Source organism: Pristiophorus japonicus, chromosome 4, assembly GCF_044704955.1.
Source record: "Pristiophorus japonicus isolate sPriJap1 chromosome 4, sPriJap1.hap1, whole genome shotgun sequence".
Lineage (NCBI taxonomy): Eukaryota > Metazoa > Chordata > Chondrichthyes > Pristiophoridae > Pristiophorus > Pristiophorus japonicus.
In genome coordinates, this window is record NC_091980.1 from 82,673,495 (window position 1) to 82,805,694 (window position 132,200).

The 132,200-nt window shown below is 46.1% G+C and overlaps 1 long non-coding RNA gene across 2 annotated transcripts; it reads left to right on the forward strand.

Annotated features, from left to right (window-relative positions):
• Positions 1–40,219: 40,219 nt before the first annotated feature.
• LOC139262099 (uncharacterized) lies at positions 40,220–120,914 on the forward strand. 2 transcript variants are annotated; one of them, XR_011592891.1, is made up of 5 exons: positions 40,220–40,451; positions 89,635–89,879; positions 90,483–90,705; positions 119,760–119,915; positions 120,230–120,914. It is a non-coding gene; the product is annotated as an uncharacterized lncRNA (long non-coding RNA). The 2 variants fall into 2 exon arrangements; XR_011592892.1 differs by lacking the exon at positions 90,483–90,705.
• Positions 120,915–132,200: the final 11,286 nt, after the last annotated feature.

Here is a 132,200-nt window from a genome sequence, read left to right on the forward strand (position 1 = left end):
TACGGCAGGCAGAACCTACCGAATGCAGCGAACCCTGAAATCGCGAACCACAATCAACTGTCTAAAGGAAAGATTGGTGAGCATTATCCCTGGTACCCTAGAGTTTAACTTAGCTAGAGAGAGGAATTGGGAAGTGGGAGGTAGTTTCTGCTCTATTTTCCTTGTGTATCTTAAAGCGTTCCCCATTTTAGAGAGTATACGATTTCGACAGTGCATCATAATATTGTATTTTATTTCATGAATAAAACCAAAAGTTTCTTGCACCAAAACCAGTTGTCTGCTGCACTTTTGTCACATCCCCAAATAAATCCAAGGTCTAGAATCGAGGGAGTGGGAGTGATTTGAACCGCTCAGAGGTGAAGCTGACCCACACACCACCCTCTACATAATGGCGACCACAGCAGGACACTGGTACAAAGGATGTGATGCAGTGGGCACTGTTTTTGAAGAGAAAACTAAAATGGAAGAGAGGATTTCCTCTTACGTATTCAAGAGAGTAAATATTACCAAGAAATGGGTGCTCAGTCTGTTGCGTGCTGAGCATCCGGGAGACGCTGCAGCCCAATGGACTGAGAGCAAAGACCATAAGAAGTCTGTGGAGAAAGCAATCTGGTTGGTCTGTCTGCAGCGACAGGTCCAGCTTTTAGTTAAAAGTGTTGAGGCACTGAAAGCAGAGCTACAGGAATCTGAGGAACAGTCTCGCACAAGGGCTATGGTAGGGGAAAGGTTGTTGGCAGAACTAAATCAACATAAACAAGGAAAACTGCAGCTAGTGGAAACATACAGGAACAGACAGGATTACTTTCAGTGCCAGGTCACTGAAGCTAAGAATAATGAACTGGTGTTGCGGGAAGAGAACGCCCGCCTCACCAAGCAAGTAAAAGAGCAGGAAAGGTTGAGAGACGTCCAGGCAGCTTACAAAGTAGCAAGCACTAGGGGGTTTGAGTCGGGAGACCACGGCCCCTGCCAGCAACAAATAAATAGTCTGAACCTTGCTCTGTCCAAGGCTAAAGGCATGGTATGCCTAATAAGCCCGGATGCGGCCCGGGTGGACCTGGAAGAGCAGGGGGAAACTGCTCGGTTGCCAACTGTGGCGCCGGGGAACGACCCGGTTGGACAGCAGGCGGGGCGAGACTTTCAACCACTATCTGTGGAGCTGGGGTTGGACCCGGTTCGGCAGCAGGAGGGGCGAATGATTTGTGAGGCGGGCAGGGATTGCAGACCACCACCACCTGTGGTGCTGGGTTTTAGCTCGGTTTGGCAGCAGGGAGAGGTGGGCGAGCCATTGCAAGAAGGGCCGGGACCGGGGCCGATGTGCCCGATCCGGCAGCAAACGTTTGGCCCGCCCAACGGTGGTGGGGGCCATGGGCCCCTTGAAAGTCACTTCGTGGATCCCCACGGCACCCAACAGCTTAGGGCTATGGTAAGCCACCTGGATAAGCTCACTCACAAAGGGGACCCCTCGGTCCACTTCATGGAAGTGGAACAGGCGGGGGACATTAACGGGTGAGATGATTCTGAAATGGCAAAAATGCTCCTTTTCTCACTGGATAGCAGACTGTACTAGTCCCTCTCTGTGGAGAGCAAGAAGGGACAGAGCACGTACGATGCTATCCGGGAGGAAATTCTGGAGGCCATGGGCTTGAATGATGGAAGTCCCTTCTCCCGGGTGGAGAAGACAGTGCAGCTCACAGGTGAGACCCCACAGGCTTTCGCAGATAGACTGTGGCCTGTGTACCAGAGTGCCTGGAGTGGGGTTCTCGACCGGGTTAACCTGACCCGGGACGCGATGGCCCATTGGCTCCGAAGCCTGGTGGCGAATAGCTTGCCACAGGTCAAAGCCAAGGCTGAGGTTTGGTTTGACCCGAAGGATCCCCATGCCACCAAGGAGACAGTGGTCAGACAGCTGACCCTGGCTTATCGGAACGGCAGAGGGACGGAAGAGCACCCACCTAAAGGAAAGGTCCAAGAAATAATAACAAGTCAGAATAAGAAAAAGTGGCACCAGGTAACCCTTCCGATACGAAGCGTAACTGCTTCGGATGCGGGAAGAGTGGACATTGGAGAAAGGACTGCAGGAATCCGTAGAAGGATAGCATAGGAAAGAATTCTCCAGCTCCTGCCCAAAAGGCCGGGACCGAGACACCAACCTCTCCCCATACGTTCGACGCATTCGTGGCTGCGCTCCAAACTGTATTAGATGGCCCAGGGAAGGTAGCCACTGCCACCGGTACTGTAACCCCATCTGCCCCATGCAACCCAGAACAGTGACTAGAACCCGCACAGCCTGTCTACCTGTGTCCTCTTGAGTATGATACATGGAAGAGACCGTGTGTTCAGATGGAGGTGGAGAAGGTGAAGGGGACTTATCTGCTGGATACCGGAGCGTCAAGCACCCTCGTCTATGCAGATAACTCCGCCACCTCACCTCTGTCTAACTGGGTCCCATACAGCTTAGTGGGGTTTACAGGTAACAAGCAGGCTGGCTCGTTCTCCATCCCGCTTTCCATTCATTTGGGAGCACTCCACACCAAGTGGACTTGTGTCTTAATGAAGTGGGAGCAGGAAGGAAAGGGGATCTTGGGGCCGACTTCATCATAGGCCACAGGACTCTAGTGGATCTTAGGAACCACTGTCTTTGGGGGGCAGTATGTACTGGCAAGGAAAGTGAAGTGGCAGTTATCCCAGAAAAACAGGGTAAGGGGACTTTGTGCACCGTGAAGCCAAAGGAAGGTTACGACCTCGAACTGCTGGTCAGTAACACTCCGATGGAATACCAGACTTATGTGCAAGCACACCTTGCAGCTTTCGCCACCCACAGACATGATTGTGGGAGTGTAAACTGGGTCAAGGTTAGTGTGGATGGGGATCCCATGACCCGACCGCAAAAGCAGGGCAATTTCCCTTGGGCGGCAGAGGCAGATATGGATGCGGCCCTGGATTCTTTAGTTAAACAGAGGGTAGTGAGACCGATAGCCACCCACGTAAACTCTCCGTTATGGCCGGTTAAGAAACCGGACAACTCCTGGAGGGCCACGGTGGACTACCGGGTGCTCAACCGCAACATCCCAGCCTGTGCACCCACGGTCGCAGCCACCATGACCTCATTGAAGTATCCCAGCATCCGCAACCACCTTCACGGTGCTGGATATTTCCAACGGATTTTGGTCCATCCCTTTACGGAGGGAGGACCAGTACAAGTTTGCCTTCACATTCAAAGGCCAGCAATACACCTGGAACTGTCTCCCTCAGGGCTTCCACAACAGCTCTAGCATTTTCCACCAATGCATGGCTGATTGTTTGAAGGGCTTCAGCAGGCCCCAGCAGTTAGTACAGTATTTGGATGACCTACTCCTATTCACCGATGAGGGGGAGGAGCATGGCCCACTGCTGGCTGAACTGCTGGAGCTATTCAGGGAGGAAGGTTTCAAAGTCAACCCTAAGAAGGCGCAGATCGGCCAGCAGGAAGTAAAATTCCTGGGGCTGACTGTGCGCACTGGGGAGAGAGCCATTGACAAAGCTAGAAGGGAGGCAGTACAAGAGTTACCAGCCCCCAACACAGTGACAGGAGTGAGATCTTTTCTAGGGCTAACCGGGTACTGCAGAGATTTCATTGAGGATTATGCAGCCACAGCAGCTCTTCTGCTCCGACTCCTACACAAGGGGGTGGAGTAGGATTGGGATGATGGTTGAGAGGCAGCATTTATCAAACTTAAGAAAGATCTGCAGACCGCGCCGGCCCTAGGGGCTACTGATGGGGGGAAGGAGTTTTTCTTGGAGGTGGCAGCCAGCGGGGACAGTCTGAGCGCAGTACTACTCCAGGAGCAGCACGGCCGGCTGAGACCAGTGGTTTACTCCTCCAGGATACTCACGGATGTGGAGAAGGGGTACTCCAACTGTGAGAGGCACCTCCTAGCCGCTCACTGGGCTGTGAAGAGATCATTGATCTCCACAGGGGGATCCCCTATCACACTTCTCACACATCACACGCCCACCCAGATGCTCCTGGATGGGAGAATCAAAGACGGGACAGTGAGCAGTGCCTGCATTGCTCGCTGGACCCTACTTCTCTCCCAGATGGACCTCAAGGTAAAAGGTCTCTGCGAGCCAAGGCTCGCGGCCAATATGATTTATCCAGGGACAGCCCACCGGTGTTCTGTTGAAGGGGTATGGGAAGTTAACATAGGCTTTTGGGCCAGGATACACCCCACAGGCAGCGAAATCTATGTAGATGGTTCAAGCACAGTATCTGCTGGCGAGCGACTTACTGGATGCGGAGTTTATGACCCAGAGGCAGGCATTGCCCTGGCGATTAAACTCCCCAGCACCATGAGCACCCAGCATGCTGAACTGTCAGCAGTGGTGTACGTGGTCACACACCCAGAGGAATTCCCTACCCCGAACATGATTTGCTCGGATAGCATGTTCACGTGCAATTCGTGTATGGAATACCTGGCTATCTGGTCCCGTCGCGGGTACACTTCTGCTGACGGGAGACCCCTGGCAATTAAGACTTTGCTGGAGAAAATCATGGTGGCCGTAGGGGAGGAAGGAAAGGTCTACATCCACAAAGTAAAGGCCCATTCAACCACTGAACCCCGTGGCGAGGGAAACCAGCAGGCAGACATGTTGGCCAAGGAGGGTGCTCGCATGGGCAAGTTCTGGGATCCGTACGACCCAGGCCCAATTAGGGGCAGGATTGGGACAACAAGGGGGGTAGGGGTAGCATTGGCCCCGGACCTGAAAACAGTTCAGACCCAGGATCCCGTCCTGAACGTGCTGACAAAAGGGGAAATGGTAGAGAGCCTGTACGGCACAGCAGCTATTGCCGTTAAGGAAGGTATGCTGTTCGGGGGAGAGCAGTGGGTAGTGTCGCAGCAGCACCGGAGGTAATTCCTCCAACTGGCCCATGAGGGTCCAGGAGCACGACATCCCGGACCTGAAACCACCTGGCAATGGGTGGAACAGGCAGGGTGGTGGCCGGGACTCAGGGAGGATGTCCACAAGTTTTGCGCTGGCTGTCTGGTGTGTGCTGCCAACAACCCTGAACCCTGAAAGGAAGGTGTCTATGGGACACATCAGAAAGGTGGCGGGACCATGGCAGTTGATGCAGGTCGATTACATCGGGCCCCTACCCACCACCAAAGGAGGCTACAAGTACTGCCTAGTGTTGGTGGATGTGTTCACCAAGTGAGTGGAAGCCTTCCCATGCCGTACTGCTACCGCATTGGGAACGGCTACAATCCTGGTCAGGGAAGTGTTCTCATGGTATGGACTACCACGTTACGTGGAGTTCGACCAAGGGAGTCACTTTACCGGACATCAAAGGGAAATAGCATGCCGCCCACAACCCGCAGTCAGCCTGGCCTGTGGAGCATTTGAACCGCACAATCAAAGAAAGACTACGAAAGGAGATGGGAGACTCACCCAAGAAATGGGAGGAGGTCTTGCCGTTGGTCCTCATGAGGATCCGGGCCAGCTAGTCAAAGAGCACGGGGTACTCCCCGTACGAGCTCATGACCGGCAGAGCCATGTGAACCCCCACCTATGTGCTAGCCCCGGTGCTTACGGAGGGTCAGGTCAGGGAGGCGAGCCAGGACAGTTTTGTCAGGAATCTGTATGACCACCTCCAACAGATTCACTGGCAGGCTGCCAGCAACATGGGGAAGCGGCACCGAAGCAACCGGTTGCTGCTGGAGCCCCGCAAATACCACGAGTGGGAAATAGGGGACCAGGTTATGGTAAGGAACTTTGCGCGGCTAGGGACTTTTGAAGCACTGTATATGGGACCATACCATATTGTTGACAAGGCAAGCCCCATGGTCTATGCCATAAAGATGCCCCGCCGCACAAAGTGGTTCTACATAAATCAATGCAAACTGTTTAACCCCGGGAAAGCCGCAAAGCGTAAGGAACAGCCAGGACGGTTGAACCGTCCTCACAACAAGGATCCTCAGCCAGCAATCTCTGACTGTGGAAGGCCCACAGGAGATGTTGCACACTCACAGACCATACAGATGGGGGCGGTGAATTGTATTACTGGAGGGGCTATCCCACCAATAGTTTGGGACTCGGACGCAGTAGCCGGAGTGTCATGTATCTTACATTATTATATATAACTGTATCCTAACATGCTATACATGACTGTAATAAGATATGACCTGTAACCACCAGCATACCTTACCACCAGGGGTGCACTTGCAAGAGTCAGGTATATAAGGACAGGTCTCAGGCACGTGCAGCATTCCAGAGCTGTGAAATAAAGGTACAGGTCCAGAGTGACCTTGACTTCACTACATGCCTCGTGTGAATCTGTACTGAGGGGACAGGACTTTACAGTGGCGACGAGTTACGGGATTACAGAATCCACAGAATGGTGAACAATGGATCAGATGAAAAGTACAATGCTGGAGACAATTGGGAGAGCTTTATAGAAAGGCTACAGCAAAGCTTTGTAACCAAAGACTGGTTAGGAGACGACAAAGCAGACAAGAGAAGAGCCCATCTCTTGATCAGCTGTGGCTCGAAAACATACGCTTTAATGAAGGATCTGCTGGCACCCGAGAAACCAGCAAGCAAGTCGTTTGAAGAATTGAGCACACTGGTAAGAGACCACCTGAAGCCAGCAAGCAGCCTACACATGGCCAGACACAGGTTCTACAACTACAGACGCTGTGTGGGCCAGAGCATACCCGACTTCGTGGCGAAACTTCAGAGGTTGGCTAGTTTATGTGAGTTCTCCGATGAACTGAGGAGAAAAATGCTGAGAGACTTTTTCATTGAAGGAATAGGCCACGCAGGCATATTCCGAAAGCTCATAGAGACCAAGAACCTGACCTTAGAGGCAACAGCACTGGTTGCACAGATATTCTTGTCAGGAGAAGAAGAAACGAGGTTGATTTACAATGCAGGTACGACAACTAACGAAATATCGGAACAAGGAGTTCACAGCATGAAACAAGCTGCTACCCCCACATACAGACAAAAGCGGGAAAGCAGGCCCTCGACAGCAGGCAGTGGCGCCAGAAGCCATCAAGGGCCACAGGAACGGCCGTTCACACCTCATCAACCCACAATGCGAGCAATCAACTACAAACTGAGAGAAGCTCAAGAGAGATCAGCCAGACGCAGCTCATTCTTTGGAAACAATAGAATCGGCCTGTGCTGGAGGTGTGGTGGTGGGCACTCGTCAAGGGGATGTCGATTTCAGCAGGCTGTTTGTAGGAACTGTGAATATACAGGGCATTTGGCCCGCATGTGCAAAAAAGCGACAGCTCGGTTGGTATACGAATCGGATGGGTCGGAAAGCGGACCAGAAGACGGTGGGGACAGTACCCGGGACACTGACGTACAGCGGGTCAACACGATCAATGGCTGCTGCTCCTACAACATGACGCCTCCTATAATGATGAGGGTCCTACTCAACGGGATACCTGTCAACATGGAGTTGGATACGGGAGCGAGTCAATCTCTCATGGGCGCTCAACAATTTGAACAACTGTGGCCGCATAAAAGAGACAGACCAAAACTCACAAGGATTCACACCAAACTAAGGACCGATACCAAAGAAATCATACCAGTCCTCGGCAGTGCCATGCTCTCCGTCACACACAAAGGGACAGTGAACCGACTTCGCCTGTGGATTGTCCCCAGAGACTCCGCAGCACTGCTGGGGAGAAGCTGGCTGGCAAAACTAAACTGGAAATGGGATGATGTCCATGCCATGTCATTAGAGGAACGGACCTCCTGCTCAACAGTTATAAAGTGATTTGAACATCCCTTTCAGCCAAGTGTGGGCACTTTCAAAGGGGCCAAAGTCAAAATCTACATCACACAGGATGCTAGACCGGTCCATCACAAGGCCAGAGCTGTACCCTATGTGATGAGGGAAAAGATTGAACATGAACTAGACAGGCTTCTGCGGGAAGGCATTATATCACCTGTGGAATTTAGCGACTGGGCAAGTCCCATCGTCCCAGTCATGAAGCCTGATGGATCCGTACGAATCTGTGGGGACTACAAATCTACCATAAACAGAGTCTCCCTACAGGACCAGTACCCGCTGCCCAGAGCGGAGGACTTATTTGCCACATTGGCTGGAGGTAAACTTTTCTCAAAACTAGACCTCACATCTGCATATATGACGCATGAATTGACCGAGGAATCCAAGCTACTCACCACCATCAACATACATCGAGGCCTTTTCATGTACAATTGATGCCCATTCGGCATCAGGTCGGCAGCTGCCATATTCCAGCACAACATGGAGAGTCTGCTCAAGTCCATCCCGGGGACGATTGTATTTCCAGACGACATACTTATCACGGGCAGGGACACCGACTCCCATCTCCGTAATTTGGAGGAAGTACTAAAGCGGTTGGATCGTGTAGGCCTACGAGTTAAGAAATCCAAGTGCCTGTTTCTCGCACCCGAGGTTGAATTTTTGGTCAGAAGGATTGCCACTGATGGAATCCGCCCAACAGAGTCCAAAACAGAAGCAATTCGCCTGGCACCCAGGCCCCGGAATGTCTCAGAACTGCGCGCTTTTCTCGGGCTATTCAATTACTTTGGGAACTTTATGCAGAACTTAAGCACGCTGCTGGAGCCTCTCCATGTGCTACTCAGGAAGGGGCGTGATTGGTTTTGGGGGGACGCCCAGGAACGCGCCTTCAATAAGGCATGCAACCTTCTGTATTCCAAAAGTGTTTTGACTTTCTTTGACCCAGGTAAAAAGCTAGTTCTCACATGCGATGCGTCAGCGTATGTGGTTGGGTGCGTTTTACAACATGTCAATAGTGCGGGCAAATTACAACCCATAGCTTATGCCTCCAGGTCATTTTCGCGGGCGGAGCGCGGGTACAGAATGGTAGAGAAGGAGGCGCTCGCGTGCGTGTACTGTGTCAAAAAGATGCACCAATATCTTTTCGGGGCCAAGTTCACATTAGAAACCAACCACAAGCCCCTCACGTCCCTACTATCTGAAAGCAAGGCAATAAACGGCAACGCCTTGGCTCGCATTCAACGGTGGGCACTCATGCTGGCGTCTTACGATTACACCATAAGGCACAGACCAGGCACAGACAACTGTACCGACGCGCTCAGCAGGCTACCCCTGGCGACCACGGAAGGGTCTGATGAACAGGACTGTGAGATAGTCATGGCAATCAATGCCTTTGAGTCCACAGGTTCGCCCATGACGGCTCGCCAAATCAGAGCCTGGATGGCCAGCGACCCCGCGTTATCCTTTGTAAAAAGATATGTCCTAACCAGTGACTGGGCAGAGGCTCGCGATGCCTGCCCCGAGGAATTCAAACCTTTTCACAGGCACATGCATGAGCTATCACTACAAGCCGACTGCCTGATGTGGGGCAGCCAAGTAGTCATGCCTCTGCGAGGCAGAGAGGCATTTGTCTGGGAGCTCCACCGCGAGCACCCGGGGATCGTTCTCATGAAGGCCATAGCCAGATCCCACGTCTGGTGGCCTGGTATTGACGCAGACTTGGAGCTCTGCGTCCGAAGGTGCACCATTTGTGCCCAACTCAGCTATGCCCCCAGGGAGGCTCCCCTGAGCCCCTGTCTCTGGCCTACCAAACCGTGGTCGCAGGTGCACGTAGACTATGCGGGCCCATTCATGGGCAAAATGTTCCTCGTATTGTAGATGCATTTTCAAAGTGGATCGAATGCACCATTTTAAACTCAAGCATAACCTCCACCACTGTGGAGAGCCTCGCAACCATGTTTGCAATGCACGATATCCCTCACATATTGGTCAGTGACAATGGTCCGTGCTTCACCAGCGCAGAATTCCAAGAATTTATAATTGATCACAGCATAAATCACATCAAGACGGCACCATTCAAGCCGGCCTCCAACGGCCAGGCGGAGAGAGCAGTGCAAATCATTAAACAAGGCATGCTTAAAATCCAAGGTCCCACGCTGCAGGGTTGCCTGTCGCAACTGCTGCTGGCATACAGATCTCGTCCGCACTCATTGGCTGGGATCCCCCCCCGTGCAACTGTTGATGAAAAGGACTTTAAAAACAAGGCTCTCATTAATCCTCCCAAACATGCACAAAATCGTTGAGGCAAAGCGCCGTAAGCTGACTGAGTACCATGACAGAAATTCGAGCGGGAGGTGGAATGAGATAGGGGACAAAGTGTTTGTACTAAACAATGGCAGGGGTCCCAAATGGCTTGCAGGGACAGTAATGGGCAAGGAAGGAAACAGGCTACTGGTAGTACAAATGGACAATGGCCAAACCTGCCGGAGGCATGTAGACCAAGTCAAAAGCAGATTTACCAACAATACTGCGGAACCAGAGGCAGACTACAATGTGGAACTCGCACCACACCTGGTGGACAGACAGAGGGAACAACCTGAGGAAAGGGCAATCCCAACAGACAGCCCAAGCGAGTCAACAACAATCACACCAATCGAAACAGACAGCCCAGGTGAGATACCAGCAACCACACCCAAAGAAAAACAGACACCAAAGCAAACAACTGAACCACAACTCAGACACTCCATGCGAGAACTTAGACCACCTGAGAGATTGAACCTATAAAGACAATGAGACCTTGGGGGAGGGTGATGTCATGTATCTTACATTATTATATGTAACTGTATCCTAACATGCTATATATGACTGTAATAAGATATGACCTGTAACCACCAGCATACCTTACCACCAGGGGTGCACTTGCAAGAGACAGGTATATAAAGACAGGTCTCAGGCAAGTGCAGCATTCCAGAGCTGTGAAATAAAGGTGCAGGTCCAGAGTGACCTTGACTTCACTACATGCTTCATGTGAATCTGTACTGAGGGGACAGGACTTTACACGGAGCCCTAAGAAGGACTCCCCATACACCACGGCCAAAGACCCCATGGTCACCAGCACCCCAGTTTCAGTGGTTCAGCCCCGGGAGGGCTGCAGCCTATAAAAGAATGCCCAAGGTCAAGGATCATTCTTGGGATCGGGATCCCCAGCCTGCAGCTTTCAACGGTGAGGGACTCACAGGAAAGGTAGCGGCGGGCCAAGAGAACAACAAGGATCCCCAGCCTGCGGCCTCATGCTGCGCGAACATACAGGGCAGGACATAGACTCAGAAGCTACACAGAAGTGGGTAGTGTGCTGTAGTACCGGAGGGGCCATTCCCCTGATCATCTGGGATTCAGGGAAACCCTCAGTTACATTAAGAAGAACTCTCCAGGTCCTGCGATACAGGCCACCTTACACCCAGGCATACAAGCTGCCCAGAGGCCGTACAAGACAGAGACCGAACAGGAATTAGCCTGGCCATCCGGAGACGGGCAGCGGATGTACATAGCGTTTCTGATGATTTAAGTGTGTTTTAAGATTTTTGGTCGTTTAAGTTTTAGAATTTAATTATTTTAGAAGTAAGTTTAAGTTTGGAACTCGATCACTCTTTGTCAAGCCAGAGAACCTTCTCAGGGCATGGCTGTCTGTTTCGTGTGTCCATACTGTGGTGTCCCTGTACCGTACTGCAAACTCACACGAGGCATGTACTGTAGACACATTCACTACGTGACCTTAACCTTTATTCCCAGGACCAAGGAGTGCTGACCCTGGGTGGGACGTCCCCTTTTATACCTGGAAACCCAGGTGAGGAGTGTCTCCCACAAATTCACCTCCTGTGGTCAGGGTGTGCATTTCTAGGGTATAAGTACAGTGTACAGGAGTTTCATGAAGGTTACAGTTACATGAAGATTACCGTTGCATGATGGTTACATACATGACATCACCTCCCCCCTTTCGTCTTTTTGTGTCAAAGGTTAAATCTGTCGGGTGGTCAGCGCTCTCTTGTGGAGCGCCGCAGTTGCGGCTCTGGTGGCTGAGCCTTGGCATGCGTCTCTGTCACCTGAGGTGATTCTGGCCTGTCCGGGCTGGCCGCAGGGACTGTGCATGCTGTGGATTGTCCTCATTGCTCATCCACTGGCAGTGGTGTGGGGGACATCTCATGCTCTTCTTCAGGTTCCTCCGTGTCTATGCTGAACCTTTTCTTTACTTTGTCCAAGTGTTTGCGGCATATCTGCCCATTGTTTAGTCTGACCACTATGACCTTATTCCCTTCTTTGCCAATTACTGTGCCCTCAAGCCACTTGGGTCCCAAAGCATGGTTAAGAACAAATACTGGGTCATCCATTTCTATACACCTCCCCCTTGAGTTTCGATCATGGAACTCGGTTTGGGACTGGCGCTTGTCCTCGACAATGTCTGCCAGGGCTGGGTGAATGAGGGACAGCCGCGTTTTAAGCGTGCATTTCATGACGAGTTCTGCTGGCGGGACTCCAGTGAGCGAGTGCGGGCGGGACGTGTAGGCCAGCAGGAGGCGCGATAGGCGGTACTGAAGGGAGGGTCCTTGGATGCGTAGCATGCCCTGTTTTATGACTCGGAACGCACGTTCCACCTGGCCGTTGGAAGCCAGCTTGAACGGTGCTGTCCGGATGTGTTTGATACCATTGCCCGACATAAACTCCTGGAATTCATGGCTGGTGAAACACGGGCCATTGTCGCTGACCAGGATGTCCGGCAAGCCGTGGGTCGCGAAAACCGTACACAGACTCTCCACGGTGATGGATGTCGTGCACGAGTTTAATTTGATGCACTCGAGTATGCATCGACAACGATCAGGAACATTTTCCCCATGAACGGCCCTGCATAGTCTACGTGAATATGTGACCATGGCCTGGTGGGCCAGGGCCACTGGCTGAGTGGGGCCTGCCAGGGGGCATTGCCCAGCTGGGCACACATCGTGCACCTGCGAACCCAGTGTTCCAGGTCTGAGTCAATCCCCGGCCACCATACATGTGACTGGGCAATGGCCTTCATTAACACAATGCCTGGGTGCTCGCTGTGAGTTCCCTGATGAACGCTTCCCTGCCTTTCTGGGGCATGACTAACTGGCTCCCCATAGCAGACAGTCGGCTTGGATGGAGAGCTCATCCATCCGTCTCTGAAACGGTCTGACCTCCTCGGGGCACGCCCTGTGTGCGGGCGCTCAATCCCCAGTCAGGACATATTTCTTTATCATGGATAGGAGGGGGCCTCTGTTGGTCCAGAGTTTGATCTAGCGGGCTGTGATGGGGGAGCCTGCAGTATCTAAAGCCTCAACAGCCATGACCATCTCAGCGCTTTGCTCCACTGCCCCCTAGGTGGTGGCCAGTGGGAGCCTGCTGAGCGCATTAGCACAATTTTCGGTGCCTGGCCGGTGCCGTATGGAGTAGTCATACACAGCAAGCATGAGAGCCCATCGCTGTATGCAAGTTGACGCATTGGCATTGACAGCCTTGCTGTCAGACAACAGGGATGTTAACGGCTTATGGTCCGTCTCTAGCTTGAACCGTCTACTGAAAAGGTACTGGTGCATCTTTTTCACACCGTAAATACAAGTGAGTGCTTCCTTTTCGACCATGCCCTATCCACGCTCTGCCTGGGAGGGTGACCTGGAGGCATAAGCCACCGGTTGGAGTCGGCCATCGTCATTACCCTGCTGCAACACCCACCCAACCCCGCAGGACAATGCATTGCACGTTAAAACCAGTTTTTTACAGGGGTCATACAAAGTCAACAGTTTGTTAGAACACAGCAGGTTCCTCCTCTTATTGAAAGGCCGTTCTTGACAGTCCCCCCAAAACCATTCACAACCTTTACGCAGAAGCATGTGTAACGGCTCCAACAATGTGCTTAAGTTCGGCAGAAAGTTCCCAAAATAGATTAGAAGACCCAGGAATGATCGCAACTCTGACGTGTTGCTGGGCCTGGGCGCCTGGCGGATCGCCTCAGTTTTTGATTCAGTGGGCCGGATCCCGTCTGCGGCAACCCTCCTGCCCAAAAGCTTGACCTCTGGGACCAAAAACACACACTTGGCCTTTTTCAGCCGCAAGCCTACCCGGTCCAGTCGGCGTAGCACCTCCTCCAGGTTGTGGAGGTGTTCCTCGGTGTCTCGACCCGTTATAAGGATATCGCCTTGGAATACGATTGTTCCAGGAATGGATTTGAGCAAGCTTTCCATTTTCCGCTGAAAGATAGCTGCTGCCAAACGAATGCCAAACGGACATCTGTTGTAGATAAATAATCCCTTGTGCGTCGTGATGGTGGTCAGAAGCTTGGATTCTTCAGCCAGTTCCTGAGTCATGTAGGCTGAAGTGAGTTCCAGCTTTGTGAACAGCTTGCCACCTGCCAGCATGGCAAAAAGGTCCTCCGCTCTTGGGAGCAGGTTTTGGTCTTGCAACGACACTCGGTTGATGGTGGCTTTGTAGTCGCCACAAATCCTGACCGAGCCATCTGCTTTAAGGACAGGAACGATGGGACTTGCCCAGTCACTGAATTCAACGGCTGAAATTATGCCCTCTCCGAGCAGCCTGTCCAATTCACTTTCAATTTTCTTACGCATCACATACGGCACCGCTCTGGCTTTGTGGTGCATTGGTCTAGCGTCCGGAGTGATGCGTATCACTACTTTAGTGTCCTTGAACGTTCTGACACCGGGTTGAAACAGTGACCCAAATTTTTGTAGGACCTGTGAGCATGAACTTTGCTCCACAGATGAAATGGCGTGCACAGCCCCCCATTTCCAATTCATCTCGGCTAGCCAACTCCTCCCCAAGAGCGAGGGGCCATTCCCCGGGACGATCCAGAGTGGCAGCCGGTTCTGTGATCCATTATGTGTTACCACCAAGTTTGCACTGCCTAGCACTGAGATGATCTCTTTGGTGTACGTCCATAGCTGCCTGTCAATGCGTTCCAGTTTGGGCCTGCGAGCTCTGTGTGGCCATAGTCTCTCAAATTGTTGGGCACTCATAAGTGACTAGCTAGCTCCTGTATCCAGCTCCATGCCATTCAATAAAACTTTCATCATCATGGGTGGCGTTTTAGTGTATGAGCTGTGGACGTCAGCCACGTGAACCCGCTGAACTTCAGCATTCATGGCTTTTCCCCAGGCATTATCCTGCATTGTGGACCCCTCGTCTGGTTCCTCTGTCTCGCAGATTAGCCTTGCCACAGCCTTTTTGCACATCCTGGCCAAGTGTCCACTGACGTTACAAATCCTACAGGTATATTGCTGGAACCTGCAGCTTTTCGCAGTATGTCTACCCCCGCACCTCCAGCATGAGCTGAGATTGTTGTTAATAAAGGGACTGTTACGAGGCATTCCTCTCTGAATGCCCATTTGGTTGTTTCTAAGCACTCTGATGGTGAGTGTTAATGGTCCCATTGCGGGACGCATTGTCCCTCGTGATGGCGTGAATTGCCGATCCCCTTTCCGTTGTCCCTGTTGCGGGTCCGCCCTAGAGCCTGTTGCTGCCTGGGCGATTTCGAAATGCCCTTGCCTGCCTGCGGGGTCCCGAGCCCCGTTCACCATGTTAACTCCCTGGTCCATCGCCACGTTGGGACCAGGGCAGCACGCGTAAATTAGCTTGGTCTCCTCTTCCCCTGGCATGAAGGTCTGAGCTATCAACGCCGCCCCTTCCAAAGTCAAGTCCTTGGCCTCTATGAGCTTCCTGAAAATCCCGGCATGGTTAATGCTCTCAATGAAGAAATCCCTTAACATCTCCCCCCTGCAGGCGTCTGTGAACTTACAGAGACTGGCCAAGCGCCGCAGGTCCGCAACGAAGTCCGAGATGTTTTGTCCCTCCCGACGCCGGTGTGTGTAGAACCAGTGCCGGGCCATGTGTACGCTACTCGCCGGCTTGAGATGCTCACTGATCAGCTGGCTGAGTTCTTCAAAGGACTTGTCCGCTGGCTTTTGGGGTGCGAGCAGATCTTTCATCAGCGCATAAGTCTGTGGTCCGCAGCTGGTCAGTAGATGCGCCCCCCACTTGTCAGCCGCTGTCGTTCCCAGCCAATCCTTCATAATAAAGCTCTGCTGGAGTCTTTCCACGAAGTCGTCCCAGTCCTCACCCTCACTGTGCTACTGGTGGCCATCCTCGTGGTTCGGTGATTCCTGTTTTTCGTCGCCAAATGTGGTGTCCCTGCACCGTACTACAAATTCACACGAGGCATGAACTGCAGACACAGTCACTATGTGATCTTAACCTTTATTCCCAGGGCCAAGGAGTGCTGACCCTGAGCGGGACCTCCCCTTTATACCTGGAAACCCTGGTGAGGTGTGTCTCCCACAAGTTCACCCCCTGTGGTCAGGGTGTGCATTTCTAGGGTATAAGTACAGTGTACAGGAGTTGCATGAAGGTTACAGTTACATGAAGATTACCGTTGCATGATGGTTACATACATGACACCTACATAAAAGAAATCGACAAGAGAAGGGTTCTGCTCTGGCTCGCCCTGGTGGGGGTGAGCATCGGTGACTGAGGTGATGTGGAGGAATCCCGCATTTATGGGTGCTTGGGAGAGAGAGCACCGATCATTACTGCTGGGGGTGGCACGCCGGGTGTGGAGGAGGTCGCTATTTCTTTCCATGAGGGAAGGTGGCCAGGGTGTCTGGGGTCTAACTCCACTCGATACGCCAGCCAGGCCGGGTTCACCTATGGGGAGGCCTCCATCCCATGCCCCAGGATACAGGTCGTTGCAGCACGGGTCAGTGTCACTGAGGGGAAACGTGTGTGTCTTGCATGTAAAGGACAGATTCCCCTGGAAAGGTGGTGGTGGCTCAGGAAGCTGAGCAAGGACACAGAGGACCATAGAGCTGACTGGGAACGACTGGGGAACGACACCTACCGGACGATCACGGGGACCCAGTGGGGAGTGAGTGTGTGTTGGAATAAGTGGTGGGAGTCTGAACAGGGGATTTACATATGCATGTGGGGATCAGAGAGGGTCTGTCCCGCAGGCATATCAATCGCCTTCTCCAGACAATGGCAAGATACCGGGAAGGGGATGGGATGGGATTCTAGCCTGCATGAGTGTACGGTCCCACATTCCTCGATCCCAGTCAACGCCATTGAACTCGTAGCATGCACCAGAAAGCCCCTGCCCATGACCCCGACAGTGCGGACAGTGATAGGGAGATGCCCTACCACCACCAAGGGATCAGGGAATGGGTTAGTGTTAGTACCGACAGAAAAGGTATTATACCAGGGGGTACACTATGCAGTAGCTTCAGTCATCTTAAACCTTACAGAAGTACACTTATCTGCATGGTGCCTGAAGGAGACAGAGCAGCTATACCAGGCTCTACTCAGAGAATTGTTCAGGAAATGTTATGAATTAGATTTTGGCAACGTAGGCAAAGCAGATTTATACACACTATACGCTGGGAACACTATGGGCACGGGGAGACAAAGGAGGGGAACCTGGAACGATATTTTCACAGCATATAATACAGGATCCTCTGTGATAAATAGCATGGACGATATGGAACTGCAAATGCAAATAAATGGTCTAAAAAACCAACGACAGAAGATCCTAAGGGAAGAGAACACAATGGTAAGCTCAGAGCTACACAAGGACCAGGCTATGACGGTCCATTTAAAAGAGATTATTGCTGAGCTGGAAAGACATGCAAAAACAGTAAATGCACTTATACGGATAGGATAGGAATGCCTCGGATCAGGCTGCAAGGAATGAGGTGTGTGTGCTGTATGGGGCATGGTTGTTGGGCGAGGGCCGTACTAACCTGGAGGATTTAAAGCAAGGTTTAGTCCCCTCCTGGATCAGCAACAAGCAACTCGCAGCCCTCCACCCGTTTAGTAATTCCCTAAGCCCGTGTCAGCTCCATCTAGCTTCTGAAGCCTACCCTGTCCCTGTGGACTGCGGGCGTTCCAATCACACTATCATGGGGATAGTAGTAAGGATGCTGGTCATGGGTGGGACAGCCCGACCCGCACTGGTATACAGGGCAGAGAATATTGGGGTCATTTAAGGGGGTGCACATGTTCGTTTCACAGCGGTCCCACCTTATGTCCTAAAGTGGGAGCACAGTATGACAGGTATTGACCTCTCCGGGTGCCGGAGCCGGGGTGCACACATAATACTGTGCCCCCAGCACTTGAACACCTATTCCAGACCACAGTGTGGGTTTAAAGCTGCGGGTGCACAACCTATCAACTGTACCATGGAGGTAATGGCACAGGACCATGTTCCTCCACAGGTAACATACATAGGGGGTGGGACATACTGTGTCACCACAAGTGCACCCCACTACCAGCATGGACAGCACATCTGGTGTCCGGTAAGTGACAGCAGTTTCTGTTTTAAACCCGAGGCAGTAGTTCAAGTGGCTCAGGAACAGATTGTCCTCATTCCTGAACCCTCCACTGTTCACCTCACTGTAGGTGACAACATAACAAACCTGCAAGATTATGTCACACATTTTGGTTATGAAATCCTCCCTCTACCCGAACATCATACCACCCTACTGAAAGCTGTAGAAGTATCACAGAAACATTTCTATACTCTAGAACAAAAAACAGTTGAGATAGGAGGCGAAATTTCGGATATCACCATTCCATCCTGGTTGGAGATTGTCAGAAATATAGAGGTCCCTCCCTGGATTAGAATAGCTTCCCATGCTTTAGTGATCTGCCAGCTTGTTATAATTTTGTATTTACTGTGCACTAGTTGCAGGGTGAGGGACAGAAGGCACCGATCCCGACATGAGAGGGTATTGGATGAGATTTAATTGTCATTATAATATAAGGTTTGTGATCATGTATTTTTACTATGTATTTACTGTATTTTTCGAGTGGTGCAGGGGTGTTGGACCCCCTCCGTGCTTGGATGTGAATGTGCAACTGAATTTGCCTGTATAATTTATCTGAACACTACATTTAAAGGGGAATGTATGTTTTGGGTTTTAGATAGGTAAATTGCAGGGGAAGGTTGGCTCTTGGGGATCAGGAATTTTGCTCAGTCAGTATGACACTCTAGCAAGTAGAGTGTCACAGGGGGGACTGTAAGATTTCTCAAAATTCACAGATGCCCCCAATGCTTGAAAAACCCTGAGGAGAATAACTTTGGACTCTTTTAAACAAGCTTTGGGACGGTAAAATAGATATTGGGCCTAAGAGAGAGAGATTGAAGGTCGAAAACCAAGGTTTGGAACTTTAAAGGTGCATGTTGGGTCTGTAAAGGGACAAAGGCTGTAAACCAGGGGATGGGATCGACCTCTGTAAAGCCACTTTGGATAGTGGAGTTAATCAAATTGTCTGGGGGAACTGTTTAACCTCAGTCAGCCCCCTAGAAAATATTAACATTTCCAACAATCGACCCACGGAAGAGCAGTCCCCACCCTAATCACAGGACCCATTCAACACTTGCATAATTCTAATCACCTTTCCAACCTGCATAGAAATCTCGGACCCAGACAGGCAACTCGAAACCAGTGTATAACTTTAACAATAGCTGGGAGCTCATCAGCTCATGAATAGTGAGTACAGCAGCCCCGAAACCATTTTTCGCAACATTGATACATTTTAATCAGGTTACCGTTGACGAGCCCGCCAAAAATTCAACAAAGAACAGGGATCGATTTGGCGCGCAGATTAGAAGCCCTCTCAAGGTATAATTGAGGGCCTGTCTCACAGTCAAGTCAGTCAAGTCAAGTCAAGTCAAGTCGAGACGGGGCAGTTAAGAGTCGAGATGGTGCAGTCAAGACCAAAACCAGTGCAACCAAGGTCAGTGACATCTTCAAACAGCTTCAGTGGCCCAGAACATCATCAGACACATCGCGGCAACAAGAGCCTTACGAAACTACCAACAAAGCATTACCATCAACCAACTTGGTAATACTGAGCCACCGCGACCGACAAATTTCAACAAAACCCAACACGGGAGAAACCTGGAGATTCAAAGGTTTTCCACTCTACAATCTGTTCCTGACCTGCAATGAGTAAAACCTTTCCTAAAGTAACTCAAAACCCTATCTCTGCAAGAAAAAAAGTGGGTACTTACCCCATACATCTAACATGCACCCAACCGCATTAGCGGACACACCCCAACTGAAGGAGAACACAGTAAGAGGTCTTCTACCATGTTCAGGGTACGGCAGGCAGAACCTACGGAATCCAGCAAATGTCGAAATCGTGAACCACCATCAACTGTCCAAAGGAAGGATTGGTGAGCATTACCCTCGAGTTTAACTTAGCTAGAGAGAGGAATTGGGAAGTGGGAGGTATTTTCTGCTGTATTTTCCTTGTGTATATTAAAGTGTTCCCCATTTTAGAGAGTGTACGATTTCAACAGTACATCATAATATTGTATTTTATTTCTTGAATAAAACCAAAAGTTTCTTGCACCAAAACCAGTTGTCTGCTGCACTTTTGTCACATCCCCAAATAAATCCAAGGTCTAGAATCGAGGGAGTGGGAACAATTCGAACCGCTCAGAAAGGCAGGGGTGAAGCTGACCCACACACCAACCTCTACAATGCCAAAACAGCATTGGGGAAAATTAAGCCCATTAACCCTACCTTACACTCTCCACAAATGCTATTAGAAAATAATGGGAGAGAAATTGGGTACATTTGCACTTCCTGTTAGCCCTACTAGGGGGGGGGGCGTCATCGGCATGCACATCGCCCCGTTAGTGCCCCAGACCCAAACTTCACTTCCACCTCCTGCAATAGCACTGGGCGAAAACACCAGCAGCTGCAGGAGGCGTGGATTGGTTGGGGGGCCGCTACCGGAGCAATGATTAAAGGCGAGGTGGCCGAGGTAAGTAAAAAAAAAAGATTACCTTTGTTGTTGCTGTTTTCTTTGCGGGTTCCCGCCTGCAATCATTCAGCCCGGCGGTCTGCTTGAATGCCGGACCGATCGCTCAGCCTTGGTGGTCCAGGTAGGTGACTTTTAAATTACAGAGCCTGCAGCAACGGCCCTTCCTTTTAAGGGAGGGAGGGACCCTTTGAACGCGGCAGCGCTGCACGGTCCAGTGAGCAGCGCTGCTGAGGTCTCTGCCCCACCTGCTTCCTTTAGCGCACCAAGAAGGAAGTGGAGTGCTTTATTTAGCGCTCCACTTCCTTCCTGGAGCGCTAAAGCCAATTCTTTGAAAACTGGGAAGCATTAACGCCTGGCACTAAGTTTCAAAGCTTTCAAAAGTTACTGCCCCCAAATGGGGAGAAAATGAATTTCATCCCCAAAGTATTCCATCTCTCCAATCAGATTATTAAATGTCAAAAATAAAAAAATAAATTTATTTAAAATTAAACAACAAAAGCCAAATTATTACTGTGGGTCTTGAGCAGATTATAGGCTATATATGTACATAAAAACACTGCTGTCCAATCTGCATGACATTTCTTTTTAAAAAGAAAGGTGTATTTAAACCTGTAGTGAACTAAATGAGTCCAATTTTGGGCATTGTCAAATTAAATTAAAATGGGCTAAATCAGGCACTTTGCTTTCATAGAATCAATGGGCTCAAGTTTCAGACCCCTGCTGGAAAGGCGCACATTGAAGAAGCCCACCTAATTTGTGGAACAGAAAGTGCGCCGAATACTTACCTCGCGATTCTTGGATATATGTCGGGCCGCTTTCAGGTCATAAATCTCCTCTGTACCCTCTCTAGTGCAATCACATCTTTCCTGTAATGTGGTGACCACAATTGTATGCAGTAGCCTAGCTGTGGCCTAACTAGTGTTTTATACTGTTCAAGCATAACCTTCCTGCTCTTATATTCTATGCCTTGGCTAATGAAGGAAAGTATCCCGTTTGCCTTTTTAACCACGTTATTTACTTTTCCTGTTACCTTTAGAGAACTGTGGACATGCACTTCAAGGTCCTTCTGTTCCTCTACACTTCTTAGTATTCTACCATTTATTGTGTATTCCCTTGTCTTGTTAGCCCTCTCCAAATGCATTACCTCACATTTCTCCGTATTGAATTCCATTTGCCACTTTTCTGCCCACCTGACCAATCCATTGATATCACAAAAACACCCTTCGACCATTACCCTTTGCTTCCGACAGTTTGGTATCATAATCATTTTTGGTACGTAGTATAACCTCATTCAAGGATCTGAATGCTCAACTCCTGTTCCTATGTAATTACTGTCAACCCAATTATAACCTATCATCAACCTGATTAAAATTTACTCCCAACCCGATTACAACTACTATAAACCCAATTACAACTTCCCATTAATTCAATTACAATCTGCCATCAACCTGCTGTCAACCTGATTACAACTACTGTAAGCCCGATTACAACTTACCATCAACCCGATTACAATGACTGTCAACCCAATAACAACTGACCATCAACTCAATCACAACCTGCCATCAACCTAATTAAAACTTACCATCAATTCAATTGTAACCTACCATCAAGCCAAATATTTGTACTCAATCAAAAATTCCATGTGAAAAGTTGCCAAACAGTACTTTAAAATGTAAATATCAAATATGAAATAGGAAGGGTTGAATTGTGTACAATTTAAATTACATGCATTCTGATTCCTAAGCTAAAAGTTTTTCTCTCCAGAAATGTGAACAGATTTAAGGTACACACTTGGATTGAAATAATGGCAAAATATGAGTGACATGATAATCCTGGAAAAGATTTGGGGAAGAAGTGGGCTTAAAAGGAAAATATATATATATATTCAAATGGAGTTAATGCCGAGATCTAATCCAACATTTTTGTGTTAGTGTAATTCAGTTTGCACCATGTGTCTTCTGTATTATTACAAATGCTTCCAGTGAAACTTTCAATAATCAGCGGTCAGCGGTGTGCCCTGTTATACAGCTAACCAGTAATGACTCTCCTCTCGCTGCCATATTCAATACATCTGTACAAGGCATATAATCAACTAGAGAATAGGCTACAACAAATCATATTTTTTTTTTAAATAGGGGCTAAAAATTCGATAGCCCCAAAAACAGATGCAGGATCGCGATATGCAATTGGCCCATACCCTTGAAAGTAATGCAGGCAGCACACGAACTTCGTGCTGCCTGCTATTCACAATAATTGTAGTATTCAGCCCAGCGTAGAACATGCTGCTGAGTGGCTGAATGCTCGGCAGAGGGCAAAAGTTTGTCAAAGCCACTTCTTAAAGGTAGTCTGCATCTCTTAAAGGGATTTTACTTGCTGCAGCTCATGCACCTAATTGTGGGGGCAAGGCTCAGAAAGAAGAGTGAATAATGGCTAAGCAGGCCAGAGAAAGGGTTCCAAGATTCCCAGTGCAAAACTAGAGGTCTTAATGCTGGAGTTGGAAAGAAGGAGGCAGGTTCTCTATCTAAATGGGTACTTTTCAGAATGGCAGGCAATGACTAAGTCGGATACCGCAAAGTTCTGTGCTGGGGCCCCAGCTGTTTACATTGTATATTAATGATTTAGATGAGGGGATTAAAGGTAGTATCTCCAAATTTGCGGATGACACTAAGTTGGGTGGCAGTGTGAGCTGCGAGGAGGATGCTATGAGGCTGCAGAGTGACTTGGATAGGTTAGGTGAGTGGGCAAATGCATGGCAGATGAAGTATAATGTGGATAAATGTGAGGTTATCCACTTTGATGGTAAAAACAGAGAGACAGACTATTATCTGAATGGTGACAGATTAGGAAAAGGGGAGGTGCAACGAGACCTGGGTGTCATGGTACATCAGTCATTGAAGGTTGGCATGCAGGTACAGCAGGCGGTTAAGAAAGCAAATGGCGTGTTGGCCTTCATAGCGAGGGGATTTGAGTACAGGGGCAGGGAGGTGTTACTACAGTTGTACAGGGCCTTGGTGAAGCCACACCTGGAGTATTGTGTCCAGTTTTGGTCTCCTAACTTGAGGAAGGACATTCTTGCTATTGAGGGAGTGCAGCGAAGGTTCACCAGACTGATTCCGGGATGGCGGGACTGACATATCAAGAAAGACTGGATCAACTGGGCTTGTACTCACTGGAGTTCAAAATAATGAGAGGGGATCTCATAGAAACGTTTAAAATTCTGACGGGTTTAGACAGGTTAGATGCAGGAAGAATGTTCCCAATGTTGGGGAAGTCCAGAACCAGGGTCTAAGGATAAGGGGTAAGCCATTTAGGACCGAGATGAGGAGAAACTTCTTCACCCAGAGACTGGTGAACCTGTGGAATTCTCTACCACAGAAAGTTGTTGAGGCCAATTCACTAAATATATTCAAAAAGGAGTTAGATGTAGTCCTTACTACTAGGGGGATCAAGGGGTATGGCGAGAAAACAGGAATGGGGTACTGAAGTTGCATGTTCAGCTATGAACGCTTTGAATGGTGGTGCAGGCTCAAAGGGCCGGATGGCCTACTTCTGCACCTATTTTTTATGTTTCTATGTTTTTACAGAGGCCCGGAGGCCAACCAGACACATACTGCAAAGGCAGTGGGAGGAGATAGCCAATGAGGTCAATGCCAGTAGTCTTGCCCCAAGGACACGGATGCAGTGCCGAAAGAAGTGGTCAATGCCAGTGAATGCTTCTTCCAATGCTGTATCCTGACAACTGTACCATTAGCCTCACACGCTGCTCAATGCACCATAACCTCATCGCTCATTTATCAATGATCTCTATCAATCATGACTCAAACCTCACATTCATAGGCTTCATCTCACACTCACACATTTACCACTGCTGCACACCTCACACCTACATATCACACCTTGCACCCATGCCAGCTATTCAACCATGACAGGAACATCATCCAAACACATTGAACTACACTCACTGACACACGTCCCTCTCTCTTGCCAGACAAAATTACTCATAACCACAGGCCGCAGCAGTTAACTGGAAGAGGACAGGCAAGCCTGCATATCTTTACCCAGCTGGAGGGGCCGTCACTGAGGCTGTGGCGAGTGGCGAGGCTGAAAACATTGAAGATGATGGTATGCTCATATCTAATCTTCCTTCTCACATCCCACTTCCCCCTCATCCCAAAATCTTTTCTCACTTACAAGCTGGTGATGGTGTAAGCATGCATATCTTGCTTCCCCCTGCTTCCCAAAATGCAACCCTATCCTTGTGCCTTTCTCCTTTCAGATACTCAAGAACTCCAACCTAACCAGCCAGTTCAGGAAGAGCAAGAGGAGAGTGATGGAACAAAGAGACAGTCTCACTCAATCTCACACTCGCAGGCAGCAACTCAGATATTGGCACTGAGTGTATTTTAGAGGGTAGTATAGAGGAGGAATCTGTATGTGGTGAGTCACTGAGTATGAGTGGCCTGCAGCTAGGACAGGGGGAAAAGGTAGAGCAGGTGCCAGTTCCATGGAGGGCGAGGTTGCACACGTATTCTGCTGCAGAGGACCCAGATGAGGATTTCAATGTGGCGTCCGACAGAACAATGGTGATGGGCATGCATCGAAATGCATGGTGCATGGGCAGAGCTGCCAGAGAGCATGTTGCCATTGTCAAGGTGCGTGAACTATTCACAGGGCTTTGCGCAGAGCTTCGAGCCCATGATTTCCAGAATGGAAGTGATGGGCAACTTGATTAATGCACTTGCGGACCCAACCATGATGCTGGGTGTGATGGCAAATGTCTTAACTTCCATTGCAGCACAAACGGAAGTGGCCCAACGTCTGAGTGCTGCAGTGGAAGTTCAGACTTCTGTCATGCAAGCTCAGACTGCTCTCATGCAGACCCCGCTTGCTGCCATGCCATAGTGGCTGCATTTACCAGTGTTCAGAGGGACTTGCAGGGTATCACAGCAGTCCAGCAATCTGTCCTCCATCAGATTACTAGAATTGCTGTGGCGCTGCCCCGGTAAAGTGGCAGTGGCTCCGTGGAGTACGAACACGCTGTCCTCTCTCAGGATGACAGCATTCCTACTCCCACCACTACCACTCCGCCAGTGCCCTTGCTGTTGCCTGTTAGTCAGTCAGCCCAGACTGCTGCCAAGGTGGTGTAGTCTGCTGTCGGGCCTTCTAGGCCCAGAGCTGCTCAAGGTCATCCTGCAAGCCCATTGACAGTCTCGCCCACTGATAGACAGCAGCCTTCCAACAGCACTGCTGCAGCCACTGGGGTAGCACTGCATAGGGGTACTAGGACAGGCAAAGGCACAAGGAAGACCGGTACTATGGGAATGCACAAGGTGGAATTTGTTATGTAATATTGGGTTGATTGGTGTATAAATTTGAATGGAATGTTTGTTTTGTCGTAGAATTTCAGAATTATGTTCAAGTGGACGCTGTGATGTTCCGTGACAGAGGGATGGTAAGATGGGGAGGTTTTAAACAATGAATATCTGGGGTTTCATTCTGGAGTCTGATGATATTTTCATGGACAGCTTGCCGGGACGTGGATGTGCATGTTGTCTTCCTCCTCCTCCTCCTCCTCCTCCTCCTCCTCCTGAGGTGGTCACGGAACCTATGGTGGCAAGGGCTGTGCCCTCAAGATGGCCAAGTTGTGGGGGATGCTGCAGACCACCATGAATTGGGAACCCACGTGTACTAGAGGGCTCCTCCAGAATGGTCAAGGCAGCAGAACTATTGCTTCAGCATCCTGTTGGTCTTCTCGATAATGTTCCTGATGGCAGCATGGATCTCATTATATGAATGCTGGACATGTGTGGTGGGGTTTGTAATGTCTGTAGCTCTACACTGTGGATGCCTGTGTTACTGCAGCTAGTGCTGTTTAATAAAGAGCAGGTCACCTGACCAGCAGGTCAGAAGTTTCCAGAACCTGCAGCCTGTTCTGGAAACAGCTACAAATCCAAGGTAAATTACGAGCACACTTGGTTAAACTGCCAGAGTCAAAATGGCTGCCCCTATGGGAGTTATAGGGCATTTGGGGGCATTTCAACATGATCATGAAAGTTTCAGAGCGTATGTGGATTGTCTAGAAATGTTTTTCACTGCAAATAATACCATCGAAATCCCCGGTAATGGAGACAATAACCAGGCGGTTTTGGAACGAAAAGGAGCTACATTCTTAACTGAGGCCAGGCCCGAGTTGTATGAAATGCTGAGAAATTTGTTTGTGCTTGACAAGCCAAAGGATCAATACTGAAACAGATTCTAACTAAGTTAGAACAACATTACAGCCCCGTTCCGTTAGAAATTGCTGAAAGTTATCGTTTCGGAATACGAAATCAGAAGGCGAAGAAAATATCAGTGAGTGCATTGTAGCATTAACAAAGCTATCTATTCATTGTAATTTCGGAGACTTTCAGAACCGAGCATTGCAAGACCGCTTTGTTTGTGGGATGAAAAATGATGCAACCAAAAGAAAGTTATTGACGATACCGAACTTGACTTTTGATTTAGCTTGTCAGATAACTAGGTCGATGATCATGGCCGACCAATATTCCCAAGAATTTCATTCCAATTTCAGTCATCCGACAACTGAGGTGAATCACCTGCAGGTTTAAAGTAAAAGACAGTTGGGCCCCAAAGTCTCAGAAACTGGAAATGGGAACAGAGCATTGACGTCCTGCTTTCAGTGCTTGGGACAACACATTGCTCAAAGTTATCCATATGTGAAGGCAGAGTGTTTCTTCTGCAGGAAAACTGGGCATCTTGCAAAGACATGCCAACTGAAGAGTAAACCAGCTTTCAAAGCTATGAGTGGAAATCCCCAGAGACTACATAGCATGAAAGAACAACAACAGGACGAGGAGATGTTAGAGTTAAATGTCATCAGGAGCACAAGGTTAACGGATGGCAATTCAAAAAGTATCATAATCCACATAGCTGTTGCAAGATTCAAGATACCCATGGAAATCGACACCGGAGTTGCTATACCTCGACAAATTGTGGGATTTTCCATTGGAGAAAGCCAAGATAGAGCTGCGAGGCTACTTGGGAGAGAACATTCCAGTGGTAGGTCGTATCACCCTACCAGTGAAATACAAGGATCAAGTTCAAAGCTTGCCTCTAATAGTAGTGGCAGGAGACAAGCCTGCCTTACGAGGAAGAAATTGGTTGGGATCACTGAAGCTGGATTGGAGTTAGATTTTTCGTGTTGAAATGAGATTTGGGTTAAAGGATGATGTCATCAAGAATTATCCGAAGTTGTTCTGTGAAACGGGCAGTCCGATCCAAGGCTTCAAGGTAAGTGTCAAGGTACAGAAGGATGCTAGATCGGTTTACTGCAAGCCACGTCCCGTACCATATGCACTCAAGGAGAAAGTTAAGCAAGAACTCAAAAGACTAGAGACTGAGAATATTATTTCTAAGTTAGATCTATGTAATTGGACTACACCCATTGTTGTTGTACCTAAGTACGATAGTAAGGTAAGATAGTGTGGTGATTATAAAGTCACCGTAAATCAGGTTCTAGAAGGTAATCTCCCCAATACATTGCCAAATATAGAAGAAGATTTATTCACAACATTGACAGGGGGTTAGATTTTCTCAAAGTTGGATCTTACGAATGCCTACTTACAGCTTGAACTAGATGAGGAGTCCAAGTCATGCTTGACTATAAATACCCATCTAGGCCTATATCAATTTAATAGGCTACTATGTGGAGTGTCTTCCGCCCCTGCCATATTCCAAGGGGTAATGAACCAGATTTTGCAAGGTATTGAAGGGGTAGTATATTATTTAGATGATATACTAATATCAGCACCAAATAGGCAAATTCATAATAACACATTGAATGAAGTTCTCAAACGGCTAGAGAAGCATAGAGTACGAGTGTCTGCTCGCAAGTGTGAGTTATTTCAAAACTCAGTGGAGTACTTAGGATTCAGAGTAGACAAAGATGGTTTGTATCCAACCAAGGAAAAACTGGATACAATCAGAAATGCACCCACTCCCAAGAATGTCACTGAACTTCGATCATTTTGCGGTTTTTTGAACTTTTATGGGAAGTTCCTGTCAAATTTGGCTACAATGTTACATCCACTGAATGACCTATTGAAAAAACAGGTCCATTGGAAGTGGTTAAAAGAATGCGATACAACATGCAAGGAGTGTAAAAGCAACTTGGTAGAGAGCACCATCTTAGTTCACTATGACGTATCTAAGAAGATCAAGCTAGCATGTGATGCCTCTCTGTATGGAGTTGGGGCAGTAATCTCTCATGTATTACGTAGTGGGGAGGAAAGACCAATTACTTTTACTTCACGCACTCTCAATACCGTTGAGCGTAATTATGCGCAAATCGAAAGGGAAGCATTGCCATTAATTTTTGAGATCAAGAAGTTCCACAAATACTTGTATGGTCGTAAGTTTACTCTCATTACAGACCATATGCCCCTGACAGCAATCCTCCACCCAAAGTCCCCAGTTCCAACATTAGCTGCAGCCCGAGATGGGCTTTGATTTTGTCAGCATATACATATGATATTGAATACAGACGATCAGCTGATCACATTAATGCTGATGCTATGTCTAGATTGCCTTCCCCATTACAAGTTACACCCGGTAGGGAAGAGGTGTTCTATTTTTCATACATTGATGAACTGCCAGCCACAGCTAAATGAGATTGGTAGAGCAACCAAACGTGACCCAGTTATGTCAAAGGTGTATGATTATATTGCAAACGGATGGCCAAACCAGGTCACAGACAAAGATATTCATCCATTCTTCATTCATAGGAATGAATTATCAGTCAATAAAGATTGTATTATGTGAGGTACAAGAGTGGTTATACCAAATAAATTCAGGTCCAAATTATTAGGAGAACTCCATGACCAGCACCTGGGAATGTGCTTGACCAAGAGTTTTGCATGCAGTTACATATGGTGGCCAAGTCTTGATAAAGATATAGAGTACATCGTAAGTCAGTGTACGACATGTCAATCGGTAACCAAGCAACCACCATCCATATCATTACAGCCATGGAAATGGCCTCCCAGGGTGAGGCAGAGGTTACACATTGATTTTTCTGAGCTAGAAGGACAACAATTGTTCATTGTGATTGATAGCCATTCGAAGTGGGTCGAGATGTTTCCAATGTGGAAAATAACAACAAGTAAAACATTTTGAGAAGACTATTTTCTTCATTTGGCCTCCCAGAAGAAATTGTTTCAGATAATGGACCACAATTTAATTCAGAAGAATTTGCACAGTTCACGAGCAAAAATGGTGTGAAACATACCACGGTTCCATTGTACCACCCTGCTTTGAATGGTGCAGCAGAATGCACTGTACAAATTGTAAAACATGCCCTCATCAAACAAATGTTGGATCCAAATCCAAAGAAACAACAGTTGTCATTGGACCACAAATTTGCTAATTTTCTAATAACGTTCCGTAATACTCCTCACACAACTACTGGTAGAACACCAGTAGAGTTGTTTCTCAAATGACAGCCACGAACCAGATTCTCGTTGTTAAAACCAAACTTGGCACAGTCCGTAGAAGAGACACAATTAAGACAGAAAGAGAATCATGATAGAGGTAGAGTAAAAGAGAGACATTAAATCAGAAGGTGAGAGTGAAGCACCAACACCATAAATGAGTAAAGTGGTTATCAGGAAGAGTAATGAAGATATGTGGTCCTCGCACATATTTGGTCAAGATGTTTGATAATAAACAGGCTAGGTTTGTTCACATTGATCATATTTTGCCCACAGACATGGAAGTAGTTGAGAGTGGGAGTGATTCAATTATTTCTGACTCATCAGATAGTTTTGATACACCAGTAGCATATCCTACATCCAATGTACTGGAAACAAATCCAAGAGAAAGTCAGAATTTAAGTCTGAGTCCGAGTCAGGAAAACAAACAGTCTGAAGTTAGAGAGAGTTCACATGGAAATCAAGGGCATCCCTTGGAGGAAAACTTACTTCAGGATCAAAATTCGACACCATGTTTGGAAGGTTCTGTTCGAAAGCGAAAGTAACCTCTTCGAAACAGAAAACAAGTGGTTAAGCTTGATTTGTAAATATGGCAAAATAAGTCCATATCCTTTGTTATGTATAACCATGCAAGTGATGTATGATGATTGTTTGTTATAATAACTTCTTAATTAAGGAGGGAGAAGTGTAATGTCTGTAGCTCCACACTGTGGATGCCTGTGTTACTGGGGCTAGTGCTATTTAATAAAGAGCAGGTCACCTGACCAGCAGGTCAGAAGTTTCCGGTACCTGCAGCCACCTTACAGGTTGTGTGTTGTGTGCTCTCTGAAGATATCACAAGGTTGTGGAAGGGAGTCACCAGCCAGGTGTAGAGTGGATAGTCCTTGTCACCGAGCAGCCACCGTCGGGTTAGACTTGGTGGCTGGAAGCTTGCTGGCATAGTGGACTGGTGCAGTAGTCACCACCATGATGTGCTGGGTGTGGTTGCATTGCACATCAACTGCATAATAATGAGCGGTATCCTTTGTGATTATGGTACATCTCACCATTGAGATGCAGTGTCCGCAAAGCCACGAGTGTGCAGTAGATCGCACTCTGCAGCCTAAGCCTGATATCGTGGCCATTTAGAGAGAGGACAATGCAGTCCCTTCTCCTGGAGTATAGGGCCTCTGTGAACTCCTGGATGTAATGATAGACAGTGAACTGCGGGATGTTTTCTATGTCGCCTGTTCCAGCTGGAAGGATATGCTGCTGATAAATTCAGAGCCATGGTCGTCTTGAGGGCCACTGGCAGCATCGTCATCACCCTGCTCTGAGGCTGGAAGTCTGTTTCCAAGAGGTGGCAGAGTTCTGTAACCACCTCCTTGGTGAAGTGGAGCCACAAAATACACTGTTCCTGGCTTAGGTGCAGGTCTGAGGACCCTAGGTGGGTAAGGCCTCCTGCTGGAAATCCTCCTCCTCCCTCTGTCTCTTTGCCGTCTCTGCTCCATCTCCCTATCATGCTGCAACGCAAGTACAACTGCAAATAGAGTCCCCATGACTGGGAGCCTTCCAGTAGCAGCCAACGCCTTCCCAACATTCAGCAGTATTTCCTACACACTTTACAAATTTCCAAATCTCTTCCAACAACCCAGTACTCTTACAAACTCTACAAGAGCCAGTATATAGCTTTAAGCAACTAACCTGCAGGTTGGATATATCCCTTTAAGCAGCACTGGTAGGGGGATCCACGTGATGTATGCGTTCAGGAGAAGGCATTGAATGGAGCAGCGAGGTTGAAAATGGCAGATTATGATTCAAATCAGCGTTACATGCTGACTGATGTCACGATCGGCCTAGTCTGCATGCTGCCAATGCACACATGTACTACTATTGTCCTTACCAAGATGGCATTCAGTGCAGGCCATGGAAGTGAGGAGGATGTCATTTTTCGTTCAAAACCGGTCTAAACTATCAGCGCTGGAGCAACAAATTTCATAGTATAGATATTTCAACTTTAGTCATGAAACTATTAAAGTATATCTATCACAAATAATTAAAAATAATTTGTATCTTCACTTCCTGCCATGTAACTTTCAGAAAGTGCAGTCACTTATCTGTTCAGGAGTTGAATCAATCATAAATGTTGCATATTAATACACATTGCACCATTGTAATGGCTCCCATTATAAGGCAACAAAATCACGAATAATATTAAACCAGGCAGCATAAAAAAACATGTCAAAGACAACTGTAAAATGTGATTTATATTCCACTTGTGAAGATGGATAGAACTAATTTGTGACTTTGACATACATGAGTTATCCAGTCAGACTCATTTGAGAAATATAAATCATATTTCACATCTGCCCTTTCTTCTGTAAATACCAAGACCTCCAATATAGCAAACGTCAGTTACGGATCGCTTATTAATTAAGAAATGAAATAAAACACTAGTATAAAAAACTGCAAATGCTAAAAGTCTAAAATAGAAACAGAAAATGCTGGAATTACACAGTGAGTTCAGCAGCATCTGGTGACAGACATTTCAGGTGGCGAAGCTTTACTGGATTATCGAGAGTACTGACTGAGGGGCTTCAACTTGAAAGCCAAACAACAAACTTTATAACCACATTTATTCTTTGCGACAAATAAATCAGATTTTTTAACCTCTTAGATGTTGTTGGAATTGCATGCACACATACACACACTCATGCATTCCTGCTCCTCCTGGGTCTATTTAAATTCCCCCCCAAAAAAAATTGTTGTTGGAGTGGTCTCCTTTAAGGACCGCTGGTCAGGCCACTCACCGGGGTCAAGTTTCGGCCTGAGTTGCTCCTATTTTTTTGGAGCAACTAGTTTAGAATCTTAGAAATTGCAATTCTCGGCATTTAGTTTGCTCCAGTTCTAGTGAGTTAGAACAGTTTTATTTTGGAACAGATTTTTTTTTTCAAAAGGGGGCGTGTCCGGCCACTTACGCTTGTTTTGCAAGTTTAGACAGTAAAAACTTACTCCAAACTAACTTAGAATGGAATAAGTGTAGATTTTTGTACGCTCAGAAAAACCTTGCCTACACTTAGAAATCAAGCATAAGGAACGAGAGATGGGAGGGGAGAAGGGAAGTTTACAAACATGAAACACATCACTTTTACAAATAAAGAGCCATCATCAATAATAAATGCTAAATAAATCAATAAATCAACCAATAAATCAATCAAAAAAATGTTTAACATTTTTAAAATTTAAAAATCAATAAATAAAAAATTACATTTCTACTCACCGACTGCAGCACCGGGAGCCCTCCAACCGCGTGCTGGGATGCCTCCCCCCTCCCCCGCCAGTGTCTCCCTCGCTCTGTCTCTGTCAGTGACTCTCTCTCTGTCAGTGTCTCTCTCTGTCTGTCTGTCTCTGTCTGAGTGTCTCTCTGTGTTTCTGACAGCGAGGGGTGGGGAGGAAGGGGGGAAGGGGGAGGGGGGAGAGGAGAGGAGGGAGGGGAGGGAGGGAGGAGGCGGGGAAGAGAAGACAGAGGAGAGGGAAGGAGGGGGGAGAGGAGAGGGAGGGAGGTGGGGTGGGGGGGAGGGAGCAGACCGGTCCCTGAAGGTGGGGGTGGGGGGGAAGAGCCAGAGCGGGAGCTAAACGGGGCGGGGGGCGGGGGTGGCGGGAGAAAGCCGGAGCGAGAGTGGAACGGCGGGGGTGGGGGGGGGAACCGGAGCGGGAGCTGAACGGGGGGGAATGGCGGGGGGAGGGGGTGAACAGCAGGCAGCGAGCCTGAACGGGGTGGGGGGGGGGAAGCCGGAGCAGGAGCTGAAGATGAAGAGGAGGGAGGCCCGAGTCCGATCTTCGCCGCCCCAGTGAGCCCATTCGGCCAGGGCTCGGGGCGGCGTGCTTCAGGCCCCTCCCACACAGCCTCAGCGGCCTGGAGCTACTGCACATGCGCGCATGCGCAGAGGTCCCGACACTGTTTTCAGCGCCGGGACCTGGCTCCGCCCCCCACAGCTTGTGCTGCGCTGCGCCAAGGGCCTGGAACATTCCAGCAGCACGGAGAATACCGAGGTAAGTTTTAGGTGTCGGTTTGAGCACGGAAATCAAGCGTGGTTCGCGGGGCTGCGCCGTTCTAGGCACAGCCCGAAACTTGACCCCACCCTCTTGGCCCCAGCCTCCTGCCCTGTTTCTGGCTGCCCATTTACAAGCCTGCCTGAAAATGACAACAGCTCATTGGGTATCCAAGGGGAGGGCTGTTGTTGCCCTGCCATCTTCCACTGTAAATGGGACAGGCCACAATTGAAAAATAGCACCAATTTATTATGTGTAGTTGTCTGTTCCTTTAACACTACAAAATGTAATCAATGTCAAGTTAACATCATGTAAATTGGTGCACAGGTCAATTAAGAGGCTGGAGACATTGTGACTCTGGTGTGTTGTCTGGAGAGCTTGTCTGTGCATTTCAAATGATGGCCTTTGCTTCTTTATACTTCTCTCAAATTTTATTTTATAACATGTGACAGACAGTAAGGCATAGAAATTGGCAGGCTCTGGCTTCATTTCAATCAGACTCGCAAGTTGCAGGTGCCTGCTGGGTGTCCCCAGGAAACTCAACAGCGAAGACCATGTGAACTTCGGCCGCTGCATTGCAGGCAATGAGTCTCAAATAGATTTTGCTAGAAGGGGAAAAGATTGACCAGTGGCCGACAGTGATCTGTCGTTTAAATGTGGAGCCGGGAGGATTTTTTTTTTAAAGTACCTTTTGGGTTGATGTCTGCAGCAGTTCCTTTAAACCAGGTGTAGACTTGAACACAGCTGGCCTGGGGCTGGCTACATTGAGGGCAAACCAATTTGCTAAATGAGGCACCAAATCAGGTGCTAGTCCCCTTATTTGCATATGCAAAAGAGCCTAACTCCCATATAAGGCATATCTTGACATCTTTTTTGATGCTCATACCAATATGGCGAGGGTGCCATATTGGTCGGTTTGGCACCAGTTTTATAGAAACATAGAAAATAAATGCAGCAGTAGGCAATTCGGCCCTTCGAGCCTGCATCACCATTCAATAAGATCATGGCTGATCATTCACCTCAGTATGCCTGTAAAATGGGAGCAGCATGATCAAAATTCTAGGCCAAAGTGTTTTTATAATATGAGCCAGATACCATTATAGAACAGGTCTTCTGTAATATTTCTACCACGTTATATTAATCCTTGGAAAAGATTAATGTAAGTATATGACACATGGATCGCAACTTTAATCCTTCATTCACCCCACAATAATATCTTCAAACAAAGAGATTATCCAGTAAGTTAAAATAAAAGTTTATCATGGATGCCAATGATCTCAATGTCATATTATCTGAATACAGTACAGAGAAACTACAGGGTTAAATTACATAGGAGTGATCAAAACTAAGATCATGTGTGCAAAGTAGTAATTTAATACAAAAAAATGAAAAGTCATCAGTAAGATTGATGACATCAATTTATTATTAATGACACGTGGCAATGAGCCCCAGAAGGCAATCTGAAGCATTTTCAATCAGAAGTGCACAATACAATCTTAGCTAATACACCACTAAACCTTTAGGGTCTTCTCCATACAAACTGTTAAAACAGCTGACAATAAGTGAGAATAAAATTTGAGAGTTTTATCATTGCTTTCCCTTCCTATATTGTTGGTAATATGTCAAATGTCCACGTCCGACTTGTACACTATAACTTAAAGCAACAATGAACAAGTTGTGAATGAATTACTGATGAATTTTTACAATGAATGACTGCACCAGACACAGACAAAATTCTTACCCGTAAGCTGTGACAAATAATTATTTGCACTAGTGATTATTAAACAAAGTAGAAAGCAAAATTTTCATTAAAATATTTGACATTGGGAAGAGTAATCACTAATAATACCTTAATCATTTCATCTCGTATTCTTTCTGAGAACTTACTTATTTCACAGCCTTACTTGATAAGAGAATCTCTTACTAATGGCCTTTTAGAATCTACCTGAAATTGCCTTTGTATTTTCTTGGTCTTTAATCCAAACATTGTTGAGAGAATCACAGAAAGATCGCAAAAACTCAAAAATCCAGCCCAATGTGCCTTGTTTATATATCTCTCATGAGTAGAAAAACATTTACAACACCAGTCTTTTAAATTTCCCATGGTACTATATAATATAACATGCCTTTATTTTTGCATGGCTTCTCAAAAACAGTTACAATTTTCGTGTTCTAAATTCTGAATTGCATATCACCCACATTACTTTACACAGGCATCATGTATTTAGCAGTAGCAACAATAATTATGACAATCCCTCAGCCTTTCCGTCTTTCTACAATCCACAGGCTTTCAAATCCTAGGCTTGGCACCAGCCCACTATTACTTTACTTGTCTAGTCTTTCCGATTTTGCCAGTGCAATACCAGCTTCAACTCTTCACCTGAGTTTCACAACAACAACAAGTCTATATATGTTTGTAATATAATAAAAATGAGGCTTTTCTAATAACATCCCGAAGCAGCAAAGATGGGGAGGATACCGAGAGGTGGTGGGCCGCTGAAAATTTCTGACTGACTCAAAGCAATAATTTTTTTAAAGTAAGAACGCAAATTCCAGTACTGTGGAAACTGCTAAATACATATGCCTGTGTAAAGTAATGTGGATGATATGCAATTCAGAATTCAGAACACGAAAATTGTAACTGTCTTTAAGAGTCCATGCAAAAAGAAAGGCATGTTATGTTATACCATGGGAAATTTAAAAGACTGGTGTTTTATATGTTTTTCTACTGATGACAGTTATATAAACAAGGCACATTGGGCTGGATTTTCAGGTTTTTGCGATTTTTCCACTAGTTAGCGTTAGCGCCAGAGCACGCAACTTTCGCCAAATGAAAGTTGCCGCCGAGCGTTAGCGCTAACTATGGTGTTGCTCAACACTCCAATTATCTGTTCAGTGATGTTGCGTGGCTCTCATTATAGCAATGCTCAGCTTCTGTCTGAGGGTTCCAGAGGGCGTCATGAGCCAGGTGGTGAGGCCGTAACCTTTGTCCCCCAGCACCCAGCTCTGGTCTTGTGGTTGATGCTAGAACAGGCCTGAGACAGTCCTCTCACGCAAGATGAAAGCATCATGGATGCTCCCTGGATATTGGGCATTGACTGCCATGATGCGCTGAGTATGGTCGCAGATGATCTGTATGTTCATGAAGTGGAATCCCTTTCAGTTTCGGTAAATCTCTGGATTGTGTAAAGGTGCTCGCAGGGCGATGTGCGTACAGTCAATGGCATCCTGAACTTTGGGGAAGCCAGCAAATCATCCAAAACCTACAGCCCTCTCATTTGCATCTCCTTGGTCATTGGGAAGTTTATGAAGTCCAACCTGTGTGCATACAGTGCAGTAGTCACCTGGCAAATGCTGCAATGTGTAGCGCGCTACAAGATGGAGCATATGTTCCCTGCTGATGCCTAAAAGGAACAGGCGGCATAGAAGGCAAGTGCCGCAGTCACCTTCACTTCGATGGGCAGTGCAGTCCTGCTGCCACTGGTAGGCTGTAGGTCTTCCTTTATGAGCTGGAGTATCTCTGTCAGCACTTCTTTTCGGAAGCGCAATATTTTAACGCACTGTGCCTCAGAGAGCTGCAGGCATGAGCGCTGCTCTCTGTAAACTTGTGGGGTGGGGGGTAAGGCCTCCTCGTCATATGTCTGCAACCTCTTCGATTACGTTCAAAATGATCATCAATAACCCTTCTTGCAGCTCGACGCCATATAAATATAACAGCCAGGAATAATGGCTGACTTTTTATAGCCCCTATCTTATAAAATGTCCTTTAAATGTCCTTTAAAATGAACTATAAACTCACATAAAACTTCACTATGAAAAACACAGCCTTCTTCTCCCAATCCTTTAATGCACTCAACTTCTACTCCGTTTTAAAGATGGCGACATTAGCGGCGGGTGTGCCCTGGGTTCGACTGCTTTTTGGTGGCGGATTCCCGGGCGGACGCTAAGTCGGGCGATATGCTCGAAAGTTCCACCCGAAGCACTAGCGCAGCGTTGCGTGCCAATTGACATATCCAAATGGTGGAAACATCAGGCGGGCGCTAATTTTTAACGCCGTCGCAAAATCACTGCCAAAAGTTCTGCCCGGGCGCAAAATGTTGTGCGCCCCACCCAGGCGCTAAACGGGGCGCAAATGAGCCGAAAATCCAGCCCAATAGTTATATCACAAGTTGTGGAACAGCAGACAGCACTACAGGGACTACTGTGTATCTCAGTATTTGGTAGACAGATTTGCATCTATTAAAAGCATGTTACAGCAGAAAGCTGTTAATGGAAATGGCTATTTAAAGAGAACATTTGTTTGGTGCCAATCCCTTCAACAGTGCTTTCTTAAATCTATAATGTCCCTGAGTTGTTCCAAAATGCTTTCCAATCTCGATGAGAACTAAAGGAACCTGGGCAAAAAGAGGGCAATAGATCTTTCTAACATCAACCTTCAAAGACATTAAGATCTTAGAGAAATATATCAATTTCAAGGATTCACAGTTTGTGTGCTCATACAACTGAACTATTCTTTATGTCCTAAGGAATCTTTCAGTTTGGAAGGCACCAGGAGGCTTGTGGGATAGAGAACGGGCAATAAGCAATAACAATCTTTAAGAGATGGGAAGAGGAGTGAAGACAGAGACATTTGAATGTGATACAAGAAAATGGGGATTATGAGACCTAGATATAAGTACCAAACTGCCTCCAAGGTGATTCAAGCAAGATTTGTTGCAGTACAGGGTTACCTTACTGAGAGGGAAGGAGTCACCACAACAAGCCAGGTTTCAGTCAGGATGAAGCTTTGGAAATGGAAGGCCTTCAGCTACTGTATGAAGCGGCAAAATTTTCCATCGAGAGGATATTTTGCAGCTTCATATAGTAGGGTGTGTATCTGATTACATAGAAAGATTTGAAAGGCGTGCAGGAGACTCATTGTGAGGTTTAGGAAGGAATTCAGAGTGGAGATGGGGTTGGAGAAATTGACTGACAGAAAATGTACAGAGAAGATAAATGCCCAGACAGCATTTCGCAGGGCTTGAAATAATGGAGGATGTCCAGGTTACAGTTGAGGTGGTCATGGGTCCATCCAAGAGAGTCAAGAGCTCAGGACAGTGTCACAATAGGATTCCAGCAGGGCACTAATGGCAGATGGGGTAGAAGATCAGTGAGAGCATAATGCAAAGGGATGAGGCGGGGAGTACGAGAGCCAGTGACTGGGATGGAGGAGGTAAAGTAAGGGCAGGAAGAGAGGAAAGGGGAAAAAATGTGATGGAGAAGGGACAGAGGGCAATACAGCTTTAATATGAAATATTGGAGAATAATTTACTGCTGTGGGAGTTAATACTGTGTCGATTTAATGTGAATTTTGTGTATGTTTAATTATTTTCACTTTAATATCATATCTGAAGCACACGGAGCCCTTCCTGCAGGGAGGTGATGGTGCAGGTAAATAAAGTGAAGAATTGTTCTCGTTGAAAACCTCGCTTCAGCAATAATTAGGAATTCCCATCATAAGATGCTCGTGAAATGTTTTCTCTTTCAGTGGAAAGTCTTCTATCTGTGAAAAGGACACCAGTTGAAAACCTGCAGGCTTTGCCTAACTGCAAACACCTGTCCAACTGCAAACTCCTATTGGTGCCTTAGCTTCATTAGGCAACATCTGTCCCTGCCTGCAAATCCCCTGCAAGGCTTTGATTGTATATTTTACAACTCGGAAACAAGTTTTCATCAGTCTTTCTCCATTAGAGCAACTATTTTGGCTGGATAAACACATTTAATAAAAGAAGAAAGAAAAAGCAATTTACAGCTTGCAAGATAATTACAGAGGTCAATGTACAAGAACAGTGTGTGCAGCAGAGAATAATTTGTAGGCCATAACCTAATTGAGAAATTCAGTTGTCATCGTAAACTGTGTCAAGCCTTTATGAAGGTCACTTGAACGGAAAAGTTAGATTACAGACTTAAAATGATTGCCTTCTCTTTGTTATCGTGTATACAGCACTTAAACCTAATTGTTATGCTTACTGTTTTCAGGAATGGTCAGACCTCTGAAAGCCATGTGAGGCAAGAATTGTGTCGATCATCTTCGAAAATCATAGAAAATTATGACACAGAAGGAGACCATTCGGCCCATCGTATCCGTGTTGGTCGATAAGAGCTACCCAGCCTAATCCCACCTTCCAGCACTAGGTCCATGGCCTTGTAGGTCATGGCTCTTTAAGTGCACATCCAAGTACTTTTTAAATATAATGAGGGTTTCTGCCTCTCCAACCCTTTCAGGCAGTGTGTTCTAGACCACCACCACCTTCTGGGTGAATTGTTTTTCCTCATCTTCCCTCTAATTCTTCTACCAACTACTTTAAATCTATGCCCCCTGGTTATTGATCCCTCTGCTAAGAAGAAAGAAAGACTTATATAGCGCCTTTCATGATCACCGGATATCGCAAAGCGCTTTAAAGAAAGAAAGACTTAGATTTATATAGCGCCTTTCATGACCACCGGACGTCTCAATGTGCTTTACAGCCAATGAAGTACTTTTGGAGTGTAGTCACTGTTGGAATGTAGGAAACATGGCAGCCAATTTGCACACAGCATGCTCCCACAAACAGCAATGTAATAATGACCAGATAATCTGTTTTTGTGATGTTGATTGAGAGATAAATATTGGCCAGGACATTGGGGATAACTGCCCTGCTCTTCTTCGAAATAATGCCATGGGATCTTTTATGTCCACTTGAGAAAGCAGACGGGGCCTCAGTTCAACGTCTCATCTGAAAGACAGCACCTCCAACAGTGCAGCACTCCCTCAGCACTGCACTGGGGTGTCAGCCTCAATTTTATGTGCTCAAGCCCTGCAGTGGGACTTGAACCCACAACCTTTTGACTCAGAAGCAAGAGTGCTATCCACTGAGCTACAGCTGACACTAAGGGAAATAAGTCCATCCTATCCACTCTATCTCGGCCCCGCATAATTTTATACACCTCAATTAAATCTCCCCACAGCCTCCTCTATTCCAAAAAAACAACCCCAACCAATCTTTTCAAACTTTCTTTACAGCTAAAATTTTCTAGTCCTAGCAACATCCTCATAAATCTTCTTTGCATCCTCTCTATTGCAGTCACGTCTTTCCTGTAATGTGGTGACCAGAACTATACGCAGTACTCAAGCTGTGGCCTAATTAGTGTTGTATGCCTCGGCTAGTAAAGGAAAGCATTCCGTATGTCTTTTTACCTACCTTATCGACCTATCCTGCTACTTTTAAGGAATTGTGGACATACACTCCAAGGTTCTCTGTTCCTCCACACCTCTCAGTATCCTCCCATTTATTGTGTATTCCCTTGCCTTGTTGCCCCTCCCCAAATGCATTACCTCACACTTTTCCAGATTGAATTCAATTTTCCACTTTTCTGCCCAACTGATCAGTTCATCGATATCTTCCTGCAGTTTAAAGCTTTCCGACTCACTGTCAATCACATAGAAATATAGAAACATAGAAACATAGAAATTTGCAGGACAGAAGGAGGCCATTTCGGCCCATCGTGCCCACGCCGGCCAACAAAGAGCCACACAGCCCTTGGTCAGCAGCCCTAAAGGTTACATATAAACCTATGAACAATGACGGAAAGGCAAAGAGCACCCAGCCCAACCAGTCCGCCTCACGCAACTGCAACACCCCTTATATTGAAACATTCTACCTCCACCCCAACTGGAACTATGTGATCTCCTGGGAGAGGCAAAAACCAGATAAAAACTCAGGCCAATTTTGGGAGAAAAAAATCTAAGAAAATTCCTCTCCAACCCATCCAGGCGATCAAAACTAGTCCAGGAGATCACCCTGGCCGTATTCGATTCCCTGCAGTACTTACCATTATATCTGCGCCATCCAACAAAAGGTCATCCAGTCTAATCCCAGTTATCAGCTCTGGGTCCGTATCCCTGCAGGTTACTGCACTTTAAGTGCCCATCCAACCATCTCTTAAAAGTGATGAGGATTTCTGCATCCACCACTCTTCCAGGCAGTGAGTTCCAGATCCCCACAACCCTCTGTGCAAAGAAGCCATCCCTCAAATCCCCTCTAAACCTTCCACCAACCATCGTAAATCTATGCCTCCTTGTAATATTCCCTTCCACCAAAGGAAATAGGCCCTTACTATCCACTATGTCCAGGCTCCTCAATATTTTGTATACCTCAATGAGGACTCCTCTCAACCTCCTCTGTTCCAATGAGAACAAACCCAGCCTATCCAATCTGTCCTCATAATTAAGATTCTCCATTCCAGGCAGCATCCTATTAAATCTCCTCTGCACCCTCTCTAGTGCAATCATGTCCTTCCTATAATACAGCGACCAGAACTGCACGCAGTACTTCAGCTGTGGCCTAACCAAAGTATTATACAATTTAAGCATAACCTCCCTGCTCTTATATTCCATGCCTCAGCCAATAAAGGCAAGCATTCCGTATGCCTTCTTAAACACCTTATCTGCCTGGTCTGCTACTTTCAGGGATCTGTGGACAAGCACTCCAAGGTCCCTTTGTTTATTTACACTATTAAGTGGCCTACTGCTTAATGTGTATACCCAATCCTTATTAGCCCTCCCAAAGTGCATCATCTCACACTTCTCTGAATTAAATTCCATTTGCCACTGCTCTGCCCACCCGACCAGTAGATTGAAATCCTCCTGCAGCCCTTGCCTTTCCTCTTCATTATCAACCACACAGACAATTTTAATGTTGTCTGCAAACTTCTTAATCATACTCCCTATATTCAAATCTAAATCATTGATATATACCAGAAAAAGCAAGGGACCCAGTACTGAGCCCTGTGGAACCCCACTGGAAACATTCTTCCAGTCACAAAAATATCCATCAATCATTACCCTTTGCTTCCTACCTCCAAGCCAATTTTGGACCCAACTTGCCACTTTGCCCTGGATGCCATGGGCTTTAACCTTCTTGACCAGTCTACCATGTGGGACCTTATCAAAAGCCTTGCTAAAGTCCATATATACTACATTGTACGTACTACCCTCATCGACCCTCTTGGTTATCTCCTCAAAAAATTCAATCAGGTTAGTCAAACACAATCTTCACTTCACAAATCCATGCTGCCTGTCCCTAATTAATCCTTGCCTTTCCAAATGTAGATTTATCCTGTCTTTCAGAATTGTTTCCAATAATTTTTCCCACCACTGAGGTTAGGCTTACAGGCCTGTAATTACTCAGCCTATCCCTTTCTCCCTTCTTAAACAAGGGTACTACATTAGCAGTCCTCCAATCCTCCGGCACCATGCCCAGATCCAAAGAGGACTGGAAAATGATGGTCAAGGCCTCTGCTATTTTATCTTTTATTTCGCTCAACAGCCTGGGATACATTTCATCCAGACCTGAGGACTTATCTACTTTCAAAGCTGCTAAACCCCTTAATACTTCCTCTCTCACTATATTTATTTCATCCAGAATATCACACCACTCCTCGATATCACACGGCCAATTTTTGTATCATCTGCAAAGTTCTTTATCATATATACTACAAAAAACAAAGGACCGAGTACTGAGCCCTGTGGACCCCCACTGGAAACAGCTTTCCAGTCACAAAAAAACACCTGGCAACCATTACCCTTTGGTTCCTGCCACTGAGACAATTTTGGATCCCATTGGCTTTTACTTTTTTGATCGGCCTGCCATATGGGACCTGGTCAAAAGCTTTCCTAAAAGCCATGTAGTCTACATCAAAGGCACTTCCCTCATCGATCTTCCTTGTTATGAACTCAAAAAATTCAATCAAGTTCGTCAGACACGACCTTCCCTTAACAAATCCATGCTGACTGTCTTTGATTAATCTGTGTCTTTCTAAATGAAGGTTTATACTGTCCCTCAGAATTGATTCCAATAATTTGCCCACCACCGAGGTTAAACTAACTGGCCTGCAATTACTCGGTTTATCCCTTCTTCACTTTTTAAACAATGGTACAATGTTAGAAGTTCTTCAATCTTCTGGCACCACTCTTGTAGCCAGGTAGGATTGGAAAATGATGGTCAGAGCTTCCGCAAATTCCATCCTTGCTACCTTTAATAGCCTAGAATATATTTCATCCAGTCTTAGCGATTTATCTAATCTAAAAAATGCTAAACCCCTTAATACTTTATGTTTACCCATCCAATATTTCACTCTCTTCCTCCTTAACTGCAATGTCGGCATCGTCCCCCTCTTTTGTGAAGATAGCCGCAAAATATTCATCAAGTACCTTACCCACATTCTCCGCCTCCACACACAGATCACCATTTTGGTCCCAATACGCCCTACTCTTTCCTTAGTTATCCTCTAACGCTTTATGTAATTGTAAAACATCTTTGGGTTTTCTTTGATTCTATTTGCCAGTATTTTGTCATGCCCTCTCTTTGCTTTCCTAATTTCCTTCTTAATTTCAACCCTACACTTTCTATACTCTTCTCGGCTTTCTGCAGTATTGTGCTCTTGATATCTGATATAAGCTTCCCTTTTTTTGCCTTGTCTTATCGTGTATGCACCTTGTCATCCGGGGAGCTCTACATTTGGCAGTTCTACTCTTTTTCTTCGTGGGGACATGTTTATTCTGGGGAACTGAGGGAAATTCTTATTAGTCAGGAAATGGTGGGGACTGAAGGCCGATAAATCCCCAGGACCTGATAGTCTACATCCCAAAGTACTTAAGGAAGTGGCCCTAGAAATACTGGATGCATTGGTGGTCATTTTCCAACATTCCATGGACTCTGGTTCAGTTCCTATGGATTGGAGAGTAGCTAATGTAACCCCACTTTTTAAAAAAGGAGGGAGAGAGAAAACAGGGAATTATAGACCGGTTAGCCTGACATCGGTGGTGGAATCAATTATTAAAGATGTAATAGTAGCGGATTTGGAAAGCAGTGACAGGATCGATCCAAGTCAGCATGGATTTATGAAAGGGAAATCATGCTTGACAAATCTTCTAGAGTTTTTTGAGGATGTAACTAGTAGAGTGGATAAGGGAGAACCAGTGGATGTGGTGTATTTGGACTTTCAAAAGGCTTTTGACAAGGTCCCACACAAGAGATTAGTGTGCAAAATTAAGGCACATGGTATTGGGGGTAATGTATTGATGTGGATAAAGAACTGGTTGGCAAACAGCAAGCAAAGAGTGGGAATAAATGGGTCTTTTTCAGAATGTCAGGCAGTGACGAGTGGGGTGCTGCAGGGCTCAGTGCTGGAACTCCAACTATTTACAATATACATTAATGATTTAGATGAAGGAATTTAACATAATATCTCCAAGTTTGTAGATGACACTAAGCTGGATGGCAGTGCGAGCTGCGAGGAGGATGCTAGGAGGCTGCAGGGGGACTTGGACAGGTTAGGTGAATGGGCAAATGCATGGCAGATGCAGTATAATGTGGATAAATGTAAGGTTATCCACTTTGGTGGCAAAAACAGGAAGGCAGATTATTATCTGAATGGTGACAGATTAGGAAAAGGGGAGGTGCAACGAGACCTGGGTATCATGATACATCAGTCATTAAAGGTAGGCATGCAGGTACAGCAGGCAGTAAAGAAAGCAAATGGCATGCTGGCCTTCATAGCGAGGGGATTTGAGTATAGAAGTAAGGACGTCTTACTGTGGTTGTACAGGGCCTTGGTGAGACCACACCTTGAGTATTGTGTGCAGTTTTGTTCTCCTAATCTGAGGATGGACATTCTTGCTATTGAGGGAGTGCAGCGAAGGTTCACAAGACTGATTCTCGGGATGGCAGGACTGACATATGAAGAAAGATTAGCTCGACTAGGATTGTATTCATTGGAATTTAGAAGAATGAGAGGGGATCTCATAGAAAGATATAAAATTCCGATGGGATTGGACAGGTTAGATGCAGGAAGAATGTTCCCATGTTGGGGAAGTCCAGAACCAGGTGTCAAAGGCTAAGGATAAGAGGTACGCCATTTAGGACTGAGATGAGGAGAAACTTCTTCACTCAGAGAATTTTGAACCTGTGGAATTCTCTACCACAGAAAGTTTTTGAGGCCAGTTCGTTAGATATTTTCAAAAGGGAGTTAGGTATGGCACTTATGGCTAAAGGGATCAAGGGGCATGGAGAGAAAGCAGGAATGGGGTACTGAAGTTGCATGATCAGCCATGATCATATTGAATGGTGGTGCAGGCTCAAAGGGCCGAATGGCCTACTCCTGCACCTATTTTCTATGTTTCTATGTTAACTCCATGTATCTCTCTCTTGAATGCCTCCCACTGCTCTGATACTGATTTACCTTCAATAGCTGTCTCCGGTCCATTTTTGCTAAATCACTTCTGAACTTAGTAAAATTAGCCTTCCCCAATTTAGAACCTTTATTCCTGTTTTATCTTTGTCCTTATCCATAATTATGCTAAAACTAACTGAATTATGATCACGACCACAGAAATGCTCTCCCACTGATACTCTTTCCACCTGCCCAGCTTCATTCCCTAAAACTAAGTCCAGAACTGCCCCCCGCATCCACCCTCCATCCCCCCCCCCACTCACCCCCTCCCCCACCCCACCCCCCCATGTTGGGCTTGCCATTATTGGCTAAAAAGTTCTCCAGAATGAAATTTACAAATTCTGTGTCCACTGTATCTTTTACAATAATAGTATCCCAGTTATTATTAGGATAATTGAAATCCCTCACTGTTATTGCCCTATTGTGTCACGTTAATCAAAAGTCTGCTATAGGAGCACGAGCTGCATGTCGTTTTATCAAAAAATTTCCATGCCTTCATCAGTAACATTGCTGACGAGCATTGACAGAAACCCAGTTCATTTATTTTTTGAAATGCAGTAGTTTTTGAAGTGCTACTCTTTTATTTTTCTGTGACTGATGGGCAGCTGAGAGAGCTTCAATATGATGTGCGTACAGTATTAAAAGGAGCTTTTGGTGTGGGCGGCAAATTATTGCAGGGAAATTAGGTGTCCAGTATTTATTACAATACGATGGAGTCTTGATTCATCACGAGCTTACAATAAATGTGTTTGAGCTTCCTGGCATGGATGCACTAAAAAGTCCACATAGAAATTGCCATGTCAGGCACGTGAGCAGGTTTACACTGCAGCTGGCAACATATGGATTGCAACACAAGATTTTATGATTTTTTTTTTAAATGTCATTTTGAAATAAAATGTTAATGGTGGGGCATCACATGTGGCTGGTGATGAGATAATGTAATCATATAACTGCGCGTGACCTTAAATATTCTTCCATTTAAAACTCAGTAGTGGCACTCTCTCCTTTACATAAGAGGGTTCTGGGTTCAAGCCCTCCTCCAGGAATCTAGGCCGACATTCATGCCTAAACCAAGGTCCTGTTAGCTCTCAGGTGGACATCACTATTACCCACTATTCACCACTAATGATGGTTAATTGACCCATGCCCACTTGGTTGAGACTGAAAGGCACACTTTACGTAAACCCTCTACGAAATGTAGCAAGCAGGATACTCTGATTCAATCAAGCTGGGCTGGATCAAACCCAAGTACCCAATTTAAAGTGACTTTGATAATCTTGAAAAATAGCTTTGATCATAAGAGGCAGGTGCACCTCTTTAACTATAGCATTGGCTAGTATACAAAGTGCTTGAAAGCGATGCGCTGGTCTAGTCAAGTGGTAATTATAACGTGGAATACAGATGTCACTTGAATCAAAGTCTAATTTAACTTTTTGCATCCCACTGTGATGGTAGATGCTAAAGGTTGCAAATGTTTTTAAGAGTATGCTATTCCTTAAGGGCTGGATTGAGGACTTCATATAAATACTGTATGCATTCATACCAATTTGCTATTTGTAAAAGTGAATGTTTTCATATTCTTCACTCAGGAATTATGGTCACTTTTTTTCCAAGGCAGCTGTTTACCATGTGCTCAAACAAAGATAAAAAAATAGGAGCTGAATACTGCAAGCAAATTAATGGGAGTTAAAATGACATTATGGTTGCTAAGTGCTACATACGTGGCGCTATTATTGAAGGATTCTTAATGGCACAGATTACATCTACTTCAAAGAGAAATAGCCTGGATATTTCTTCCACCCACTGTACATAAACTATAATTGAAAAGAGAAATTTTGAAAACATCTTCCTTCACACGTCTTTACCGTGCTCCATGCAGATTTTCTGTATCAATAATGGCTGCTTAGATTTCAATTTAAATAACCGTGTCGCACTGTGAGCTTATAAATATGCAGGTCACGTCACACAACTTGCAAAACAGAACAGCACTAATATAATAATTTAAGGGGTTTGACTAAATAATGTTGGTTTTGAATTTTCAGATTACTTTGATCCAACCTTTCAAAGTTCAACCAAATTTGATTCCTAAAAACAGCATCCAGCCGAACATTGTATACTGGTTTTATAAAACTAGCGACTCTGTAGCTTTTGTGAAATATAATTACCGAGCTAATTACATCCAGGTCTTGGAGTACATAAACCAGTTAGGATGTTTTTTGCCTTTGTTTCCTATTCACCCCTAAATGATTTAGTTGAGAGCCTCAGATCCAAGACCCCCAGGTTTTAAAACATATAGGGGTAGAAATTCTGGCGTGCCCATTCTTGAGCACATGGGGAGGGCGCAGGTTACGTACGATTCTTGTGCCTGAATGGTGATGGCCAAGGCGCCACCGATATTGGGCCTCAGGGCTCATTAACATCAAGCCAGTGTGGCGCAAAGAGATAAATAGTAAACAAAGATCAGGCTGCTACTTACGTCGCAGCAACCCTTTAAGTAAGAGTCAGTTGAGAGGAGGTAGAAGGGCAGGGTCAAGGATAGCGGTGGTAATCAAGGGAGGAGGGGCAACAGCCTGCGTTCTTTCAATCTGGACTCCACCCCAGCTCCACATTCAGGCAAGTCAAATTCAAAACCTTAACTTTTTGGTAGCAGGTCGTCCCAAGATCTGGTTCAGCCTCAAGGTAAACCAACCTTGTAGTAGGTGCTTCAAACAGGTGTTAGGCCACTTATTTGAATATGTAAAGGGCCTAATGCTTGTTTAAGGTATGTGGTTCTGCACGACAACTCTTTTTCATTTCCCAATGTGGCAGGCGGCACACTTCCAGCAGCTAGAAATGTGCGTGTTCTTTTTGCCTGCCATATTTGCAGCTTATCAGATCAGTTAGCTCCCGAAAAATGGGCGCTGCACAACCAAATTTATAGGGCATACGATGAGTGAAACAGCTAGTGGTCAGAGTGAGCTGGAACACTCTGCCACATGAATAGCATGACATTATTTCCCAGCCTCAATCTTAGTTCCCATCGTTCCCAAGTCTCAAGTTAATGCCTACCTAATGCCAGTCTCTCGTTCCCTACATTACTCCTTGCTGCTGTTGCTCTCTGCCTTTTAAACTTCTAATCTCATTCTCACCTCCTGGTGTTTTCTAATATCCCTGTTTGAATCTGGGCTCGTCATGCTTCCCTCAGCCCCAGTTCCAAACTAAGCTACCACAATAATGTGACACCCAAGCTTGATGTAGCATTGGAGGCTGTAGCTTCCCAAAATGAAGTCAAGGGTGTTATGTATGTAAACTTTATCAGTGTATAAGACTTGCCACCAGGGGGTGCACCTGTGGGAGACACAAGGGTCACCTGTACACCCCAGGCAAGCGGGTATAAAAGGCAGTATACCATGCTGCTTTCTCACTCTGGAGTTACATTAAAGAGACCAAGGTCACAACAGTTTGAGCTTACGGCAGTCTTGTGGAGTTATTCTGAACATAACAAAGGAGGCATCATTGGACGCCGTTTTTTTGGCGCCCAGCGATTTTTTTTGAGTAATCGGTATTTTGAAATTTTCCACTAAGTTTTGACGCCGGCTCCGACTGTCAGCGCCAGATTTTTTGGCGCCAGATATTTTGGCGCTGGGCTGTATTTAAAAGGAATTCTGTGCCATTTCTGGCCATTTATGCCAGTTTCCCCAACATCGATTTTTTCAAAACAGTGCAGAGAGACCTTAGGTACTGTTGTAAAAAAGCCTACCTTAACTTAAGGAAATCAGCGCTCATGCCCGCTGCAATCCGAAGCCGAATGGCCTCCCTGTTCCTGGCCCACTGCAGTCCCAGGCACAAGTCCATTGGGGGGTTCCATCTACAGTATATGCAGTTCTGCACCTGGGGAAATCTTTGCACATTCACTATTTCACATGAGGCATATATCTAACAAAATGATATGTGAACAAAACATTTTATTTAATATGTCAATAAATGGGAAAAAAGGGAAACTTCTACATAAATTAAAAGGAAAGCCAAAAACAGAAGAACAATGGAAGGAAAGATAATGGATTGCAGTGAAATATTTTTGTGTGCATCAATCTGAAAGGGAAAATGTAACATGAAGAAACATATTCAAATAAGAATTGGGAAGGGGAACAGGACATAATAGAACAAAATGCGTGGTCACAAATTGTTTCGGCACTTCTCCACTCAGCAGCTTGCTGTGTTTCTTGTCTACTGGATCCAGTGGTCTAGAATGATCCAGAATGGTAATTTGGCTCTTGAACTAGCTCCCTGCTCCATGGCCTCTCCACCTGCATCTGCGCCAAGGCATCGGATTCTCCAGCTGTGTTGTACAGAAGTGATCTGAAGTTGTGGGTTGAGATTTAGAACAAGCAAAATCTTCATGGCAGGGGATTACAGCAGGCCCATTTTGACGAGTTGGCTCCCGGTTAAGCAGTGACTCAATTTTAAAATTCTCATCCTTGTTTTCAAATCCTTCCATGGCCCCTCACCCATCCGTATCTCTGTAATCTCCTCCAGCCCCACAACCCCACGAGATGTCTGCGCTCCTTTAATTCTGCCCTCTTGAGCAACCCTGATTATAATCAACCATTGGCGGCCGTGACTTCAGTTGCCTAGGCCCTAAACTCTGGAACTCCCTGCCTAAACCCCTCCGCCTTTCTCCCTCTCTTTCCTCCTTTAAGATGCTCCCTAAAACCTACCTCTTTGACCAAGCTTTTGGTCATCTCTCCTAATTTCTCCTTATGTGGCTCGGTGTCAAATTTTGTGTCGTGTAATACTCCTGTGAAGCGCCTTGGGATGTTTTACTACGTTAAAGGTGCCATATAAGTACAAGTTGTTGTTGAGTTAGCTGGATGGATCAAACTCAAAGCAGGCATTGCTTTTGAAAACTCAAATCCAACTGAAGGAAAATCTTGCATAATTTCTTTATATAGAAAATAGTAAGACATTCTATAATCATTTTGAATAAAAAGAATGCAATTTAATTATTGTTTATGCACATCACACTCATAGTGCAGATCAGCAGAGATTCAAGTGAGGTGAAAAAACCTGAATTAACAAAGACCATTTTACAGAGGGTCCCAGCAACAGAACAGTCGAAGAATTAGAAATGTAAAAAAGGAGCAAGGATATTGCTAAAAAAATTCAGGTGATTACTTAAACACATAAAAAAAAGTGTAAGACAGAGCTTGGTCATTTATACAATATGAAAAATCAATGATTTTATGTATGTACATAGATATATTACAGAATCGTAGAATGATACAGAACAGAAGGAGACCGTTTGGCCCATCGTGCCTATGCCAGCTCTTTGAAAGAGCTATCCAATTAGTCACATTCTCTTGCTCTTTACCCAAAACCCTGCAAATTTTTCTTTTTCAAGTATATATCCAATTCTCATTTGAAAGTTACTATTGAATCTGCTTCCTCTGCCCTTTCAAGCACTGCATTATAACTGACTCTGTAAAAAATTCTCCTCATCTCCTTTAGCTCTTTTGCCAATTACTTTAAATCTCTGTCCTTTGGTTACCGACCCTCCTGCCAGTGGAAACAGCTTCTCCTTACTTACTCTTCATAATTCTTTATTAAATCACCTCTTGATTTTTTTCTACTAAAAGGAGAACAATCCCAGTTTCTCTACTCTCTCCAAATAACTGAAGTCCCTCATCCCTGGTAGCATTTTAGTAAATCTCCTCTGCACCCTCGCATAGGCCTTGACATATTTCCTAAAGTATGGAGCCCAGAATTAGATACGATACTCCAGCTGAGGCCAAACAAGTAATTTATAAAGATTTATTGCATAGAATTACATAGTATTTACAGCACAGAAATTGGCTACTTGGCCCAACAGGTTCATGTCGTTGTTTTGTGCTCCACATGAGCCTCCCCTAACCCTTCTTCATCTAACCCTATCAACATACCCTTCTATTCCTTTTTCTCCTCATGTGTTTATCTAGCTTCCCCTTAAATGCATCTATGCTAGTCGCCTCAACTACTCCTTGTGGTAGCGAGTTCCACATTCTAACCATGCTGTGGCTAAAGAAGTTTCTCCTGAATTCCCTATTGGATTTATTAGTGACTGTCTTATATTTATGGTCTCTAGTTCTGATCTTATTAACCTGTGCCACTCCGTTTAGTGATTTATGTATTTGTACTCCCAGATCTCTCTGTTCCTCTACCCCATTTAGACACTTATTTTCCACAGAGTATGTGGCCTCCTTATTCTTCCTTCCAAAATATACCACCTCACACTTATCTATATTGAAGTTAATTTTCCAATTCCACGCTCATTCTGTAAGTTTATTAATAGCTTCCTGTATTTTGTCATAGTACTCCTTTGTTTTAACTACACCCCAATTTGGTGTTGTCTGCAATTTTGAAATTGTAGTTCCAATTCCCGAGTCCAAATTGTTTATGTAATGTTGAACTACTGTGGTTCCAGTACCGATCCTGGTGGAACACCACTTTCCAGCTCTTGCCAGTCTGAATAATTACCTTTAATGCCTACTCCCTGTTTTCTATTTTGTAGCCAGCCATTCTGTTAATTGTCCCTGGACGCCACATGTTCTGACTTCAGTCATGAGTCTTCTATGCGGTACCTTATTAAAGGCCTTTTGAAAATCCAAATATATTATGACTACAACAATACCATTATATACCCCGACTGTTACTTCTTCAAAGAATTCAATAAGGTTGGTCAAGATTGACCTTTGCTTTTGAAGTCTGTGGTGACAACTTTTTAATATATTTTCAGTTTCTCGATGTTTTTCTATTATATCTTTGGTAAGGATTCCATTATTAACTTTATACCCAAGTGCAGGTCATTAATATATATCAAAAAGAGCACTGGTTCCAATACTGATCCCTGGGGGACACCACTGTATATGTCTCTCCAGTTTGAAAACAACTGTTCACCACTATGCTTTCCATCCCTTAGAAAATGTTGTATTCACGCTGCCACTACCCCTTTAATCCCATGGGTTTCAATTTTGCTAACGTCTATTATGTGGCACTTTACCATAAATTAGTATTTACATTAATTTGTGTGAAGAAAAAATCATTTTAAATGTTGCACATTATTTATCATAGAAAAATCCACAATGTGGGAGAGCACTCAGCAGGCATTCTGCCTCTGTTCTTTTCTGTTATATTTTGCAGAACTTGAGGCCAACCCTGACAAGACTGAAGCCGATGCAGAAGAAGATTTAGATACAGACGAGCCTGAAGAGGAGAACATCTTCCAATCCCACCTTCCAGACCAAGAGCATGGGGGTGAGGGGGAAGGGGAGGGGGAGGTGATGGATGAAGCCCCCACTGTTGTACTCACTCTGGAGGAGGTGCAAGTGCCACCCATTGATGTGCCAAGCCCTTTCCTGAGTGGTCCGAGTGTTGGTGGAACATTCCATCATTTCCCACAGTCCAAGGCTGGGGATTCCAGTGGGGTTGAGGCACACCCAGGTCTCCACCATCCGAGGCTGCGGGTCCCAGTGAGATGCAGCAAGGCATACCCAGGGCCCCACTGTCCAAGGTTGTGGATCCCAGTGGGATGCAACAAGCCACACCCAGAGTGAGAGGGGAAGGAGACCTCGAAAGAAGAGAGGATTGACCTTACATGATCACTCCTGGACACCATCAATGGGGTGGCTGATGAGGTATCTGGACTGTTGGGTGAAGTAACAACACTCTCACGAGAAATGGGAACACTGTCCGGGAACATGGGGGACGGAATGTCTCAGACAATTGATACAATGTCAGTGCACATGAAGGAGGGAATGTCGCAGGTAGTTAACACACTGTTGGTCAACATCAGGGAGGGATTGTCACAGGTAGCTGAGACACTGTCGGCGAACATAAGGGAGGGAATGTTGGAGGCAGTTGAGACAATGTCAGGGCACATGAGGGAGGGCCTGTCAGAATTAGTTGCTGCAATAAGGGAACACGCCCAGACTCCGTGCTCATTGACAGAATCAACTGCCACTCCCTCTCCAATCCCCAGACCAGCCTTTGAAGAGGCCCAAGCCAGGCCTTCCACATTACCGCCTGCACCCTCCCCACCCCTGCCACCCCCATCAAGGTGCCATTACCCGAGATGCTTGAAAGAATAAGCTTGGTAACAACCCAAGAAATGATGCGCCACTGCCTGTGGGCAGGGGTGGAGTCAACAAGATCAAGTGTAGCGGGCGGCCTTAGAATAAGGTGGAGGAGAGATGGGTGCAGCCTTTCTTTGCTGTTGTTGTTGTTGTTACTGTTGTAACTTCTCAAATTAAAAGTTTTTTGTAAGTTATGTAAATTTTCAAGTTTAAAAGTTTGTAAGCGCTCTTTAAGTTTGTAAGTGATCTGAAAACTTTAAAGTTTGATATAAGAATATTTTTATTAAAGTTAAGTTAAGTACAAACAAGTGTTTGTTAAACTTTTGAATAAAATATATTTTAAATTATAACTGAATCATTTCCATTACTTGTTGCATTAACAAAACACAACATTACAGAAATGATCCATACAGTAAACATGGTCCATTTGGAATAGTTGCCGCTGAGCCTTCAGGCAGCAAAGCGTTCACCGATGAGCTGCTGGTGCAAGGCTCGAGTAATTGTTAAAGAGGCACGATGGCCCGCCCTCCTCCACCGTTGTGCTCTGGGTTCAGGTAGTTGAATGGCTTCCTTCTCCTCCTCCTCCTCGTCATCTGCATCTTTCTCCTCATCATCAGCCAGTCTCACCTACCTTCTCCTACCAGCTGCTGCTGCATCATGATGGCTAAGTTATACAGCATGCAGCACACAACAGTGAACTGACCGACAATCTCAGGGGAGTATTGCAAGTAGCCTCCAGAATGGTCCAGGCATTGGAAACACTTTTTCAAGATGCCAATGGTCCTCTCTATTATGCTGCATGTCGCAGTGTGCGACATGTTGTATTCCTGGTCAGTTTCCATCCGGCCTACACGTAGGGGGCAGCATGAGCCAGGTGGCGAGGCCGTACCCTTTGTCTCCCAGCAGCCAGGTCTGCCCTTCTGGCTGCTGCTGAAACATGGCAGATATAGCGCTCTCGCGTAGGATGAACGCATCATGCGTGTTCCCAGGGTATCTTGCATCGACTGACATGATGCAATGCATGTCGTCACACATGAGCTGCACATTAACAGAGTGGAAGCCTTTTCTGTTCCTGTGGATCTTGGAATCCTCCAAAGGTGCACGACGATGTGGGTACAACCAATGTGGGTATATTCCTGGAGAAGCCCACAGTCCTGTCATGCATTGCCTGGGCGGTCATGGGGAACTTTATGCAGTCATTACTCCGGGCATATAGTGCAGCAGTCACCTGCCAAATGCAGATATGTGTTGCATGTTGAGAAATGGTGCACACATCCCCAGTTGTGGCCTGAAATGATCCAGATGCATTGAATGAAAGTGCAGCTGTAACCTTGACTTGAACTGACAAAACAGTTCTCCTGACAATTCTAGGTTGCAGCTTTGCTTTTACTAACTCACAGATCTCGGTTACAACTTCTTTGTGGAAACGCAGCCTTCTCACACAATCTGCATCACTCAGGTGCAGATATGAACACCGGACTCGATATACCTGACGTGGTTAAGGCCTCCTGCCCACATCCTATGTGCTCCGAGGTTCCTCATGCGATGACGTCAAATCTATTGTCTCCTCCACAGCACCATCAGGCAAAAGGCTTGCATGAAGTATGGCATTGTCAGTATTGCCCCCATGATTAAATTGTACCTTTGCATGAAGCTCAAAAGAGCAGGACAAGTTTCTTTATTGTCTCACTCCTCAAGGTTGATGCCCTAGTATGGACGACACACAGGTCTGGGCATGCGCAATAGGCTTGTTTGATCGGGAAACACCCACCTATAGCCCCCGCTCTACCCCCGGGCTTCATTTGATGCTGCTGCATAGTGTAAGGGTTCTCATCCCTTCAGTTTGGCTTCCACCGTGCATTCCCCCCCCCGCCCCCCGGCCCCACAGGCTTCTTTTTAAGCTGAGCTCCAAGCCCCTGTGACCAGGCGAGGAACCGGTTCTGCCGGCCGATGCACCAACCCTCGAGCCCGGTTTGGAGATGTTCGGTGCTGGCGTGGTGCTATGGGAAAAAAAATTAAAGAATTGCACTCAACTTCCATTTTCTGCATTTTAAATTGGAAAAAATTAAGCTTCATGATGCATATTTAATGCATTCTTGACTCCCTCCAAAACAATGGTATCTTTCTGCACCAATTTTTTGATGTGCGCTGGTTTTTCTTAAGTGCCCAAAAGGTTTTTTGGGAGTGGTCACATACGCCGTCCCAGAAGAAATGTAAGTTGGCCAAACTTGCATAAATGTGAAAAACTGGCGTAAACATCAGGTTATGCCCCTTATGACGCAAAAAAAAAAAAATGAACCTAAAAATTGGTAAAAATTGGATTTTTTAATTTAGGCCAAAAAAAGCAGCACGGACAAAAAAAACAGCGCAAATCACTGGGGAAAATTAAGCCCATACAAAGTAAAAATACAAGGTAATTGTGTATCTGTAAAGCATGCACTCCCATGTTCCGCCACCAGGGAGCTCATCCCCTGAAGTCCCAAGGGATCCCAGCATCCCTTGGGAGCACTGTATATAAGCCGCCTCTAAGGCCTGTTCCTGACTCTGGAGTGTCTTATTAAAGACTGAAGTCACTGTTACTTTAACCTCCCTGTGTGCCGCCTCATCTGTGTTAGGAACACAATAACTGGCGACGAGAATAAGAATCCAACACAAAGATACAGCAAACTGTGGGCATCCTGGAGAAGTTCTCGGAGGGTGAGAACTGGGAAGCCTATGTCGAACGGCTAGACCAGTACTTTGTAGCCTACGAGCTGGACGGAGAAGGAAGCGCTGCAAAAAGGAGAGCGGTCCTCCTCACAATCTGCGGGGCACCGACCTACAGCCTCATGAAGAATCTTCTGGCTCCGGTGAAACCCACAGATAAGTTGTATGAGGAGCTGTGTACACTGGTTCGAGAGCATCTTGACCGGAGGGAGAGCGTGTTGATGGCGAGGTATCGGTCCTACACGTGCCAGTGATCTGAAGGTCAGTAAGTGGTGAGCTACATCGCTGAGCTAAGGCGACTTGCAGGACAATGTGAGTTTGATGGCTACCTGGAGCAAATGCTGAGAGACTTTTTTGTACTGGGCATTGGCCATGACACCATCCAACAAAAACTTTTGACTGTAGAGACACGGACCCTCAGTAAGGATATTGCGATAGCACAGGTGTTTAAGTCCACCAGTGATAACACCAAACAAATCCCACAGCACACAACTGCTAGCAATGTTCATAAATTAACTGGAACTGTGTTTGCGAGCAGAAATGTGCAGGGCAGAACCCACGAGTCTGCAACTGCCGGCAGACCTCAGGTGACCCAGATGGAAGCAATACGGTGGAGGAGGATATCCTGGAGTGCATAAGTGATGGTTTTCTAGACCAATATGTCAAGGAAACAACTAGAGGGGAAGCCATCTTAGATTGGGTGTTGTGTAATGAGAGAGGATTAATTAGCAATCTCGTTGTGCGAGGCCCCTTGGGGAAGAGTGACCATAATATGGTGGAATTCTACATTGGGATGGAGAATGAAACAGTTAATTCAGAGGCCATGGTCCAGAACTTAAAGAACGGTAACTTTGAAGGTATGAGGCGTGAATTGGCTAGGATAGATTGGCGAATGATACTTAAGGGGTTGACAGTGGATGGGCAATGGCAGACATTTAGAGACCACATGGATGAACTACAACAACTGTACATCCCTGTCTGGCGTAAAAATAAAAAAGGGAATGTGGCTCAACCGTGGCTATCAAGGGAAATCAGGGATAGTATTAAAGCCAAGGAAGTGGCATACAAATTGGCCAGAAATAGCAGCGAACCCGGGGACTGGGAGAAATTTAGAACTCAGCAGAGGAGGACAAAGGGTTTGATTAGGGCAGGGAAAATAAAGTACGACAGGAAGCTTACAGGGAACATTAAGACGGACCGCAAAAGCTTCGATAGATATGTAAAGAGAAAAAGGTTAGTAAAGACAAACGTAGGTCCCCTGCAGTCAGAATCAGGGGAAGTCATAACGTGGAACAAAGAAATGGCAGACCAATTGAACAAGTACTTTGGTTCGGTATTCACTGAGGAGGACACAAACAACCTTCCGGATATAAAAGGGGGCAGAGGATCTAGTAAGAAGGAGGAACTGAGCGAAATCCTTATTAGTCGGGAAATTGTGTTGGGGAAATTGATGGGATTGAAGGCCGATAAATCCCCAGGGCCTGATGGACTGCATCCGTGAGTGGCCTTGGAAATAGCGGATGCATTGACAGTCATTTTCCAACATTCCATAGACTCTGGATCAGTTCCTATCGAGTGGAGGGTAGCCAATGTAACCCCACTTTTTAAAAAAGGAGGGAGAGAGAAAACGGAATTATAGACCGGTCAGCCTAACATCGGTAGTGGGTAAAATGATGGAATCAATTATTAAGGATGTCATAGCAGCGCATTTGGAAAGAGGTGACATGATAGGTCCAAGTCAGCATGGATTTGTGAAAGGGAAATCATGCTTGACAAATCTTCTGGAATTTTTTGAGGATGTTTCCAGTAGAGTGGACAAGGGAGAACCAGTTGATGTGGTGTATTTGGACTTTCAGCAGGCTTTCAACAAGGTCCCACACAAGAGATTAATATGCAAAGTTAAAGCACATGGGATTGGGGGTTGTGTGCTGACATGGATTGAGAACTGGTTGGCAGACAGGAAGCAAAGAGTAGGAGTGAATGGGTACTTTTCAGAATGGCAGGGAGTGACTAGTGGGGTACCGCAAGGTTCTGTGCTGGGGCCCCAGCTGTTTACATTGGACATTAATGATTTAGACGAGGGGATTAAATGTAGTATCTCCAAATTTGCGGATGACACTAAGTTGGGTGGCAGTGTGAGCTGCGAGGAGGATGCTATGAGGTTGCAGAGTGACTTGGATAGGTTGGCGAGTGGGCAAATGCATGGCAGATGAAGTATAATGTGGATAAATGTGAGGTTATCCAATTTGGTGGTAAAAACAGAGAGACAGACTATTATCTGAATGGTGACAGATTAGGAAAAGGGGAGGTGCAAAGAGACCTGGGTGTCATGGTACATCAGTCATTGAAGGTTGGCATGCAGGTACAGCAGGCGGTTAAGAAAGCAAATAGCATGTTGGCCTTCATAGCGAGGGGATTTGAGTACAGGGGCAGGGAGGTGTTACTACAGTTGTACAGGGCCTTGGTGAGGCCACACCTGGAGTATTGTGTACAGTTTTGGTCTCCTAACTTGAGGAAGGACATTCTTGTTATTGAGGGAGTGCAGCGAAGGTTCACCAGACTTATTCCCGGGATGGTGGGACTGACATATCAAGAAAGACTGGATCAACTGGGCTTGTATTCACTGGAGTTCAGAAGAATGAGAGGGGATCTCATAGAAACGTTTAAAATTCTGACGGGTTTTTGCAGGTTAGATGCAGGAAGAATGTTCCCAATGTTGGGGAAGTCCAGAACCAGGGGTCACAGTCTAAGGATAAGGGGTAAACCATTTAGGACCGAGATGAGGAGAAATTTCTTCACCCAGAGAGTGGTGAAGCTGTGGAATTATCTACCACAAAAAGTTGTTGAGGCCAATTCACTAAATATATTCAAAAGGGAGTTAGATGCAGTCCTTACTACTAGGGGGATCAAGGGGTATGGCGAGAAAGCAGGAATGGGGTACTGAAGTTGCATGTTCAGCCATGAACTCATTGAATGACGGTGCAAGCTCGAAGAGCCGAATGGCCTACTCCTGCACCTATTTTCTATGTCTATGTCTATGTCTATGACTCAGAGTTCCCAACAAAGGATGAATGCAAGGCAATTCACACCTTGTTAGCGTTGTGGAGGCTTCCATTCAGCCTATTCATGCTGCTTCAAAGGGTATGTTTGCAAGAGCTGTGGAACAATGGGGCACCTCCAACGAGCTTGCAAACGAGCTACAAGCTCTGCAAAACCTGCTAACCACCACGTGGCAGAGGAAGATCGGTCCATGGTGGATCAAAGCAATTTCAAGCCTCAGAGAGAGGAGGCAGCTGCTGAAGTACACGGGGTGCACACATTTTCGATGAAATGTCCACCTATAATGCTAAACGTAAAATTGAATGGCTTACCTGTAGCCATGGAACTGGACACTGGCGCTAGCCAATCCATCATGAGTAAAAAGATGTTTGAGAGACTGTGCTGCAACAAGGCATTCAGAGCAGCCCTGAGCCCCATCCACACGAAACTGAGAACATACACCAAAGAGCTCATCACTGTCCTGGGCAGCGCCATGGTCAAGCTCACCTACGAGGGCACGGTGCACGAACTGCCACTCTGGATTGTCCCGGGCGATGGCCCCAAACTGCGTGGAAGGAGCTGGCTGGGCAAAATCCGCTGGAACTGGGATGACATCCGTTTGCTAGCACATGTCAATGAGGCCTCATGTACCCAGGTTCTTAAAAATTTCCTTCCCTTTTTGAGCCAGGCATTGGAAACTTTTCCGGGGCAAAGGTGCGGATCCACTTGGTCCCAGAGGCACGACCCATTCACCACAAGGAGCGAACGGTACCTCACATGATGAGGGAGAGAGTGGAAATCGAGCTGGATAGGCTGCAACGCGAGGGCATCATCTCCCCAGTGGAATTCAGCGAGTGGGTCAGCCTGATTGTTCCAGTACTCAAAAGTGATGGCACGGTCAGGATTTGCGGCGATTATAAAGTAACTATTAATCGTTTCTCGCTGCAGGACCAATACCCGCTACCTAAGGAAGACGACCTATTTGCGATGCTGGCAGAAGGCAAAACGTTCACCAAGCTCGACCTGACTTCAGCGTACATGACGCAGGAGCTGGAAGAGTCTTCGAAGGGCCTCAGCTGCATCAACACGCACAAGGGACTGTTCATCTACAACAGATGCCCGTTTGGAATTCGGTCGACTGTCGTGATCTTCGAGAGAAACATGGAGAGCCTACTCAAGTCGGTACCACACACGGTGGTCTTTCAGGACGACATATTGGTCACAGGTCGGGACACTGCCGAGCACCTACAAAACCTGGAGAAGGTCCTCCAATGACTGGATCGCGTAGGGCTGCGGTTGATGAGGTCGAAATGCATCTTCATGGCAACAGAAGTGGAGTTTTTGGGAGGAAGATCGCGGCGGACGGCATTAGGCCCACAGACGCCAAGACAGAGGCTATCAGGAATGCACCCAGGCCACAGAACGTCACAGAGCTGCAGTCGTTCCTGGGACTCCTCAACTATTTTGATAACTTCCTACCGGGATTAAACACCCTTTTAGAGCCCCTACATGTGTTATTGTGCAAAGGTGAGAACTGGGTGTTAGGAAAAAAACAAGTAATTGCTTTTGAGAAAGCCAGCAACATTTTATGCTCCAACAAGCTGCTTGTATTGCATAACCTGTGTAAAAGACTTATGCTAGCATGTGACGCGTCGTCGTACGGAGTTGGGTGTGTATTACAACAAGCTAACGTTGCGGGGAAGTTGCAACCTGTCGCCTGTGCTTCCAGGAGCTTGTCTAAGGCCAAGAGGGCCTACAGCATGATTGAGAAAGAGGCATTAGCGTGTGTGTTCGGGGTAAAGAAAATGCATCAGTACCTGTTTGGCCTCAAATTTGAGCTGGAAACCGATCACAAGCCATTTCGGGTATAGTAATGATGAAAGCGATAGCCAGATCCCACGTGTGGTGGCCCGATATCGACTCTGACTTAGAGTCCTGTGTACGACAATGCAGCTTATGTGCTCAGTTGAGCAACGCACCCAGAGAGGCACCACTAAGTTTGTGGTCCTGACCTTCCAGGCCATGGTCGAGGATCCATGTCGACTATGCGGGCCCGTTTCTCGGTAAAATGTTCCTGGTGGTGGTGGATGCTTTTTCAAAATGGATTGAATGTGAAATAATGTCAGGAAGCACCGCCACCGCCACCATTGAAAGCCTGAGGGCCATGTTTGCCACCAATAGCCTGCCTGACATACTGGTCAGTGACAATGGGCCATGTTTCACCAGTGCCGAATTTAAAGAATTCATGACCCGCAATTGGATCAAACATGTCACCTTGGCCCCGTTTAAACCAGCCTCCAATGGGCAGGCAGAGCAGGCAGTACAAACCATCAAACAGAGCCTTAAATAAGTCACAGAAGGCTCACTCCAAACCCACCTGTCCTGAGTACTGCTCGGCTACCGCACGAGACCCCACTCGCTCACAGGGGTGACCCTGGCTGAGTTACTCATGAAAAGGACATTTAAAACCAGACTCTCGCTGGTTCACCCCAACCTGCATGATCAGGTAGAGAGCAGGTGGCAGCAACAAAATGTAAACGATGGTCACGCCACTGTGTCACGGGAAATTGATCTGAATGACCCTGTGTATGTGCTAAACTATGGACATGGTCCCAAGTGGATCGCGGGCACGGTGATAGCTAAAGAAGGGAATAGGGTGTTTGTAGTCAAACTAGACAATGAACAAATTTGCAGAAAGCACCTGGACCAAATGAGGCTGCGGTTCACAGACTGCCCTGAACAACCCACAGCAGACACCACCTTTTTCGAGCCCACAACACACACCCAAAGGATCAACGACACCACGCCGGACCAGGAAATTGAACCCATCATGCCCAACAGCCCAACAAGGCCAGGCTCACCTAGCAGCCCTGCAGGGCCAACAACACGCCAGCCCAGCGAGGGCACAGCCAACACACCAGAACAGACATTTGTACCGAGGCGGCCCACCAGGGAAAGAAAGGCTCCCGACCACCTCATCTTGTAAGTAGTTTTCACTTTGACTTGGGAGCACTGTATATAAGCCAGCCCCTCGGGCCTGTTCCTCACTCTGGAATGTCTTATTAAAGATTTAGGTCACTGTTACTTTAACCTCCCTGTGTGCAGTCTCATCTGTGTTGGAACACAATATTTTTAAATTATATTCTTCACACAATGTTGTTGAACAAAAGACAGCTTACTACTACCTGAAAATGATAAACTCTGGAAAACAGTACAGGAGAAGTATTCTGTTAACTGTTTCAGGTCTCATTCCAAAAGCAAGACTTTCTGAACTAGAGTTGGATTGAAAGTGTGTCAAATGCTAAGCTATTAAATTTTTTATTTAGAAAAAAGAACATGTTCACATATTTGTGAGATCTCTGTACAGATTTGTCGCATAGCAGCTACAGAACAATAAATTAGCAAATCCCGGAAATAGTGGAGAACCCAGGGTCTAGCGAGAATAAAATTAATATTAGTAAAAAAATAGTACTGGAGAAAGTAATGGGACTGAAATTTAATAAATCCCCGGCACCTGATGGCCTACATCCTAGGGTTTTGAAAGAGGTGGCACTAGAGATGCATTAGTTGTCATCTTCCAAAATTCCATAGATTCTAGAATGGTTCCTGCAGATTGGAAGGCAGCTACTATATCCCCGCTATGTAAGAAAGGAGGGAGAGAGAAAATAGGGAACTACAGACCAGTTAGCCTGACATCAGTAGTAGGAAAAATGCTAGAATCTATTATTAAGGACACGGTTACGGAGATGAGGGGGTTGACTTCCGAGGAAAAGTTGAGTAGTTTGGGCGTCTACTCATTGGCATTCAGAAGATTGAGAGGTGATCTTATCGAAATGTATAAGATTATGAGAGGACAATGTGGATGCAGAGAGAATGTTTCCACTAATGGTGGAGACTAGAACTAGGGGGCATTATCTCAGAATAAGGGGCCGCCCATTTAAAACTGAGATGAGGAGAAATTTATTTTCTCAGAGGGTTGTGGATCTCTGGAATTTGCTGCCTCAGAGAGCTGTGGAAGCTGGGACATTGAATAAATTTAAGACAGAGATAGACAGTTTCTTAACCGATAAGGGAATAAGGGGTTATGGGAAGCGGGCAGGAAAGTGGACGTGATTCAATGATTGGATCAGCCAAGATCGTATTAAATGACGGAGCAGGCTCGAGGGGCCATATGGCATACTCCTGCTCCTATTTCTTATGTTTTTATGTTCTTATAATGTGGAGAAATGTGATGTTATCCAATCAAAATTTTGATTGGAAAAGTTATTGGTAGGAAAAATAGAAAAGCAGAATATTTTTTCAATGGTGAGAGGTTAGGAAATGTGGTGTTCAGAGGGACCTGGATGTCCTTGTACACGAATCACTGAAAGTTAACATGCAGGTACAGCAAGCAATTAGAATAGCACATGGTATGTTGGCCATTATTACAAGAGGATTTGAGTATAAGAGTAAAGACGTCTTACTGCAATAGGGCCATAATGAGACCACACCCAGTGCCCGAAATTGGTCAACATCCTGCCGTACAACACCCGCATACCGCCCAAAAGGGCGATTTTGGTCAGAAAACAGCTACATACCGCTGACATACTGCTCAGCAGAATAGTCATCAATGACATACCGCCGAGCGGTATGCACACCGTCCGCCATGCAAGACCATCTGCATACCGCCTAAAAAGTGCGATTTTCATCACATACTGCTGACATACCACCGGAGCTGCATACCGTCCTGGAAAAGGTGGTTTTACGCAATGGTAAGTGGCCAGGAATTGGCGGAGGGCACGGAGCCGCCATTGTGGAGATCAGGAACTTCCAGCTAAAGCAGCACCTCTGTATCTCTGAGATGAAAGGTGATTTTAGAGTGCGATTTTGATTGGAAAAGGTATATTTATTATTACTGAGTAAATTATTAAGATAGAAAGGCTTTATTAATAGTTTTTAGATCCAAAGACTCCCCTTTACTCTCCCCCTGACTTTCAGACTTAGACCTGAACATTTGGTTACCACTGGACTGTTCACATTTGTTCTGGATGTCAAAGCTCAGCCAACATCCAAACTCATAGTTGCCTCAATGGATTTGTCATAACTGTCTGCGGAATAACTGTTTACCATGTGCTAACAATAAATGGTGACAGAAGGCTGCACTGGCACACTGGAAGAAGAGAGTGTTTGAAGACCAGGACCTCAAATCTGGCACAAAGCTTATCGTCTACAGAGCAGTACTGATACCCGCCCTCTTATATGGCTCAGAAACGTGGACTATATACAGTAGACACCTCAAAGTGCTGGAGAAGTACCACCAGCGCTGCTTCCGCAATATCCTGCAAATTCACTGGGAAGATAGATGCACCAACATCAGTGTTCTCGATCAGGCCAACATCCCCAGCATCAAAGCACTAGCCTCACTCGACCAGCTCCGTTGGGTGGGCCACATTGTCTGCATGCCCAACATGAGACTCCCAAAGCAAGCGCTCTACTCGGAACTCCTATACGGCAAGCGAGTCCCAGGTGGGCAGTGGAAACATTTCAAGGACACCCTCAAAGCCTTCTTAATAAAGTGCAACATCCCCACTGGCACCTGGGAATCCCTGGCCCAAGACCGCCTTAAGTGGAGGAAGAGCATCTGGGAGGGTGCTGAGCAGCTCAAGTCTCGTCGCCGAGAGCATACAGAAACCAAGCGCAGACAGTGGAAGGAGTGTGTGGCAAACCAGACTCCCCACCCACCCTTTCCTTCACCACTGTCTGTCCCACCTGTGACAGAGACTGTAATTCCCATATTGGACTGTACAGTCACCTGAGAACTCACTTTTAGAATTGAAGCAAGTCTTCCTCGATTTCGAGGGACTGCCTATGATGATGATAAGTGAGTCTGCCAGCTCTGTTCTCTGTTTAATAGACCCAGTGATGTAGATGGTTCAGGTGTTACATTCAAAAAACAGAAACAAAGGGGTTGAAATTCCGTTTTTAACGCCACCCGTTGTCACTGGCGAGAGGCGGCTTACGGGCGGCAAAGTCCTACCATCGGTCAGAGAAATTCAGTTGGGTCTTTGGTAGAGGTGCCAAGAGGTAACACCACCCATGTGGTGATGTCTTCCAGCGTGCAATGCATCTTTGGCACCACTCTCACGATATTTGGTCTCCACAGCGGCCATCCCGGCGATTGTACAGCCTGAAAAAAGTGGTGAGTACATAGCAGATCTCGGGCAGAATTGCCCAGAGGGCAAGGTAAGTTTTTCTCTTTACAAGAGCAAAATACTGCGGATGCTGGAATCTGAAATAAAAACAGAGAATGCTGGAAATCTCAATGGGAAGGGAAGCATCTGCGGAGAGAAAAACAGAGTTAACGTTTCCGGACAACGACCTTTCATCAGAACTGCCGAATGTTCGAAAAGAGCACATTCTTAGGCACTAAAAGGGGGAGGGGAAAAAAGAACAAAAGGGAAGGTCTGTGATCTGGTGGAAGGCAGGAGAGATTAGAGAGACAAAAGGGATGATGGGCCAAATTGAAATGGTAATGATAGAGGTTAGATCAAGGTTAATCTGGATAGGGTGTGAATGGCAGAGTAATGACCAGCTGCCATTAGAGACAAAGAGAAAAAAAATGCAAGAAAGAAGAAAAAAATACAAGATGGGGGGGCATGGAAGGGAGCCAAAGATGGCCAGAGATTATGCTGTGAAATTGTTGAACTCGATGTTGAGTTCAGAAGGCTGTAAAGTGCCTAAACGAAAGATGAGGTGTTGTTCCTCGAGCTTGCATTGAGCTTCATTGGAACAGTGGAGGAGTCCAAGTACGGAGATATCAAAGTGGGAGTGGAGTGGAGAATTAAAGTGACAGGCAACCGGAAGCTCAGAGTCACACTTATGGACTGAACTGAGATGTTCAGCAAAGCGGTCACCCAATCTATGCTTGGTTTCCCCAATGTAGAGGAGACCACATCGTGAGCAGCGAATACAGTATACTAAATTGAAAGATGTACAAGTAAATCGCTGTTTCACCTGGAAGGAATATTTGGGCTATGTTAACCTTGGTGAAGGGGAATCCCTGGTTGAGGAAAAAAGAAGACATCTCAGAGGCACTAGTGTGAAAGGTGGCGTCGTCAGAGCAGATGCGATGGAGAAACTGGGAGAACGGAATGGAGTCCTTACAGGATGCGAGGTGGGAGGAAATGTAGTCCAAGTAGCTGTGGGAGTCAGTGGGCTTATAGTGGATACTGGTTGAAAGCCTATCTCCAGAAACAGAGACAGAGAAGTCAAGGAAGGGAAGGGAAGAGTTGGAGATGGACCATGTGAAGGTGAGGGAAGGGTAGAAATTGGATGCAAAGTGAATGACATTTTCAAGTTCAGGGCGAGAGCAGGAAACTGCACCGATGCTGTCTTCAATGTATTGGAAAAAGAGGTGAGGGAGGGGACCCAAGTAGGACTGCAACAAAGAATGTTCCACATATCCCACGAAAAAGCAGGCATAGCTAGGACCCATGTGGGTTCCCATAGCAACACCTTTAATTTGGAGAAAGTGAATGGAGTTAAAGGAGAAGTTGTTCAATGTGAGAACAAGTTCAGCCAGGCAAAGGAGGGTAGTGGTGGATGGGGACTGGTTGGGCCTCTGCTCGAGGAAGAAGCGGAGCGCCCTCAGGCCATCCTGGTGGGGGATGGAAGTGTAGAGGGATTGGACGTCCATGGTGAAAAGGAGATGGTTGGGGCCAGGAAACTGGAAACTATTAAAGTGACGGAGGGCGTCGCGAATGTAGGTGGGAAGAGACTGGAGAAGGGGAGAAAAATTAGTGTCGAGATAGGAAGAAATAAGTTCTGTGGGGCAAGAACAGGCTGAAACGATGAGTCTACCGGGGCAGTCCTGTTTGTGGATCTTGGGAAGGAGGTAGGAACGGGCTGTGTGAGGTTGGGGACTATGAGGTTGGTGGTTGTGGAGGGAAGATCTCCAGAGGAGATGAGGTCAGTGACGGTCTGGGAAATTATGGCTTGATGTTCAGTAGTGGGGTCATGGTCCAGGGGGAGGTAGGAGGAGGTGTCAGAGAGTTAGCGATCAGCCTCTGCAAGTTAGAGGGCGGTTCATCAAACAACAACTGCGCCACCCTTGTCAGCAAGTTTAATGACAAGGTTGGGGTTGGATCTGAGCAAGCGGAGTGCTGCGAGTTCACAGGGAGGTAGGTACATGTAAGTGAGGAGAGCAGAGAAATTGAGATGGCCGATGTCCCATCGGCAGTTTGCAATGAAAAGATCAAGAGAGGGTAAGAGGCCAGAGGGAGGGGTCCAGGTAAAGCGAGAATTGTGAAAGCATGAGAAAGGGTCAGCTGTGCGGGTGGGGGGGAAAGACTCCTGGCCGAAGAAGTGCGCACGGAGGTGACGGCAGCGGAAAAAAGAGCTCGGCATTGTGCCGAGCTCGAAATTCATTGAGGTGGGGTCGTAAGGGGATGAAGGTTAGACTTTTGCTGAGGACTGATCGTTCGGGGTCAAAGAGAGGAAGGTCAGAGGGGATAGTGAAAATATGGCAGGGGGTGAGATTGGAAGAAGGGATGGGATCAGAGGGAAGTGTAGGGGAAGAAGGTTCCAGGCGGCCATTGGTGTCCAAGAGTTGAAGAAGTATTTTTCTTTCTTTATTTCTGCATGCTTTCATTAGTTGTAACAGTGGGGAAGTGTGTGTGTGGGCTGGAGAAGTTTTAGTTTTTAGTTTTTCTTCCCGTTCGTTTCTTCAACCAACATGCCAGCAGTCTCCCATTGCGAAATTCAGTAATTCTGAGCTCCTGCCCCGTTGGTGCTGAGGATGAGTGTGCAACACCACTGTTTAGCGCTGCTGTCTCACATTTGGGCGTAAAACTGAATTTGGCAGTTTGAGCCTGCACCTAATGCCTGGCGGTAAAATCACCACTCAGACGGTGACACTGCCTCAAAAACGGCGGTACCAAATTTCGACCACAAAATCTTTGCGACTTTATTTTCTTTTATGTATGATCATATCTATTCTTAATATTTCTAACTCTACTGGACAGTTCTGTACAATGTGTAGCAGAACTCAGATGGAAGTCTGTGCTTCCCATGTCAACATTTTAGGAACAAAGAGGGCGAAATTCCCCAGCACCCCAATTGGGAGCGGTAACCGACTCGGCATGGAAGAGCCACCTCAGCAGCAAAACTGTGGTTACCGTCCCCCACAGGAAGTGGAGCGAAATCTTGCGTGCTCCACTTCCTGTTGGGGTGCGTTCATCAGCAATATGCGCTGCTGCGTTTCACTGCCCCTCCCCTTCGGTTAAAGGGGAGAGCCCCACAACACTGTGTCGGGCCTCTGATTGCCTCCACTGGGCCACCAGGGCGGCGTGGTGCTGAGGCCGCAGCCCAGCCCCTGATGGAGTGCCGGGCTACACGATGGCGGCCCACACCATACCAAAGAAACAAAGAAGGGGCCGACCGGTGAATCGACTGGAAAAAAAATGGTGGCGCACGGCACTCCTGACCTCCCCTTTAACTTCCAGCCCGCGAGCGGTTGTCGGCCCACTTCGGCTGCATATCGCACAGAATATACCCAAAAAATCACACGCCAGTCAGATAGCACTTCAATTAAAATCTAAACAATGACTCTCCCTGCATTAAAATGAATCCTAACGCAAAGTAACCTATAAGTTAAACTCACCTCACATGTAGTTTTAGGCCATGATTCCATTAGCCCTAACAAACAGAAGTGGAGCATTGACTTAAAAGACACATTGAAGGATCCCATGTTTCACCAGTTAATCTGTAACACTAAAATTCCCTCCCTACATTACATAGAAACATAGAAACATAGAAAATAGGTGCAGGAGTAGGTCATTCGGCCCTTCGAGTCTGCACCGCCATTCAATAAGATCATGGCTGATCATTCCCTCAGTACCCATTTCCTGCTTTCTCTCCATACCCCTTGATCCCCTTAGCCGTAAGGGCCATATCTAACTCCCTCTTGAATATATCCAATGAACTGGCATCAACAACTCTTTGCGGCAGGGAATTCCATAGGTTAACAACTCTTTGAGTGAAGAAATTTCTCCTCATCTCAGTCCTAAATGGCCTAGCCCTTATCCTAAGACTATGTCCCCGGGTTCTGGACTTCCCCAACATCGGGAACATTCTTCCCGCATCTAACCTGTCCAGTCACGTCAGAAGCTTATATGTTTCTATGAGATCTCCTCTCATCCTGCTAAACTCCAGTGAATAAAGGCCCAGTTGATCCAGTCTCTCCTCATATGACAGTCCAACCATCCCTGGAATCAGTCTGGTGAACCTTCGCTGCACTCCCTCAATTGCAAGAACGTCCTTCCTCAGATTATGAGACCAAAACTGAACACAGTATTCCAGGTGAGGCCTCATTAAGGCCCTGTACAACTGCAGTAAGACCTCCCTGCTCCTATATTCAAATCCCCTAGCTATGAAGGCCAACGTACCATTTGCTTCTTCACCGCCTGCTGTACCTGCATGCCCACTTTCAGTGACTAATGAACCATGACACCCAGGTCTCGTTGCACCTCTCCTTTTCCTAATCTGCCACCATTCAGATAATATTCTGCCTTTATGTTTTTGCCCCCAAAATGGATAACCTCACATTTATCCACATTATACAGCATCTGCCATGCATTTGCCCACTCACCTAACCTGTCCAAGTCATCCTGCAGCCTCTTAGCATCCTCCTCACAGCTCACACCACCACCCAGTTTAGTGTCATCCACAAACTTGGAGACATTACACTCAATTCCTTCATCTAAATCGTTAATGTATATTGTAAAGAGCTGGGGTCCCAGCACTGAGCCCTGCGGCACTCCACTAGTCACTGCCTGCCATTCTGAAAAGAATCTGTTTATCCCGACTCTCTGCTTACTATCTGCCAACCAGTTCTCTATCCAGGTCAGTACATTACCCCAATACCATGCGCTTTGATTTTGCACACCAATCTCTTGTGCGGGACCTTGTAAAATGTCTTTTCAAAGTCCAAATACACCACATCCACTGGTTCTCTCTTGTCCACTCTGCTAGTTACATCCTCAAAAAATTCCAGAAGATGCGTCAAGCATGATTTCCCTTTCATAAATTTATGCTGACTTGGTCCGATCCTGTCACTGCTTTCCAAATGCACTGTTATTTCGTCCTTCATGATTGATTCCAACATTTTCCCCACTACTGATGTCAAGCTAACCGGTCTATAATTACCCGTTTTCTCTCTCCCTCCTTTTTTAAAAAGTGGTGCTACATTAGCTACCCTCCATAGGAACTGATCCAGAGTCGATAGACTGTTGGAAAATGATCACCAATGCATTCACTATTTCTAGGGCCACTTCCTTAAGTAGTCTGGGAAGCAGACCATCAGGCCCCAGGGATTTATCGGCCTTCAATCCCATCAATTTCCTTAACACAATTTCCCGCCGAATAAAGATATCCTTCAGTTCCTCCTTCTCACTAGACCCACTGTCCCCTAGTACATTCGGAAGGTTATTTATGTCTTCCTTCGTGAAGACAGAACTGAAGTATTTGTTCAATTGGTCTGCCATTTCTTTATTCCCCATTATAAATTCACCTGAATCCGACTGCAAGGGACCTACGTTTGTCTTCACTAATCTTTTTCTCTTCACATATTTATAGAAGCTTTTGCAGTCAGTTTTTATGTTCCCTGCAAGCTTCCTCTCGTACTCTATTTTCCCCCTCTTAATTAAACCCTTTGTCCTCCTCTGTTGAATTATAAATTTCTCCCAGTCCTCAGGTTTGTTGCTTTTTCTAGCCAATTTATATGCCTCTTCCTTGGCTGTAACACTATCCTTAATTTCCCTTGTTAGCCATGGTTGAGCCACCTTCCCCATTTTATTTTTACTCCAAACAGGGATGTACAATTGCTGAAGTTCATCAATGTGATAGAAACATAGAAACATAGAAAATAGGTGCAGGAGTAGACCCTTCGGCCATTCTAGCCTGCACGGCCATTCAATGAGTTCATGGCTGAACATGCAACTTCAGTACCCCATTCCTGCTTTCTCACCATACCCCTTGATTCCCCTAGTAGTAAGGACTTCATCTAACTCCTTTTTGAATATATTCAGTGAACTGGCCTCAACAACTTTCTGTGGTAGAGAATTCCACAGGTTCACCACTCTCTGGGTGAAGAAATTCCTCCTCATCTCGGCCATAAATGGCTTACCCCTTATCCTTAGACTATGTCCCCTGGTTCTGGACTTCCCCAACATTGGGAACATTCTTCCTGCATCTAACCTGTCTAACCCCATCAGAATATTAAACGTTTCTATGAGGTCCCCTCTCATTCTTCTGAACTCCAGTGAATACAAGCCCAGTTGATCCAGTCTTTCTTGATAGGTCAGTCCCGCCATCCCGGGAATCAGTCTGGTGAACCTTTGCTGCACTCCCTCAATAGCAAGAATGTCCTTCCTCAGGTTAGGAGACCAAAACTGTACACAATACTCCAGGTGTGGCCTCACCAAGGCCCTGTACAACTGTAGCAACACCTCCCTGCCCCTGTACTCAAATCCCCTCGCTATGAAGGCCAACATGCCATTTGCTTTCTTAACCGCCTGCTGTACCTGCATGCCAACCTTCAATGACTGATGTACCATGACACCCAGGTCTCTTTGCACCTCTCCTTTTCCTAATCTGTCACCATTCAGATAATAGTCTGTTTCTCTGTTTTTACCACCGAAGTGGATAACCTCACATTTATCCACATTATACTTCATCTGCCATGCATTTGCCCACTCACCTAACCTATCCAAGTCGCTCTGCAGCCTCATAGCATCCTCCTCGCAGCTCACACTGCCACCCAACTTAGTGTCATCCGCAAATTTGGAGATACTACATTTAATCCCCTCGTCTAAATCATTAATGTACAGTGTAAACAGCTGGGGCCCCAGCACAGAACCTTGCGGTACCCCACTAGTCACTGCCTGCCATTCTGAAAAGTCCCCATTTACTCCTACTCTTTGCTTCCTGTCTGACAACCAGTTCTCAATCCATGTCAGCACACTACCCCCAATCCCATGTGCTTTAACTTTGCACATTAATCTCTTGTGTGGGACCTTGTCGAAAGCCTTCTGAAAGTCCAAATATACCACATCAACTGGTTCTCCCTTGTCCACTCTACTGGAAACATCCTCAAAAAATTCCAGAAGATTTGTCAAGCATGATTTCCCTTTCACAAATCCATGCTGACTTGGACCTATCATATCACCTCTTTCCAAATGAATTGCTATGACATCCTTAGTAATTGATTCCATCATTTTACCCACTACCGATGTCAGGCTGACCGGTCTATATTTCTCTCTCCCTCCTTTTTTAAAAAGTGGGGTTACATTGGCTACCCTCCACTCCATAGGAACTGATCCAGAGTCAATGGAATGTTGGAAAATGACTGTCAATGCATCCACTATTTCCAAGGCCACTTCCTTAAGTACTCTGGGATGCAGTCCATCAGGCCCTGGGGATTTATCGGCCTTCAATCCCATCAGTTTCCCCAACACAATTTCCCGACTAATAAGGATTTCCCTCAGTTCCTCCTCCTTACTAGACCCTCCGACCCCTTTTATATCCGGAAGGTTGTTTGTGTCCTCCTCAGCGAATACCGAACCAAAGTACTTGTTCAATTGGTCCGCCATTTCTTTGTTCCCCGTTATGACTTCCGCTGATTCTGACTGCAGGGGACCTACGTTTGTCTTTACTAACCTTTTTCTCTTTACATATCTATAGAAACTTTCACAATCCGTCTTAATGTTCCCTGCAAGCTTCTTCTCGTACTCCATTTTCCCTGCCCTAATCAAACCCTTTGTCCTCCTCTGCTGAGTTCTACATTTCTCCCAGTCCCCGGGTTCGCTGCTATTTCTGGCCAATTTGTATGCCACTTCCTTGGCTTTAATACTATCCCTGATTTCCCTTGATAGCCACGGTTGAGCCACCTTCCTTTTTTATTTTTACACCAGACAGGAATGTACAATTGTTGTAGTTCATCCATGCGGTCTCTAAATGTCTGCCATTGCCCATCCACAGTCAACCCCTTCAGTATCATTCGCCAATCTATCCTAGCCAATTCATGCCTCATACCTTCAAAGTTAGCCTTCTTTAAGTTCTGGACCATGGTCTCTGAATTAACTGTTTCATTCTCCATCCTAATGCAGAATTCCACCATATCACTCTTCCCCAAGGGACCTCGCACAACGAGATTGTTAATTAATCCTCTCTCATTACACAACACCCAGTCTAAGATGGCCTCCCCCTTAGTTGGTTCCTCGACATATTGGTCTAAAAAACCATCCCTTATGCATTCCAGGAAATCCTCCTCCACCGTATTGCTTCCAGTTTGGTTAACCCAATCTATGTGCATATTAAAGTCACCCATTATAACTGCTGCACCTTTATTGCACGCACCCCTAATTTCATGTTTGATGCCCTCCCCAACATCACTAATACTGTTTGGAGGTCTGTACACAACTCCCACTAACGTTTTTTGCCCTTTGGTATTCTGCAGCTCTACCCATATAGATTCCACATCGTCCAAGCTAATGTCCTTCTGAACTATTGCCTTAATTTCCTCCTTAACCAGCAATGCTACCCCACCTCCTTTTCCTTTTATTCTATCTTTCCTGAATGTTGAATACCCCTGGATGTTGAGTTCCCAGCCCTGATCATCCTGGAGCCACGTCTCCGTAATCCCAAACATGTCATATTTGCCATTGCTTATCCACCGTCAACCCTTTAAGAATCCTTTGCCAGTCTATTCTAGCCAATTCACGCCTCATACCGTCAAATTTACCTTTCCTTAAGTTCAGGACCCTAGTTTCCGAATTAACTGTGTCACTCTCCATCTTAATAAAGAATTCTACCATATTATGGTCACTCTTCCCCAAGGGGCCTCGCACAACAAGATTGCTAATTAGTCCCTCCTCATTACACATCACCCAGTCTAGGATGCCCAGCTCTCTAGTTGGTTCCTCAACATATTGGTCTAGAAAACCATCCCTAATACACTCCAGGAAATCCTCTTCCACCACATTGCTACCAGTTTGGTTAGCCCAATCAAAATGTAGATTAAAGTCGCCCATGATAACTGCTGTACCTTTATTGCACACATCCCTTATTTCTTGTTTGATGCTGTCCCCAACCTCACTACTACTGTTTGGTGGTCTGTACACAACTCCCACTAACATTTTCTGCCCTTTGGAATTCCTCAGCTCCACCCATACTGATTCCACATCATCCAGGCTAATGTCCCTCCTTACTATTGCATTAATTTCCTCTTTAACCAGCAATGCCACCCTGCCTCCTTTTCCTCTCTGCCTATCCTTCCTAAATGTTGAATACCCCTGGATGTTGAGTTCCCAGCCTTGGTCACCCTGGAGCCATGTCTCCGTGATGTCAATTACATCATATCCGTTATCTGCTATTTGTGCAGTTAATTCATCCACCTTATTCCGAATACTCCTCGCATTGAGGCACAGAGCCTTCAGGCTTATCTTTTTAACACACTTTGCCCCTTTAGAATTTTGCTGTAATGTGGAAATTTTCGATTTTGTCTTGCGTTTCTCTGCCCTCAACTTTTACTATTCTCCTTGCTATCTTTAGCTTCTACCTCCATTTTATTTCCCTGTCTCTCTGCATAGGTTCCCATCCCTCTGCCATGTTAGTTTAACTCCTCCCCAACAGCACTAGCAAACACTCTCCCTCGGACTTTGGTTCCGGTCCTGCCCAGGTGCAGACCGTCCGGTTTGTACTGGTCCCACCTCCCCCAGAACCGGTTCCAATGTCCCAGGAATTTGAATCCCTCCCTCTTGCACCACTCCTCAAGCCACGTATTCATCTGAGCTATCCTGCGATTCCTACTCTGACTAGCATGTGGCACGGGTAGCAATTCTGAGAATACTACCTTTGAGGTCCTATTTTTTAATTTAGCTCCTAGCTCCCTAATTTCATCTCGTCGGACCTCATCTCATTTTTTACTATATCGTTGGTACCTACATGCACCACGACAACTGGCTGTTCACCCTCCCTTTTCAGAATGTCCTGCACTGGAGACATCCTTGACCCTTGCACCAGGGAGACAACATACCATCCTGGAGTCTTGATTGCGGCCGCAGAAATGCCTATCTATTCGCCTTACAATCAAATCCCCTATCGCTATAGCTCTCCCACTCTTTTTCCTGCCCTCCTGTGCAGCAGAGCCAGCCACGGTGCCATGAACTTGGCTGCTGCTGCTCCCCCCTGATGAGTCATCCCCCTCAACAGTCCCCAAAGCGGTGTATCTGTTTTTCAGGGGGATGACCGCAGGGGACCCCTGCACTATCTTCCTTGCATTGCTTTTCCTGCTGGTCACCCATTTACTATCTGGCTGTGTACCCTTTACCTGAGGTGAGACCAACTCACGAAACGTGCTATTCACGTCATTCTCAGCATCGTGGATGCTCCAGAGTGAATCCACCCACAGCTCCAGAGCTGCAATGCGGTCTGTCAGGAGCTGGAGATGGATACAATTCCCGCACATGTAGTCGTCAGGGACACCGGAAGCATCACTGACTTCCCGCATAGTACAGGAGGAGCATAACACGTTTCCGAGCTGTCCTGTCATGACTTAACCCTTAGATAAACTTAATTTGGCAACAACAATGCTAAAGTTTGCTTACTGTTATAGAAAAGAGAAAAAAAAAATACTTATCAATCACCAGCCAATCACTTACCCCCTTGGCTGTGACATCACCTTTCGATTTCCTTCTACTTCTTTTTGCCTTCTCTCCCTGCCGCAGCTGCACAAGCACGCCTCTCGCTGACTCACCTCGAACTCCCGACGACTCACGGACGCTGGGCCTTTTTATCGGCCTCTTCATGCACTTCCCAAGCCTCTCACCACGAACTCCCGACGACTCATGGACACTGGGCCTTTTTATAGGCCTCTCCAGCACCTCCCGAGCCTCTCGCTGACTCACCATGAATTACAACAGTGACTACACTCCAAGAGTACATTATTAGCTGTAAAGCGCTTTGAGACATCCAGTGGCCATGAAAGGTGCTATGTAAATCCAAGTCTTTTTTTCTTCCCTCAGTTATGTTGTGAATCAAACAGCAAAAAAAAATCCTTATTAAGGAAACATAAATGTTATTTAGTTCAAACAGAATACTGATTTTGAAAGATGTCCACACTTCCTTCCACTTCCATCAGTAGTTTCTAACAATTTCCTGGTAAGGCACAGAGACAAGCTCCTTGAGGATAAACTTTACATCTTGCAGTAGTTTCTTGGCTAGATTGAATACTTTGTATTTAGTTAAATTAGTGGGCAGGTCCATGAGAAAAATAAATCACTTAACTCCAATAAAAATCTATTGTTACAAACATATTTTATTGTTATTAATTTCCAGTCAGTTGGTAGAATTGTAGAAATGCAGGATTCATGTGGTTTAAAAAGGCCATGCATTATTCCTTCAGCCTGCATGTTATTCCTCACGGAGGTCATCATTTTGTTTTGTAAGAAATTCAAATTGTCCATCTCTCTCTCTCGCTCCTTCTTTCCATGACCTTTTCAGTGGCATTCACACAATTTCCATGTTTCCAACTCTCTGAAGGTTAATCTGTGCAACCTTTACCTTAAACAAGCTGTTCATTTTATCCTCCACTTTTGTAGCAAACTATCTTCGCCCATTAGTCCTGGCCAAGATCCCTGTGTGACGTGACACCTTACTCACTTATTCAGAATTAGATTGTTTAGGGAACATGTGCATTGAAACCGTACCCAAGTTATACAGATTCTTGAAGTGTAAGTTACAAAATTTCAGTTGGGAAATAGAACAGAGGAATTTAACCAAAATAAAGTCAGATTAGAAAACACTGGGTATAGTGCTCACTCCCTTTCTTCTGCTGCAGCATGCAGCCTATCACATGACCTTCTTCCCCACATTGCATTTCACAAAAGTGGAGCTATGGTTTCCCTCCTACAATATCATAATGGCATTCTGTTGGCTTTGCATCAATGTCCTTAGTGTACAGACATCACCATTTGTAGGTGCAGGTAAAATATTATTTGCAAGCAAAGGTGCCCTGAGAGCCAGCAGTGCAAAGAGAACAACTCTGCTGACTTAGGCATCTTCAATTTGAATACTAAGCCCAGATTACAGTAGGGCTCTGTATGAACAATATATGCTCAATATAGCTATGGAGCAAGAAGTGTTTCATCCAGTATGCTCTCATTTTTCCCAAATAAAGCATGAGATAAACGGGATAGATTCAGAATAGCTCTAGCAGCTTTATACTGGGCATCCATGATATGTTATGCGCCATCAGCAGCAGCAGAATTGTATTCCACCACACTCTGTAACCTCATGGCCCAGCATATCACTCACTCTACCATTACCATCAAGCCAGGTGACTAATCTTGGTTAAATCAGGAGTATAGAAAAACATGCCAGGTGCAGCACCAGATATAACTAAAAATTAGTTTTACCATGCCAACCAGGTGAAGCTACAACACAGGACTACATGCATACTAAACAATGGAAGCAACACGCTATAGACAGAGCTATGTGATTCCCCTAACTAACGGATCAGATCAAATCTCTGCAGTCTTGCCACATACAGTCATGAATGATGGTGGACAATTAAACAATTAACGGGAGTGGGTGTCTCCATGAACATCCCCATCCTTAATGATGGCGGAGTCCAACATATGTGAGTGCAAAAAACAAGGCTGAAGCATTCGCAATCATCTTCAGACAGAAGTGTCGAGAGGATGACCCATCTCGGCTTCCTCCTGATGTCCCCAGCATCACAGATGCCAATTTTCACTCAATTTGATTCACTCCACTTGATATCAAGAAACGGATACAGCAAAGGCTATAAGCCGAGACAACATCCTAGCTGCATTGCTGAAGACTTGTTCTCCAGAATTAGCTGTGCCTCTAACCCAAGCTATTCCAGTACAGTTATAGCACTGGCATCTACCCAACAAAGTGGAAAATTGCCCAGATATGTCCACAAAAAGCAGGACAAATCCAATCCGGCCAATTACTGCCTCATCAGCCTACTTTTAATCATCAGAAGGTGTCATCGACAATGCTATCAAGTGACACTTCCTCACCAAAAACCTACTCATCGATGCTCAGTTTGGGTTTCGCCAGGACCATTCGGCTCCAGACCTCATTACAGCCTTGGTCCAAACATGGACAAAAAAGCTGAATTCCAGAGGTGAAGTGAGAGTGATTGCCCTTGACATCAAGGCAGCATTTGACCAAATGTGGCATCACGGATCTCTAGTAAAATTGAAGTCAATGGGAATCAGGGGAAAATTCTACACTGGCTGGAGTCATACCTAGCACAAAGGAAAATGGTTGTGGTTGTTGGAGGCCAATCAGCTCAGCCTCAGGTCATCGCTGCAAGAGTTCCTCAGGGCAATGTCCTAGGCCCAACCATTTTCAGCTGCTTCGTCAATGACCTGCCCTCCATAGTAAGGTCAGATGTGAGGATGTTTGTTGATGATTGCACAGTGTTCCGTTCCATTCACAATTCCTCAGATAATGAAACAGTCCCTGCCCATGTGCAGCAAGAACTGGACAACGTCCAGATTTGGGCTGATAAGTGGAAAATCATATCGCGCTATACAAGTGCCAGGCAATGATCATCTCCAACAAGAGAGAGTCTAACCACCTCCCCCTGACTTTTAATGGCATTACATTCATTGAATCCCCCACCTTCGATATTCTTGGGGTCACTATTGACCAGAAACTTAACTGGACCAGCCACATAAATACTGTGGCTACAAGAGCAGGTCGGAGACAGATTCTGCAGCAAGTGTCTCACCTGCTGACTCCCCAATGTCTTTCTGCAAGGCACAAATCAGGAGAGTGATGAAATACTCTCCAATTTCCTGGATAAATGGACTTCCAATAACACTCAAGAAGCTCAACACCAACCAAGACAAAGCATAGAAACATAGAAACATAGAAAATAGGTACAGGAGTAGGCCATTCGGTCCTTCGAGCCTGCACCACCATTCAATAAGATCATAGCTGATCATTCCCTCAATACCGCTTTCCTGCTTTCTCTCCATACCCCTTGATCCCTTTAGCCATAAGGGCCATATCAAACTCCCTCTTGAATATATCCAATGAACTGGCATCAACAACTCTCTGCGGCAGGGAATTCCACAGGTTAACAACTCTCTGGGTGAAGAAGTTTCTCCTCATCTCAGTCCTAAATGGCCTACCCCTTATCCTAAGACTGTGTACCCTGGTTCTGGACTTCCCCAACATCAGGAACATTCTGCCCGCATCTAACCTGTCCAGTCCCGTCAGAATCTTATATCTTTCTATGAGATCCCCTCTCATCCTTCTAAACTCCAGTGAATACAGGCCCAGGCGATCCAATCTCTCCTCATATGTCAGTCCTGCCATCCCAGGAATCAGTCTGGTGAACCTTCGCTGCACTCCCTCAATAGCAAGAACGTCCTTCCTCAGATTAGGAGACCAAAACTGAACACAATATTCCAGGTGAGGCCTCACCAAGGCCCTGTACAACTGCAGTAAGACCTCCCTGCTCCTATACTCAAATCCCCTAGCTATGAAGGCCAACATACCATTTGCCACTTTCACCGCCCGCTGTACCTGTATGCCAACTTTCAATGACTGATGAACCATGACACCCAGGTCTTGTTGCACCTCCCCTTTTCCTAATCTGCCGCCATTCAGATAATATTCTGCCTTCGTGTTTTTTGCCCCCAAAGTGGATAACCTCACATTTATCCACATTATACTGCATCTGCCATGCATTTGCCCACTCACCTAATTTGTCCAACTCACCCTGCAGCCTCTTAGCGTCCTCCTCACAGCTCACACCACCACCCAGTTTAGTGTCATCTGCAAACTTGGAGATATTACACTCAATTCCTTCATCTAAATTGTTAATGTATATTGTAAAGAGCTGGGGTCCCAGCACTGAGCCCTGAGGCACTCCACTAGTCACTGCCTGCCATTCTGAAAAGGACCCATTTATCCCGACTCTCTGCTTCCTGTCTACCAACCAGTTCTCTATCCACGTCAGTACATTACCCCCAATATCATGCGCTTTGATTTTGCACACCAATCTCTTGTGTGGGACCTTGTCAAAAGCCTTTTGAAAGTCCAAATACACCACATCCACTGGTTCTCCCTTGTCCACTCTGCTAGTTACATCCTCAAAAAATTCCAGAAGATTCGTCAAGCATGATTTCCCTTTCATAAATCCATGCTGACTTGGACCGATCCTGTCACTGCTTTCCAAATGCGTTGCTATTTCATCCTTAATGATTGATTCCAACATTTTCCCCACTATAAAGCAGCCCACTTGATCAGCAGTTCATCCATCACCTTAAACATTCACTCCCTCCAATATCAGCTCATCTTTGCTGCAGTGTGTACTATCTGCAAGATACACTTCCACAACTCGCCAAGACTTCTTCGACAGCAGCTCCCAAACCCATGACCTCTATCATTGAGAAGAATAAGGTCAGCAGGCAATTGGGAACACCACCCCCTCCAATCCATCATCCTGACTTAGAAATATATCACCATTCCTTCATCGTTGCTGGGTCAAAATCCTGGGATTCCCTACCTAACAACACTGTGGGGGTACCTTACACAGAATGCTCACCACCATCTTCTCAAGGGCAATAAGATGCCCATATACCGTGAATGAATAAATATATTTTTTAAATGAAGCATTTCTTGGTAAAATTGCTATCACTGAACTATATGTAGATTTAGATTACTTCACCTATTTATTAATTGGGATTTGCAGACACTTGCATTTGACTGTGTTGCAAGAATATCAGGGAAGTTTAAAAACTAATATTTAAAAATCAGGACTTAAGAAATTACAGCAAGGTGAGAATACAATATTAAGTTATTTTCTCATAGTTTCTTTAATGCTGGTTTATTTATAGGCATTTCAAACAAATCCAACATTTTGATTTTAAAAACAAAGTAGATAGTTCCAACTCTTACTGTTACAGCTTTGCACTACTTATTTTCCACCATTAGTTTGAAGTGAGACATATGGACAATCTCAGTGTGATTATGATTACAAACAGCTATTAAACCCAGTATACAGGATAAGGAACATGTAGTTCACAGCAGAAACACCTGCCAAACTTTCATTGGCAAGTCTGCCACTTGCACAGTTATCTTTTCTGTAAATTCATTAAGCACTGGCAAATATATTCCGTTAACATTTTCTCTCAGCAGTAGACAAAGGTTGCATCCTTTGGAATACCAGCAAGATAGTCTGTGAGGTACAGCACCTCAGGAGGTCTGTCTTCTCCAGGCTTGGCTTAGTCAATAAGCAGATGACTTTACTGGCAAACGCATTCAGCCAAATGGAAGTGTTGATAATGTGCCAAAGAAATCGCTACTTTAAGCACACAGCATCATGACAACTGGTGTCATTTGCATTAAAACCTTCTTGAGAATAAAAGTTTAAAAATATATGCTGGAATGGAGCACTCTAAAATCCACTGGAAATTTTCATTAATAATATTTCATTGCTATGAACTATAAGGAGTCAACTTCATTTTTACTGAATAACATTTTAATGGGAAATATTGCCCAGTTATAAAGGGAGGCATCTGAAATGATACTGATGCCTCTTATTTCAGTATTTATTACATCAAAACTCCTGGTTAGAGAGAGTGTGGGAACATTTAGTGTAGATCTCCGCCTTATATCACATCATGGCATTATAAGAACATAAGAATTAGGAGCAGGAGTAGGCCAATAAGATCGTCAACCTCAACTCCACTTTCCCCATGAGTCCAAATTTCTATCCATCAAATGTCATGGAAAGGATTGCTCAGCTAAAGGGCGGCGTTCCTCATTGCTGTAGTGGAGCTTTACAATATGAAATACAGGTGGGGGGGATGTAGGGGTATTCATGTAAATACCTGGTTCCACACCACTAAACACCAACCAACAAGATAATATTACATAGTACTACATAGTATTTACAGCACAGAAACAGGCTATTCAGGCCTTCATGTCCATGCACTAAATGTTCCCACACTCTCTCTAATCAGGAGTTTTGATGTAATAAATACCGGACAGTTGCAAAGGCAAACTGGCAGTGTTGGAAGTCCAAATAATGTCCTCCTGAGAGAGGACATCACGTTCCATCTCGACCAACAGCCTGCCACTTCCCCGGAGCAAAGCCTCAGCATCGGAGCAATGGTGGAGTGCAGATTGCTGGCCTAATTCAGCACTGTTAGCTCACCATTGGACTGATGGGGCCCCAGACACTATGGCAGCAGTCAGTGCTTACGTGGCATCAATTGCTCCTGCATCAGAGCAGTCAGCACATTGATGCCAGCACGCACTGACGACATGGCAGAATGCAGGTGTTGGGTGGTTGCCGCCTGCCACTCAAGGGCTACTGCCACGTCAGCCATGGCCCACGCCGTCATGTCTTGGACCACATGGGTACTTGTGGCCTCCATCATCCAATGCAATCTACCAAGGATGGGCTCGATGGACCCCCGAAACACAAATGAGAATGTTGAGGCGGCCTCCGCCACATTCAATGCAAGTGCATCCACGTTCTGCGGGATCCCCGCCAATGCACCCATGAGCTCGCGGTTCATCTGCATTGACTTCTTGGACATAGCCTCCGAGTACAGGTCCTCATCTGCCTGTCTGTGAGCAGGACTCATGGGCCGACTTACCCTCCGGAGAGCTGGCGCACGAGCTTCCCCTCGCGCTGGGCGTTGCTGCAGGCCACTGGGGCCAGGAGCCTCAGGTTCAGCCAACCCTGGGAAGACGGCCTCTTCCATCTAGGTGCTCTCCCCACTCGATGCAAATGTGGACGTCTCGCCCTGTCCCGGCACACTGCTTTCCACCTCCTCCTCCTCATCTTCCTCGTCGTCTGAAGATTTCCGCTGATGGGCAGACTGGTGCTCTTCTGGCTCATCATCTGTAAGTACAAAGCAAAAGAAGTGCGGTTATCAGCTGGGGAGGGGGCAGGAAGGCAAGACGGAGGGGAGCATCTTTATTTTGGTTACAACATCTTGCAAGGCTTGTGGCCCGAAGAGACTCACACAAAACGCCCATCTCATTCACATACTGTCACTATCGAGCAGGGGCTCTGCCTCCCCGCCCTACACCGCCAAGACTGCAGCGCCCATGGGGGCGGACACTCGCTCCTCCACCTTGGTGAGGTCCTGGAGGTAGGGCTCAACTCCGCCTCTATGATGCAGCTCGCACAGATTGTGCGCAAGTTTGACCTGCAAAGACAAAAGCAAAAAGCTGTTAGAGCCTGTATAGGTGCTGATGTGCCACATGTTTCTGCAGTAGGGTACTCACGAGTAATATGACAAAATATGCATATCTGCATTTCATCCTACATGGCATTGCACAGTGGATGTGTGAACAGTGGGTCTGGGGCACAAGCAACTACCAGGAAGTATGAGGCTCAGGACTGGGACCGCATATGAACAGTTGAAAGGTGCTGGTAGGTGGACTCAAGCTGAGTAAGGAGCTAGAAGGTGAAAGACGCTTGGATGGGCAGGGCATGTCTGGTGAGGCGATGGAGAGGTCTCAGACTGGTTTCAGCAAGGAGGAGCATGGCCTGATAGACATAGAGAAAGGGTAGGCAGTGCAAAGTCTTTACATTGTGCGAGACAGTGAGGATCACATGAAGGCATTGGAAAGTGAATGGAAAGGATACTCACCCTGACGACCATAGTCAGGCCGTTGAATGTATTGCGACATTGCGTCACTGTTGTGGGCACCGCGCTCCGTGCTGTAACATGCTGTACCACCTCTCTCCACAGCCTTGTCAAATCCCGAGGCGCTGGCATTCGTCTCCCTCCAGGCTGGAGGGCATTCCAGCGACTCTCCAAGGAACAAGGAATCAAGGGCAATGGGTGAGAAATGGGTAGATAGCTGGTGTCCTCCTTGCTCCTCCATTTTCACACTCTGAAGACCCTGTGGAGATGGAACTGCGCATGAATAAACTTGAGTTGCCGCGCCTTTAAGCCTCGGCTGTTCTTGGAGTCTGACTTGGAGTTCCGTGAATGCGCAATGGGTCCGCCAAATTTATCGATCAAACTTTTGTTATCGCTCCCCCAGCTGCAGTATGCAATGGCTGATTTAGCGCCTCTGTCAGTTCTTCGACTGAATCTGACGAATTTCACAGCGGAAGGCGCAAATCTTTTAAAGGCACTAAAATGACCACTCTGCCTGAGTTACCGCCCCAAATGAGGCGCAACTAAATTTCTCCCCCCAATGCACAGAATTCATCAATAGCGGAGCAGCCACTTTAGGTAGGGAAGCTGTAATTTTGGGGTTTGATTGTGGAGCTTACTGATCGAACTGGATATATGTATAGTAACGAGGTGATTTGCTTTAACTTTTTTTTCTATCGAACTATAGTTGAAAGATTTAATTATGTAAAAATAGCATGTTGCTAACTGAAAAAAGCACAGACAATACAAACGAAAAGTGAGTTTTGCTATGGTGCTGTATCCTTCAGATCTGCGAATTGCTTTGAGATGTGCAGATGTGCCAACATGTCACATTCTGCATTATTCTAAACACGCTACTCGTGAGCATCCACAAAGTCTCTGAAATCTTACCTCAGGGTTATTTTAATCTTTCCATAAGCTGATTGTGACAGCTTCTAGCAGTAGTGTGAGCATTCATGAGATGCTCCTACTGTGCCTACACTCTGTAATTGAGTATACCAATGTAGATGCCGCAGCTAGTTCGATGCTAGACTGCAGTGTGGATATCAATCATGTGGATGTTAGCAATGTATAGCTGTACAGGGTATTGGTGAGGCCGCACCTGGAGTACTGCATGCAGTTTTGGTCATCTTACTTAAGGAAGGATATACTAGCCTTGGAGGGGGTACAGAGACGATTCACTAGGCTGATTCCGGAGATGATGGGGTTACCTTATGATGATAGATTGAGTAGATTGGGTCTTTACTCGTTGGAGTTCAGAAGGATGAGGGGTGATCTTATCGAAACATTTAAAATAATGAAAGGGATAGACAAGATAGAGGCAGAGAGGTTGTTTCCACTGGTCGGGGAGACTAGAACTAGGGGGCACAGCCTCAAAATACGCTGAGCCAATTTAAAACCGAGTTGAGAAGGAATTTCTTCTCCCAGAGGTTTGTGAATCTGTGGAATTCTGTGCCCAAGGAAGCAGTTGAGGCTAGCTCATTGAATGTATTCAAATCACAGATAGATAGATTTTTAACCAATAAGGGAATTAAGGGTTATGGGGAGCTGGCGGGTAAGTGGAGCTGAATCCGCCATTTTGAATGGCGCAGCAGGCTTGAGGGGCTAGATGGCCTACTCCTGTTCCTAATTCTTATGTTCTTATGTTCTTATGTGCATTGGGCTCCTTCAAATTATCCCATCTTCCAAAGTTGTATGTAATGAGCCAAGTAGTTAGATGTAGTCCTTACTACTTGGGGGATCAAGGGGTATGGCGAGAAAGCAGGAATGGGGTACTGAGGTTGCATGTTCAGCCATGAACTCATTGAATGGCGGTGCAGGCTCGAAGTGCCAAATAGCCTACTCCTGCACCTATTTTCTATGTTTCTAAGTAGCACAACAACAACCTTCTTGTTTCCTCTGGTCTAATTTTTTTATGAAAAGAGAAATTTGCTGCTCTATATGGATATCCTTTATATGCATCTCCTGCTACGTTGCCATTATACATTTGGTCTCTTCTTGAGGCTGTGAAACTTTGTCCCAATCTCTTTCCTGGCCTGGGCTATTGTCAGGTCTAAAGTTACTTGGTCTCAGATCTGCAGCCCTGCATTTTGATGATGGGCCACAATAATTACCACTGTGGCTCATTTCTTCTGACTGCCCCAGAATCGATCTCTATTTCAGTGCCCATGTTGGTGAACTGGACTGTTTTTTGAGGCAAAGCTGTTACATACTTCAGCTGTCTTACTACACTCCAAAAGTGCTTCATATGTCCGGTGGCCGTGAAAGGCACTATATAAATGCAAGTCTTTCTTTCTTATGTCTTTTGTCATTATTCATACTTGTTGAGAAATGCGCACACCACAGGTCTGTCATTATTGACTGAGTTTCTGGTGCTAATCCTCTTGAAAATGTATTTTAAGAAATCATCCAGCAGAAAATGGAGGTGTGATACCATTTTAATTTGTTCCTCTTTAATTCTACAAAAAAAACTTGGAGATTGACGCCTTCCCTATCAAAACCACAAAATATACCCCCTTGACCCAACAGTTGCTCATAATGGAAATGGTTAAGAGTAGATTGATTAGGTAATTACCTGAAAAGCATATCTTTTCTTAGTGATAGGCATGGGGTTGATCCAGAGAATGCAGGCTTAACTAAATGTTGGATCCATGTACATTATATTAACCGTACACATTTGAGTTATGTGTCATGAAAAGCAACAAAGTATTCATCTTTCTACATATTATAATATGTAGATAATACTGAATGATAGGCTATTGAATGAAAATTGTATTGCACAAAATGAGTAGGACAAATTCATAAGAGGCATTAGTGTAATTTCCAGTTACAAATACAATCGTATTTCACCTCTCAAGAAGATATAAAAAATGGAAAAAGGTTCTTTACACAGAGAATGGTTAGAATTTGAAATTCTCTGCTAAAGTTCCATCAAGAATATCCCTTCACCCGCAAACAAGGCCTGTGCCATCTATGACCTGATCGTAAATGATCATATTGACATTTTGGCTTTGACTGAAACCTGGCTCCTGGGTGGCAAAATCAATAAGATCCTTACCAAAGTCTCCCCACCTGGTTGTACTTTCCACCGACCACTCTGCCCAAACCACCACAGTAGCAGCATGGCCCTTAAGCAAGTCATACCCAGGGCTTTCTCCCCACTCTGGCACTTTGTGCTCCTTTGAGCAATTCATTCATTTCTATCCCTCTCACCTCTCCTTTAAAATCTTCAGTGTCTTACAACACCCAAGCCCAACCTTGAGTTTCTCCACAAGATATCCTCCTTTCTCCTTTCCAGCAGCTTCTGCATCATGACACTTTATCCTCAGTGATTTCAATCTCCATCTCAGCTGCACTTCTCTCCTTCGAACTTCCTGTCCTCCCTGAACCTCTTCTTCCATATAAACTCTCCTGCCTATAATCATGGCTATCCCCTCGACTTCACTATCTCCAATGGCCTCTCTACTCCCGTGGTCTTGATCACTAATAAGGTTATCTCTAACCATATCCTTGTATTCTTCATCAGCCAGATCCCCTTACTCTTTATTAAACCCATTTCTTTCTGCATCCACTCCTGGGAAAAAAACTCTCCCAAATTGTCTACAATTGTATTTTTGAACTCTATCCTTGGTACTGCTAGCCTTTGACTTTGAATTTGCTACAATACCTCTGCAGCAATTTTGCTCAACCACGCCCTCACTTACACCTTTGATGCCCTTGTCCTCATCAAAATCTTCATTGGCTTCTATCCATGTTATTTCACCTTCTACCAACAACCTCCTTAAACCCGAACACCTGTCTCTTACACTCTCTAAAAAGCTGGGTTTCACCCCACCAAAGGCACCTGTGCCTTCAGTTGTCTAGATCCCATACTCTGGAAGTCCCTTCCTAAACCCCTTCACCTCTCTACCTTCTTCTCCTCATTTAAGATCAGCCATGATGTTATTGAATGGCAAAGCAGGCTCGAGGGGCCAAATGGCCTACTCCTGCTCCTATTTCTTATGTTCTTATGTAAGACACTCCTTAAAACCCACCTATTTGATCACCCCTCTTGTAAGATTTCTAAATCTCTGGCATTACATTTTACAGTGAGACAATTCTTCTAAAACAATTGGAACAGTTTATTAAAAAAACACACACACATGCACATCAGCAGTCATCAGTTACTTAGTTACAACAGATACAATGAGGTTATAATAGCAAGCGATATACGTTATTTCCCTTTGGCTAGCTGGTTTGAACACACGGCTTGTTGTTTTAGCTGGTCTGCAACAGGAGGTCTTATGCCATGTGTCCAGCAGAGAGAAGAGGAAGAGAAAGGTCTTTACCTGAGTCCTTTATACTTCTCAAAGTCATTCTCCCTCAAAATGCCTCCAAATTGGACCTTGGTTCCAGGGCACTTCCTTATTGGCTCTCCTCACAAATGTGGCTGTCTGACCTAGCTAGCCTGGCTTAGCCATTGATTAGTTTAATGGCTTTCCAATACACAAAATCCATGTGGCAACCCTGTTGGCTTTCATTTTGTTTCAACACAAACAGGCCTTTCCATATAATCGACTCTTTTAACATTTATACATACACAGAATCAATTTTAATCATTAATAAACACTTTTATTCTTACAAACTCCCCACCTTGAAGGGGAAATATCCTCATTGACCCCTCATATGGTTTATCCCCTCAGGGATCACATATCATAGACATTGAGAGGAAGAGAGAGAGAAAAGTGGATGGCCTGACTTGGTCCCCACCTCGTAAGGTGTAGGCCACGTAGGGGATTTATTATAGTCCAATCACATCTCCAGCGGAGACTCTCCCCTTCTTGTGTCTTCAGTGCACCGTCGCTTCTCCATCTTCCCTCGGCTTCAGTTGTGGTTGGTGTCGTCCTGACAATCGTGAGGATCCGTAACATGGTCTGTGGGAAACAAGGTCAGTGCAGTATTTACTCTTTGGCAGTTTTTAACTGATTAATGTGAAACCACTTCTTGTACTTAACACCCTTCTTCCCCAGTAACTGAATCAAATAAACCGCGGGGTTCAATCGGTCTATAATCTTATGCGGTTCCCACCACCTGGGCTCAAAGGCATGCTTCTTTTTCCCATAACTTGGAATCATACTGGATCTCCCACCTCGTATTCAAAGGGACGTACTTTCTTGTCGAAGTACTTTTTAATTTGTCTTTTTGACTTCCCCAATTTGGTGGCCACAAATCGATTGATCTGATCGGTGTGATCTTCCACTTGTTCCAGCCTCTTGGAACTACATGTTTTCTTTGCCAGGGGACTCATCCCTGTTAATGTTTGCTGGCCTGGTGTTCTGGCCTCCCCATCATGGCCTGATATGGGGAGACCCCTGTTTTTCTATGAGGTGTGGACCTCATTGCCATTAAGCACATTGACAGCATTTAAGTCCATTGAGTGGGGTGGTCTGCGCACAATTTTTTAACATTAACTTGAGGGTCCTGTTCCCCCTTTCGACTGGGGGTAGTGAGCAATATGTAATTTGTGTTTTATCTCCAACATTTCCTGCAGATGGGTAAAAATTTTACCGGTTAAGTGTGAACCTTGATCGCTGTCCACTTGTACTGGTACTCCCACAAAACACATTATTCAATAATGTTTTGGCTGCTGTGATTGCGGTGTTGGAGCGGCAGGGGACTGCTTCGATCCATTTAGTGAATTGATCCACCACCACTAGGGCATGCTGAAAATTGCCTTGCACCTGTGAAAGTGGCCCAATGAAGTCTATCTGGAGGTGAGTCCATGGCCCTTGAGGTGGGGGTGCACTTTGAAGCAAGGCTCGGTTAGTGCATGCGGGAGGATTGTATTGCAGGCACGATAGGCATCGTGCCATGTATTGGTTGATTGTTTCCCTCATGGAAGGCCACCAAGCTGTGGATGCTACCTTATAGAAGGTTACCAGGGCTGAATAGTACCCTGCTGTGGGGTGGGAGTGAAAGAGGGGGAGCAGTTCCTGACCCAACTCTGGTGGAACACACACCACCGGGCAGGCGTTTGGCTTTCTTTTGAACATCAGCAACTGCCAGGGGCAGTGGCTAGTATGGTATTGGGATCCCAGGCTATTGGTTGAGGAAGGGATCTGCCTTTCTCGTGCCAGGCGCTTACAACAGCATATGACCAGTATTACTGCTGCAGGAATTTTAAATCTAGGTGATCTGTTGAGGGGGGCCTTGCTAACAGCATTGCAGGGCTCAACAACTACATCTTCCCATCAATTGCAGCGTCCTTGGCTGCTCTGTCTGCTCTGAAATTTCCCTCACTATGTGGACCCCTTTTTCTATAGGCTGCTACCTTTCCTATGAAGCAGGGCTGGGATCGCTGTTTAAGGTATGACCAGAGCAGGCGTAACAAGGGCCCATGGACCAGAGCCTTTCCGTCTATCGTACAATAGTCATTTTTGTGGTATGGGGCAGGGAGAGCGTGGTGTTTATAGCATAGGCACTATCAGACCAAATATTCACAGGTCTATCTAAGGTTTCCTTTACAGCAGTTAGAAGTGCGCCGATTTCTGCATATAGTGAAGACTGTCTGTTGCGCCTTCCCTGGATGGTTCTTTCTGGCAATACCACAGCATACCTGGTGTGAGGGGATCCCTCAATGTGATCTGAGAACCCATCGATATAGACATCTGGGACATCCTGTATGGGGTCTTTCTGCACAGGATGGGTCTCAAAGTTAATCAGGGGTAACGGACATTCATGCGGGTCCCCCTTATAGATCTGAAATTGTGGCAGCAATGTGGTGGGTTTGGAAATGGTATCAATGTCTCTTTCCATAAATTCCAATGTCCATTTGCTGAGGCGCTGCGAGGAAACTAGTGAATCTCCAGGTTTCATCAATAGTTTCAGATGTGTGTGTCTGCTGTGCAGGATTGTAGCCTGTAACCCAGTAATAAAAGCAAAGTGATGTACCGACCAGAAGACGGCCAGTAGGTGGCGCTCATATGCGATATACGTCTTTTCTGCTCCCTGCAGGATTCGAGACGCATATGCAATGGGCTGCAGTCGATCAGCTCGCATTTGGCACAGAACTGCAGTGAGGCTTTGCTCTGAGGCCCCAACCTCCAAATAGAATGCGTGGGATCAGGAGGGATCAGACATGCGGCCTGTATCACTGCAGTTTTTAATTTAGCCACGGACTGGGTGTGAGCATCAGTCCATGCCAGGCGTATGTCATCACCCTGCAGTTTTATTAAATCATACAGGGACTTTGCACACTCTGCAAAGCCTGGGATAAAGTTGCTTTGGCGCTCCACCAAACCCAAGAATGATCGTAGGGCTGTTTTGGAAGTGGGTAATGGCAGTCGCTGCATTATTTCCACCTTGTGAGAGTCGGGGGATGATCCCTCTGGAGAAATGGACACTCCTAGAAAGGTGACCCGTTCTTTTACGAATTGAGCCTTACGGGGATTTACCTTTAGTCCATCCTGAGCCAACAATGTCAAAAGTTTGTGCAAAAGGGACAGATGCTCCTCCATGCTGTCGATTGCCAGCAGTAGGTCATCTACATACTGCAGTGAGCAGGTAAGGCGGGAAAAGTCTTTTAAAATTTCAGCCATTCTTTTGTGGAATATCGTGGGGGCATTGTGGAACCCCTGAGGCAAGCATGTCCAGGTGTAGCTCTGGTCCTCAAATATGAACGCAAATTTGTACTGATCTTCCCCTTTAACAGGGATACTCCAGAATCCATTGGCAATGTCGAGGGTCGAGAAGTACTTGGAACCAGCAGGAATTTGAGATAATATGGTAGGAGTTTCTCTTACTACCGGTGAGCAGGCTGGTGTTACAGAATTTAACTTTCTGTAATCAATAGTCAGTCGCCAGCTGCTATCAGGATTTTCAACCGGCTATGTGGGTGAATTGGTCGTGAAAATGCCTGTCCTAACAACACCCTGCTCGACGGGATTTTATGGTGTCTCGGATGTAAGGGTGACTCTCCCTTGGGATGGGGTATGTTTAGTGAATGAGTGAGGGGGTCCCTCAATAGATTCCTCGCCTGACATTTTTCCACAGTCATGCTTGCATGTGGCAAACACCGCTAGGTGTTCCTGAATTAGTTTTGCCACAACTTCATTTTCGCTCCCTGGAGGGTCATACTCAGATGGCTTTTTAATAGCAAAAACTGAGTGAGCATCTGAAATTTCTATCACTCCTGCCTTATCTCTCAATCCCATCCAAACACAGTCCTGATTATAATCTATCATCGCGCCATACTGATCCAACACATTAGTCCCTAAAATTCCCCTTCCGTCGGGGGTGGTCATCAGCATTGGTCTGGGATCTTACAGGTGAGGCCTCACAACTGAAGTTCAGTGGCCTTCCCTGTATACGCGGTGGTTGTATCACTGTTAAACCCTTTAAGGGTCGTATAACCCTTGCCCGCTGCTGCATGGTGTTCAGGGTATGGGGTGTGGATGATGGTAATGGCTGAGCCAGTATTGATAAGCATAATCTGCTGCTTGCCCCCTTTTAAGACAACAAGGACTACTGGTCTCCCGCTACCATCACGTCGGAACCCCACTTCCGACTAATCTTTGGGGGCCGAACCCAGTCATTGGGTCAATCCTTGAATGGGTCCCTCTAATGAGTGTGCATCGGCGATTGCGTGCACCGGTAAATGATTTTGCATATACTCCCCGTGGCAATTTGGGTTTGTATAAGGGTTATCAATTGATCCAATCGTTGATCTGTCCCAGAGGGCTTGGATTCGTCCCTCGGGAGGTATCTATGCAATGCATCATGGTTCGGTGCTGGTCTGGGTCTGCTGCAGTCTTTTGCTATGTGGCCTACCTTCTTACAATTGAAGCTCTGTCCCTTAAAGAGGTAGTTTTGAGATCCCTGCACCATTGACACTGGTTTATTTGCAGGGAGTGATGACTTCACCTTTAACTGATCTTTTACCATCTCCCAGGCTCTTTGAGCGCTGGTCTCTATATCTGTCCACTGATTGGTGGGCCTCATGGCTATTCCCAGGGTGGTTTTAACTAAAGGGTGGAGATGGGTCAGGAACATCGATTTAAATTGTTCCTGATTCTTTTTTTCTGTAGCATTTGCAGTTGACTGGTTCTGCGGACATTGATAGATATCGTACAGGCGATTACTGAAGGCTCTAGGGGTCTCTTCTGGGCGCTGCTGATTAAGCAGAGCCACTAAGTTCAAGTTTTGGATCCCTAAATGGTTTAGGATCTCAGTCATGAGTACATCGGCCGCTGCGGCAGACTGGAGGTCTGCGTCTGGCAGATTATTTTTTAGGGAAGTGGAACAGGTCAAGAAGAGGACCCGTGTTAAGTCTCTCTCTTCCAACTCGGGGTGACCCCTCCTGAAATTTGCCCACCTCTTATTAACTTTCAGTGGGTCATCCCCATCATTAATGGGCCCCAACTCATAGCTACACGCCGTGGCATCAGCACCAGATATGGGCCGTGAGTCGGTATGGTTACTGGTGATGTGGCCATGCGCATTACGTTGTGAAGAAGTGGTTACTATGGCTACGGTTGGCTCTTGTGTCTGCAAGATATCCCATTCTACACCACTCTCCTGGGGATTATACTGATTTCCTTCCTCTTCCCAATCTGTCTCTCCCTCGTTCCCTTTTGCTGTCTCTGTTATGGCTCGCCGTGTTACTGCGAATACCAGGGCCTGCTGCTCCCCATACTTACTTTTTAGCCTCACTATTTCTAGTTGGCACTGGGAGTGATCTGCCTCCCTATGTGGCTTCTTAATTTCTTCCCTTAATGCTCCCCTAGCATCTTCGATCTCTTGCTGGAGCCTCAAGTTTTCCAACTTAGATTTTTTGAACTCTAATTTGTTTTAATTTGCTTCAACAATGGCTGCTGTGGCATTTAAGTTTGAGAGACTTTGTTTTTGTAGCAATGAAGCTGATTGTTTGGCCCCTCTTTTTAATTGCTTAATACTGTGGTTTAATTGGCCAATTTCTTGTCTTAAATGCTGTATTTCTCCCTCTTTCAACTGCTTCACAAGTTGGAGGCCTTCTTCTTTTTGTTGTTTTATACCTTCAAACTCTCTTTCTTTTAGTTGAATCTCTTTTACTTGCAATTCTTTCAAATCTTGTATCACTTTGGCATCCTGTCTCATTAATTCCTCATCTCTCTGGGCAAAATAAAATGCGCTGAATGCCAAGAGACTGTTTGCCCGTTTTGGCCTGAGCTCTCCCTTATCGACCCTCTCTTGGATAAGTTTCATCATCTCCCCAAATGACGCAGGTTGACCCTTGTGGATGTGCCATGCCTGTACCTTTAACTCTTCTATCTCTTGTATCGGAGACTTTTTGAACAACTTCTCCTGATAAACAAACTCAACATTTCATTTTATTGTTGGCTTTCTGTCCATGACCGATCCCTTCATCCTGTGTCTTTTGAATATAGCTACTGGTGGGTCCCCACTTAAACAGTTACAACCCAGCCCACTTAAACAGTTACAACTATCGAAATGACCGCTCCTTAAGATGCAATTTCTCCCGATCCGTTTAATCATTTCAAGCTATACTTCGCAACACAGTTTAGAATCGCAACTCCCGAGATTTCCAATTGTTCAAAAGAATCATCAAAAAACTGTCTCGCCAGTTGCCCGCATTCTCCACCAATTATCAGATTTCTAAATCTCTGGCATTAAATTTGACAATGAGACAATTCTTCTAAAACAATTGGAACAGTTTATTAAAAAAACACACACACATGCACATCAGCAGTCGTCAGTTACTTAGTTGCATAACATAAGAACATAAGAATTAGGAACAGGAGTAGGCCATCTAGCCCCTCGAGCCTGCTCCGCCATTTAACAAGATCATGGCTGATCTGGCCGTGGACTCAGCTCCACTTACCGGCCAGCTCCCCATAACCCTTAATTCCCTTATTGGTTAAAAATCTATCTTTCTGTGATTTGAATACATTCAATGAGCTAGCCTCAACTGCTTCCTTGGGCACAGAATTCCACAGATTCACAACCCTCTGGGAGAAGAAATTCCTTCTCAACTCGGTTTTAAATTGGCTCCTCCGTATTTTGAGGCTGTGCCCCCTAGTTCTAGTCTCCTCGATCAGTGGAAATAACCTCTCTGCCTCTATCTTGTCTATCCCTTTCATTATTTTAAATGTTTCTATAAGATCACCCCTCATCCTTCTGAACTCCAATGAGTAAAGACCCAGTCTACTCAATCTATCATCATAAGGTAACCCCCTCTTCTCCGGAATCAGCCTAGTGAATCATCTCTGTACCCCCTCCAAAGCTAGTATATCCTTCCTTAAGTTAGGTGACCAAAACTGCACGCAGTACTCCAGCTGCGGCCTCACCAATACCCTGTACAGTTGCAGCAGGACCTACCTGCTTTTGTACTCCATCCCTCTCGCAATGAAGGCCAACATTCCATTTGCCTCCCTGATTACCTGCTGCACCTGCAAACTAACTTTTTGGGATTCATGCAGAAGGACCCCCAGGTCCCTCTGCACCGCAGCATGTTGTAATTTCTCCCCATTCAAATAATATTCCCTTTTACTGTTTTTTTTTCCAAGGTAGATGACCTCACATTTTCTGACATTGTATTCCATCTGCCAAACCTTAGCCCATTCGCTTAACCTATCTAAATCTCTTTGCAGCCTCTCTGTGTCCTCTACACAACCCACTTTCCCACTAATCTTTGTGTCATCTGCAAATTTTGTTACACTACACTCTGTCCTCTCTTCCAGGTCATCTATGTATATTGTAAACAGTTGTGGTCCCAGCACCGATCCCTGTGGCACACCACTAACCACCGATTTCCAACCCGAAAAGGACCCATTTATCTCGACTTTCTGTTTGCCAGCCAATTCTCGATCCATGCTAATAAATTTCCTCTGACTCCGCGTACCTTTATCTTCTGCAGTAACCTTTTGTGTGGCACCTTATCGAATGCCTTTTGGAAATCTAAATACACCACATCCATCGGTACACCTCTATCCACCATGCTCGTTATATCCTCAAAGAATTATCATTACAACAACAACATAGATTTATGTCACAACAGATACAATGAGGTTATAACAACAAGTGATTTACGTTACTTCCCTTTGGCTGGCTGGTTTGAACACATGGCTTGCTGTTTTAGCTGGTCTTCAACAGGAGGTCTTAAGCCGTTTGTCCAGCAAAGGTCTTTGCCTGAGTCCTTTATACTTCTCAAAGTCATTCTCCCTCAAAACGCCTCCACATTGGACCTTGGTTCCAGGGCAGTTCCTTATTGGCTCTCCTCACAAATGTGGCTGTCTGGCCTGGCTCAGCCATTAATTAGTTTAATGGTTTTCCAATACACAAAACCCATCCAGCAACCCTGTGGGCTTTCATTTTGTTTCAACACAAACAGGCCTTTCCATATAATCTACACTTTTAACATTTATACATCCACAGAATCAATTTTAATCATTAATAAACACTTTTATTCTTACACTCTGATCCATCTCCCTTTTTGACTCTGTGCCTGTTTTCCTCTCTCCTCTGGTGAATCACCTGGAGAACTTTTGCTATATTAAAGGCGCGACATAAATCTATGTTGTTGTTATAATGATTATTTTAGCGTCAGAACTGAAAGTGACGCATATTGGTCAGCCTAGGTAGACAAGAGTTATTCTGAATCACCCAGGAGGCTAAAGGTTAAATATATATTTCTGACACTGTCATTCCACCATTTTAGTTGAGAGGAATCCCAGCCTCACAAGACACTGGAATTCTTCTAAACCAAAATAAAAATGAAAATAATGTGCAATTAAGGAACAAATGCCATGTACGTATATTATGGAAAATTATAATGAAGTGCTTCACTGATTAAGCCAAGTTTAAAGCTGAGTTGAGACTTTTATAAACAGCTTAGGATTTTGTTTTCTCAGGCTACAGTGACATCTAAACATCGTGATTGGTTTACAATTATGCAGCACTCACCAATGTCAATTATTCTACCACTTTTATAGTTGCCATCAGCTGATAATAACACTCAAAATCTTATTATTTCATCACCTGGTTTGTAAATAAAAAGCATCATACTGTTGGAAACAACTACCTTACTTATACCATTTTTGAGAAAATATTGCAATTGTAGTATTTAGAGGTTATCTGAAGAAGTATTATCTTTAGGATCACTTAAAAAAAATCAAACACTACAAGCTTTTATTTTTAACAGGTTAGAAAATACTGATTTGGAAGTGTTACTGAGCCTGACTGCGTAAGGAATCTGGATTGACATACATAGTTGCTGCTGAATCAACCTAGGGTTTATGACCGTATCTCAACTAATAATACTTCAGCTTCAGTTAGGCTGAGTAATTCCTTAGTGATACAAGTTAGTACCCGTGAGGTTTAAAATTCAACAGAAATTAATGAGAAAAAGGGTAAAAGGATGCCGATGTTGATCAGAATTCTTTGTAGCTACTGTAGTTTTTAAAAGGGATCCAGATAATGAGACTTGCTCTTTAAGTAAAATTTCACTGTATTTTTCTTCCACGGACATATCCTGGATATGTGCCACAGTGCATTGATGTGCATCAATGTGCTCTCATGGGCTGTAACCTTACCAGTCAGAGGCCACTTACACAGTATAATTACAATTCTGCTATTCATAGAAATGTGGAAACTGTGTCCTGGTTGCATATTTTAATCATTCTTGCATTTAATACTGTGAAAAGGGAAGTATATTTACTGATTTACCCTATAATCCATCAATATTTAAAAGCAGCTATCTCTGCACTGATATTGTAGAGCACAGAATGAGTCTATTTGGTCCTTTACACTAGTGCTGGCTCTCTGAAAGATCTATCCGTTTGGTCCCATTCCCCTGCCCTTTGCTCATATTATCCTTTTTTTATTTTTCCATTATTTATACACTTCCTTTTTAAATGCTATTATGGATTTTCCTTCCATCACTATCTCTGGTAAGGCATACAAACCCTCTATGGGGAAAAAAATCTCCTGACATTTCCCTTCTTTCTTTTAGTGATGATTTTAAATTCTAGTTATTGACTCACCAATAAGTGGAAACATTATTTCTCTATTTGCCTTATCAAAACCCTTCATCACTCTGAACACCTCTATCACATATTTTAACCTTCCCTGCCGAAATGAAAAAAATCCCCATTTCGATAGTCTCGCCTTACAACTGAAGCATCTTATCCCTGGTATCATCCTGTTGAATTGCTTCTGTATTCTCTCCATGCCTTGCACCTTTTTAAAAATTGGTTGCCAAAACTGGGCACAAAGGGTGAGGGGGAGGGGCGGGGGGGGGGCAGCGATATTAAAAAAATGCCAAAACCGGTCCTGAAGTTAGTGGAGTGGCCAGGTGCCCACCTGAAGCCGATGCAGGGTGCCTGAACCATTTTCAGGTTTGAGTCTCATTTGAATGCAGCAGGCACAAATGAACACTCTGCTGCAGCTCGCCGATTGTGGGAAGGCGGGAAATTGGCCAGCTCTTGCGCTAAACCAGATGGCAAGTTGGGCCTGGGAAGATGGGAAGTGTGAGCACAGGCTGGCCGCAGTATTTTTGTGAAGCGAGGAAAAGCATAATGTGTTGTGGGAATAAGGTCATGTGATGCTAACAGCACTGGTTAGACCGCTTCACCACCTGGCACAAACAGGCATGGTGCACACTCTGCCCATTTGTACTTCAAGAGTACAGTCAGGGTCCGACGCTGATTTGCATATTTCGTTTCCCGCCTGAGACTGGTGTGTCCATTTACAGACCTGCCTGAAAATTACATCAGTTGGGCCTCAGACTGCTGAGGAGCAGCCAAGGTCACACTGCCCCTCCCTCTGCCATTCTCTTTTGTCAGCTGCCCTTTTCTCGCCCGAGTTGAAAATTACCCCCAATATGTCAACTACAATCTACCCAATCACTTGTATCGGTGTAGCATTACCGCTTTGCTTTTTTATTCCCTGCCCCTTTTGAAAAAAGTTACAATCCTATAATATGTTATCTTTAAAGATGACCTTGTTATCAGGCCATAAAGCAAGGGAGAAACATAGAAACATAGAAACATAGAAACATAGAAATTAGGTGCAGGAGTAAGCCATTCGGCCCTTCGAGCCTGCACCACCATTCAATAAGATCATGGCTGATCATTCCCTCAGTACTCATTTCCTGCTTTCTTTCCATACCCCTTGATCCCCTTAGCCATAAGGGCCATATCTAAATCCCTCTTAAATCTATCCAATAAACTGGCATCAACAACTCTCTGCGGCAGGGAATTCCACAGGTTAACAACTCTCTGAGTGAAGAAGTTTCTCCTCATCTCAGTCCTAAATGGCCTACCCCTTATCCTAAGACTATGTTCCCTGGTTCTGGACTTCCCCAACATCGGGAACATTCTTCCCGCATCTAACCTGTCCAGTCCCGACAGAATCTTATACGTTTCTATGAGATCACCTCTCATCCTTCTAAACTCCAGTGAATAAAGGCCCAGTTGATACAGTCTCTCCTCATATGACAGTCCAGCCATCCCTGGAATCAGTCTGGTGAACCTTCGCTGCACTCCCTCAATAGCAAGAACATCCTTCCTCAGATTAGGAGACCAAAACTGAACACAATAGTCCAGGTGAGGCCTCACTAAGGTCCTGTACAACTGCAATAAGACGTCCCTGCTCCTATACTCAAATCCCCTAGCTATAAAGGCCAACATACCATTTGACTTCTTCACCGCCTGCTGTATCTGCATGCAAACTTTCAATCACTGATGAACCATGACACCCAGGTCTCGTTGCACCTCCCCTTTTCCTAATCTGCCGCCATTCGGATAATATTCTGCCTTCGTGTTTTTGCCCCAAAAATGGATAACCTCACATTTATCCACATTATATTGCATCTGCCATGCATTTGCCCACTCACCTAACCTGTCCAAGTCATCCTGCAGCCTCTTAGCGTCCTCCTCACAGCTCACACCGCCACCCAGTTTAGTGTCATCTGCAAACTTGGAGATATTACACTCAATTCCTTCATCTAAATCGTTAATGTATATTGTAAAGAGCTGGAGTCCCAGCACTGAGGCCTGCGGCACTCCACTAGTCACTGCCTGCTATTCTGAAAAGGACCCGTTTATCCTGACTCTCTGCTTCCTGTCTGCCAACCAGTTCTCTATCCAGGTCAGTACATTACCCCCAATACCATGTGTTTTGAATTTGCACACCAATCTCTTGTGTGGGACCATGTCAAAAACCTTTTGAAAGTCCAAATACACCACATCCACTGGTTCTCTCTTGTCCACTCTGCTAGTTACATCATTAAAAAATTCAAGAAGATTCGTCAAGCATAATTTCCCTTTCGTAAATCTATGCTGACTTGGACCGATCCTGTCACTGCTTTCCAAATGCACTGCTATTTCATCCTTAATGATTGATTTCAACATTTTCCCCACTACTGATGTCAAGCTAACCGGTCTATAATTACCCATTTTCTCTCCCCCACCTTTTAAAAAAAATGGTGTTACATTAGCTACCCTCCAGTCCATAGGAACTGATCCAAAGTCGATAGACTGTTGGAAAATGATCACCAATGCATCCACTATTTCTAGAGCCACTTCCTTAAGTACTCTGGGATGCAGACTATCAGGCCCTGGGGATTTGCCGGACTTCAATCCCATCAATTTCCCAAACAAAATTTCCTGTCCAATAAGGATATCCTTCAGTTCCTCCTTCTCACGAGACCCTCGGTCCCCTAGTACATCCGGAAGGTTATTTGTGTCTTCCTTCGTGAAGACAAAACCAAAGTATTTGTTCAATTGGTCTGTCATTTCTTTGTTCCCGATTATAAATTCACCTGAAGCCGACTGCAATGGACCTATGTTTGTCTTCAGTACTCTTTTTCTCTTCACATATCTATAGAAGCTTTTGCAGTCAGTTTTTATGTTCCCGGCAAGCTTCCTCTCGTACTCTATTTTCCCCCTCTCAATTAAACCCTTAGTCCTCCTTTGTTGAATTCTAAATTTCTCTCAGTCCTCAGGTTTGTTGCTTTTTCTAGCCAATTTATATGCCTCTTCCTTGCTTTTACCACTATTCTTAATTTCCCTTGTTAGCCAAGTTTGAGCCACCTTCCTCGTTTTATTTTTACTCCAGACAGGGATGTACAATTGCTGAAGTTCATCCATGTGATCTTTAAATGTTTGCCATTGCCTATCCACCATCAACCCTTTAAGTATTCTTTGCCAGTCTATTCTAGCCATTTCACGCCTCATACCGTCGAAGTTACCTTTCCTTAAGTTCAGGACCCTAGTTTCCGAATTAACTTTGTCACTCTCCATCTTAATAAAGAATTCTACCATATTATGGCCACTCTTCCCCAAGGGGCCTTGTACAACAAGATTGCTAATTGGTCTCTTCTCATTACACATCACCCAGTCTAGGATGTCCAGCTCTTTAGTTGGTTCCTCGACATAGTGGTCTGGAAAACCATCCCTAATACACTCCAGGAAATCCTCCTCCACCGCATTGCTACCAGTTTGATTAGCCCAGTCAATATGTAGATTAAAGTCGCCCATGATAACTGCTGTACCTTTATTGCACACATCCCTTATTTCTTGTTTGATGCTGTCCCCAACCTCACTACTACTGTTTGGTGGTCTGTACACAACTCCCACTAGCGTTTTCTGCCCTTTGGTATTCCGCAGCTCCACCCATACCGATTCCACATCATCCAGGCTAATGACCCTCCTTACTATTACATTAATTTCCTCTTTAACAAGCAACGCCACCCTGCCTCCTTTTCCTCTCTGCCTAACCTTCCTAAATGTTGAATACCCCTGGATGTTGAGTTCCCAGCCTTGGTCACCCTGGAGCCATGCCTCCGTGATGCCAATTATATCATATCCATTAACTGCTATCTGCGCAGTTAATTCATCCACCTTATTCCGAATACTCCTCGCAATGAGGCACAGAGCCTTCAGGCTTGTCTTTTTAACACACTTTGCCCCTTTAGAATTTTTCTGTAATGTGGCCCTTTTTGTTTTTTGCCTTGGATTTCTCTGCCCTCCACTTTTACTATTCTCCTTTCTATCTTTTGCTTCTTGCGGTTGTGAAAAGAGGCTTCTCTGTGATGCAGGGAAAAATTTGAAAAACAAATCTGAATCTGAAAAAGTGATGTCAGAGAATTACCCAAATAATTACCGTTAAATGTTTAATTTATTAATCAGTTCTAAGGGGACAAAATTAAAATGAACTAAATAGAGAGCACTGGCATCATCATCATAGGCACTCCCTCGAAATCGAGGAAGACTTGCTTCCACTCTAAAAGTGAGTTCTCAGGTGAATGTACAGTCCAATACGGGAATTACAGGGCCGGAATTTGCTGAAAAAATAACGGCATCTAGACCACACATGCAGTTATTAATATGCAAATCGGCCAGCAACCGCGTGAAGCACTGTAAGTTGCTAGATGGTTTGCAATGTCCACCGTTAGTTTAACAAAAATCTCACCCTTAACCTCCCTGAGAATTTGATGAAGGGCTGTTTTGTTCTAGGTGGTGTCAAGCTTCTTGAGTGTTGTTGGGGCTGCACTCATCTAGGCAAGTGGAGAGTTTTCCATCACACTCCTGACTTATGCCTTATAGATAGTGGAAACTGGTTAGGGAGTCAGGAGGTGAGACACTCGCCACAGAATACCCAGCCTCTGACCTGCTTTTGTGGCCATAGTATTTATGTTGCTGGTCCAGGTAAGTTTCTTGTCAATGATGACCCCCCAGGATGTTGATGGTGGCGGTTTTGGTGATGGTAATTCCATTGAATGTTAGGGGACAGTGGTTAGACTCTTGCTTGTTGGAGATAGTCATTGCCTGGTACTTATTTGGTATGAATGTTACTTGCCACTTATCAGCCCAAGCCTGAATGTCCTCCAGGTCTTGCTCCATATGGGCATGAACGGCTTCATTATGAGGAGTTGGGAATGGACTTCAACACTGTGCGGTCATCAGCGAACATCCCCACTTCTGACCTTATGATGGAGGGAAGGTCATTGATAAAGCAGCTGAAGATGGTTGGGTCTAGGACACTGCCCTGAGGAACTCCTGCAGTGATGTCTTGGGGCTGAAATGATTAACCTCCAACAACCACAACCATCTACCTTTGTGCTAGGTATGACTCTAGCCAGTGAATTTTCCCCCCGATTCCCATTGACTTCAATTTTACGAGGGCTCTTTGATGCAACACTCAGTCAAATGCTGCCTTTATGTCGAGGGCATCCACTCTCACCTCATCTGTGGAATTCAGTTCTTTTGTCCATGTTTTAATCAAGGCTGTAATGGCATCTGGAGCTGAGTGGTCCTGGTGGAACCCAAATTGAGCATCGGTGAGCAGGTTTTCGGTGAGTAAGTGCCGCTTTATAGCACTGTCGACCACATCTTCCATCACTTTGCTGATGATTGAGAGTAGACTGATGGGTCAAAAATTGGCCGGATTGGATTTGTACTGCTTTGTGTGAACAGGACATACCTGGACAGCTTTCCACATTGTCAGGTAGATGCCAGTGCTGTCGCTGTACTGGAACAGTTTGGCTAGAGGCATAGCTAGTTCTGGAGCACAAGTCTTCAGCACGACAGCCAGGATGTGGTCGGAGCCCATAGCCTTTGCTGTATCCAGTGCGCTCAGCTGTTTTTTGTTATCACGTGTAATGAATCGAATTGACTGAAGACTGAATTGTGATGGTGGGGACCTCAGGAGGAGGCCGATATGAATCATCCACTCGGCACTTCTGTCTGAAGATGGTGCCAAACGTTTCAGCCTTGTATTTTGTACTCGCATGCTCGGCTCCGCTCTCATTGAGGATGGGGATATTCATGTAACCTCCTCCTCCCGTTAGTTGTTCAATTATTCACCACCATTCATGACTCGATATGGCAGGACTGCAGAGCTTCAATCTGGTATGTTGATTGTGGGATCGGTTAGCTCCGTCGATAGCATGCTACTTCCACTGTGTAGCATGCATGTAGTCCTGGTGTTGTAGCTTCCCCAGGTTGGCACCTCATTTTTATGTACGGCTGCCGGTGGGACAGAACATACGCAGGGATGGTGATGGGGGTGCCTGGGACATTGTCTGAAATGTGTTATTCTGTGATTATGACTAGATTAGGCTGTTGCTTGACTAGTCTGTGGGACAGCCCTCCCAATTTTGGCACAAGTCCCCAGATGTTAGTGAGGAGGGCTTTGCCGGGTCGACTCGGCTGGGTGTACCATTGTCGTATTCGAAGCTGGTGCGCCTAGGTTGATGCCGGCTATCCGGGATTATTCTTAATGTTTTTTGTAGCGCTTTGTTACAACTGAATGGCTTGTTAGGCTATTTCAGGCAGTTACGAGTAAATCACATTGCTGTAGGTCTGTAGTCGCATATAGGCCAGACCAACTAAGGACAACAGATTTAATTCCCTACAGGAAATTATTGAACCAGAAGGGTTTTCCCGGGAATCAGATAGTTTCATAGTCACCATTACTGATACTAGCTCTTTATTCCAGATTTATTTAATTAACTGAATTGAAATTCCCCAGGTGCATGGTGGGATTTGACCTCACCTCTCTGGATCATTAATCCAGGCCTCTGGATTACTAGTCCAGTAACATGATGACTATGATGATTTTTCATCAGAACTGGAAAAAGTTAGAGATGTAACAGGTTTCCCACATTACAAAAGTCACTACACTCCAAAAGCATTTCATTAGCTGTAAAGCGCTTTAAGACATCCGGTGGTCGTGAAAGACGCTTTGTAAATGCAAGACATTTTTTTCTTAAGAAGTACAGAGACAGAAAAAGGGCAGAGGGAGGAAAGAACAAAAGAGAAGGTCTGTGATATGCAGATTAGATTTAATGACAAAAAGGATGATGGTGCAAAGCAAAAGGGGATGGTAATGGGACAAGTAAAGAAACAAAAGATGGGTCTGGAGGAGGAGTAAATGAGAATAGCATAATTATTACCAACAGCTGTTGTCGGAAAAAATGGGGCACTGGTTATGATCTGAAATTATTGAACTCAATGTTCAGTCCAGAAGACTGTAAACTACCTAATAGAAAGATGAGGCGCTGTTCTTCGAGCTTATGTTGAGCTTTCTTGGAATTGTAGGAGGCCGAGGACAGAGAGGTCAGAGTGGGAGTGGTGGCGAATTAAAATGACAGGAGACCAGGAGCTTGGGGTCACACTTGCTGACTGAATGGAGGTGTCCTGCAAAGCGATCACCAAATCTGCATTTGGTCTCCCCAATATAGAGGAGCCCGCATCATGAGCAGCCAATACAGTATACTAAATTGAAAGTAGTACAAGTAAATCACTGTTTCACCTGGAAGAAGTGTTTGGGGCCCTGGACGGTGGGAAGAGAGAAGGTAAAAGGAAAATATGAACAGAGAAGGCCATTTAGCCCCTCAAGCCTCTTCCACCATTTAATGAGACCATGGCTGATCTATGACCTCACACCATATACCCATATTAGACCCATATCCCTGAATACCTTTCGTACCCCAGTGTCTGGATACATTTTCAGGAGGTGTACAGTATTCTTATCCTATAGGGTCAACTGAACTGAAAAGTTAATGACAAACCTATTACCTCCGATCTCGACTGGGAGATTTTGTGAGCGGGGGTGAGGAGTTCTGTTTGGAAAACTCACGTGCGTCTTTTATTTCAAGCATGTTCCCCAACTGGAAGCCAGCCCGATTGACAAGCCTGCAGTTAGGTTAGTGGGAGCGGGGTTCCGATGCCAAGCAGGTGCTCGGCAACCCATGGGGTTGGAGGTGGTTGCCAATTTGGTGCAGAGTCCGAACTCCGAACCCATGGGGGAGGGGGGTCTGTTCTCCGATCCCAGGAGGTCTTTGGATCTGGGGTTGAGGGGGGAGGGCTTCCGATGGTGAACAGGGGAGCAGGTAAGCTTGGTGGACTGGGAGGAACCACTCCTGTTCCTCTTGGCCCACAAGCTATGCTGTAAAGGCATTTGTTTCTTCCTTGAAGCAGTCCTCGCCTCAGGCACAAAGCCTCATTGTAATATTTAAATAGGCAACCCAGCTCCTGGGAATGGGTTGGTTGCCCGCCAGTTGTCCTGTCTCTGTTAAAATTGGAAGTGGGTGTAGAATTTTAACATCCCACCCGACCTCAACTTTCCTATTAATAATTGGAACAGGCAGTCATTCTGTAAAAAATTATATTCTGGTTGAGCCAGTGGCTACTTTTACTTCAGAAGTGTTCTTTTTAAAGTTGCTTCAGTTGCAATGGTTTTGGAGTTAACAAATACTTTTAGGGAGTGGGCATGCATTACAATTTGGACTTTCTCCCAACACCCATGTTCACAACAGAAAGGTGGTTTCCATAAGCTGACCGAATTTCTTATGAACTGAAACTTGATAGCAATTAATGGGGAAGTATGCCACAGGTCTAACAAAAACAATCCCTCTTTAAATACAGCACTTTATACAGGAGATCACACGTAAGCCCACTACACTGTCCGGTCCGAAATGCGGTAACTACATCGTAAGACCATCATATTCAGACTAATAGTTAAATTGATTCACAAGATTAATAATTACACAGAAGCAGCAAAGCAGAAGAGATCAATACTGACTTCACCATAAAAACTTGCAAAGCAAGAAATACTTTGACTTCTTTATAGTAGCTTTTAATTGAGTCTCTGAGGAAATGTTAGGTAGGAATTGCCTCCTACCTGTAAGTAGGATGGCCTTCTTAGCCATCTCACATGGAATATAAAGCAGGGAACTGATATGCCAAGGACACTGCCCAATTATATGTCTGGTCAAGATAACATGTGAACAATTTCCCTTCGCCATCTGGCGAGATTAATTTTCTTTTGCCACCTGTTCGTGATGAAAGCCATTCTTAACGTCTTATTCGAGTTTGAAAATAGGATTCATTGCCCTTCCAAGGACCACTAATTTAATTATCCCATGGAACCAAGCTACTCTATCCTGGCTGACTCAAAAAGCAAACAATCTGCTGACTTCATGTAGCCAATTGGTCTATCTCAGAAACTGTCAATATTACAATATGACAATTTTATTTTACTGGCAACACCTAGCCACAAAGTCAAAGGAACTTTCTTTTTAGTCGACCATTCCATTCTCCTCCATAGTACACCTCTATGGGACTTCCCCCACGTGGTTCAACTTCTATACGTTCCAAATTCCATGCACATCTCCAGAAATGGCTTCTCCTCGTGCCCACTGGAATACCCCAAGATTCCATCCTTTTCCCCTTTTTTCTTGTTTACATGTTTCTCCTCAGCAACTTATCTGTGGACATGGGGTCAGTTTCTACATGTATGCTGATAACATTCATTACCTCTTGACCACCACCCTTGACCCACAACACTTTTGTGTTAGAAAACTGCTTGTTCAACATTAAGTTATAGATGTGTCAGAACTTTCTTCAATTGAACACTGGTAAGACTGAAGCCATTTTATTTGGCTCTTCCCAAAAACTCAAGAGTTTAGTCCCCATCCCGAACTCCTTGCTCAGGCCGACTGATGCTGTTCAAACTCTGTCCTGTTGAATACTGAGCTGAGCTTAAAACTCCATATCCTATCCATCACCAAGACCATCACCAAGACCTCATTGCCTGCCTCCACCTTTGCCCCCATGTTTTCATCAGCTTCAGGCTCTTCTTCGCCAATGCCCTTCAAGCCAACCTCCTAAGCTCCACCCCCCAGGTAAACTCCAACTCATCCAAAACTCCACTGGCTTACATCCCATCTCAAAGTCGCACTCATCCTTTGCCTCAAACTCACAGACTTCCTGTCAATCAACACATCAAATTTTAAATCTTCATTTTATGAATCCCTTGTGCTTGTGCCACCCGATCCCTGCAACATGCTCCAGCCCTATGTCCCAGCCATTACACTTCGATCTTCTGACACTGGTCACCAGTGATTCCTTATCCAACTACTCCATCAGTAGCAAACCATTCATACTCCTCTACCTTACTACTTCTCGTCCCACATTTAAAAGCCTCCTGAGAACTTACCTTTGTAATCATGCTTTCAGTAATCTCTTACAAATCTTCCATTACTGATCTGTGTACATTTATCTTCTGTGAATCATCTTGGGGTGTTTTGCACTTTAAAAACACTATACAAGTGCAAGTTGTGAGGCAGCAAATCTTGAACTCTCGGTACTCTGTCTAGCTAAAGACATTTTTTTTAAAGTTCTTACTCGACACCCAAAGTCTGCTTAGGTCACCCAAAAGAGAGTGAGGGAGAATGAAGAGGAGAATGAGGGATACAAAAATTATACTGGATGATTTTTAAGTGAAGCATTAAAATGACAGCTTCCTCCCTTAAACAATAGTAGTTTTAAAGAATTGTTTGTTTAGAGTAAACACTGGTCTTCACAACAATACAATATAGAATTGCTCACTGATGGAATTAAACAAAATAGTAATCACTACAAAGGTTTTCCAGTCCAGTGACTGAAATAACGCCTCATTTATAAAATCTGTCATAAGTTTGATCTGAAAAGCAGCAGTCTCCCAAATGGGTTGCACAGCAATAGAATTCCAATTATTCTGATTGTTCTACTATAATACTTCTTCTGTTCATGCTATTTAATAGTGAATTCAAAACAAAGGAGGAGACCCACCAAGTTGCCTGGTCCTGCGCTTAATTCTGATTGCATTCATGCTTGAAAGATATTTCAAAGTTAATAGAGGCAAAATTGTTTGAAATGACAACAATTTTTGACCACAAAAGCAACAGCCCTCTTTCTTCAGCTCAAATCTATTAATCACCAGCTTTATATAAAAATTATAGCCCTCACAAACTGTCAATTCAATTTTCTTTAGAAAAGGTTCTAAACAATTATACTTTGCTCATAAAAATAAAAGTCTATTGATACATTATTTCAGAGGCAGATAGAGCGAATAGACAGATGGACAGATTTTTGAGCGATAAGGGAGTAAAGGGTTATGGGGAGCGGGCAGGGAAGTGGAGCTGAGTCCATGATCAGATCAGCCATGATCTTATTGAATGGCGGAGCAGGCTCGAGGGGCCAAATGGCCTACTCCTGCTTCTATTTCTTATGTTCTTATGAATCTATCACCTCACTCTACGCTGACTGAAATTTGGACAGATAGACAAGGCAACCAGGTTTCAAATTTTGCAATGCAGTGTAAACTTCAGTAGCTAAAGATACATTAGCTTTAAATATACTAATATAACTATAATTTGTTAGAATAAACTTCTCATTATAATCTAGGTTTGTGTATTTGTGGTTTATCAGTATGACACAAATAGGAAACTTCACTAAATATTTTATTTGCTGAAAATCCACATATGGACGAAAGCTATCCCAATGTCTGAGGTGTGTCCTTAAAGATTTGTAGAAAGATTTAGATCAGACATGCAATTGGGTAAACAAATGGGGAATGTAATCTAATACAGACAAATGTGAAGTATTGCATATGGGATGAAAAAATGAGCAACACAGGTATACAATGAAAAGAATAGCATTAGCACAAGGAAACTTAGAAAGGGGCCGAGGCTTATCACTTTCAGCACAATGTGGAGCCTCAATTAAAAAACAAATGGAACATTGGAGTACATACCATATCAAGGGTGCGTAAGTCTATGGGCCCGAAATTGGTCATTACATAAGGTCCGCCCATTTCTCGGCGGTATGCCGGCGGTGCATCGTTTCAAACCGCCTGCATACTGCCGAGACCGAAGAGCACAATTTTGGGTGATTTTTTTTCGGTGGAATGCTGGCGGTATGCGAGCAATGTGCAGTGAGCAGTAGGTAACATTGTGGTCAATCCAGATCGACTTTCTTTTCGATGGATGATGTGGCACTGAACTGCGCATGGGCGATATATCTTTTCCCCGTATTTTTCAGAGAAGCTTTTTACCTGCGATTTCGGGGGTCAGGGGTCACTTGCGCATGCACAGTGAGTTGAAGTCGAGAGAGAGAGAAAGTGAGAGGGTGCAGCAAGCTAGTCGAGGGTCAGTTGGTCTAATAACAGATTGCAGGGTTTAAAAATATTCATAAGAAATAATAATTATACAGTTTGAACAATGAGACACATTTTACAAATCAAAAATCATAATATATATATTATGGAAATGTTAAAAAAAAAGTTGAAGCACAGGAACATCGAAAAGGACGTGAGGTTGAGGGTGCTCGCCTTCAACAAGACGGAGTTACCTGCCCTTCTCAAGAATATAACAGAGAGGTATGTAATGTCCTTACACACTACTATAAATTCACACGAGGCACATTCTGCGGACAAGGTCACTCTGTGACCTGAACCTTTATTCACAGGACCCAGAAGTGATGACCGTGTGTGGGACCTCCCTTTATATACCTCGATGACCAGGTGAGGAGTGTCTCCCATAAGTTCACCCCCTGTGGTCAAGGTGTGCATTTCTTAGGTGTATACAGTATGCAGTGTTGTTATGAAGGTTACAGTTACATGAAGGTTACATACATGACATCACCTCCCCCCCCCCCCAACGTCTTACGGGGTCAAAGATTAAGTCTTTCAGGCGGTCGACGCTCTCTCGTGGAGCGCCGCAGTTGGGGCTCTGGTTGTTGAGCCTTGGCATGCGTCTCTGTCACCTGTGGTAATTCCGGCTTGTCCGGGCTGACCGCAGGGGCTGTGCATGCTGCTGAATGTTCTTGTTGCTCGTTTACTGGCGGTGGTGTGAGCAACATCTCATGATCTTCCTCAGGTTCCTCAGTGTCCATGCTGAATCTTTTTTTTACTTGGTCCAGATGCTTGCGGCATATCTGTCCATTGTTAAATCTGACCACTATGACCCTATTCCCCTCTTTGCCAATTACAGTACCCTCAAGCCACTTGGGCCCCAAAGCGTGATTAAGAACAAATACAGGGTCATCGATTTTTATACATCTTCCCTTTGATTTACAGTCATGGCACTCATTTTGGGACTGCCGCTTGCCCTCAATAATGTCTGACAGGACAGGATGAATGAGGGACAGCCGAGTTTTAAGTGTACTTTTCATGAGTAGTTCCGCGGGCGGAACTCCCGTGAGCGAATGCGGGCGGGACCTAAAGGCCAGCAGGAGACGCGATAGGCGGCATTGAAGGGAGGGTCCTTGAATCCAGAGCATGCCTTATTTTATGATTTGGACCGCACGTTCCGCCTGGCCATTGGAAGCCGGCTTGAACAGTGCCGTCCTGACATGTTTGATGCCATTACCCGACATGAACTCCTGGAATTCATAGCTAGTGAAACACGGGCCGTTGTCGCTAACCAGGATGTCCGGCAAGCCGTGGGTCGCAAAGACCGTATACAGACTCTCCACAGTGGTGGATGTCGTGCATGAATTCAATATGATGCACTCAATCCATTTCGAGTATGCCTCAACAACAATGAGGAACATTTTTCCCATGAACGGGCCTGCGTAGTCCACGTGAATACGTGACCATGGCCTGGTGGGCCAGGGCCACGGGCTGAGTGGGGCCTCCCTGGGGGCATTGCCCAGCTGGGCACATGTCGTGCACCTGCGAACACAATGTTCCAGGTCTGAGTCAATTCCCGGTCACCATTCATGTGACCGGGCAAAGGACTTCATTTGCACAATGCCTGGGTGCTCGCTGTGGAGTTCCCTGATGAATGCTTCCCTTCCCTTTTGGGACATGACTACCCAGCTGTCCTATAGTAGGCAGTCGGCTTGGATGGAGAGCTCATCCATCCATCTGTGAAACGGTCTGACCTCCTCGGGGCATGCTCCGTGTGCAGGCGCCCAATCCCCAGTCAGGACACATTTCTTAATCAAGGATAGGAGGGGATCTCTGTTGGTCCAGATTTTGATCTGGCAGGCTGTGATGGGGGAGTCTGCGCTGTCAAAGGCTTCAACGGCCATGACCATCTCAGCGCTTTGCTCCGCTGCCCCCTCAGTGGTGGCCAGTGGAAGCCTGCTGAGCGCGTCAGCGCAATTTTCAGTGCCGGGCTGGTGCCGTATGGTGTAGTCATACACAGCCAGCGTGAGAGCACATCACTGTATGCGAGCTGACGCAGTGGCATTGACAGCTTTGCTGTCTGACAACAGGGATGTTAGCGGCTTGTGGTCCGTTTCTAACTCGAACCTTCTGCCAAAAAGGTACTGGTGCATCTTTTTTACCCCGTAGACACATGCGAGTGCTTCCTTTTCAGCCATCCCATATCCCCGTTCTGCGTGGGAGAGCGACCTGGAGGCATAAGCCACAGGTTGGAGTTGGCCCTCATCATTACTCTGCTGCAACACGCACCCAACACCCAAAGGATGATGCATCACATGTCAAAACCAATTTCTTACGGGGGTTGTACAGAGTCAACAGCTTATTAGAACAAAGCAGGTTCTGTGCCCGATTGAAAGCCCGTTCCTGACAGTCCCCCCAAAACCAATCACAACCCTTATGCAGCAGCACGTGTAGCGGCACCAACAATGTGCTTAAGTTCGGCAGAAAGATCCTGAAATAGTTCAAGAGTCCCAGAAATGAACGCAACTCCGATGTGTTGCCGGGCCTAGGCGCACAACGAATCATCTCCGTTTTGGATTCGGTAGGCCGGATCCCGTCTGCGGCAACCCTCCTGTCCAAAAACTCGACCTCTGAGGCCAAAAACACACACTTGGACTTCTTTAGTCGCAGGCCTACTCGGTCCAGTCGGCGTAGCACCTCCTCCAGGTTGTGGAGGTGTTCCTCGGTGTCTCGACCCGTGATAAGGATGTCGTCCTGAAATACGATTGTTCCAGGGATGGATTTGAGCAGGCTTTCCATGTTCCTTTGAAAGATAGCGGCTGCTGAACGAATGCCAAACGGACACCTGTTGTAGAAAAACAGCCCCTTGTGTGTGGTGATGGTGGTCAGTAGCTTGGATTCTTCGGCCAGTTCCTGGGTCATGTCGGCTGAAGTGAGTTCCAACTTGGTGAACAGCTTGCCGCCTGCCAGCGTGGCAAAAAGATCCTCCACTCTTGGAAGTGGGTATTGGTCTTATAGTGACACCCGGTTGATAATGGCCTTGTAGTCACCACAGATCCTGACCGAGCCATCCGTTTTTAGGATAGGGACAATGGGGCTTGCCCAGTCGCTGAATTCAACGGGCGAAATTATGCCCTCTCTTAGCAACCTGTCCAACTCACTCTCAATTTTCCCCCGCATCACATACGGCACCGCTCTGGCTTTGTTATGCACTGGTCTGGCATCCGGGGTGATGCGTATCACTACTTTGGTATCTTTGAAAGTCCCGATATCAGGTTGAAATAGTGACTCAAATTTCTGTAGGACCTGTGAGCATGAACTTCGCTCCACAGATGAAATGGCGTGCACATCCTCCCATTTCCAGTTTATCTCAGCTATCCAGCTCCTCCCCAAAAGCGCGGGACCATTTCCTGGGAAAATCCAGAGTGGCAGCCGGTTCTCTGATCCATTAGTGTGACCACCAACATTGCACTGTCTAGCACTGGGATGATCTCTTTGGAGTACGTCCGTGATTGCGTGTCAATGCGTTCTAGTTTGGGTCTGCTAGCTCTGAGTGGCCATAGTTTCTCGAATTGTTGGACGCTCATAAGTGACTGGCTGGCCCCTGTGTCCAGCTCCATGCATATTGGGGATGCCGTTTAGTAGGATTTTCATCATCATAGGTGGCGTTTTGGTATATGAGCTGTGGATGTTTGCCACATGAACCCGCTGAACTTCAGCGTCCATTGCTTTGTCCCAAGCATCAACCTACCTTGCAGACCCCTCTTCTGAATCATCTGCCTCGTAAATTAGCCTCGCTGCAGGCTTCCTGCACATTCTGACTAAATGTCCACTGAAGTTACAATTTCTACAGATAAATTGTTGAAACCTACAGGTTTTTGCAGCATGTCTGCCCCTGCACCTCCAGCATGAGCTGAGATCATTGTGAACAAAAGGGCTGTTACCAGGCATTCCTCTCTGATTGTCTCTTTGATTACTCTTGAGCACTCTGTTAATGGGTGTCAATGGCCCCATCCCGGGATGCATTGTCTACTGTGATGGCGTAAATGTCCGTTCAACCTGCCATTGTCTCTGTTGAGGACCCGCTCTAGAGTCTGTTGCTGCCTGGGTGGTGTCGAATTGCCCTTGCCTGCCTGCGGGGTTCTGAGTCGCATTTACAATGTTAACTCCCTGATCTATCGCCACGTTGGAAACAGAGTTGCGCGCGTATATTAACTTGGTTTCCTCCTCCCCCGCCATGAAGGTCTGAGCCATCAACGCCGCCACTTCCAAGGTCAAGTCCTTGGTCTTAATTAGCTTTCTGAAAATTCCAGCATGACCAATGCCCTCAATAAAGAAATCTCTTAACATTCTAAAAAGGGAGGGAGATCAGCCAATTGTTGTGGTGCACATTGGTACCAACGACATAGGTTAAAAAAAAGGGATGAGGTCCTACGAAACGAATTTAAGGAGCTAGGAGCTAAATTAAAAAGTAGGACCTCAAAAGTAGTAATCTCGGGATCCACGTGCCAGTCAGAGTAGGAATCGCAGGATAGCGCAGATGAATACGTGGCTTGAGCAGTGGTGCAGCAGGGAGGGATTCAAATTCCTGGGGCATTGGAACTGGTTCTGGGGGAGGTGGGACCAGTACAAACCGGACAGTCTGCACCTGGGCATGACCGGAACCAATGTCCTAGGGGGAGTGTTTGCTGGTGCTGTTGGGGAAGAGTTAAACTAATATGGCAGGGGGATGGGAACCAATGCAGGGAGACAGAGGGAAACAAAAAGGCAGCAAAAGCAAAAGACAGAAAGGAGATGAGGAAAAGTGGAGGGCAGAGAAACCCAAGGCAAAGAACAAAAAGGGCCATTGTACAGCAAAATTCTAAAAGGACAAAGGGTGTTAAAAAAACAAGCCTGAAGACTTTGTGTCTTAATGCAAGGAGTATCCGCAATAAGGTGGATGAATTAACTGTGCAAATAGATGTTAACAAATATGATGTGATTGGGATTACGGAGACGTGGCTCCAGGATGATCAGGGCTGGGAACTCAATATCCAGGGGTATTCAACATTCAGGAAGGATAGAATAAAAGGAAAAGAGGTGGGGTAGCATTGCTGGTTAAGGAGGAGATTAAGGCAATAGTTAGGAAGGACATTAGCTTGGATGATGTGGAATCTATATGGGTAGAGCTGCAGAACACCAAAGGGCAAAAAACGTTAGTGGGAGTTGTGTACAGACCTCCAAACAGTAGTAGTGATGTTGGGGAGGGCATCAAACAGGAAATTAGGGGTGCATGCAATAAAGGTGCAGCAGTTATAATGGGTGACTTTAATATGCACATAGATTGGGCTAACCTAACTGGAAGCAATACGGTGGAGGATGATTTCCTGGAGTGCATAAGGGATGTTTTTTTAGACCAATATGTCGAGGAACCAACTAGGGGGGAGGCCATCTTAGACTGGGTGTTGTGTAATGAGAGAGGATTAATTAGCAATCTCGTTGTGCGAGGCCCCTTGGGGAAGAGTGACCATAATATGGTGGAATTCTGCATTAGGATGGAGAATTAAACAGTTAATTCAGAGACCATGGCCCAGAACTTAAAGAAGGCTAACTTTGAAGGTATGAGGCGAGAATTGGCTAGGATAGATTGGCGAATGATACTTAAGGGGTTGACTGTGGATGGGCAATGGCAGACATTTAGAGACCACATGGATGAACTACAACAATTGTACATTCCTGTCTGGCGTAAAAATAAAAAAGGGAAGGTGACTCAGCCGTGGCTATCAAGGGAAATCAGGGATAGTATTAAAGCCAAGGAAGTGGCATACAAATTGGCCAGAAATAGCAGTGAACCCGTGGACTGGGAGAAATTTAGAACTCAGCAGAGGAGGACAAAGGGTTTGATTAGGGCAGGGAAAATGGAGTACGAGAAGAAGCTTGCAGGGAACATTAAGACGGGTTGCAAAAGTTTCTATAGATATGTAAAGAGAAAAAGGTTAGTAAAGACAAACGTAGGTCCCCTGCAGTCAGAATCAGGGGAAGTCATAACGGGGAACAAAGAAATGGCGGACCAATTGAACAAGTACTTTGGTTCCATATTCACTAAGGAGGACACTAACAACCTTCCGGATATAAAAGGGGTCGGAGGGTCTAGTAAGGAGGAGGAACTGAAGGAAATCCTTATTGTTGGGAAATTGTGCTGGGGAAATTGATGAGATTGAAGGCCGATAAATCCCCAGGGCCTGATGGACTGCATCTCAGAGTACTTAAGGAGGTGGCCTTGGAAATAGTGGATGCATTGACAGTCATTTTCCAACATTCCATTGACTCTGGATCAGTTCCTATGGAGTGGAGGGTAGCCAATGTAACCCCACTTTTTAAAAAAGGAGGGAGAGAGATAACAGGGAATTATAGACCGGTCAGCCTGACCTCAGTAGTGAGTAAAATGATGGAATCAATTATTAAGGATGTCATAGCAGCGCATTTGGAAAGAGGTGACATGATAGGCCCAAGTCAGCATGGATTTGTGAAAGGAAAATCATGCTTGACAAATCTTCTGGGATTTTTTGATGATGTTTCCAGAAGAGTGGACAAGGGAGAACCAGTTGATGTGGTATATTTGGACTTTCAGAAGGCGTTCGACAAGAGATTAATGTGCAAAGTTAAAGCACATGGGATTGGGGGTAGTGTGCTGACATGGATTGGGAACTGGTTGTCAGACAGGAAGCAAAGAGTAGGAGTAAATGGGGACTTTTCAGAATGGCAGGCAGTGACTAGTGGGGTACCGCAAGGTTCTGTGCTGGGGCCCCAGCTGTTTACACTGTACATTAATGATTTAGATGAGGGGATTAAATGTAGTATCTCCAAATTTGCAGATGACACTAAGTTGGGTGGCAGTGCGAGGAGGATGCTATGAGGCTGCAGAGTGACTTGGATAGGTTAGGTGAGTGGGCAAATGCATGGCAGATGAAGTATAATGTGGATAAATGTGAGGTTATCCACTTCGGTGGTAAAAACAGAGAGACAGACTATTATCTGAATGGCGACAGATTAGGAAAAGGGGAGGTGCAAAGAGACCTGGGTGTCATGGTACATCAGTCATTGAAGGTTGGCATGCAGGTGCAGCAGGCGGTTAAGAAAGCAAATGGCATGTTGGCCTTCATAGCGAGGGGATTTGAGTACAGGGGCAGGGAGGTGTTGCTACAGTTGTACAGGGCATTGGTGAGGCCACACCTGGAGTATTGTGTACAGTTTTGGTCTCCTAACCTGAGGAAGGACATTCTTGCTATTGAGGGAGTGCAGCGAAGGTTCATCAGACTGATTCTTGGGATGGTGGGACTGACCTATCAAGAAAGACTGGATCAACTGGGCTTGTGTTCACTGGAGTTCAGAAGAATTAGAGGGGATCTCATAGAAACGTTTAACATTCTGATGGGTTTAGACAGGTTAGATGCAGGAAGAATGTTCCCAATGTGGGGAAGTCCAGAACCAGGGGACACAGTCTAAGGATAAGGGGTAAGCCATTTAGGACCGAGATGAGGAGGAACTTCTTCACCCAGAGAGTGGTGAACCTGTGGAATTCTCTACCACAGAAAGTTATTGAGGCCAATTCACTAAATATATTCAAAAAGGAGTTAGATGAAGTCCTTACTACTCGGGGGATCAAGGGGTATGGCGTGAAAGCAGGAATGGGGTACTGAAATTGCATGTTCAGCCATGAACTCATTGAATGGCGGTGCAGGCTAGAAGGGCTGAATGGCCTACTCCTGCACCTATTTTCTATGTTTCTATGTTTCTATCTCCCCCTTGCAGGCGTCTGTGAACTTACAGAGGCTGGCCAAGCGCCGAAGGTCCGCAATGAAGTCCGGTATGCTTTGTCCTTCCCGACGTCGGTGTGTATAGAATCGGTGTCGGGCCATGTGTATACTGCTCACCGGTTTGAGGTGCTCAACGATCTCAATTTGCTGAGCTCTTCAAAGGTTTTGTCCGCTGGCTTCTCGGGTGTGAGCAGGTCTTTCATCAGAACGTATGTCTTAGGTCCACAGCTGGTCAGTAAATGCGCCCTTCGCTTGTCAGCTGCTGCATCTCCCAGCCAGTCCTTCGTGACAAAGCTCTGCTGGAGCCTCTCAATGAAATCGTCCCAGTCCTCACCAACACAGTACCGTTCCTCTGTGCTACCGGCGGCCATTCTCGTGAGTCGTTGATTCCTGTTTCTCGTCGTCAAATGTAATGTCCTTACACACTACTACAAATTCACACGAGGCACATTCTGCAGACAAGCTCACTCTGTGACCTGAACCTTTATTCACAGGACCCAGAAGTGATGACCCTGCGTGGGACCTCCATTTATATACCTGGATGACCAGGTGAGGAGTGTCTCCCACAATTTCACCTCCTGTGGTCAAGGTGTGCATTTCTTAGGTATATACAGTATGCAGTGTTGTTATGAAGGTTACAGTTACATGAAGGTTACACACGACAAGGTACTCTGAGCTAACGAAGGGTGGTCGTGAAAACCCTTCCCCCCCAAAGGAGTACAATAGGATATGTGACAAGATAGGGGAGGCTGTGTCTTCCACAAGTACCATGGTGCACACCGTGGAAAGGTGCCATAAGAGGTGGAACGACCTGGTGAGGGTAGCAAGAGTAAGTAATGATTTTATTTATGCACCCCCCATGTGCCATGTACCATGTAAATGTAGGTTCCATGTCACACGGATGATGTTATTTATCTTAAGGTTACGGCGATGTATTCATGACAAGAGGATCAACGCAGTGTTTTAATGTGTGTGTGTGTGTGTGTGTGTGTGTGTGTGTGTGTGTGACCTTGTGTGTCTGTGATGTTAAATCGATTGAAGAATTTTACTTTCATTTACTTTACTTTCTGCAGAAGAAGGCATCTGCACTAGTAGCCGATCAGCAGCGTACGGGGGAAGGACCCACAACCGAAGAGCCATTGACAAAAATCGAGATCCGAGCCCTGTCCCTGGTCGGGAATAGCAACTGTGCCACCACCGGCATTGGAGTGACCCACTCACACAGGATGGTAAGTTGAATACAATCCAGTTTGTGTTGCGGTCCTCTCATGTCATGTAACTGTAACTGTAACTGTAATGTTGGCCTGATGTAATGTAATGTAAGTTTCTTGCACTGTAATGTTGGCCTCATGTGATATACTACAATGTTGGGGGCATGTAACGCAATGCATATATGTATTGTCTGTCTGCAATATGTCACGCAGTAATGCAGCAGTGGTGGACATTTAAGTAAGATTGCGCTAAATCACTGTACTTTGTACTCATGTAACCCTGAGCCCTCTCCTGGTGCTAAGCATTTTTAAATATTGTTTTGTACTTCCAGACTCAGATGATTCAGATCACATCTCCACAGAGAGACCAGATGAGAGACACACTGCCTCCACCTCTGGCATCACCCAGCCCCCTCCTGACTTCACCAGTGGTAGAGATGAGGAAGATGAAGAGGAAGAGCCGCTGATCCTGGAGCCAGTGGAGGTGGAGGTGGGGGTGAAGACGGAGGAGGATACAGCAGTTCCATGTGGGCCAGCTGGAACATCCTCCACCACCGAGTCGATATTCAGGGGATTCCCCTATGGCTCGTCTGATTCTGTGGGATCAAGCGGTGCGCATCAAGGCTCCCCCAGTGTTGCAGCTCCTTTGCCGCAGCGACGGAGGTTGGTGCATTGATGCCATGCAGCAATTGATGGGATCGGGACATGGCACGGAATTCCCCGGTGCCATAGTAGTCGGGTCGACAGCACCTGAGGGTGAGGAGCTGCCAGCAGATTCCTGCCCTGAAGCCGTGCCTTCTGGATCATGAGATTCTCCTGAAGCCCCATTTATTGCACCTGCAATGTCTCACTCCCAGTGACAGCAACAGCACTCAGGGTGCGGTGCTGCACGCCGGCTTGATACCACCAAAGGGAGGTCCGGGCTCAGGGGCAGTGGGAAAAGGAAGGGCGGAAGTAAGAAGGGGGGAATAGTCCCAAGGGTGGTGTAGCACGTGGTCGAGGTTGTGGTTGAGGAGAATAAAGGGTCTTTTGTTGTACATCCATTTAATAATTGAAGTTTGATTTTTAGAAGTTTATTCAAGTTGATAAAGTTTTGTCAAAGTTGTTATTAAAGTTGTTTTATAGTTATAACTTTTGCAAAGATTCAAAATTGTATGTTTTTTACATTTTTACATAAACGTTTGAATTGAATTTAAGCACTCTTGAACAGTGTCAAACTTTTGGAGTAACAGTCATCAGGGTCCCAAAATGCAGCTCTCCACATTCAAGCAGAGCGTTCATTTATGAGCTGCTGATGTGGTGTTGGGGGGGGGTGGTGCCATGAGTTCATCTGGAAGCTCCTCCTCATCCCCCTCCCCCTCATTTTCCTCTTCTTCCTCCTCCGTCTCCTGCCCTCTCTCCTCAGGTGGTCCCACAGTCCTCTGTGGCAATTCCTGTCCCCGCATGATTGCTAAATTTTGCAACATGCAGCACACCACTGTGACCTGAGCAACCTGCTCAGGGTGTTATTGCAGCCTGCCTCCCGAGTGGTCCAAGCATCGAAAGCGCTGCTTCAGCACTCCAATTGTCTTTTTGATAATATTACATGTGGTTATATGGCTCTTATTATAAAGTTGCTCGGCTTCTGTCTGAAGGTTCCACAGGGGGTCAAGAGCCAGGTGGCGAGGCCGTACCCTTTGTCCCCAACATCCAGCATTTACCTTGTGGCTCAGACTTCAACAGGTTTGACACCGTGCTCTCTCAAGATGTGCACATCATGGATACTCCCTGTAAAGTAGGCATTCATTGCCATTATGTGCTGTGTATGGTCGCAGACAAGCTGCAAGTTGAGGGAGTGGAATTCCTTACGGTTTCGGTACACCTCTGCCTCCTGTAAAGGTGCTCGCAGGGCAATATGGGTACAGTCAGCAGCACCTTGCACCTTGGGGAAGCCGGCAATGCATGAAAATCCCAAAGCCCTGTCACTCTGTGCCTCCCTGGTCATTGGGAAATTCATAAATTCCATCCAGCATGCATGCAGTGCTTCAGTTACGTGTTGAATGCACCGATGGGTAGCGTTCAGATAAATACAGCATGTCCCCAGCTGATGCCTGAAAAAAGCCACATGCACAAAAGGAAAGTGCTGCAGTCACCTTTGTTATATCTTGGATAAAGAGTCAGACCAGATACTGCAAGCTCAAAGTAAGGTGTGACTGTAGTCCTTTGAGATCTGTAATAGAGTGCCTCTCCAGCCTGTGAGGCCTCCTTATATACAGCTGCTCCCAAGGGATTGTGGGATCCCTTGGGACTCCAGGGGATAAGCCCTCTGGTGGTTAGACATGGTAATTACAGGTTTACATACATAACAACACTCCCCCACCCCCCCCCTGCACCCCCCCAAAAGTCAAATGTGTAACTGTTTACAATGTGAGTCGATCTGGGGCCTTCCTTTCCCTGGTTGATCGTCTCGGTGCATATGCTGGTTTTGGTGAGTCATTTGTTGGGCCCTCGCTGGGCTGCTGTGTAGCTGGCCTTGCTGGGCTGCTAGGAGTGGTGAGTCCTGCTGGGCTGCTGTGGGTGATGGGTTCTGCTTCGTGGTCAACCGCTGGGTCGGTTGCCACTTGTGTGTGTGTGTTGGAGGGTCGAAAAAGGTAGAGTCTATTGTCAGTTGTTCTGGATAATCCGTAAATCTGAGTGTAGTTTGGTCCAAGTGTTTCCTGCAGGTGAGTCCATTTGAGAGTTTGACCACAAACACCCTACTCCCCGCTTTGGCCAAAACAGTGCTAGGAAGCCACTTGGGACCTTATCCATGGTTCAACACAAATACAGGACCATTTATTTCAATTTCGCGTGACACATTTGCACGATCATATGTATTCTGTTGAAGCAGCCTGCTCACTACCTGTTCGTTTAGATCAGGGTGAACTAACGAGAGCCTTGTCTTAAGTGCCCTTTTCAGGAGCAGTTCAGCAGGAGGGACCCCAGTGAGTGAGTGGGATCTTGTGCAGTAACTAAGCAGGACTCAGGATAAGCGAGTCTGCAGTGAGCCTTCGGTTACCCTTTTCAAGCTCTGCTCGATGGTTTGAACTGCTCGTTCTGCCTGACCGTTGAATGCTGGTTTAAACGGGGCAGACTTGACATGTTTGATCCCATTGCGGGTCATGAACTCCCTGAATTCGGCACTGGTAAAGCACGGCCCATTGTCACTTACAAGGACATCAGGTAGGCCGTGCGTGGCAAACATGGCCCATAGGCTTTCAATGGTGACAGCGGACATGCTTGTCGACATTATCACACATTCAATCCATTTGGAGTACACATCGACAACCACTAAAAACATTTTTCCCAAGAATGGACCTGCATAGTCGACATGGACCCTAGACCACAGTTTGTAGGGCCAAGACCATAAACTGAGTGGCGCCTCCCTGGGTGCATTGCTTAACTGGGAACATGTATCACATTTATGCACATAGGACTCTAAGTCTGCATCGATATTGGGCCACCACATGTGGGATTTGGCTATCGTGTTCATCATTACGATGCCTAGGTGGGTGCTGTGGAGATCACTGAGGAAAGTGTCCCTGCCCTTTTTTGGCACTACTACCCGATTACCCCATAGGAGACAGTCTGACTGTATAGACATTTCATCTTTATGACGCTGGTACGGCTTTATTTCTTCCTGCATCTCTAACGGGACACTGGACCAACTCCCGTGGAGCACACAGTTTTTTTACTAAGGACAGTATGGGGTCCTGGCTCATCCAGGTTCTAATCTGTCGGGCGGTAACAGGTGATTGCTCACTCTCAAATTCTTCCATTACCATGACTAAATCTGCGGGCTGTGCCATCTCCACCCCGGTGGTGGGCAATGGTAGCCTACTGAGAGCATCGGCACAGTTTTCTGTGCCTGGCCTGTGGCGGATGGCATAGTTGTATGCGGACAACGTGAGCACCCATCTCTGGATGCGGGACGATGCATTCGTAGCTATCCCTTATTTTCAGAAAAGAGGGATATAAGCGGCTTATGGTCGGTTTCCAATTCAAATTTGAGCCCGAACAGATATTGATGCATTTTCTTTAGCCCGGAAACACACGCTAATGCTTCTTTTTCGATCATACTGTAGGCCCTCTCAGCCTTAGACTGACTTCTGGATGCATAAGCAACTGGTTGCTTTTTCCCAAATTCATTAGCTTGTTGCAGTACACACCCAACCCTGTACAATGACACATCACATGCTAGTACCAAATGCTTACATGGATCATACAACACAAGCAATTTGTTTGAACATAACAGCTTCCTAGCTTTCTAAAAGGCATTTTCTTGGCTTTTACCCCATACCCATTCATCTCCTTTATGCAGTAAAGAGTGCAGGGGTTCTAACAATGTGCTAAGACCCGGTAAGAAATGACCAAAATAGTTCAGGAGTCCTAGAAACGACCGCAGCTCCATCACGTTCTGTGGTCTTGGTGCATTCTTGATTGCCTCCGTCTTCGAATCAGTGGGCCTGATGCCATCCGCTGCGATTCTTCTCCCCAGGAACTCCACTTCAGGCGCCAGGACAACGCACTTCGAACGTTTTAGCCTGAGCCCCACATGATTAAGCCAACTAAGAACCTCCTCCAGGTTCTGCAGGTGCTCGACAGTGTCCCGACCTGTAACCAAGATGTTGTCCTGGAAGACCATGGTGCGCGGGGCTGAATTCAGCAAGCTTTCCATGTTCCTCTGGAATATCGCCGCGGTCGATCGAATCCCAAACGGGCATCTGTTGTAAATGAAGAGACCTTTGTGCGTGTTGATGCAGGTGAGGCCTTTCGATGATTCCTCTAGCTCCTGCGTCATGTAGGCCGAGGTCAAATCCAGCTTCGTGAATGTTTTCCCTAAAGCCAGCGTCGCAAATAGGTCGTCTGCTTTTGGTAGCGAGTATTGATCCTGCAGCGAGAAACAATTGATAGTTACTTTGTAATCACCACAGATTCTGACGGTGCCGTCTCCCTTGAGGACAGGAACAATCGGACTGGCCCACTCATTGAATTCGATCGGTGAAATGATGCCCTCTCGTTGCAGCCTGTCCAGCTCGATCTCCACACTCTCTCTCATCATGTAAGGTATCATTCTCGCCTTGTGATGGATGGGTCGTGCCCCCTGAATCAGATGGATCTGCACTTTTGGTCCTTGGAACTTCCCGATGCCTGGTTCGAACAGCGAGGGGAACTTGCTTAGGACCTGGGCACATGAGGTGTCGTCGATGGACAAAAGCGCTCAGACGTCGTCCCAGTTCCAGCGTATCTTTCCCAGCCAGCTCCTGCCGAACAGCATGGGGCCATCGTCCGGTACCACCCAGAGTGGTACCTCGTGCACTGCTCCATTGTAGGAGACCTTTACGGTAGCACTGCCAATTACGAGAATCAGTTTCTTTGTGTACGTTCTCAGTTTAGTACGAATGGGAGTCAGGACTGGCCTTGAAGCTTGCTGCACCACAATTTATCGAAAGTCTTTTTGCTCATTATAGACTGGCTTGCGCCTGTGTCCAGCTCCATGGACACCGGGAGTCCATTTAATTCAACCTTCAGCATTATCGGGGTACACTTTGGGGTAAATGTGTGCACCCCATATACCTCTGCCTCCTCGGTCTGAGTCTCTGGTTCATCATGATCCACCGTGGTTCTGTCCTCCTCTGCAATATGGTGGTTTGCAGGATTAGCAAGGTTTGCAGTTCACCTGTACATATGTTGGAGGTGTCCCATTGTTCCAGAGCCCTTGCAAACGTATCCTTTTGAAGCGGCATGAATGGAAACGATGATCATCCCCGCAGCGCCAACATCATGTTAATGGCCTTGTATTCACCACCCTTGATGGTGGACTCTGAGTCATCTGCGGACATGCAGCTGAAGACGTGTAAGTCCTGCCATGTACCTTTCAATTCAAAAACAACATTACTTTGTTCACAGTACTTGCAGCAGCACTTGTGTGCTGAGAAATTTGTTTGGTATTGTCACTAGTGGCGATAAACGCCTGGGCTATCGCTATGACTTTACTCAAGGTTGGGGTCTCTACAGTCAAAAGTTTGCGAAGTATTACTTCATGGCCAATGCCAAGTACAAAGAAGTCCCTGAAGTGGCCTTCTAATTCGCAATGTCCTGCAAGGCGCCTTAGCTCGGTGACGTAGCTCGCCACTTCCTGGCCTTCAGACCTCTTGTATGTGTAGAACCGATACCTCGCCATCAGAACGCTTTCCTTCGGGTTTAGATGCTCCCGGACCAGTGTGCACAACTCATCGTATGACTTGTCTGTGGGTTTCCCTGGAGCAAGCAGGTTTTTCAAGAGGCCATACATTGGTGCCCCGCAAACGGTGAGGAGGATCGCCCTTCGTTTGGCAGCGTTCGCTTCTCTTTCCAGCTCGTTGGCCACGAAGTATTGGTCGAGTCGCTCCACGAAGGTTTCCCAATCATCTCCCTACGAAAATTTCTCCAGGATGCACACAGTTCTCTGCATTGTTGCGGTGGGGTTCATCATTTGTATCTCGTCGCTAGTTGTTATATCTTGGATAAAGAGTCAGACTAGATACTGCAAGCTCAAAGTAAGGTGTGACTGTAGTCCTTTATTACAGAGTGCCTCTCCAGCCTGTGATGCCTCCTTACATACAGGGATCCCTTGGGACTCCAGGGGATAAGCCCTCTAGTGGTTAGACATGGTATTTACAGGTTTACATACATAACAACCTTCATCTCGACAGAGAGTGCAGTAATGTTAGTGGTACGGGGCTGCAGGTCTGTCTTCATCATCATCATCTTAGGCAATCCCTCGAAATCGAGAAAGACTTGCTTCCATTCTAAAAGTGAGTTCTTAGGTGACTGTACATTCCAATATGGGAATTACAGTCTCTGTCACAGGTGGGACAGGTAGTCATTGAAGCAAAGGGTGGGTGGGGAGTCTGGGTTGCCGCACGCTCCTTCCGCTGCCTGCGATTGTTTTCTGCCTGCTCTTGGCGACAAGACTCGAGGTGCTCAGCGCCCTTCCGGATGCTCTTCCTCCACTTAGGGTTGTCTTTGGCCAGGGATTCCCAGGTGTCGGTAGAGGTATTGCTCTTTATCAATGAGGTTTTGACGGTGTCCTTGAAATGTTTCCTCTGCCCACCTGGGATCACTTGCTGTGCAGGAGTTCCGATTTGAGCGCTTGCTTTGGGAATCTTGTGTCAGGTATGTGGACAATGTGGCCCACCCAACGGAGCTGGTTGAGTGTGGTCAGTGCTTCGATGCTAGGGATCTTGGCCTGGTTGAGGACGCTAACATTGGTGCATCTGTCCTCCCAGGGGATTTGCAGGGTCTTGCGGAAACATCGTTGGTGGTATTTCTCCAGCGATTTGAGGTGTCTACTGTATATGATCCACGTCTCTGAGCCATACAGGAGGGCGGGTATCACTACAGCCCAAAAGACCATAAGCTTGGTGCCTGATTTGAGGGCCTGATCTTCGGACACTCTCTTCCTCAGGCAACCGAAGGCTGCACTGGCACACTGGAGGTGGTGCTGGACCTCGTCGTTGATGTCTGTCCTTGCTGATAATTGGCTCCCGAGGTATGGAAAGTGGACCATGTTGTCCAGGACTGTGCCGTCCAGGACTGTGCCATGGATTTTGATGACCGGGGGTCAGTACCGTGAGGCAGGGTCAGGTTGGTGGAGGACCTTTGTCTTACAGATGTTTAGTGTAAGACCCATGCTTTCGTATGCCGCGGTAAAGATGTTGACGATGGCTTGGAGTTCAGCCTCTTAATGTGTGTCGTCCGCATACTGTAGTTCGACGACAGAGGATGGGACGGTCTTGTATCTAGGCTGGAGGCGACGAAGGTTGAACAGGTTCCCACTGGTTCTATAGTTTAGTTCCATTCCAGCAGGCAGCTTGTTGAGCGTGAGATGGAGCATTGCAGCGAGGAAGATCGAGAAGAGGGTTGGCGCAATGACGCAGCCCTGCTTGACCCCGGTCCAGACATGGATTGGGTCTGTGGTGGATCCATTGGTCAGGATCATGGCTTGCATGTCATCATGGAGCAGGCGGAGGATGGCGACAAATTTTTGGGGGCAGCCGAAATGGAGGAGGACGCTCCATAGTCCCTCACGGTTCACAGTGTCAAAGGCCTTTGTAAGGTCAAAGAAGGCCATGTACAATGGTTGGTGCTGTTCACTGCATTTCTCTTGCAGTTGTCACGCTGTGAAGATCATGTCCGTTGTACCCCGTAATGGATGGAATCCGCACTGTGACTCCGAGAGGAGCTCCTCAGCCACAGGGAGAAGATGGTTGAGGAGGATTCTAGCGATAACTTTCCCAGTGGCCGACAACAGGGAGATTCCTCTGTAGTTTCCGCAGTTGGACTTGTCCCCCTTTTTAAAGATGGTCACAATTACGGCATCTCTGAGATCTCCAGGCATACACTCCTCCTTCCAGATGAGAGAGATGAGGTCATCCATTCGAGCCAACGGTGACTCTCCACCATACTTTAGTGCATCAGCGGGATTCCATCTGCTTCTGACGCCTTGTTATTCCTGTGCTGACGGATGGCCTTTTCTATCTCGTGCAGGGCTGGGGTTTTGCTGAGATGGTGGCGTGTAGCATGCTGCGGAATGGAGTCGAGGACACTCAAGCCAAAAGCAGAGTCTCGATTAAGGAGATCTTCGAAGTGCTGACTGCCTTGGTGTCCTTGATGAGTGGCTCCCCATTCTTGGCCAGCAGTGAGGTGGGGCCTTGGGTGCTTTTGCAATATGTGGATTTGACTGCGGTGAAGAATCCTCACATGTCATGGCAGTCGGCCAGCTGCTGAATCTCCTGTGCTTTCTCCACCCACCATCTATTCTTTATGTTGTGGTTTTTTTGTTGGACCTCGGCCTTCATCCATCTGTAGTAATGCTTTGCTGCTCCCGAGTTGGGTTGTAGCTTTGGGTTCAGAAATGCCCTGCGCTTGCGGTATATTAACCCCTGGATCTTCTGGTCATTCTCATCAAACCAGTCCTGGCATTTCCTGGTTGAGTGACCGAGCGTCTCTTCACAGGCACTGGTTCTGGTGGCCTGGAGGGCAGACCAAGCATTGTGGGCACTCTGCATCTCGGGGTCATCGAGGGTCACCAGGTTAGCAGTGAGGCGCAGGCTGTATAGGGCTCTCTTAGCTGGGTCGTTGAGTGCCCCTGCGTTGATTTTTTTGCGGCATTGCTTCTGTTGGCTTTGTCGCTTTGGGGCGATATTAATGTTGATGGATTAGGTGATGGTCCGTCCAGCAGTAATCGGCTCCTGTCATGGTGATGCGCACGTCCTTGTGATCCTTTGCTTGAACGATGACATAGTCGAGCAGGCGCCAGTGCTTGGAGCGAGTGTGTTGCCACGATGCCTTGTACTTGTCCCTCTGGCGGAACAAGGTGTTGGTGATGACAAGGTCATGTCTAGGCATTTTGTCAAGAGCAGGGTACCGCTGGACGCGGGACAGGGATTGTTCGAGGCTGGAGTAGAATACCTCTTTGGCCTCATCTGTTGCGTTGATTGTTCGGGCATATGCACTGATAACTGTGGCACACTGGTTCTGGGATAGGATGAGCCAGAGAGTCATGAGACGTTCACTAATCCCGCAGGGGGAGTCTCTGAGGTGATCGACCAGTTCGTTCTTGATGCCGAAACCGACTCCATGGAGGTGGCATTCTTCCCCTGATTTGCCTTTCCAGAAGAATATGTAACCACCACCTTGTTCTTTGAGCTGGCCTTTCCTGCCGGATCTCGCTTAGGACGGCGATGTCGACATCGAAGCATCTAACTTCCCGGGCAACGATGGCGGTGCGGCATTCTGGCCTGTTGCTGTTGGAATTGTCCACGAGAGTCCTGATGTTCCAGGTCTTGAACTTCATTTGAAGGATGGATGATGCCTGTGCGTGAGTTCTTTTAACGTGGGGTGGCCGTTGCACACTGAAGGGTTAATCGCGTTAGTGCGAAATTGCTGTGCTTTAGAAAATGTACTATGACAGAATGAGATAAGCAATTGCGAAAAGGTCACAAGACGCTGAGCAACAAAGAAACCAATCACACCAGACGCTGGCCGATGATGAGAAAGTAAGCTTGACAAAGACGAGAAAAGAACTCCTTGCGTAGACTCTTTTGGCAATGACAGATGTAGAAGCAGTGACATTTGCGGTTTACGACATTAAATACTCATTTTTTGTAAACCCAAGTTGAGTTGTAGCCTATACAACTCCCCTGGTACCTTGTATTAATAAACTGTGTGTTTTCAAACTCTCTAACGTAGTCTCGGAGTAGATTTATTTCTAACTCGGGGTTTTCCTCCAACACACACCGACTACCACACGGGCTTAGCAGAGCAAGGTCTTGGTCCAGTGGCAGGGGGGTCCAAGATGATTGGAGACCAGGCACTACTGTATGATCCTAGTTGCCTATGGCGGGATGCAAGCTATAAGCTTGGCACTAAGCAACACTCTTCGGTGAGGTGGTGAGAGAGCCAAGGCCTAGCTTAGGGCAAGCATTGGGATGGTCAGAGGCCAACTTTGTGAAAACAGGAGAGGTCAGAGTAGTTACAGCCAATGTGCTCACTACGTGCTCAGCAGAGACTCTGCTGTTGTGGGGCCAGCAGCCAGGAGGAGGCCAGGAAATCGCCGGAGGAAGGAAGGCTAGGTTATCGCCGGAGGGATGAATGCCCGATCGTCGCCGGAGGGATGGAGGCCCAAACGTCGTCGGAGGAATGAATGCCCGAACGTCGCAGGAAGGATAAAGGCTCGTGCGTGAGGGCAAGGAGTGAAGGTAGGGTCCAAACCTGTGATTGGAGCTGATTGGAGGCTCACCACCGTTGAGATTGCCGGGGGTCAGTTGGAACAGCTGAGTCGGCCAGTGGGGAGCGAGAAGCGAGAGTCCAGTTGGAGGGACTTGGCAGCAGGGAGGTTGATCTGGAAATAGAATTTCCAAGATGGTGGATGGGATAGCAGCTCCCTAGGGAGCTCCCCCTGAACACACCTTCCTCTGGCCATCTGCTACCATCCTTCACCTCTCTCTACTTCAACCTCCTACCCCCCCCCCACCCTGTAAGTGGTTTCTCTTAGGTGTTTGAGACGCACCCCCACATTACAATAGTTCTAGACCTAGGAGTGATTCCACAGGTTCACCACTCTCTGGGTGAAGAAGTTTCTCCTCATCTCGGTCCTAAATGGCTTACCCCTTATCCTTAGACTGTGACCCCTGGTTCTGGACTTGAAGATATCAATGAAATGGTCAGGACAATAGCAAATGGAATTCAATCAGAGAAGTATGAGGTAATTCATATGGCGAGGGCTAACGAGACTCCAGGATGGTATGTTGCCTCCCTGGTGCAAGGGTCAAGGATGTCTCGGAGTGGCTGCAGCACATTCCGGAGGTGGAGTGTGAACAGCCAGCTGTCGTGGTACATATAGGTACCAACGATATAGGTAAAAAATGGGATGAGGTCCTACAAGCTGAATTTAGGGAGCTAGGAGTTAAATTAAAAAGTAGGACCTCAAAGGTAGTAATCTCAGGATTGCTACCAGTACCACGTGTTAGTCAGAGTAGGAATTGCAGGACAGCTCAGCTAAATACATGACTTGAGGAGTGGTGCAAGGGGGAGGGAATCAAATTCCTGGGGCATTGGAACTGGCTCTGGGGGAGGTGGGAACTGTACAAACTGGACGGTCTACACCTGGGCAGGACCAGAACTGATGTCCTAGGCAGAGTGTTTGCTAGTGCTGGTGGGGAGGGTTTAAACTAAAAAGGCAGGGGGATGGGAATCTATGCAGGGAGGCAGAGCGAAGTAAAAAGTGGGTAGAAGCAAAAGGTAGGAAGGAGAAAAGCAAGAGTGGAGAGCAGAGAAATCATGGGCAAAATTCAAAAAGGGCCACATTACAACATAATTCTAAAAGGATACAGAGTGTTAAAAAAACAAGCCTGAAGGCTCTGAGTCTCAATGCGAGGAGCATACGTAATAAGGTAGATGAATTGACTGCGCAGATAGCTGTTAACGGATATGATGTAACTGGGATTTCGGAGACATGGCTCCAAGGTAACCAAGGCTGGGAACTCAACACGCAGGGGTATTCAATATTCAGGAAGGGCAGACAGGAAGGAAAAGAAGATGGGGTAGCATTACTGGTTAAAGAGGAGATTAATGCAATAGTAAGAAAGGACATTAGTGTGGATGATTTGGAATCTATATGGGTAGAAAAGAGCAGAAAACATGAGTGAGAGTTGTGCACAGACCACCAAATAGTAGTAGGGAGGTTGGGCATGGCATCAAACAGGAAATTAGGGACGCATGCAATAAGGGTACAGCAGT